This window comes from Sceloporus undulatus, chromosome 2, assembly GCF_019175285.1.
Source record: "Sceloporus undulatus isolate JIND9_A2432 ecotype Alabama chromosome 2, SceUnd_v1.1, whole genome shotgun sequence".
Classification (NCBI taxonomy): domain Eukaryota; kingdom Metazoa; phylum Chordata; class Lepidosauria; order Squamata; family Phrynosomatidae; genus Sceloporus; species Sceloporus undulatus.
Genome location: NC_056523.1, coordinates 214,395,798 through 214,532,798, shown reverse-complemented (window position 1 = coordinate 214,532,798; position 137,001 = coordinate 214,395,798). Strand labels below are relative to the sequence as shown.

Below are 137,001 nucleotides of genomic sequence, written 5' to 3'. Positions count from 1 at the left end.
AGCAAGATACTCACAGTTAGCTATATTTAGGTGTATTTTGAAAGTAAATACATTGTGCTTACATTTTCACAACAGCCATTTTACAAACACGAAAATAACTTGTGCCTTCTCACTTCCCCCTCCTACTTTTAAGAATTGGTGATTCTGAGATACACACCTAATATATTGGCTATTGATATGTTTATAACAGCAGTCAGTCAATGCCAGTGATGTATTCAAGTCTTTATGTCAAGTCTTTATGTCAAGTCTCAAGTCCAGTCTACCTTCAAGTCTCAAGTTGTGTCTCAAGTCTCCTCCTAGAAATGGGCCCTGTGTTTTAGGGGTGAGTCTTGCCTGCTGCTCAAAGTGAATGATGCCAGCAATACTAGCAGTCGCTGGATCATAAGTTGATAATACCTTGCTAGATGATGTTGATCATATGCTGCACATGAGCCAGCAGTGTCACACTGCAGCAAAGAAGGCAATTGCTGTTTTAGCCTGCATTAATAGAAGCATAGCTTCCAAGTTTCTGTCACTAAAAATAAATACACACCTTGAGTTGAGTCACTGTGTCATTTATTGCTGAGTTGATTACAAGTCAAGTCATTGAAGCAACTTGAGTCTGACTTGAGTCCAAGTCAATTGATTCAAGTCTATATCACTGGTCAGTGCACAAAACTAGTGCAGACACAGAGGAATTTGCTTATGTATAGGTGTGTTGAGGGACGTGCTTTGCTCCCTTCTATAAATGTGTGTTTCTGCTTTCTCTGTATGTTGATGACAGTTTGGTATAGTCATTAGAATGTTGGGCAAGGACTTGAGGGGGGACTCGGGTTCAGATCCCAACTTGGCTCTGAAGTATCCTTGCTAGATGATAAGTTGATCATATGTTGCACATGAGCCAGCAATGTGATGCTTCAGCAAGGAAGGTGAATGCTATTTTAGCTTAATAGAAGCATAGTTTCCAAGTGGAGGGAAGTAATAATCACACAGTATTCTGCACTAGTCAGGCCTCATCTGGAGAACTGTGTTCAGTTCTGGGTGCCTTGTTTTGAGAAGGATATACACAAGTTGGAACGAGTTCAGAGAAGGGCAACAAAGACGATAAGAGGTATGGACAACGAAGCATATGATGAAAGGTTGAAAGAGATGGGCTTATTCAGTTCCCTCAATGAATGAAAGATGGTGTGTGAGTGAGTGTAAGGGTGATACAAGCGCACTCATTAAATACTTTAAGGGATGTCACAGAAACAAAGGGGCAGGTCTTTTTCTGTTAGCCTAGAACCATGTCTAATGTTTTAAAGTTACAAGAGAATAGATTTCTTCTATTTCTTGACAGCAAGAGCAGTTTGCCAATGGAACCAATTGCCAATGGAACCAATTGGTTGGTGCAATCTTCTTTGAACATCATCAAAAAGAGGCTGGATCACTACCTACTGAGTATGCTTTAGCAGGGATTTGGACTCAGTGACCCGTGTGGTCCCTTCCAACTCTATGATTCTATGAGATTAAAATGGGAAAGTGGTCATGTATGTTTTGAGCTTCTTGGAGAAAAGGCAGGACAAAAACATAATTATATAGCCATAGGCATTGCAAGAGAGATGAAAAGGGAAAAGGAAATGCAGAGAGAAAAGAGTGGCAGAGCATCTGCTTCCAAACAGCAAAGAGAGAGGACCTTATCACACATGGGGGGGGGGGGGGTTGCAGCTCAGATCCGCAGTCACTCCTGTTCTAGCAATGCAAACGTGATGTTTTTCCACACTTGATCCAGAGTCATTCCTCTCTAGCAATTCGGATTGAGGTTAAAACGTCATGTTTTTCCACACCTGATTGCCTTTCTGTTGTCCTTCCGAAGTAAGGGAGAAGAGAAGTCAGTTCTATTCCAAGCCTGTCACGTGATGCGGACTCAAGCAAAGGGGAGTGAGTGCACATTGTATTACCACACCAGAGCATACTGTGAGGGGTCAACGATTCAAATCGGCCCCCTTGCACATGCTCAGTGGGGCTCTGGATGCTGTCCTCCTTCCCTGCCCCCTCCTTGGCTGTCATCCTTCATCGGGGTCTAGGAGAAGGCAGGAGATGATGGGATAGGTGGCTGGGGGTTGCTGGGGCCAGGATCAGGATGCAGGAGCAGTCAGGGGATGATGGGATAGGTCGCTGGGGGTCCCTGGGGTCTGGATCAGGATGCAGGAGCAGCAGGGATGATGGGTTAGGTGGCAGAGGGGGGCAAGATGGGGATGCAGGAGATGATGGGTTAGGTGTCAGGGTGAAGGAGAGGAGCAGATGGGGGTCTAGGAGAAGGCAGGGATGATGGGATTGGTGGGAGGCTGAAGGAGTGTGGAGCAGATCGGGGTCTAGGAGGTTGCAGGGGATGCAGGGGATGATGAGACCGGCTGGTTGGCAGAGAGGAGGAGATGGCATGAAGGAGGGAGGAGGGGGATGGTGGAGCAGGATGCAGGGGCCAAGGGGGGTGGCATCGGAGTGCTTTTCCACACCAGAACAAATCGCAGTGCAGTTGAAGGCAGCCTGGAAGTGAATTCTCTGAAGCCACTTTTTTTCCGTTTTAACCAAAATGAGGGGTGACTTCAGAAATCTGCTGAAGCAATTTGCAAGGGGCTCCCATAGAACTCAATGGTGTCTGATAAAAAAGTCCCTTTATGAGGTAAAAACTGCATCGTTGGAAGTGCAATCACTTCAGAAGTGAGCTGGAACTGTGCTACAAAACCACCCAAAAGCTCCGTGTGATATACTCCAGAGAGACCACATCTCAAGATGCTAGAAATTCTATCCAACGTGGACAGAGAATGAGATACATTTATTTGAGTACTTTCTTCGGATTATTCTAATTACTTCTGAGGATGGATTTAGGATTGATATTCATCTGAAACATGCTAGGCTTTCTGTAAACACTGGATATGGTTTCTAATTCCTAGTGGTATGCTTTTTCTTTTTGTTATTTCAAAGAAAATGAAGACCAACAAAATACAGAAGGTTTAATTTGAGGGTCTTCTAAAACACTGCTGCTTCACACTTTATCATTGTTGTTGTTGAATGCCTTCAAGTCATTTCTGACTGATGGTGACCCTAAGGCTACCCGATCATGGGGTTTTCTTGGCGGGTTTCTTCAGAGGCAGGTTGCGATTGCCATTGCCATCTTCTGAGGCTGAGAGAGTATGACTCGGCCAAGATCACCCAGTGGGTTTCCATGGCCGAGCTCAGATCCAAACCCTGATCTCCAGAGTCCTAGTCCAATGCTCAAACCACTGCACCACATTGACTCTCTATTTCACACTGCAGCTCACCAAAATTAATTAGCCAATGCAGTGTCCTGCAAGAGCTGGCCAATCCAACCATGTTGCGGGTCTCCATGCCACCATAAAACCTCCCCAGGCAGCAAAGGGCATTGGCATGAGGAGATTAAATCCAACTCAACTGCATCAACATCTCTCCCTAACTGCACTGAATTACAGAGGAGTAATTTGGTTTTAGCAGGGGTTGTAGATACCAGTTAAATGCAAGGACAGCTGAAATACTGGAATGCTTTTCAGGGTTCCAAGGGAAATGCCATCTCAGAGAATGATGGGGCTGCCGTGTTTGCTGGAATACTGCTCTCTCTTGGGAAGAGCAGTGGGATTTCATCTGTCAGAGCTTCTGCAGCAGCTCTGACAGTTGGAGGTACAGAGGGGGCATGGGTTAAGTAGTCGAAAGGAAAGTTTGGCAAGAGGAAGCAGCAAGGTTCTGCGCTGGGTCAAAGCATTGCCAAAATATCCTCTTGTCAGTACCAGCAACGTAATGGCGACAGGAGACGCTTTCTGCGTTCTTTGTCGCTGCAAAGCAAGAGTCGTCTAGGGTGATCGCTTCTCATCATATCAGGTTCCAAGTCAGTGAAAGCTTAGAAGTCACTTGGTAGGCTGAGAATATTGCTTAGGTTTGATCTGGGGATTTCTGCATGATTTTTCATACTTGAAATAATGAATAAGAGGGGCAGGGATGGAAATCAACAAATAATAGATTTTAAAAAAATAGTTTGAGCTCTGAAGGCATTCATAGGCATGGTTGTGCACATTAGGGTTTGCGTTCGGATATCTTGTCCTGTTGCCACCTCCTTAGTGATGCCACATTATCTTGTAAGTGTTTTACAGTTTCCTTGATGTACAGGAGCTTTATTTGCATTGACAGGACATTGCTACAGTATCCTATAACCATACTGAATTCCTGTATATATAGAGCAAATGATAATTCCTCATGAACAGGGATCCTGGCAGATATAATTCTCATGAGTCTCAGCCAGAATCTCCAGTGGCCAGAGTAAATGGGAAATTTAAGCCAATACACTTGGATGTCTCCAAGTTGTTGCCCCTACTCTAGAAGTTATGCCTATTTTTGCAAATTCAAAAAGCTCAAGATGTGTGTATCAGGGATACTAGTGGTTTCTTGGCAGTTGTCGATATGTGCCTCCAAATCAACACCAAATTATTGTTGTTGGTGTTATATTTATTTATATGTCACCTTTCCCCTGAAACTCCAGGCAACGTACAAAAGTTAAAACAAACACAGCAAAAAAATCACTTCCTACAAAAGGTAAAAATGTAATTCAACTACCGGCAAAATTAAAACCAGTTAAAAACATAACCAGTTAAGAAGAAAACAACCAATACACAACACATTTCATTTATGGTGACCCTATCACAGGTTTTGTGTGTGTGTGTGTGTGTGTGTGTGGTTTTTTTTGGGGGGGGGGGGGGATGAGATTCATTCAGAAAAAGTTTGTCACTGCCCTAAGGCTAAGAGAGTGCTTTGCCCAAGATCACACATGTCAATTGTGACTGACAAAATATTGGGTAGTTTTATATCTGCCCTTTAGCAAAAGAGTTTGGGTTTTCTTCTTATCTTGAATGTTGCAAGCGGCAAACCTCTGCACCACACTTAAAAAAATTAAAACCCTCTTGATTCTTTTGGGATCCAAAATGATGAGAGTGAGCCTAAATTCAGTGGATGAATATAGGTTTTGGATATAGAAAGTTCCAAGATGAATCCTCTGTCTCCTTTGTTAAAAGGATTAATGGCTTGTTATGTAGAGGACTGTCCGCTTAAGACCCTGGTCAGTGAATCTGAGGAATCCAGTGCATTTCAGGAATGCTCAGTGCATCTGAGGATGTAGACTGATGTCTACGAAAGCTCATGCTGCCTATTTATTTCTTCCAGTTAGTCTCAAAGGCGCTACAAGATCTCTCCACATACCTTAGCAGTTAAGGTGGTCTCACTACTTCTGCAGTGCAGACAGCCCCTGAGAGCAAACCACTTTTGCCTTTTGAACTCAATTTGCAGCAAGCGGAGGATAAAAGAAGAAAGTGGAAGGAAGAGAGAGAAACTGGGACATTTTAAAAGCAGCTGAAAAGTGAGATAGCAGAAGGTTAAGCAGGATTGTTGCTGCCAAACTGGGACAGTTGGAAAGTATGTAGTTAACATGGAAATATAGTGGTATACATAATCAGAACCAGCATGGCATAGTGGTTTGAGTGTTGGACTATGACTCTGGAGACCTGGGGTTGATTCCCACTCAGCCATGGAAACCCACTGGGTGCCCTTGGGCAAGTCACATGCTCTCAGCCTCAGGGTAAGGCAATGGTAAACCTCCTCTGAATAAATGTTGCCAAGAAAATCTCATGACAGGTTCACCTTAGGGTTGTCATACGTCGGAAATAACTTGAAGGCACGCAACACACACACACACACACACACACACACACACCCTCAGACATTCAGTCCTGGCATTTGGGGCATCATTAAAAATACTCACTGCCATGAAACATGACATCTTAAGGGTTAAAGGGATTTGGAAACAGTTTCTTAACCAAGAAGTAGTTTACTGAAAAGGATTACAAACACACAATCAGGCTATGACTTGTGTTCAAGCCAAGCTGTCTTCTGACGTTTATTTATAGTATGTTATAATACCTAGCCAGAAAGATGAAAGAGGAAGCAATGGGGGGGCTCTTCAGAAACAGAAAAGCAGAGAGAAGCAGAAAACATGAGGAAGACAGGATTCTTCTTGCCAGAGAAAAATGAGGCAACGTTTTTGGGTCAGACAGGCATTGCCACTGGGTTAACTGAATGTAGCTTACGTTACCCCCGCATTGAATTTAATTATTAACGTTGTAGATGATGGCAAAATCTTTGTCCCTGGTGGTTCACTGAGACCCAAGATGGAATTACTAAAGTGCTTTGCAATGTTGGTTTGTGATTACAAATACTGACAATTGCCCCCCTTCCCCAACTTAAAAAGGGATGTAAAACTTACAAGGCTGCAAACATTAATTTGGGGACTCATTTTATGGCTGGTTGAATCACAACTTGGCAAGGTATCGATCTATCTATCTATCTATCTATCTATCTATCTATCTATAATGGGCATGCCAGAGATAGTTGACCACATGATGTCTTCTGTGCTCTCCCAAACTAGAATTAAGATCCAGACCAAAATATAGTGGTATTTGGGAACAAGAACACAGCTTCCTATATCCTCTGTCCTCATCACATTCCCTTGAGATATGATTCTGCTAAACCCTCTGGAGAAAGGTTGCCTGTCTTTTCAGATGGGGTGCTCATGGTGGCAAACTATTTTGTTGATGTTCATTATGACACCCCCTGCTCCGTGACTTCAGGAAGAGACCAGAGACCAGAGTCCAGATGAAGCAATCTTAGAATACTATGGAATGGTATTCCACAGAATGGGAATAGCACTTACATTTTTTTTGTTGAGAAGAAAAACCAACCAACTTTCCAACGTCTCTGAACCCTACCACAAAATTTGGATGGTACAAGGAAACTTGGATGAGAGCTAGTGTGGAGTAGTGGTTTGAGTGTTGGACTACAACTCTGGAGACCGGGTTCGATTCCCAGCTTGGCCATAAACCCACTCTTTGACCTTGTACAAGTCACATGTTTTCAGCCTCAGGGAAAGGCAATGGCAAACCTCCTCTGAACATCTCTTGCCTAGAAAACGCTTTAGGTTTTCCATAAGTCATAAATGACTTGAAAGCACACAGCAGGAAACTTGGGGGTGGGAACAGAAGATGTTGTTATCTCTGCTAATAAAACAAGCAAACAGAAAAAGAACAGCCCAAAGTGTCTGACCTTGTAAGGTCTTCATCCACGGCAAGAGACATTTTATGGACATCTCTATACAAAACAAGAAAGATGTCTCCATTATATTTATACACCACCCTCAGATCCTATCATACAGGTTGGGCTCTAAATATTTGCAGAAAATATATAAATGAAAACCATTTCTTCCCAGTGATGGCCTCAGCATTAGAAAGAGGTGGGAACAGTGCTTTGTTGAATGCTGGCAGTGTCCATGCATTCCATAAGGATTGTATTCCCCGCTCACTGCAGTAGTACTTATTGTAATTTATGAGATGTGACTTTTGGAAAATTTTGGACATGAAGTCTAATTTCTTTTTTGCGCTGAGGATGAGATTGTTTGGTCCCCAAGCTTTCCTCGTCACCTGATGCCTCAGCCACCAACTCCCTTTTCGAAAGCTTCACAGTTTGGTGAATCTCCCAAGCTCCAACATCAAAGCGAACTGATTTCCCTCACATTCACCTCTCACATCAGCACCTGAATGTAAAAGAGGGAGCTGTGGGGAAGCAAAGCGCTTTAAAGCACCAAAGAGAGAGAGATTTTTTTTCCCACAGAAGCATTTTTTTTAATGTAAGAGGACTGAACCTTAATCTTAAGTAAGATTTTGCAGAAATTAAAGCAAACTTTGAAGCTGAGAAGACCTCAGAAAGGATTACCAGGCCTGTCACTTTGCAAATTGACTGAAGAAAAGTGTTGGGCTGAGTATCAGAGGTCTGATGAGACTTGAGGGGCGAAAAGGAAAAAGGACTGTTGTAATGATGCCTTTCAACTTGGGGAAAGGATGTGGAAGATCTTTGTTTGTCCAAAGCTACAGTCAAAGTCATTGAAGGTGAAAGTCGGCAGCTGATGTTTCTGAAAAGGAAGGCCCAAAGCTTGCATTACAAGGAGAAGCATGGATTGGGCCGGCCAGTGCTGTCTTCCCCATAACAAGACAGGGAGGGAAGATTTATTTATCTCTTGCACTTATACTCTACTTTTCCACTGGTGAGTTCAAAATGGTATATAATATATAGCTCTCCTTCTCCCTAACTTTATTCTAACATCAACCCTGTGAGGCATCAGAAGGTTGAAATGTAGGACATGTCCTGAAAAAAGAGGATGCCTGATCAATCTGCCCAAATGACCCTTTGAGTTTAATGGCTCAATGGGGGCTTACACAGATACTTCTATATCTCATAAGATGTGACTTCTGCATTGGAAATCCAATGCCAAATAGGTTTCATGCAAATTTCTCTGGTGGCCTACTTCTAAGTAGACTGGCGGGACATAGTAAAGGGTCTGTTTTTGGCTGTTGCTAAACTTTAAGAGAAAAGTCAATATGGTGTAGTGGTTTACATATTGGACTAGGACTTCAGGAGACCAGGGTTTGAATCCTTACTCAACATGGAGACCCACTGGGCAACCCTGGGCAAGTCCCACTCTCTCAGCCTCAGAAGAAGGCAATGACAACCTCTGAACAAACCTTGCCAAGAAAACCCTGTGATAAGGTCACCATAAGTTGGGAACAACTAGAATGCACAGAACAACAGCAACAAATCTTTAGGAATGGTCATTTCCAGCTATTCCTAGCCAGTTTACTCTCACCCCCACCGTTTCTTGCAACTGGAAGTGATGTTCCAGGAACTGAAAATCACTCAGGGGATTTGGGGCAATTTTCTGCTATTTTAGGGTGCAGGGCGCAAAAGAGTAACATAATTCTGAATCATTCTGCCTGGACTAGCTCTTTGGCTGAAAATGATATTTTTGGCCAAAAACCTTGGGGGATTTGGAGGGCAGACGGAGTCCATGGGGTCTCCATATGGCTCACAGGCCTCATCTTTCCCAGCCCTGTAGCAGACTTTGTCCTTGTATTTCTAGGCAAGGTTGAATGAATGATAATGGATAGGACAAGTAATTGTTCCTTATATTCACAAACCCAGCCACAATAAGATTTTGAAAGCCACTAAGCCATTTTCAAAAGCCTCCTCCAAGCCAGGAGACCCACTTCACCACCACACTGCAGAGGTATCTGGATAAGAGAAGAGGCACGAATTCTGAATCAAAATAGAGTCTAGTCTTTCAATTCATTTGGTTTCTCTGGTTAAAGCCAACACACAAGGTCAGCTTCACCAGCACCTGCCAAAAATACAAGACAGCACATGTACATACATTTGCTAGTACAGAGGCAAACTCCTTGTTTCCAGAGCGGACCATGAGTCAGTGCTCCAAGAAGACATTGAAAATGCCTTAGAGGAACCTGGAGACAGTGCCCTGAGGAAATCTAGAAGAGGAAAATTCCTGGCTTCTGGAATAGTTTTTCTAAGTTGAAAATAGTGATGGTTTTAAGCAGTAGTGGAGCCTACACACCATTTCTCCAAGAAGGAACCCAGAGAAGGCCTTGATTTCTGGAGATAGCAGTGAACCACTTCCCCAAAGGACTTTGGAGAAGGCACCAAATATATTTCCAGTGAGCTGTAGAGATGGCTCCATATTAGTATTCAGAGTGAATGCAGAGTATGTGATGAGTCCATGCTTACAGCAGGGTGAGCAACTGCCAAGGGTGCTGTGCAGGACTGGATTTTTCTGAAGGTTGGATGACCAACCATCTCTCAGCCAACTTTCCTGGAGAAAGAAATTGATTCTTGGCACCAAAAGGTAAAAGGCAAACAAAGATAGAAAGTAGAGAATAGTAGGGATAGAGTATACCTCCTTTGTCCCAGTGGTAAACTACATTATTGTGGGTCCTTGATATCTGCTGGTATTCTGGTATACCAGAACTTCTTGTGGATACCAAAATCCATTTAAGCTCAAGTCCCATTATATACAATGGCATAGTAGAATGGTGTCTCATATAAAATGGCAAAATCAAACTTTGCTTTTTGGGTTTAATACACACACACACACACACACACACACACACACACACACACACACACTTTCAAGCCATGGATGATTGCATCCATGGATAAAGAATATGTGGAAATGGAAGGGCAACTGTATTACATTAGATTATATGTATGAGCCTGTCTGGAAGTGACAGGCTCTGTCTTGATGTTTGCTATTAACAATGTCTCTCCTGTCTGCAAGGAGGATCAGATGGCGTTTCAAGACAAGGCTGTACCAGATGTCAAGTGCCAGAGAGAAAGATGGGCTGTGTTTGGTAGAAATGTGAACACCACGATAGCGAGACCTGCTTTTCTCCTCCGAAGCTCTGCTCTGACAAAAGAAACTAGCTTGTGGGACTTGTATTTGCCCTAATGCTAACTGGTAGAGAATAACACTTTTTTTTTCCAAAGCAGATGTTCCTTATTGGCAAGTTCTTGGATCCTTGAACAGATTGTAAGGGACAAAGGGGCTGTCAGAGATGCATGAAACAAAGTGTGAAAAGGTGTCCATAGTGGCTCAGGGATTCTGCTCATTGCAGATGAAAAAGTACCTTTCCCAATCTCTGTGAAAGTATCTCCCATCCCAATTTTTTGGTGGAGGGAGTGATGTAGTAGTTTAAGAGCTCATTATGATGGTTCCCATAATGTCTACAATGTGAAGGACGATTAAAAAAATGCAGACAACTGTAAATTCCTAATGCAAATCATTCCCCTTTAGAGCTGCTACTAGCTACGTAGGAGGGTAGGGGAAACAAGCGCCTATAATGGGCATACATATTTTTGCCTTCCATAGTTCAGAGCAGTCCACAAGATTTGAGGGGAAAGAATGTAGAAAAGTCTCCTCAGTACTTGATCTGGAAAACTGGAAAGTTGAATATTGCAGGATGGTGGACTGGACTCTGGGACTTGTGGTCAGTGGAGAAAATGGCCGACAATAACAACAGAGCGAGAGGCTTACACTCTGGATTAACCTTTCATAAGATTTGCCATCCATTTATTGAATACATCCAGCAAGATTTAGTCTCGAGGCACCCCCCAATTTTAGCTACATTTTTATGGAAAGATGTCTCTCAGGATCCCTGAACATGCCTTTTATATATAACTTTCAGGGCCTTTCCTGGGTTATTGCCTGTATTTATTGTTGCTTTGGTGTACTGTTTGTTGTCATGTTTAGAATGTATTAATAAAATGTTTAGAATGTATTAATAAAATTTTAATAAAAAAACAGGGCTATCATATCACCTCTTAGCCTTCTCTTTTCCAGTCTAAACATCCCCAGCTCCCTAAGTCATTCCTCATAGGGCATGGTTTCCAGGCCCTTCACCATTTTAATCACCCTCCTTTGGACACACTCCAGTTTCTCAACATCCTTTTTGAATTGTTGTGCCCAGAACTGGACACAGTCTTCCAGGTGGAGTCTGACCAAAGCAGAATAGAGTGACACTTTCTGTTTCATGTATGCTGGTTGAGGGTCCCATGGACCTGTGGGAGAAAGTGGTGGTGTCAGTGTGGGTAGTGCATCCATTCCGGATTCCAATATTTTAAAGGTCCAAGGGGCTGAATCCTAGCTCTCAAAGAGGTTCAGAACCTTGGACAGCTCCTTCACAATTTCATAAGATTCCTTTGCTGCTTCCAAACTACCCTTAGGACTAACTGAAAGAAAGAAGTTGGCAGCATGAACTTTCATAGATTTAAGTCTACTTCCTCAGATGCATTTGTTGGAGACCATCAAATGCATTTGAGGAAGTAGACTTAAGTCTATGAAAGCTCATGCTGCCAACTTCTTTCTTTCAGTTAGTCTTAGGCAGGATATAGACCGCCGCTTTGCAGCGGTCTCCTGCCGGCGCCATTTGCTCTGCGAGGGAGCCGCAGCAGCCAAACCGCGTGGCTCCCGTGCGGAGCAAAAAAGAAGCTCCATTTTGGAGCTTCTTTTTGCGGCGCCTTTATGATGTCGCGAGGCGCCGCTGGCGCATTTGCGACGTCATAGGCGTCGCAACACGTCTGGACGCTATGCGTCCAGTACGTAAACATGGCGGCCCCCATGTGGAAGGGGCGCCGCCATGTTGTACGTATTCTATACGTACTAGGGTTAGGGGGGTGCAGAAGCACTGCCCCTTCCTAACCCTAGTACGTATAGAAAACGTACTATATGGCGGTCTATATCCCGCCTTAAAGATGCTACAAGAACTCTCTACATCCAAATCACATTGCTTTTTTTTACTCCTGCTCTGCACCATTTGTGCACTGCCAATGTGCACAACCATCACCACCACTGTCCAAGGTATGTATGGACCTCTCTCTCAGCACAATCCAGAGGGCTCTCAAAGCTTTTCCAGAGAGCATATGATTATTTCATTCCTACTGTATAGGCCAGTGCTGGTGCTTTTCAGTACCAATGCTCAATGTGAAGTCGTCATCAGGCCCCAGATTTTTGAACCACAAACTTTGGGTGCTGGAGACATAATTGAAAAAATTGCCCATACCTTTCTGCAGATGAACCTACTGTGGAAATTCAGACCTTTGACATCTGGTATTCCACTTTAGGATGAATAAATTTGTTGGGTGCTAGCAGCAGAAAAGGAGGCCTTGGCTACATTCACACTGCAGAAATAATCCAGTTTGACAGCACTTTAATGGCCATGGTTCAATGCTATGGAATTCCTGGAATTGTAGTTTTGGGGCACATTTAGCCTTCTCTGTCAGACAGCTTTGATGCCGCAACAAACTACAAATCCTAGGATTCCACAGCATTGAGCAGTGGCAGTTAAAGTGGTGCAAAACTGGATTACTTCTGCAGTGTGGATGCAGCCCTTGTGAAATACAGTAAAAGCAAATAAAACCAAAGACCATCTCACACAGCACTCCTACCCTGCCCTCAGAATCCGAATGACTATCAGGTGCCATATAGTCCAAACTACCTTCTTCCAGGATCCATGAAGAATAAAACCACCTGCCTTCAAACATTCATTCTGTGAAGGGGTGAGGTTTATGACTGAAAACAGTGTGCTCCAGGGTGCTTGGTGTTCTGTTTTTAGCCACAGATATGGTAGTCAGGTAACTCTGAATCCACTCCCTTATATAGTTTGTTTTCACATTCTGTATTTTTTCAGAGTTTACCAGTAGGAGTAAAAGCCTCAGAATATTTTGTTGTTGTTGTATGCCTTTGTTATTTTTAAAATCTACGTTGACCCTAATGCGTACCTATCATATGGTCTTCTTGGCAAGATTTGTTGAGAGAGGGTTTGCCTTTGCCATCCTCTGAGGCTGAGCGTGTGTGACTTGCCCAAGGTTACCCAGTGGGTTTACAGGGCTGAGTGGGGATTCAAACCCCCTGGTCTCTAGATTCATGGTCCCCAAACTCAAATCACTACACTACGCTGGCTCTCATTATATCACACTCAAAAGTTGAAGTTGTTTAAATGTTCTTAATCTTGAGGATCTAATTTGTTTTATCCTGTTGGGGATTTCTCCCCTTCCCCAAAGGACTGGAGTGCCAGTTACTGCAGAAATCTCCTTTAAAAGAAGAAAAAAATAGATTTCAAGCATCAGAAAAACAGTGTGCCATCTTTCTGGAAGATAGCCAGTTAATTAGAAGAACTCCATCTGTAGCTGTGGTTCAGCATCTTACTTAACATTGTGATATGAATAATCGGCAGAGACTATAGCCGCTTTTGCTTGAAACTGCCCTAGTTTTCTAACAAGCAAAATTATGACTGTACTCATTACTTGAGAGGGTGTTGCAAACTCTTTCCTAGTATACTGCCTAGGAACATGGTGTCGACAGGGGAAAATCAGGGGAAAATAAAAACTAAAAGAAGAGAGAGTGTTTATTAGGAAAGGAACAGCCTCATACTGTCACGGAGCTATAATGGCATATTTGATTTAACTTTAACAGAACTGAAAACATCTGTGCTTTGTTAACGTCCACAATATAAATAAGAATGACTTCCCAATTCTTTAGGTTGTTTATACCTATCTTTATCTAGACACCCAACCATTTTGAGTAGTAAGGTATCTTCAAACATTACTCCCACTCCAAAGGTTTTTTATCTGATGGAATACTCCCTGTTTCTTTCAAATGTCCATTTTTCTTTGAAAGACATGCAAGAAAGTGTTCCTTTCTATTCTCCCCTCCCAGCTTGTGCAAGGGTTTGTGGAAGAAGTGGTTTTTTAAAATCTGGATGGATAGCCAAGAAGACCATAGATAGTATGGATATATAATGGGCAAGTCACACTCTCTCAGCCTCAGAGGATAGCAATGACAACCTCCCCTCTGACAAAACTTACCAAGAAAACTTTAGGGTCACCATATGACAAAAATGACTTGGAGGCACACAACAACAACAGCAAAAGTTCTGCCTTTCCTTACAGCCTTTGCTTAGGGCCGCAAGCCTTTGTCGGAGCTTGGAAATAACTAGTTACTTGTAATTACCTCACCCACACCCCCAAGCTTGGAACATTACTTTTTACAAGGAATTAGTTCCTTTATGTATTGCTCTGACTACTCAACAGGTTGTTATTTTTTACTGCTGCTGTGGTCCAGAAAGCATTTTGCCAATCCATTTGTTACTGTTGTGCCAATGAAAAATAGGGGACAATCCTCTCTGGTTCCACCAAGTGGCCGGTTCAGATAGTTCTTCTTGGATACAAAAAAGTGTAAAAGACACAACAGAGCAATCCTTCCCTAGCACCTTCTTCCTACCTAGAGGCCTTGATGTAATACCCTGCCTTTCTCTAACTCAATGGACAGATTTCATGGATGAAGCCAGAAAGAGTCAGGATCAGTGCAGAAACAAGTCACTGCCAGATCTGAATTAACAAGCTGCAGTTTTACTTCTATAACCCCCGCAATCACACCTCCCTCCCACTGTTTGATAGTCTTTCCCACATAATACCAGGCAGCTACATGACTTTGGTTCCCACATAACAACTCCTTACAGCTGCTCACCAGTCCCCATACACTCATGCTTCAAACATGGCTACTGTACAGCTAAACAGGCCTAACCTAACATGGCAGAGAGCCCTGAAGGGTGACTCTCACACTGGAATATGCCTCCCCCATAATCCTACTAGGATAGGATTTGCGGTCCAGCACACCAAGAAAGCAGAGAACCAGCATGATATTGTAGTCCGAGCATTGGTCTACAACTCTAGAGGCCAGGGTTCAAATCCCCACTTGGCCACAGAAACCCACTGGGTTACCTTGGGCAAGTCACATTCTCTCAGCCTCAGAGGACGGCAAAGGCAAATCCCCTCTGAACAAACCTTGTCAAGAAAACCCCTTGATAGATTTGCTTTAGACTCTCCATAAGTCAGCAACAACATCACCAACACCACCGCAGCCACCAATGAAGTGTCATGTTGGTTGAAGTTCCTATGTAGATGGGCGCATCTCTTCAGGAGACATGGATGTCCACTGCACTCAGAGTGTAGCTCAAAATAAGGTGCAAAACTGTGTTGACAGAACTTGAATCAATAATGTATGTTGCCCTGCATGCATAATATATGTTGCCCTGCAAGCATCAATTTATACCTGGGTAACAAGCTTAAGCAAAGCACCTGTACTTCATACAATTTAGCATGCACAACAGCCTTTACGTTTTACTGTACTAAATCAGTTAAAGCATTTGATTTATTTCAGTGGGAGTAATTTGCTGCCCCCATTATGCATACGATTGTAGCCTTAAGCAGCAAAAACCTACCTCTCTCCCTGAATTATGTGGTGATGGGTACCCAACCCACATTCCTTGTGTTTGTGGGAAGAAGGGGAGAGAGTACAAAGTAAGAAGCAAATTTTCTTGCACAGATGTACTTTGCTTTTCCCACATCCACTCACTTTCCCTCTTCTCTTACCAAAATCCTGAGTGGACCAACCTGTTTGGATCCCACTTCCTTCACATACACAGGAACAGAATGGTAGAACTATGGCTACCAAATGCCCTGCACATAGATGCTTTGGGTAGGTACACATAAGGGGGCATTCACTCAGTACCTTTCCTTGTCCAACTGCTTAAGTCAGAAATGACTTGAAGGTGCACAACAATAACAAAAAAAGTCCAGTTGCCGCTGGCCATATGAAATAATAGGAAGATTCAATGCAAAATAATGGATATTTGGCACGAGGCGCAGTTTGGAAGGAAAACAGTCTGCCACAGTTTTGAATCTCATTTACAATCAATGCATATTTTGCACCCGTGTCTGCCACAGGCAAGGTGCATCTGTTCTTTATTTAAAGCTTTAACAGAGGGCAGTGCATGCATGAAAGACTCTTGACCATCTTCCATATTCACCCACAGGGACTACAACCACAATAACATCCAAAATCCGCAAAACCACAATGCCTTTATTGCACTATGCATATTACGCAACCAAAATGCACAAATATATACATGTTGTAAGCTTTTGAAGCTCCACTGGCTTCTTCATCAGACAAAAGGTGTTAAAAACCACACAGGAGGAAGAAATGTTAGCTTATGACTAACATCATCAACGTTTTTCTTTCTTTCTCCTGTATGTTTTTTAACACCTTTTATCTGGTGAAGAAGCCAATGGAGCTTCGAAAGCTTGCAACATGTATGTTGTGCGTTTTGGTTGGGCCAAAAATAGTATCTCTGTTTTGTGGATTTTGGATGTTGTTGTACTTTGCTGTATGGCCAACAAGAGCCAGTGTGGTATAGTGCTTTGGGTGTTTGAATCCTGGCTCAGCCATGGAAACCCTCTGGGGCTGCATTCGCGCACTGCAGATGTAATCCAGTTTGACACCGCATTAACTGCCATGGCTCAGTGCTATGGAATTCTGGGAACTGTGGTTCTGTGAGACGTTTAGCCTTCTCTGTCTGGCGCCACAACAAACTACAGTTCCCAGAATTCCATAGCACTGAGCCATAGCAGTTCAAGCTGTGTGAAACTGGATTACATCTGCAATGCAAATGCAGCCTGGGTGACCTTGGGTGTGTGTCACACTCTCTCAGCCTCAGGGGAAGGCCATGGCAAACCTCCTCTGAAGAAATTTGCCATGATAGGTTGGCTTTACAGTCGCCATAAGCCAGAAATGACTTGAAGACACACATCAACAACAACAACAACAATAGCAATTTATTTATTTATTTATTTATTTATTTAAGGCCTCGCGGGGCTTTCTGGGAAATGTAGTCCCCACTCTGCACTGTTTTGGCCTCCATGTTGTGTGTTCCCTGGGAGCCTTGTACCGGAAGCCGCTTCGGGAGGTGATTGGTCAGACCTCAGCCAATGACGGCGTAAGGCTGGGGAGGAGCGCGTCCCCTCATTGGCCGGCTCTTCACATTGGCCCGCCCTCCTCCTCGGCCGCCGGGGCACAGGTGAGCCGGGGCCCACCTGAGAGAGGCATCATTGCTCACCTGGAGCGGAGGATGCGGCTGCGCTCGGGCTTCCTGGCCGCCGCGGGGCTCCTGGTCCAGGCGCTGGGGGCCGGGCTGTTCCTCCGGGGCTTCTTCCCGGTGCCAGTGAGGAGCGGGGCCTCCTCTGCAGCCCAGCACCCGCCTCCGGAGCCCCCCAACGCTTTCACAGTGCTGAAGGATCATGGGAGTTGTAGCTGTTGGCGGGCACACAGCTCTCTGGCAGAGGAATGAAAACTACACTCGGCCCTCCTATTTGATTCTTTACGGGTTTGATTAATATGTGCTCTCTAGGAATCTGTAGAGCAACTCTATGGTCAACCTTAACTAAAAGTCCCACTGAAAGACCTAGAGATTCCTAGAGAGGACACCCCGCTAGGCCTTTGTAGGGCCTCCAGTGCAACTCTATGGTCAAGTTTAAAAGTCCCACTGAAAGACCTAGAGATTCCTAGAGAGGACACTCCGCTAGGCCTTTGTAGGTCCTCCAGTGCAACTCTATGGTCAAGTTTAAAAGTCCCACTGAAAGACCTAGAGATTCCTAGAGAGGACATTCCGCTAGGCCTTTGTAGGTCCTCCAGTGCAACTCTATGGTCAAGTTTAAAAGTCCCACTGAAAGACCTAGAGATTCCTAGAGAGGACACTGTGCTAGGTCTTTGTAGGTCCTCCAGTGCAACTCTGTGGTTAAGTTTACCTAGAAGGCCCACTGAAAGACCTAGAGATTCCTAGAGAGGACATTCTGCTAGGCATTTGTAGGTCCTCCAGTGCAACTCTATGGTCAAGTTTAAAAGTCCCACTGAAAGACCTAGAGATTCCTAGAGAGGACACTGTGCTAGGTCTTTGTAGGTCCTCCAGTGCAACTCTGTGGTTAAGTTTACCTAGAAGGCCCACTGAAAGACCTAGAGATTCCTAGAGAGGACATTCTGCTAGGCATTTGTAGGTCCTCCAGTGCAACTCTATGGTCAAGTTTAAAAGTCCCACTGAAAGCCCTAGAGATTCCTAGAGAGGACACTCCGCTAGGCATTTGTAGGTCCTCCAGTGCAACTCTATGGTCAACTTTAACACTGGCACAAACACTTTTGTGTGTTTGTAGCAGTGATATGCCACAAAACACTTTATGCTGCGTCTTATTAACATTGGATTAAGCCATTTGTTCATGTGGTGCTTCACAGAAATTACAGGCTGCATCTCAGAGTCCAGTCTATGCTAGATTTGCTGTTCAAAAATTGCTCTTTTCATTTCTTTCATATCAACAGCAGTCCCGTCCCTGTGCCTTTTTATTCATTAATAATTCCTTCTGTGTTCAGGAAGATTTACCTGCAGATAAATTTGTGCAGGATTTGTGCCTTCTTTTTTCCTTTCGTGAGATCTATAAATTCCTGCTGAGTTCGGCAGCCAATTATTATTTCTTATAGTGTGTGAGAATCTGTTAGAAGTGCTTTTATGCATATATTGAGTCTATTCTTTTAGCAGCCTAGCTCTTCTCTGCACAAAGGTAGGGAAAGTATTGTAGAACAAACGTGGCTCTTAACAACTTCTGTCTTAAATCCTGTTATTAGTCCTGTCTAGAGTACAGTAGATCCATTGAATTAGTGGGGTTTCCCCACGTGTTGATTCCCCATTCAACAAAACCCTGGTCATCCATGTTACCATGGAAGCTGTACTTGTTGATCTATGCCTCTAAACAGGTTTGTAAGAAGTGAGAGCGCATCGATGTTGGTATTTTGATTGAATACTGACTGGTGATTTACATGTTCCTTGTGTTTATATATATATATATATATATATTTTAGGATTGTCTTCCAACTGGACCAAGATCCCACCTCCTCTGTTTAAAAAAGCAGTCATAGTGCTAATCGACGCACTAAGAGATGACTTTGTTTTTGGTTCGAAAGGGAAACTGTACATGCCCTTTACAACACAGATGATCGAAAGAGGAGCATCGCATAGTTTTATTGCAGAAGCAAAGCCGCCTACAGTCACTATGCCTCGAATTAAAGTAAGTTCTGGTATCCAGGATCTCATAACAGATATTTACTTGATTTCTTTCTCCACTTTAGGAGTGGCTTAGAATGAGTTCTTTTTCCTCTGCTTCGTTGGGGAGACTTTCCGGTTTAGAACCACAGTAATTTTAAGCTAGTGTTTTTCAAAGAGAGACTTGTTTTTGTCTGTTTCAGTATAAACCGGAAGGGAGCAGGAATGAAGTACTTTAGTAGTATCTTTGAGACTATCTCTTCACCTTCAGCACATGCTTTTATGGATGTCAATCCATGGTACATCTGAAGACGTTGACTGATTTCCACGAAAGCTTATGCTGAAACCAATCAGAGGTAATGCTGGATTTGCTCATTCCTTACATCTGCTTCCATTTTAGTTTTAAGTCAGAAACTGAATTATAGGTGTGTATATGCATGAGATAATTTGGATAGCTACCTTCTCCAAAGCAGTTCCCATCACTAAAGAGTTTGTCCTGCCTTTGAACAGGTTTGTCTATTCTTCAGGAGCAGTAGCAAAGAAAATTAGCAGTACTCTATTTATTTGGCTGTGTCTTCATGTTCATATTAATTCTTTGGACCTTATCCTTTAGCTTAGTTGTTTGTGTTTGTTTTGTAGCAAAGGCACTTAAAAATGGTTTTGTAGTCTGGTTGAAGGTGGAAGCTTTGTCTTTTGCAAAAGAGATGCATAATGATCAGAACTACTGATAATGAATTTGTATTAAATATATGTAGGCACTGAGTTCAGAGTTCAGACGATGGTTATATTCAGCAAGAACTTTGTTTTCTGAGGTGGGCAAAGTGGAGCCTTGTGGCCATATCGGGCCCATCAAGGAATTTATGTGGCCCTCCACACTTCCAGTATCCTTAGACTGATCCTTTTGCAGCCCAAAGAAGAATGTGGATTGCTGCTCCTGGAAGCTCCAGAGGCAACCACTTACTTTATAAATTGGTTTCAAGGGCACCCTGTACTGTTTAGCATTGTTGCCTGCCTTCAAGTAATTTCCCACTTATGGCTACCCTAGGGCGAATCTATCACAGGTTTTTTTTTGGTGAAGTTTGTTCAGAGCAGGGTTACCACTGCCTGACCCTGAGGCTGAGACCCATGTGACTTGCCTAAGGTAAGGCTGTGTTCTAGAAGAGATTCAAGCATACACGGTTTGAAAATGTTCCAAAAAAGTATAAATTTCAAAGATCAAACCTTGATTTTCCATTTTTCATAAGGGACACCATTTTGCTATGTCATTACATTTAATGGGACTTGAGCATCCACAGATTTTGTTATACCCGGGGGATCTTGGAACCAAACCTCAGCTTATAACAAGGGTCCACTGTGCTCAATGACCCATTGTCTACTGGGAATCTTTCTCACCGTGGGTGATTTTCATTTACTGAGTCTTAATTTTGCTGTTTTTCATGACTGGTAGCCCAACTATGGTGCTGTACAGACTGGCTCTGTGCGCTGGTCTGCATGCATACTGGGGTTGCCTCGGGATGTCCTTTCCAGATGCCCTGCAACCATAGTACATTGTAATGGGTACGTTGTGGCAATGGGTACATGAGCGCTGCCATTACAACGTCACGGCTGCGCCACCTCCAAATGGGGCAGCGTGAACAGGATGTCTTGGCACCGCTGAAGGGCGTCTGTGGCGCCCTTTCAGTGGCGCTGGAAGGCGCTCCGAAACAGAATTCCTTCCTTTGTTTGTGTTGCTGGCGCAGCCTTTACACGGCTGCGCCAGTGACACAAAGCAGAAAGGGGGGCCCTTTTTCTTGTTCCCCGCTGCTGTCGAGGTGTCCTTGGGGCATGAAGCCCCAAGGGCACCCCTTTCCAGGCCGCAGGGAAGCGGCCTTTTGCCACTTCCCCGCGGCCTGGAAAAGCGGCGGATCAGGGCCTCAGGGCTGCTGCTGTGGCAGCTGAGGCCCCAATCCGTCGGGGAAAGGGGCAGGTGCAGGCCACCCCAAAGGGGCTGTCTGTACACCATCTTTGTTCACTTTAAGGGTTTCTTCTTTCCTGTTGAAATTCTCCAGGTGTTTATGGATTTGAATATCTTCTCTGTGCATTCTGACCTGTTAGTTGTTGGCATGGTCCAGAATTTCAGTGTTTTGAAACAGCATTTGATGCCCAGGATGTTTATACAGTGTGCCCTTGGCATATACAATCTCAATGTACGCAGTTTTAAGCTTACACAGAAAGTGAGAGGCGCGGGACAAAATGGCGGGAGTGTGCTGCCATTCAACTCAACGTGACTCCAGCATATGTGAAATTTGCCTTACATGGGGGGATCCAGAACAGATTCCCTGCATATGCCAAGGGCAGACTTTAACATGTTCTGCTACTGCTGATTTTTCTGGCTGGCTCAGTCTGCAGTGTCACTGGTGTTCCTTGATTCATGTTTGAACACTGTGTTTGGTGGTCCGTATGTAGACTTGTCTGTAGCTGCATGGTATGTGGTAAACTTCTGTGGCTGTGAGAGGGTCTCCCCTGTCCTTTGCTGAGCACAGCATTTGCTGGATTTTCTTGGTTGGTTTGTAGTTCATCTGGAGGTTTTGTTTCCTCACCAGTTCCCTTATTCTGTCTGTGACTCCTTTGATATATGGTAAGAATACCTTCCCTTTGGGTGGTTGTCTTCACTCCTATGGGGGTTTTTTGGGTCTGGCAGCCCTTTTGATGTCTGAGGTGGAGTAACCATTAACCTGTAGAGGCCAGTCTAGAAACATGTGCTTTTGAAAGAGCACACGGAGAGATTTTGTGCCTTTTTGATTTGCCTATTAAAGACATTGTCACAATATAGACTTTGGGTCTTTCTTGTGGCCAGCCCTGTATTAATGTCTGATTTCAGTTACTTCTCCAGCCCTTGACCTGCTGCTCATCCTGCCATTCAGCACTGCAACACAACGAACACAGACCGTTTGTTTTCTGAGAGTATACTGTATATACTCATGTATATGTTTAGAAATTTTAGTCTAAAATTTGAAAAAAAATCCAAATGTCAAAACAATTGAGTCCACTTATCCACAGGTCAATGTAAGTATTGTATTGACTATTCTCTCATCCATCCAGCCTTTAATATAAGCACAAACATGCCTGCTGGAATTTTGTAATTTTTTTGCATTGTTTTCTGTTACTTCATCCTTTAGATCTTTTGTTCCAGCCTCTAAGTTTTACCCCTGACTTATCCACAGTTCATGTCAAAAGCCATAAATTTAGTCTCAAAACCTGCCCTCGACTTATACATGAAGTCGACGTGTAGTCGAGTATATATGATACTCAATACAGGAGGCAACCAGAAGTCATCTGCTTGTAGGGATTATGTTTTCATTCTACCCTCCCCACTTGGCTGCAGGCATTCAGAGCCATAAAGTTTTAGATTCAAGATCTTAAGAGCCGCCTTGGGTCCCAACTTGGGAGAAAGGTGGGATAAAAATAAAACAAATAAATAAACAACCTGCTCCCAATATAAAAGAACCCCTGTTTTGGTTAGTTGTACATGCTACAGCAACCTTTCCCAACCTAAGGCCTCCAAATGTTTTGGAACTAGCTCAACTAGTTGAGCTAGTCCTTGGGGATTATGCAAGAAATAGTCCAAAAGATGTGGAAGGAACCAGCTTGGAAAAGACTGGTGGGTGCTAATAGGAAGCATTCCACTTAAGACCTGATAATTCAGAAGACATCATATCTCTTGCATACATGCTTTTTTAATTGTAATTTTGATAAGGGTTTAATATGAATGCTTGCTGTCTTCCTTTTTGCTTGCTGGGGTTGACTTCAGTATTATTGAGCCAGTAGCCAGGGTTTTTCAACCTTTTTAATAAGCAGTAGGCAGTCTTTTACCAAGTGGATGCTCTACAGGTGCTTTGGACTATAGTTCCTATCATTCCTAGCCAGAGTGGCAAAGGCTGTGTTAGACTTTTAATGCACGATAATTAGAATTGTTTTGATATTGCATATGCTACCTTTTCCTTTGACTTGTCATTGGTTCATATATCATTATTATTGTGTATCATTGTAGATGTATTACTGTCTATGCTCTAATAAATCCACTTTAAATTTTAGATGTAAGCATTTTTATTAGAGTGGACCTGCTATATATGTGTGTGTTTACAATAAGGACACCTGACCCCTGAAACCAAAAGAAAGGAGAGCCCTGAAATTTGGCATAAATGTTCTATAAGTATAGTACAAACAAACTTGATTACTTTAAAAGTCTGAAAACTTCACAGTTCTACATTTCTCTAAACGTGGAGTGCAAAAACTTTATTTCAAAACAGTTTAACTGATCATATCAGCTGGGAAGATGAAACCTGGGAAATACTTTTTATCAAGACTACTACTGGTATTAAGAGTAAAGTATATCTTAGCTTTTAAATTATAGGCACCGGCTGGTATCCTTTCAGTGCCATATACTGGCATAGGTCACGTGTATATGTCCTTTTGTTGGTTGATGCGGAGGCTGGTATTATCATCCGTCCTGTGCACCAGCCTCCCTGCTGCCAACTTACTGTAGAGCTGCTACAACCCTCACACAGTGATTCTGTGCTTGGTAGAAAGCAAGGGGAATGCAGAAACATCTGGCTGTCTTCCCACAGCCAGATGTGAAACGATTACGCCATATGATGAAACCTCTGGAGGACCACAGTGAACGTCAGCAGATGATGTGAACAGCCAGCTGTAACATAATTCTGCCACACTTTGCTACACAGAGACGTACTGAATGTGTCCCCAGTATGTATCCTCAAAATTGTGTGCTTCTGGACCACGTAGACACCTAAAATTTGAGAAATTCAAGGCACTTCAATGAATACAAAACTCTGGAAATGGCTTTTCATATTTACCATTAGCTATATAAATTCAGAAATAGTTCTTTGTTGCCGTTTATCCCCCAGAAGGACCCTCGGGCAGCATATAAGTTAAAATATATGTTGATTAAAATCATAATAGACAATGTTTAATGATAAAAATATGACAAATCGTCTTTAAAAAATGGAGCAAAAGGCTATACTTGAAACCAGTCAAATTGGAGTAAGATAAAAGATTTACTAGCCCTTGCTGGGATGTTACAGAACCTCTGAAACAGATCCTCAGCTGTGGGCAAGTTCATACAGGAGGAAAGAGTCCATCAGATGCTCTGGCCTCAAACTGTTTTTGGCAAGAGTGAACAACTGTGGTTCTACAGATACTTTTTAATTTATATCCCTGATCACCCCTACCTAGCAGAGATAATGATGAAGGATTATTGCAGTAGAAACATGGTGGGTCAGTATTGTTCACTCGTGTTTTAGATCATCGTAAATGAGCATGACTATGCTAAATAGTGCCTGGAAATAAATTGTATACCAGTGCATTTGTTGTTGGACTGGTGTAATATGATGAGCAAAATGTGTACCAGAAACAGTTGGGCTGCTATATTTTGCATGTAGTTGCAGATTGTGAGTGCTATTTACTGGCAGCCCCAAGCACAATATGTTACAGTACTCTAAGTCGAAGACGTATCATTGGAACTATAGCCATCTTTTCCTGGAAGTTATGTGAGTGACTTAACACATCTCAGCTTAAACTATGCAAAGGCATCGTTGACCACAACAGCCACATGGGCAGGCAGTGCTAGGTACGGCAGACCTTTGGGCTGCAAATATTATCATTTTCAGGTGTGTAACCCTGTTCAGAATGGGCTATAGACCCACTCCCAGATTACATTTTGTACTGAGTCAGTAGACTTGTCTTGTTTGAATTACACTTTACCATTTTAGCTCATATGCAGTCTTTCACTGTCTTCCATGATGGATAAGGGCTTCCAATAGTCTGCATCAGCTGAAGAACAGAGATGACATAAACATATTGACACTCAGTTCCAAAACTCCAGATGACCTAATCACTTCATGGGGACCAGGAGTGGGCAACTTCCAGGGGTATGGGGGATGATACTCAATCTTCCTGTAGACTTCACAGCACATGCCCCCATTGTCCCCCTGAACAAAAAGGAGAGTAAAAGGCCCTATGTCTCCTCTAGAAGCAATAAGAGGATTCCATTCTCTGAAGATGCCAGCCACAGATGCTGGCGAAACATCAGGAAGAAACTTTTCTGGAACATGGCCACATAGCCCAAAACCCCCCCACACACAGACAGACAGACACATACACACAAAACAATAAGGGGAAGTTTCGCCATATTTTGTCGTCCTCCTGACCAGGTTTACCCCCAAGTGGGCTCTTTTCCCCCCAAAAGCCATAAATTATTAGAGGTAGAAATGTGAAATAATATCTTTTCCAGAGGTGAAATCCACTGAATGGCTTCTTTGTTGTCTGTGGATGCAATGGACAAAATGGAATTTATAAATATATGTAAATTTTAGAAATACATGTGTATGACTAGATATTCCCTTGAGGGTTGTTCACAGCTGACAAACTTCTAATCTTGTCAAAATATTATGCGCTCTTCTAATTCTGGAGTACTGTAAGTATTGTATCCTATTGCTTTGTATCCCCAAGCACATCAACCTTTCTTGGGTGAGGAGGGGGTACATATGATAGACATAGAGATGAGAGAGTTCGGGAATATGAGGTTGTAAAACAAAACAAACACTCTCACACAAGATACAGGACAAGGGAATAAAAAGGAAGATGCTTATGGTAGAATAAAAGAGGGAGAGCTGGGAAGGGAAGGAAAGGTTCTTTAAAAATTAGTCACACACTTCTCTCAACTGCTTAGGTTTGTATAAGTGGGTTCTGGGCAAGTCCATGGCTCCCTTTGAAATAAAGGACAGTACTCCAATATGCTGCCAGGTGGATGGCCTCTAGGTCCTAAGGAAATATGGATGCATACATTAGGCTTTTTTTGCACATACAGTACATGGTTGCATATGTTTCTATCCTACATATGCAATGATTAGGCAGTATTCTGGTGCATGTGTCTACTGGTGGGGAGAAAGAGCAAGATCAGCTAAGAGGAGATACGGTATGTCAAACAAAATTTCAGAAAAGAGGATCAGGGCAGATTCATTCATCCCTAATTTGCAGTTTGTTCTAGATCTGGGGTGGGTGGGTTCTGCCCATCCTAGTGTAAAAGAGATAGAGGGGGGACATGTAGTTAAATTGCCCACCATGACCCATAAAAAGTGCAAAGAGATGATTTACTTTATCTAAAACATTGAGTGGTGGTGACACATGGTAGATCTTAAAAAGCATATGAGATAAAACAATGTCCTGAGGAACCCCACAGATCAACGGCCAAGGGGTAAATAGTAGTCCACAAGTACAACCTTCTGGTAATGCTCAGCTGGTTAACATGAGAGTTATCAAATAGTTCTTCCAGGTCCCAAACTGGCTCAGCATGGGGCAGAGGCAATATCCATAACAGTTAGCAACAAAGACCTTTGTTACAGAGTCAAGATGTAATTTATAAGTACAGTGGTGCCTCGGGATACGAAATGATCGGGTTACGAAATTTCCGGGATACGAAAAAGTTGGATTGGCAAAAACTGTTTCGGGTTACGAAATATTTTTCGGGTTACGAAATTCATTTCGGCGCGAAATTCAAATGCTGCAAAGTGCAGCTATAGGCTTTCCAGTGCTAACGGAAAGCCTTCTCTTAGTGTTTCGGGTTACGAAATTTTCGGGTTACGAAAGGAATGGCAGAACGAATTAATTTCGTAACCCGAGACACCACTGTAGATAATATTCCCCACAGCACACTTGCATACATGCTCAATTCACATACTAGAAGATTCGGAGACAAAGCTGTGTTAGCTTGGAATAGGAGTATGCAAAATGATCTTGTAGTGCTTTTGGGACTAATTGTGCAAAAGACGTTGTAGCATAACCTTTTGTAGACTTGGTCTACTTTCTCAGATGCTGCTGCATCTGAGGAAGTAGACCAAATCCACAAAAGCTTATACTACAACTACTTTTGCACAGTTAGTCTCAAAGGTGCTACAAGATCCCTTTCCATAATTGAAAATTATAACAGATGTCATAAAATATTATTGCAGAGAGTGTGTTCAACCCGATGGAGTGCACTCTCAGACAAGACAGGTGACTTTTCAAATCCCACTTTCTAAATCAAATTCCGAACTTAGTTTGCCATCAAAGCTGCCTTATGTCTTATTAGGCTGTGTGAAATTTAGGAACAAACAAAATCTACACACCTACAACCTGATAGTCTAAAAATAAATTCAATCATTCATATGCCTGTAGCAAGGAAATGGAAAACTGTTTTGTGCATCAGGATATTAATTCTTTAGTGCTAACGTTAAATGACTTTCTAATTAAATATCCCAGCACTGAGAAGAACCTTATTTAGGACTTAATGAGCAAATGGAATTAATTTATGTGCGTGCCCTTAAAAGGCTCCCAAAATAGGATGTTGCAATCTGCATCCCAAAATAGATGTTTGTGAAGACTGATTTCTATTAGTTTCTGAAAGGATAGGTTATAATGATGACCAAAATATTGATCACTTTTACTTTGGCAAATGGGTGAGTAAGGTGTCAAGAGCCTTTGGGGGCTGATGGACACATCTGGGATTTCAAGTATTTTGGATACTTTGAGAAAATGGCTGCTGTGGTAGGCCAAAATACAAATTGGCTGCTGTAGCCATACATTTTATGAAAAAGCAACTGGTGAGAATGATCAGTTTAGTCAAAATATGAATACTTGGCAGAGATGGGGATCTGAGCCCCCCAAAACAAAGTAACATTTTGAATCCACAGTATGTTTGCTTCTGTTGATCACCCTGAGACTCAACATACACTATATGAATCCACGTCCATCTACTCTCCACATCCTGTCCCAGCAGCTATTCTTTCAAGAATGGCTAGTAGGCAGGCAGCTACAGCTACGTTTCCCCAGATTTCAGTGCCTGTTCTCAGGGTAAGGGGGGAATCTCAAGGCAAGAGTGCTGTCCTGAAGGGTTTCTTTTTGGTGGGAGGGGGTTATTTTTATAGGGTGCTTTAGAGTGATGGCTGTAGACTTTCCAGGATGTCCTGGTTTATTTATTCTCTCTCACTTCCAAAAAGCATCTCAAACGGCTGTTGTGGAGAAAATTGATCTTTCTAGTAACAAAGAGTCAATCTTTTAGCAGTCAAAAGGGTGCAAAAATCCAGTTTCATTAGCCATTTGTTAATTTCCAAGAAATAGGTAAATAATTCTAAAGAACATGCACTTGTAATCTGTACTCATTTTTATAACTCAAAGCTATCTTGAGTTCCATTAGGAAGGTGGAATGTAAATGAATAAAATGATATTTTTTTAAATGATGGGAATCATGATTTAGCATTAAGGAGCTACTATCTCATTAATCGGTCGATACAGTAGTTTTCACTCATGATAGGGATGGCTTATCAGCTATGCATACATCCATCCTGTTCATAAGATGTTTTCCTTGCTAAACTCAGCCTAACATTTTTATCCCTTTTGTTTTGGGGGGCTCCCTTTGCAGGCATTAACAACTGGCAGTATCCCAGGCTTCATTGATGTCATTATGAACCTCAATTCTCCTGCCTTGCTGGAGGACAACTTGATCTGGCAGGCCAAGGCAGCTGGGAAGAGGATCATCTTTTACGGTGATGACACTTGGGTTAGACTGTTTCCAAAACAGTTTGTAGAATATGATGGAACAACATCCTTTTTTGTCTCCGACTACACTGAGGTAAGAAGTTCATTAGGTGCATTGATGTAAGAAGGGACATGGTTGGATCAACAGGTATATAATTGCTTACATCAAATTTGATTTTCTATGCATGTTTTAAAAAAATCAATGTAATGCCTGCTGTTTGAAAACTAGATTATTATATTCTTAAACAGTATCTTAGGCTTAAATGATGCTGTTTAGCACTGCTTTAACTGTCATGGTTCCATCCTATGGAATCCTGGGATTTGTAGTTTGTTGTGGCACCATAGTTCTCTGACAGAGAAGGCTAAATATCTCACAAAACTACAAATCCTAGAATTCCATAGCAATGGATGATGGCAGTTATAGTGGGGTCAAACTACATTAATTATGCAGTACAGATTCAGCCCTGGTCACAACTTGTTTCCAAATTTGGGTAGTTATTATTTTTTCATTCTTATTTTCCAGGGGAGCTGTTGCTATTGTCATTGGTGGTGGTTTTTGTTTGTTTGATTGCCCCCTCCCCCATATTTAATTATTAGTAGCTGAAGCAATATTTGAAACATGTCTCTTCACCTTGGAGAAGTTCTAAGTCATGAGGATCCAGACTCGATTTCCTGTCACTCCTGGATCTCCCATGGGCCTTTCTAAATGGAATAAATCAGTTTCTGGTTTTAAAAATCTGTGAGCTGGTCAGAGGGAAAACAAAGTGCAGGAGAAAAATTGTGGTCTCTGGAGACAAAATTTTTCTCCCATGAAAATGGAGGGGCTCTTGGTCTTGCAAAAATGGCCTTAAGAATCTCCTGCAGCCCCTGAGCCATGTGATTATCAGTGCTGTTCTAATTCTTCCATATGTGATTCTTTCAAAATCTTAAATCAACAAATCTTACTTCAGCCTGAGCACAGTTCCAGAGACTTTGGAGTAATCTAAATAATTGCCATTGGGCCATCTGCTCTTACTGGTAGTAATTTGTGTGGAGCTCAGTCTGAGTCACTCATTATGTATTCACCAGTTATATACTATCCTTTCTCTGCCAAAGTCAGCTTATATTTTCCCAAATACAAAGCCCCAGAAGAAAATAACCACAACACCACTCAGTTCCCAGCTGAGCCAAGAGGTTCCATCTCTTGCCCTCTTCCTTTGCTGAAGGCAGATGAAATGTCCTTTTACTTCCCCGTGATGCATTTAAGTGGAGATGCTGGTGATTGAAATCTTTGCTTTTGCTGTGCATAGTGTGTTACTAATTCATTCATTATTTAATTTATATCCTATCTTTCTCTATAATGGTGTCCAATGCAACAAGAGAAAATGTGAAATAGGAATAGACCCATGCATAAAATAACGTATCATGCAAAACAGGCAAAACACAGATAAAAAAAAAAAACCCAGCCAATTAAAATAAGAGTAGCAGAATACAGCTGGTCCTTTCTTCCATTTGTATCTAGATGCCTGAACACCTGGCCTTTCTTATGTTTCCTCTTAATCACTTATGGGGCACGAGTCTTCTGGGAATGAGGTCTAAAACATCTGGAGAACCAAAAGTTCTTCACCCCTGACCTTGATCAATGTTTCTTCCCTGTTTTATGTCCACCCCCAAATATTCATTGTAAACAGGTTCAGCACCAAACCCCAGACCTCGAATCCCACAGCCTTTTGAGAAGCCAGAAACTTCAATAACTAGAGAGGAATCCCAGTTCTGCTCTGTCCATCTTAAGGATCAGATGTGATGGTAGTCGATGGTCTCCGGTCTTTCCCAAGTTGGTGGACTGGATTCGTTGTATTGTTTGTACTGTTGAATATGCTTTGAACAGTGGCAACACTCTGAGCATGTGGGTTGTAGTTGATTCAGTCAACCATTTGTCAGCAACATGCTATTTCTAGAGACTTAAATACGCTGTTGGTTCATACATTTGTTTAACATGTAGATTTCTGACTAAGAGTCAGTTTATGTAACCAACAAGATCAAGTGGCAAAACTTTTCTTGTCTTGTCTTACTTCAGGCTACAGTTGAGAGACATGGTTGAATATTCCCTAAGTGAAAATAACTCTCTCTTGAGGGATGTATATCTGCATTGATTTTTATCAGCAGGAATGAATAATTTCAATAATTCTTTCACAGCTGGGCAAGATTATTAGCATTTTATGCATTCCTCTGTCTTTCTCTTTTTGCATTTTGGGTAGAAAGTATATTTTGTTTAAACACCCCCCCCATCCTTCTCTCCAAACACTATTTTGTACAAAAATATTCTGTTTATATAAAATCAGGCTTATTGTGTACAAGCAAATTTTCTGCAGAAAACTTCCTGAAATGGGAAAAATCTCATAGGAGGCAACCATTTTCCAGATATGTGTTTCATTATATCAATACATGGTTTCTTGTCATTGATAAAAAGAAGTGTTCTTTACATTGCAAGTTGAAAGTTAGTGTGTCTGATAGATGTGTCCAGCTTAGTCTTCTCTCTTTTAGCATGCTATTTTATCTTTGTGGAAGAAATGTTGGTCTTCTTAAAGAATTATCCCATTGCACAACATAATCTCTTTCCACTTTCCATTGTGCACATTATCTGTACCAGAGATTTTATTCCTGGGTGAAGGATTTGTTGCTTGATCCTGAAAATTATATAAACCAGAAGTATGAACAGTACCTTGAGCCTGAATGTAGATTTAAACTTAGTTTAACTTTTTGCTTTCCTCAAAGGTTGACAACAATGTGACCAGACACTTGGATCATGTGCTAAAAAGAGAAGACTGGGATTTACTCATCCTTCACTATTTAGGGCTGGATCATATTGGCCACCTGAGTGGACCAAACAGCCCTTTAGTAGGGCCAAAACTTTCCGAAATGGATAACGTCATCAAGAAGATCCATACTTCTCTCTTCTCCAAGGTGAGATGTTTATTTATGGATGTGAATCTTGTCTAATTGTGTGAATAGGAATTTCATGTCAAGTCTTGTACTCAGTTCCACATTCATTTTTTTTAACCAACCCAAAAACAAACTACATTCAAAAAGTTTGGGTTTATTCTCAAGCAAATATAGACGGGGTTGTTGCTTCCATGCAGTGTATTAATAGGGCAGAAGGAAACATAGGTTTGTCCCTCACATACTCATTTAACAGGGAGCAGTGTCCAGTCTCAGCATCAAACAAATGCAGACATATGTGATATGCCTATTTGTTGAGTTTCGCTTACGCGAAAATTCAACATCTGAAATGCTCAAAATCTAAAACTTTTTATGGGTGGCTGGGTTAGTGAGAACTTGGATTTCTGATGGTTCAGTGTACACAACACTTTATTTCATACATAAAATTATTAAAATGTTGTATAAAGTTATTTTAAGGCTTTGTGAATTTCATGTTTAGAATTGGGTCCCATCTCCAAGATAATTCATTATGTATATTCAAATATTCCAAAATCCATAAAATAGTCTGGTCCCAAGCATTTTGGATAAAGGATGCTCAGCCTGTATGTTGAGTGACTGCCACCCAAGTACTAACAAAAGGGAAGCAGAGACAAGGGGAGCAAGATGCAGATATTATGAATGTTTATTTGGTTTTCCTAGCTCATTCTTACATAGAGAATTAGCATGTCTGAGTTGTATGTTCATCCTAGCCTCCTTCCGTAACATAATGTTTATTATGATATGTTTAAAAGTAGTTGAGTTGCTGCTGCTCTTCAGTACTTTGGTCAAATACCAGACTTGCCCATGTGGCAATCATTCCTTAAAACATTTGATATGTGATCTTAAATTTATGAGGTAAGGCAGCAAAATGGGTAACCAAACCTGCTAAGTCCACGGAAATGTTCTTTTGTTCAGGAGGAAGGAGAGATGGCTCTGCCCCCTTTACTGGTTGTGTGCGGTGACCATGGAATGTCTGAAACAGGGAGCCATGGAGGTTCTTCAGAGGGCGAAGTGCAAACACCTTTGCTTTTGTTCAGCTCTGCTTTTGACAGAAAAAGTGGTAAGAACTGAATTTTTTCTTGCTGAAACTTATGAGTTCAATAGTGAGGTTAAATTGCTCTCTTGAAAATGGTAATGAAAGAGTAGTTGACTGAGTCTAGGTTGTACCACTCTAGTGATGAGTGCTCTTCTATCATTTCCTCCCTCCCCCCCAAAAAGTTTGGTGTCTTGCATTGTAGTACACCAGATGTCAGAGAGAAAACTAGGCTGGCACCCTTCTTGACATAAAGTTTTCTAGTGGAATTCTTTCATATGGAGAATTGTTCAGTTGCATGTCTCCCCACCCTAACTTCAGTCTGAAGTGATACACCCCAGGTACAGATTTACCAACTCAGTGAGAGCTAGGCCTTGAAAGTTGTTTGATTTTATCTAGAAGTGTTTCTGTTATCCTAATGCATCTAATAAAGTAAGGTCTTGTCTGTAGAACAGCTCAAACTTCCCTGGTCTTATTGCTGCATTAACATAGAAAAAAACTACAGTTTTCAGTGACATTATGAAGGCCATGACTGGTACAATAAACATGTTGCAAATGGATCTTGTGGCACCTTTGAGATTAACTGAAAGAGAAACATTATTAGCATTAGCTTTTGTAGACTTGAACCTACTCAATACATTTGAGAAAGTAGGCTCAAGTTTACAAAAGCTCTTGCTACAAGCTTTTTTGTTTCAGTTAGTCTCAAAGGGGCCACAAGCTCCCTTTGCATACTGATTTTCCAGACTAATGCAGCTGTGTCTTTGAATAAACATGTTAGTATTTTAAGGTGTCCCAGGGAAGCAGAAAGTGTACAAAAGCCCCTCAAGATGTCTGTTTTTATTTCCTGTGTGATTTTTAACCTCATTGTCTGATGAAGAAATGAAGAAACTCGCTTTGAAAGCTAACACTTTCTCTCTCTCTCTCTCTCTCTCATAAATTATTTCTGTCTATTATTAATCATTAATCAAAATGCTAAATATATTTTGTATTTTGAACCTTTTGGTTTATTTTGTTGCATGGTCAATTTAGCTATTGCCTGTGTGTGTGTGTGTGTGTGTGAGAGAGAGAGAGAGAGAGAGATAAAGAGGAAGAGAGAGAGAGAGAGAGAGAGAGAGATTATATTTTGGTATTGTTAAACCTAAAGAAAGCAATTGCCTGGTTCAGACACTTTTCTGAGCTCCCCAAAGGAAGCACAGGAGAAATATAAAATGGGATGATAAACACAGAAATATAAAATGGGATGATAAATACAACCATAAGGTGTGGTATTTCATCAACAATTACTACCTTGTGTTATGGAAGGCCAGTGTGGTGTAGTGGTTTAAAGTGTTGAACTGGGGAGGGGAGATTCAATTTCAAATGTCCACATGGCCATGAAGCTAACTGGATTATTTTAGGCTAGTCACATGCTTTGTTAGTCTAGTATACCTTGCAGGGATTTTGTGAGAAGGACCTTGTATACTACCTTAAGTATTTTAGAGAAAAGAAAAACTTGGGCTCTTTGTATCTGCTGGTGTTTGCTTCCAGGACCTACTGTAGATACCAAAATCTGTGGCTGCTCAAGTCCCATTATATACAATGGTATAGTAAAACAGAGTTCCCTTTTATAAAGTGGAAAAATCAAGGCCTTTTTTTTTTTTTGAGTTTTTGGTTCGCTTGAATATTTTCAGGCTGTGAATGGTTGAACTCATAGATGTAGACTCCAAGGGTACAGAGGGCCAACTGTAAATGTAATTTTAAAAATATGTAGTAAGCTGCCTGTAGGACAGGAGTCAACTTGAGAGGTCTGGGTATCTTAATGACACATTGGTGGCTGAAGCAGTTGTGTGTCGTTGTCAAAGGAAGAGTCAGAAGTATCATGGGCTGTAGGAATTTAAAAGGTAAAGGTATTCCCCATTGACAAGGTTGTCAAGTCGTGTCCAACCATAGGGGTGGTGCTCATCTCTGTTACTAAGCCAAAGAGACAGCATTCTCAGCAACCACTCTGTGATCATGGGGCCAGCATGATTGCACAGAACGCTAAGGAATCTTGTGAATATCCTTAGTGATACTGTGAACATTTCTAAGTTAACGTAACACTGAGAGGAGAGGAACCTGAGCTATTTTATTGAACTGCAGCAACAAAATTTGAGCAGTAGATTTCTCTATAGTATAATATGGTTTTGAGAAGGTGATCACACAAACAATAATTTTCCCCCTCTTCTCAGGTTCCCAGAAACCTCCAGAACCTGTTCAGCAGACTGACTTAGCTGTTACACTGGCACTAGGCCTTGGCTTGCCAATTTCAAGGAACAGCGTTGGGAAGCTATTGATGCCTGTTGTACAACAGAAGACAATGAGAGAACAGCTACGGTACTTGCATTTAAATGGATTCCAGCTCAGCAGACTTCTCCAAGAAAATGTGCCAGCTTATGAAAAAGGCAAGTAAGTTAATGTTTGCACTGGTAACTAGCAAACATTCTTCACACAGAGAAAATCTGCTTTTTATGATGAAAGGAACAAGGGAACAGTCACATCAATGAGAAATTGAAATAGACTGTTTACAACACCAGCAGAGGGACACAACAACAAAAAGTAACAGCTGGCATTAACAGTTGAATGAAACCACAAAACTTTAGCTCATTCTTCTAGAACAAGAATGGAAAGCTACCAGGGGCTGGAGGGACCATAACACCATATCACAATAATTTGATGTGTTCATTTTTTTGGCTTATCCTCCAATGATCAGTAGCACCTTCAAGGCAGGAAATTTTGCGGAGCTTAGGTGTCTTTTTGCACACTTTTTGCCTATCCCAAGCCTGGAGGTCAATGGTGTCAAACTGCATTATTTCTGCAGTGCAGATTCAATCTGGGATCTAGCCTTGCAGTGAACTCCCCCCCCCCCCCCCTTCTTGGAATCTCTAAATCAGTGGTTCCAAAACTTTGGCCCTCCAGGTGTTTCGTACTTCATTTCCCAGAAACTGCACCCAGCCTGGCTAGTAGCTAGGAATTCTGGGAGCTGAAGTCCAAAACATCTGGAGACCAAAGTTTGGGAATCACTGTTCTAAATTATGTTTACTGCTGTTTTGCCCATATATTTTATCTTGGCTGACTTGTAAACACTGTATCAGATTCTGGTTGACAAAGTAGGTCTATAACCCGTGGTTACAATGGAGTATTTGCAATTCATTGCTTAATATAAATAAGAAAAATCTTTTCTACAGAGGCCTATGATGACTTTCTGACCAGCATTAATGTCTCTCATTATTAGATCCTGGATTTGAACAGTTTAAGATGGCAGAAAAATCTCATGGAAATTGGATCAAGCTTTATTTGGAGGGGAATACTTCAGAAACTCTCATAAATCTTGGCAAAAAGGTCCTTAAGCAATATTTGGAAGCTCTCAAGATCCTGAGCTCTTCTCTCAGCAAGCAAGTGGCGCAATATGACATGTATTCAATGATAGTGGGAACAGTGATTGTTTTAGAGGTAGGAACTGGTATATTAAAGTTGTCAAAGTGTGTTAGTTCAGTTTCATAAGTCACTACACAGGGTGGGAATTTTTCAGCCCTCCAGAAGTTAATTGACTGAAATCCTTTGCATTCCTCACCATTGGCTGCAGTTCATAAAGTTGCTGGAAGTTACAGTCCAACAACAGCTGGAGCGGCGTGTGATTGCCACCCTTGTGCTACATCACCCCTGATCATCTATTTAAAAGCTTTCTGTTTATGCTCTGGAGCTGTCCTGTGCAACATTGGATCTGACCTTTTCACACTATGAAATTTTAGCACTTTGATTCCAAACTGCCATGGTTCCATCCTATGAAATCATGGGACTTATGGTTTAGGTTAGAGCATGTAGAATTTCAGCCAGAGCTCTAGTGCCTCACCAAATTGTAAATCTAGAATTTCCTAGGATGCCACCTGGCAGTTAAAATAGGACAGTGGCACTATAACTGTCTAGTATGGTAGGGCCCTGAGTTTGTGATATTTCAGCCAGGAGTGCAGGATTGTGCTTGGGATAAAGTTTCTCCCAATCTAGCAGAGCATAGACAAGTAATGCTGGATTCTACTCTAGGAAAGAATTTGCTAGAAATTTTTAATGTACAGTGGATGGAGTCAAGTGAAATAAAATAGCAGGCAGCTTGACTAGGAAGCCACCTTTTATAGAAAATAAAGAGACAGCCGCACCTAAAGGCAACTGAATGACCAGAAAGAACTCATGAAAAAGAGATGAAGGTGACTATATAGGTTTTCTATCTGGAAAGCTCTGCTTTATTTTTGAACATTTAGAGTGCAGTGTACACTTAGAGTAAGAGGTATGCTTAAACACATGTGATTTTACTGTTTGATCAGAACTCTGGTTTGTACATCTTGAAAGTGCCTATTGTGCTAAGCTCCCAAAAAGAGCACAGGATCCTCCTTTTAGTGGTAACTGTATTGCAGTGGTCCTCCTCCTGTGGTAACTATATTCAGCCCAATGTGACTTTGGTGAGTGGGCTCATTAGAAAAAGGGGGAGAAAGAACTGGGACAGGATTCTTGAAAATTGCATATTTTCAGATGGTTGACATTTAAAGTAGAGATGTTGAGCTGGAAGCTTCTCTGTTTTTCTTTTCTGGTGGCAGTGAAAGTACCAGTCTTTCATCAGTAGTAGACAAAATAGAAAACCTCACTTTAGACCTAGTAGTAACTTGAGATTTCAATCAAAAGTGGCATGTTGCAAGATGTACCTGGAAGCGCATTTCACTAGAAGCCTAATGGCAGTAAGGAGATGTCCAGAGTACTGATCACTAGAAGCCTTTGCTTTAGTTCTCTTTCTGTATGTGGTGTTTTGCTGTGGCAAGATAACTATTTTCTAAGGATTTTAAATACTTGTAGGTCTTTGAGTGTGTGTTTGTGTGACTGTCTGAAAAATAATATGGTTCAAGCCTGTGGTGTGAACCTACAGATTGGTTTCTGTCGTTCGGGGAGAGGTGGAGTCACACTGCTGGCCTTGCTCCCAGCCCTTTGAAACCCCTGTTAGGAATGTGGATATTCCACAAAGGGATGCCTGCTGAGAGCTCTGCACAGTTTGGAACCCGGTGTAATTGGGTTCCAAATTATGTGAAAGCCATGTGCCTGGATTTTTTCTCTTCAATCTGTATACTGTATAAGGTGTGGAAATTGGGAGTGTGGTTGGACAGGGGTGCAATGGATGTGAGTTCAGCAGTGTGGCACCATTTCTCTTTAATTGGACAGAACTGCCTTTGTTCAGATGACACAGGGAGCAGGCTCAATTCTTGTCTTTATCATCTATCATCTTATTAGCTTGGTCTATACTTTTTAGTACATGTGCTTTTCTCTTTGTGACAGAAGCACAGTAGATTTATTTGGCCCAGATACAGGCTCACTGAGGGGCACCAAAGGGTTTAAGCATTCCCAGTGAGGTTTCTGATGCTTCTTTTTCTTAACCCCCTTCTTCTTCCAGAAAACAGACCCTGTGCTATGCTGCAAACTCTCTCTACAGTTTCAGAGTCTGCTCACTTTGAGGTATGGTAGGGGGCTGCTTTTGAGAATACAAATCTGGAACTCCTAGGGAGTGGTAGAACTCATTGTGCTCTTCCTTTGGATCCTGGCCATTTATGAGGAGTCTCTAGTCTCCTGTGTTGTACATAATATAGCATTATGTGGAAGGGCAGATGGTCTCTGCTCCCCAGAAGTTCACAGTCAGTGATAATAATGTGCAAGTAGCTACAGAAGATCACTGTTACATACTGACATCTCTACTCAGTTGAATACTGAATTGCACCTTGTGCTTGAGCTGAGGTAACACAAGACACGACTTGCTTCCTCTTTGCCTGATTTTGATCCATTGCCTCTCCATTTTGAGCTTGTCCTTTCCCTTCCCACAGGTGCTGCTGCTACTCCTGTTGAGCACCCCAAAAGCCCTTAGCAGTAGGGCCCAACTGGAAATCCCCCTCTCTCCATTATGCTCTCTGCTGTTCTACCTGTTGTGCCTGATGCTTTGCGCTGTTCATGTAGTGGTTTGTACCTCAACGGAAAGCTTGTGCTATTTCTGCAGCATCTCATGGCTAACAGCCATTGGAGTGATTATGCTGGTTTCTGGACTTTTGTGTGTCATCCTGTCTGCTGTGGAAAAGGAGTTTGTGAATTCAAATCAACCGGCAAAGGTAAGATACACAGGAATTTGTCTTGAGCTGTTTTTGCCTGTTGCTCTATAGTTCACCTGTGTGTTAACCCTTCCTTCCGTCCCTTTGTTTTGTTTTGTTTTTTAAAAAATCATGCTGCTTTAACCTTCATAAGAGACAATAAACAAGTGTCTGCATTGTTTTCCTGGAAATAAAAGCACTGGGAAATGATGCTTTGAACAGAAAAACTGAGAAAGGACTAAGCTCTTTCCTCCACGCTGGCCCTCTGCTTTAAATTACTGCTTATAAAAATAGCTGTAGAAAACACTACTTAGAACTCGAAGCATGGTAAATTGATTGCACATCCAGTTTACAAGCATAGCAGTCCAGGTCAATAAAGCACATTTGAAAAATATGGTAACTGAATTTGTATGTGCTTTCCTCTGAGGTGGTTAGATTGTCCTGTTTGGGAGGTATCTCAGTGTATTACCCTATTATGTCATACTTAACTCTATACATTATATGTTTTGTGAAGAAGTAATTTCTTTCATCAAGAATCTGCTTCTTACCAAATTCACTGAGTTCCTAGAATCCTCACATAGCAGTATTTAATACCCATCAGATGGGTAGTTGGAGTGCATTCATTCTCTTTGTTCTGCAATAGAAACTTGACTGGAATAAACATGATGGTGCACATGAAATTGTTACAGAACATAGCAGGTCTGTCTTCTGCCTCCTCTTTTGGTAATTCAGGGTTAGGAATATATGCTTTTCCAGGTGTTTTTGGACTGCAGTTCTCTTCATCTCTGTATTGACTGTTCATGTTAGGGCTGCTGGGAGTTACAATTCAACATCTGGAGGGTGACAAGCTTCCCAGACTTGCTGTAATGTTGTCATGTCATGAATTTCCATGTCCACTCCCTCAGTTATTTGCTGCTCCTTGAAAAGGTAGTGGAAATGCAGATATGAATGTAGTGAAATCATGTGTATTCTAATTTATGGATTTCTGTTTTGTCACTGTGCAAAATAATTCTGGACCCAGGTACAGGGAAGTGTCAACTTCAGTGTAGTTTACAATATGCCAGTAGTCTTGAGTTTATGAGTTTGGTTGTTGTGCATAGGGTGATTTTTACCTTCTGCCTGAAAAGTACCTTTAAAAGATCCCCACATCTTTAAGAGGCTCCACTTTTAGAAAAGTCTCCACATCTTTGATCATTTGTTGCCTGCATGTGTGTGTGAGCCTTCACGTTCCCTGGACATATGAACCCCATGAATTTCATAGGGTTTTTTTTTAGCCAAAGAATAGTCAGAGGTGGTTTAAGAGAGTTCCTATAGCCCATAGCACCTGGTGTTCATGGTGGTTTCCCATACAAGTACTAACCAGTACTTGTATGGTCTCCCATACAAGTACTGACCCCACTTAACTTCCAATATCAGACTGGATCTGGGGCCTTTAGGCTATTTACAAAATCAGTAGCTCCAGACACTGTTGGTTTGGGCAGTCTTGCAATCAGCTATTGCCAGAAATGATCTGAGCTTGACAGATTGTGAACACTGATTTGTTATGGTGAGAATATCACAGCCTAAAAGGTGAGAGGTACTCCATTATAATGATTAAATAATCAGAGCCTGAAAGAATAGTTTGGGGAGATTAGAGGCAAGGGACTGCTGGCTTGATTGTGCCAAAGAACTTTGAAAGGCATCTTACATTCTTTGAAAATCACTGCATGAAATTTGCATCTTCCACTGATCCATGATGTCTGATTTCATAAAGGAGCAGTAATAATAATTAATAATAATACAACAATCTTGATTTTGAAGTGACATTTATAGATTTCCTGCAATTGGAGAAAAATGTGCTTTTTTTTTAAAGCAGGCAGTTTATTGCAAATGGTTTTAGAAAATAGTTTCATATAAACCCAGTATAAAAATGTTACTTATAACAAACTGAAATACAAAAAAGAGAAAATGAAGAAAGGAATTAAACGTCAACTTTGTTTTGACCAGCAGTCTTGAAGTCTTCGCTGTGTGGGCAGAGGTATGAAAACCAGATAGCTATAGTGATTGATTGGTAGGTGAATCAGTGAGAGCCAACATCCATGAGTTAAAAGACAAACCTTTAAAAAATGACTGTTGACTCTGATTTACTGTTGTATTAGAGAATGAAAAGAGAATATTACCGATGACATTTCCCTCCCAGCTATGAGTGATACCTTTTTGTGACTTGTGAGTTACCGTATACCTCCTTCATTGTCATATATTGACATTTGAGTAATGTGGAAAATTAAATGGCAGATAAGCAGCTGCAAATATTTAATTGCTTGCTTTATCCTAATGAAAATCTGAACTTCAGGGAGCTTCTCCTGTGGTGGTTCAGGCATTTTGAGAAATGTCAACCAAGGAAATTTGAGCAGCTCATGGTTCTACCTTGTGGGTCCAGGGACCAGAGGAGTTGCCTATTGTCCTCAGGGATTGGAAACTTCAGGAAGGAAACATGAATCATTCATGCTTTTCAGTTGCCATTGTTTTAAAACAGTGAAAAGGGGCTGTCTGATATCATTAGGTTCTGCTGGAAGGCAATGAACAAAGAGACCCACACTGAAAGTATGAGCAGGAAGTAAAGTCGTATTCTGGAGAATTGTATGGAGGATATCTAACATTTTTAAACAAATAGATTTATACCTTGCCTATCTTTCAGAAGAATATTTTTGGTGTAAAGAAATTGCATGGAGAGACAACAAACCCCCCCCCCTCTTTTGTAATACTAAAACCCAGAGTCATACACTGAAGCTTCATAATGGGATAGTCAAGACAGAAAAAAATATTAAAGTGCTCCTTCACATTGTGAATAATTAAATTGTTAAAACTGTCACTCAAAAGATGTGGTGATCTTTGCCAGCTTCGAAAGGGGATTGGGGAAATTTAGAAATAATCAGGCTAGTAAGGATTCCTTGCCTAAGAAGTCCCTATGAAATTTCTGGGGTCACCATGAGTCGGCAGGTGATTTGAAGGAGTGCGCACACATGCACACGCACGGCTATTAGTAGTGGTCAGTAATTGTGATAGTTACATGTTCCTTCTCAGAATCAGAGGCAGCATGCTGGGGAACAAAAATAGAAGAATTTGATTTCCTTCATGTCCTGTTTGGGGACTCCCCAATGGCATCTAGTGGGCCAGGATAGAAAATGGTTTGCTGGATTAAATACCCTTTGGTCTGATTCCGCAGGGTTGATTGTAGGTTTTCAAGGTCCATTTGCTGAAAGACACTGAAAACACAGGTATTGATCTCTGTTCTGTAAAAATAAATGTTGGAATTAAGAGTAAAATGGTGTGTTAAAAAATTGGTTTAAAACTAAATTTATTTAATTGATGTACTCTAAGAATAGGGCCAAATGGTTTCATGTTGAATAACAACATATTCAGACCAATCCAACTGTACTTAAAATGGAAAAATATAAATGCTGAAATTCATTGAAATTGCTGTATCAGAAATGTAAATTTACAGCGCTATATAAATAAAGGTTAATAATAATAATAATAAAATACAAATACTTTCTATTCCTTATCATTTTTTTGTCCTTCTTTCCAGCACCTGGAAACTTAGGGCCCCAACAGACAAGCCAAAATAAAGCTGCTTCAGGTCACTTTGTAGGTATGCTCTTTAAATGATGCATGCATCCTAAGAGGCCGGAAACTGCGCCAAAGTCATGCTCCAGTCCTAAGGACTGGAGCGCAGCTTTGGCAGAACTTCTAGACTACAGTATTGGGATGCATGTGTCATTTAAACAACATACCTCCAAAGTGATCCATAGCAGCTTTATTTTGGCCTGTCATTTCAGGCCCTGAGTTCTTAAGGACCTAGTTGTTTTTTTCATGTAACAGACTACACCAACAAAGAATACTGTAAATCATATTTGACTTTTGTAAAGTTTCCAGTTACTTAGTTGGCGAAAGATATTTGCTTTCTGAGGACTGTGCCAGGACCCACAGCACCAGCACAGAAAATGTCCTGGCCTAACAATATTCTCTTTGTTTCTTTCATGTTGTGCATTGGATGTGCAAAATGTGGTCTCCTGTGTTCGGCTGCATCCGTACTGCAGAAATATTCCACTTTGACAATGTTTCAACTGCCCTGGCTCAGTGCTGTGGGATTCTGGGAATTGTTGTTTTATGAGGCATTTCTCCTGCCATGTCAGAGAGCTCTGGTGCCCTGCCAAACTACAAATGTCAGAATTCCATAACATTGAACTAGGGCAGTTAAAGTGGGGACAAACTGGATTATTTCTGCAGTATGGATGCAGCCTTTGTGTGCTTGTAAACAAAGATTGTGAGTTGGTGGGTTAAACATTCAGTGATATGTCTCCAACTCAGCTATGAGCATGGACAGTGCTTAAAAGGGCATGTATATACAGTGGGTCCTTCCCATCCATGGAGTCTTGGTTCCAGTCCTCCCTTCCACAGATGGATAAAATGTGGGAGCTCAATCATATTAGTCAGTGGGCGGCAATGTGCATGCGCCTGTGTCAGTCTGACTGTGGGCATGCACTGCCATTGACTAATATGGGATGGGTGATTTGTGGAAGCTCTGGTCCATGGATGACTAGCCTGCCAACATGGCAACATGGACTAAAAAACTAGTGCATTTCCTATGAAATTGCTATGTGGTGTAAGTCAGGGGTGGGAATCATGCTGTTCTCCAGATGCTGTTCAAGTGCAAATCCCTGCAGCCCCAGCAATCATAGCTGGTAAGGAATGCTGGGAGTTGCTATCTAACAACAGAGCCATGTGATTTCCTACTCCTGAGTTACACATAGTAGCAACTTCATAGAAAACATCCCCCCCCCCCCCCCCCCCCAGTTCCTTTTCAAGAACCGTGTGTGCTTATGGGTTCACGTATGAACTGACTGGCCTTCTGTTTTTCAATCCGTGGCATTTGGATACCTGAACTGCTGTTTGCATATCTTTGCATATTAGACCATGCAATATAATTATTTTGCAGGTGCTGTTTTTGTCTTGCTTGATTATTATTATTTTTTACTGTTATCATGTTGTTTTTTTTACATCGGAGTGAACTTCAATTTACTGAAAATGGTCTACCAAGGATTTTTAGATTTCCTTAAATTAGTCCACTATAGAGCTTATTAACATATAAAATGTCTCTTTCTGAGGCAACCTTGTATGACAGCCTTTAATGAAATAAACCCTTAGTTTCAGTGTCTGCAATATAAAAACCAGCAAATCAATATTCTGCTTAGGGTGGCTGATAAACTCCATGAATGAATATACATTTTCCCTCTGCACTGCAATATGGTGGAAAGACTATGAAGAAAATGAGGAAATAGCTCACCATTTACCTCCTTTTGAATTTTCTGATTGCTAAAAGATTTCTATTTTTAGTTCTGCATGAACTGCTTCCTACTCTGTCGCAAGACTAGCAACAAGATGAACTTTAAATGTTACACTGGTTATTCACAGAGAAGCTGCGTGCAGTCCTTGAAGGAGAACGTGCAGTCGTTTCAATAGGACAATTAACTAAGTGTTGACAGTAACTCTGAATTACACTGAAATTAACCTTGTTTCAGACTAGGAATATAGGAGAATTACATAAAATATAACAAAAATACAGTTGTCATTGAAGAAGCAACTGTAAGCAATTTTGCATTCCGACGATTCTAATGATATGTTGGAGTCTTCAAAATTATATCACTAACACATTTCTCTCTTTACAGAATCCAGCTGCCTCCACTTCCAGCTGGTCTGAATTAGATGTACTCATCCTGGCAGGCACGATTGGCCATGTGTCAAGCCTGGGTGCTAGCAGCTTTATTGAAGAAGAGCACCAAACGTGGTACTTTCTCATCAATACCCTATGCCTTGCTCTGTGTCAAGAGATCTGCAGACACTATTTCTTGGCCAAAGAATGTGATCTTCAGCTTCTCTCTGCAGCAAAACCCTCTTCTGGAGAAGTAAAGGGAGCATCTTCCCACCATAGGAGTGATGTTGACCTGTTCCAGGATGATTTGAAAATGGGCAAGATCACTTCCATTGAAAACAGGAGCGGTTCTGAGAAGTGGATGGCATTATTGACTCCATGGGTCATTCTTATTTGCTGCCGGCTGCTTCGATCATTAAATCAGACTGGAGTTCAGTGGGCGCATAGGCCAGATTTTGGACACTGGTTGACAAGGTACTGATCTGATTTGCTGTCCAATTGGAATAACATTTCTAAATGGCTAAAAGACTGTAGTGAGATATAGAATCTCTTTAGATAACATGGCCAGGGAAGCACAATGAAATGTGTTTCTTTAGATAATGAATAGGCAATTGTGGCCTTCCCAGATGTTGGACTGAAATTCCCATTAGCCCTAACTAATATAGCCAGTCATGCGGGATAATGGAAGTTTCAATTTACCAATGTCATTCCTTAGTAACAGTGAATGAATAGATGCCAATATAATACTGAGTAAGACTGGCAGTTTCCCTGGGCCATAGAAATATAACCTTTTAGGAAAAGATAAGGTGGTTCAAGTAGCACTGAATCAGGTTAGCCTTTTTTTTAAGAGACATAAATTGTACATGTGATTCTAAGGCCTAGTGACCTCAGTGGAAAAGCATTAAACTGCTGGAAGTCAATGAGTGGACAATCATCCATATAATGCAGTTTGTTAGGTGTATTAACATTAGTTTATCAGTGGTCTTCAGAGCCCTTAAGCATAAACAAATGATGTAAGCAAAGTACAATGATAAAAATCTAAAGACAAGTACAATCGATCCTCCACATCCATGGATTCTTTATCCATGGATTCAAGCCTCCACAGCTTGAAAATAATCAAAAAATATATGTAAATTCCAAAAAGCAAAACTTGATTTTGTCATTTTATATAAGGGACACGATTTTATTGTCCATTGTATTCAAATGCACATCACTTCTAATCTCCCTCTTCTTGGTGTTATTATCTCCATATCATTCAGTGGGGTGCTGAAATTGGAAAATCTAAGGCTACCAAAGGAGTGTGTGTCAGAGATTAGGTGTGAACTGAGGGCTTCTTGGTTTCTTGTTGTATTCTATTGCTAGACTACCTGTAGCATCTATGAATGTAATGACTTGGAAGTTGTGACTGATGCTTTTTAAAGATGGGGATAATTACATTTCAGAAGCAGCCAGTGTGGTATAGTAGTTTAAGTATTGGACTATGAATCTGGAGATCAGGTTTCAAGTCCCCGTTCTGCCATGGAGACCCACTGCATGACATTGGGCAAGTCACACACTTTCAGCCACAGAGGAAGGCAAAAGCCCCCTGAACAAATCTTGCCAAGAAAACCCTGTGACAGGTTTGTCTTAGAGTCACCATAAGTCAGAATCTACTTGAGGGCATACAATAACCACAATCAAACTTCCATTTCCACTTTACAAAGTGTGGAAGTGTGGAAGCTATATTTTGTGCTATTTCCTAACCACAGTGTTTCCATAGCAAACACACTCAGCTTATGAAAAATCCTTTTTACTGCATGTCTGTGCAATTCATGATCTACCAGGTTGAACACTGTATACCCACCATGTATAGCAGCCTACAGGAGTCTTGACTAATCTGTGTTTGTAGCTTACATTGCGTTCCTACCCTATTTGGGACTAGAGAAAACATGCACGTATGTGTATGTGTATATATGACATTATCCAGCATGTTACAATATTCACAGCAATGTGTGTTCTTTTCTAAAAATAAAATGCACCAAGGCAACCCAGATTCTGTGATGCAAAAGCTAAATTATACTGCTTCTACAAACTGGTTGAGTTTGTGAGATTTCTCTTGTTTGGGGTGATTCTGCCATTGATACTATTTTTGTGCTGCTTGTTCTGCTTCAGCTAGCTTGAAAGAGTAAAGAGCTGAATATTGGCCAAACAGTTCCAAGCTTTTGTTTTTACAACCATAATAGCTAGGAAGTCAGTTTTTAAAAAAATTAAAGCTGATATTCTTAGGATGCTAAGGGCAACACAGCTTGTGCTTCATCTGAGTTCCTGATGAATTCTGGCATACATAGCGATTGGACAAACCCAGGACTGTCTGCTGGTTTAATGGATCAGGCAGGGAGTGATCAACTTGTCTTTCTGGTGAGAATCATGTGGCTGCATAATCTTGATATCACCTCACTGAGAAGCAGCGACTTTTGCTGTTTTTGCTACCGTATGTCTTACTGTTTCAGGAGATAGCAGTTGTATGTATAAAAGGTACATGTACAAAGGATGTACAAACTGTATTGTATTACCCTAAGAGATGCCAAGTTGGCTGCTAATTGAATCCCTTTCCCCTCCCTTGTATGTGTATGGGAATGTGCAGAATCAGGTTGAATCCAGCTTTTCCAGATAGAAGAATCCCATTTACCAAAGTCTGTTTGATGGAAAAAATGCCACAATGCTCCTAAGAAAGAGTGTTGTACCTGTTCTTTAGTGGACTGAGAAGCTGTTTTTTTTTTTTGTTCTCTCTACTAAGCAAGGTGATTAATAATTTGTTAAAGAAGATTTTAGAATTTGATATTTATGGATGTGTTTTTAAATAGATCTTTAAATCAATAGAGTTATAACATTCTAACTTTTTCTCTTCATTATCTTTACCTGCTTTTGATTGTTGTGATCTGCACTGAGATCTAGTTTTAGGATATTAGTCAATACAACAAATAAAGTAGAGATCAGGACTGACAGAAAGGATTTTTTGAAAGACATATAGCCATCCATCTAAACCCATGAATTTTCTATCCACTGATTCAACTATCAACGGATTCAGGGTTTATTAAAAAAAAAATCCAATAAGCAAAAATTGATTTTGCTATTTTATATAAAGGACACTCTTTTATTGTGTTATTGTTTTTAATGGGACTTGAGCATCCACGGATTTTGGTATCCTCAGGAATTCCTGGAACCAAACCCCAGCGCATACCAAGGGCCCACTATATTTCCCACTATTACCATCCTTCTATGTGGAGCTGTGGGGCCATTTTGAGATTTCTTCTAGAAAGGTAGTTCTCAAACTTTGGGCTTTAGACATTTTGGATTGTAAAGTCTTTCCTCAAAGGCCATTATGTCCACATAATCTGAAACTGGAAATTGAAAATAGTTGAGAACTACCACTCTATGACTACTCTTGTATTATAATGGGTGATGATGACTCTGAACAAGTCTGGACATTCAGTCCAGGACTCTGTCCTGATTTTAAAAGCTGGTGTGTATGTGTGTCCACGAGTGTGGCTGAAATACAGGTCTTTGCCTGGTAGGACATTTGAAAAGCCACTGCTGCAGTATTTTCTGTGAGACAAAGAGAAAATGCTCCTTAAAGAAAATAAATTCATATTTAGATGGCTATTTCCAGGGTGCTAATGCCATCGCACACTCAGGCTTTTCTTTTTCTACCACACAGACAATTGTTTGACTTCTCCCTATATATCAACCTTCCCCTAACATGGGTTTGACTACAGCTGACAGAATCCCCAGCCAGATTTTTTACGTATGATCAGAGTTGCAATCCAATATGTTGAAAACACCAGGTTGGGAAAGGCTGTTATATGTATTGAGAAATGTCTGGTACATTGCAAAAATGTAAAATATTATGCTATCTAGAAACTTTGTGCAAGCATATATAGTGGCATTTTAGGATTATCCCTCCCCCCTCCCTCCAGTGTATTGGATCGCAACATGCACCTCAGTTATATTTTTAAATATAATTTGAAAGTGTATATGTGAATTTGCAGTAGCTATATCTTGTAAAATGGGCTTGATTTGAATTATTCTCATTGTGTTTTACAGTTCCGAACATAAACCTGAACTTTCTCTTCTGGCAGCAGTATCCCTAGTTATGATCTTTATTCTTGTTCAGCGGAGATGTTCTCTGGTTTCGAAAATAGCAATGGCACTCGGACTCTTGGGAGTGTACAGTTACCGGGCAGCCATTGGAAATGTGGAATTTCCATGGCAACAAGACAGCCAAGATATTTCAAAGTAAGTTAATTAGCAACTGTGTAAATGTATTTAATGCTGCAAGGGCTAAAAAGTACCATTATGAGAGAATACTGTGTTGGTCTAGGCCTGTGATTTTAAACAGAGGTGTACAAAATTCAGGCTTTTGGCTTCTCCATTGCCTTTTACTAAGTGCAAAATCCATCCACTGGAACTGAATATGAAAGACATAAACTTAGAAAGTATTTGGTGCCAGAAATGAACACAGCTTACAGACCTGCCATGCTAAAATCTACTTCTGGTTGTCTCATACTTACTTAGCTTTAGCAGTATAATTAAGCAAGGAGTAAATTGGTTTGCTGCTGCTGTTGCTAAATAGAGTAAAACATCTTTGCTGATCTACTGCAGATCAATTTGTAGTACCTTTTGCCTTTCCCTGCTTTAAAAGATTCTACCTATTGGCACCAACAATTCAAAACAGGAAACTTTTTCAAAGATTAGCAATCACTGATTGGTTGGCACCTATTGAAATTATGATTTTCCATGCCATGTAGAATGCCAGTCATGGATATAAGTCTCTTTCCTTGTCATCCGTCAACTTGGAAAGTAAGGGGAGGACTCTGATTTAGAACCCATAGAACCCTCTTTGATTCTAAGACTACATCTATACCACATGGTTATAGGGGTTTGATTCTACTCCAAATGTCATGGCTCCGTTCTATGGGATCCTGAGAGAAAGTGAAATACTTGGAATTCTCTTCTAGAGAGCTCTAATTCTCTCCATTGAACTGCAGCACTAAAAGAGCCACAACATAGACCCCAGATAAGCCTTTCTAGAGACGGTACTCCGTAGCTGTGGTGCTCCCACTAAAAAGTGCATCCTCTAGCATCCACCTACCCCGTTCATTTAGCAGGAGTATCTGGAGACAGACCTCTGAAGACAGTCTTAAAATCGGGTAGGAGTACATGTCATGGTTTGGAACACAGTGGTAAATAAACAAAGAGGACACAGTTGTGCAAGCATGGGGAGAAGAAGGGCAACTAGTTCTTGCTGATTGGTGGAGGCAGTCTCACCGCACACAGGGAGAGGAAGTGACTTCTGAATGGAAGCACTGTATATTTACTTGCCATTCATATGAATATTGCAAAATATTAGAGATGGTAGCATGCTTGTAGTTCCATTGGTCCGTGATCTTTTCTAGTTCTTTAACAAGCTATGGTGGTTTATCCCTATGTAATTCAAAGAAACACATAAAATCATATATCACTTTTATAATCATTCTGCTAATGATGGCCTTTAGCATCCTGTCCCTTCCTAGTACTATGCTTTGATCTTCCCAGATACTGCAGTAAATCCCCTTGGATTGCAAAGAGGTACCTCATACACTTAATGTTAAATGCAGTTAAAATATAGACTGATTTTTTCTGGATCAACCCAAAGATCCATCAGCATCCCGTCTTCAACACTGTCCAGTCTAATCTTTCTGAAAGCTTGGGGGTGTACAAAGACAAAAGCACTGTTCTCTCCCCAGCATGTGGTATTCAAAGGGATCCTGCTTCTCAGCATGGAGGGTCTGTTTAGCTATTGAAGTAACAAATTTATTCCTTTCTTGTAGTCACTACCATTCAGAGAGAGAGCCATGTCTCTGTAATGCAAGGCTCTTTATCCTATGGCAAAGGAAAGCATCTAGATACCTGGAGGCAATTGTTATTAGTCACAGGCGACTAACCAAGTATTAAATTACAGTGCTGTGTGTAGTTAGGATTCAATTTGAGAACAGGGTTCCATTAATCTCTCAGTTTTCTAGTTATCCACTAACTGCTCTGTGACAAATGATTTGGGGACTTCTAAACTTGAAGCATAATCCGCTGAACTTTCAAAGCTGTGCTTCAGAGCTTGGCTCATTCTCCCTTATAGCTGCTGGTTTAATATCACCATTACAATGCAAAGAGCAGTTAACGGATGTATGCATTTTGAGTTTTTTGAAGTGTGGCATGATAATGCTACTTCCGAAAGTCCATTGCAGCACTCATTTTGATAGCAAGAGACTGAAACCATTTGTGGCTGAAAGGGAAAAAATAGATATGAAATATAACACCAGGATGGATTCTTATAGCATTTGGGGAGAAGGGATTTATTTGATTTATGATGCAAGTAGGATCAGTTTTTGTGCTCAGATTGTGTTTTGGAGAGTGCCATGTTCCCAGTAGCGTGTTCAAATTCAAAGAGCAAATCTTATATTGAGAGTAAATCATTTTGTACTTGATGAACGTATAGCACTCGTACACATCTGCCTACTTCTTTTCCCTTCTTTCACATGGGTTTACTTTGTTGTGGTTCATACAGCTTCCATAGTTCTAAGTAGGTGTAGGCAAGACAGTGTGGTGGTGGGGGTCGCACCAGTATAAGAATGCTGTGAAATTTGCAGTGTATTTGTATTTGACAGAAATGGCAAAAAGTGGAACTTATTTTCCTGTTCATAAGCTTTATTGAACAATCAATAAGCTGCAACATGTTAACTGGTAAGTTGATGGAGCAGCTAATAAATAAGAAAGGAAAAAGGTCTTGTAGCATCTATGAGGTGATAGAATGATGACTGTAGATCCCAGTTTCCGGTTTTGGGGGACAGTGAGGTCTGCCAAGTTAGGTGAGTGCTAGTCATGGACATAATGTGTTGTGGATTCCACAGCCGATCTGCAGATTTCTTTAGCAGCTGAGATGATGCAAGAATTTCTTCCTGAAGGTAAAATGTTTGAAATTGAGGGCCACTGTAGAAAATAGTGTGAAGGGTTTTGTTTTTGTTTTGGCTGGGGCGGGGGGAGGGACCTGAACTTATAGTAGTTTAAAGTTCCAGGTTCTGTCATAGTTCCCTGCCCTAATTCCTATAAGTCGTTAGAAAGTGCAGTTCATCAAGTAACAGTAGGTTACCGAATACAGATATTTGATGTATGCTTGTTGTGTACAAAGTCCAATTCCTACTGATGTTCAAAAAGTATGTGAATGGCGGAAATCAGCCCCATTGACACATTCTTGTTCTTTTTAGTCCTCTCTTCACCTCTTGAGACATTTGAAGGAGTTTGGCAGGGGTCTGATTGCTTTCAAATGCCACATCCTCCTTGAAAGTTATTTCTGGAGAGTGGGAGAGGAGGACACTGTAACCTTGTCTGTCTTCCTCATTTCTCTCCCTGAGAAGGTAGGACTGGACAAAGGAAGCAGACACTAAAAATATGGTCCCCGGGAAGCGAGAATGTGGCCCCATGTACCATATGTTCTCTGTGTTTGCACAACTGAATTATTTTGTATATACAGTACTTGAAATTCTTTAGCAGTTTGCACCTTGAAGATTTTGATTTGTAATTGTAGCTGAGCATATGTTTTTCTGAACTAGCTGTGTTCATTTGGAATATCAGCATGCAAAGGGATATTGTAGAATAGAGACTAGAAGCTAGTAAGATAAGCTTTTGTAGACTTGACTCTACTTCCTCAGATGTATGGGTTCCCCATACAGACCCCTGCCAAAATCCTATCATGTTCTAGCTTTTACAGGTAAAAGAACGAAGAGGAAAAATACATCATGGATTGTGGGCTGTGAGATACTTCAGGATTCCATGTGGTATCTTGCTAAAATATTTAAAACAATAATGGTTCATGTCTATATGTTTTCTAAAAGTTTACATAGGAAGCTGCCTTATATTGACTGTGACCATTGGACAACGTAGACCAATATTGTTAGGTTTGAGTGGCAGATGTTCTCCAAGATTTCAAGCAGGACTCTTTCTTATTTGTAGATTCTGTTAGGTGGGTGATTTCCCATCCAAGTAACAAGCAGAATCAATTTTGCTTAGCTTCTAAATGCAGGTAATATTGAGTACATTCAGGATGGTATGGTGGTAGAGGTTTCTAGTACTTATGGGTAGGAAGATGGTAGCAGACTACAAAATCAAGGAGGGGAGAAGACACGCCCCAAACTATTAGTATAAGCACTTATGTTTTTGAAGACAAGCGAGCCTGAAGTATGGAAAGGGATTTTGTAGCACCTCTGAGACTAATGGTGCAAAAGAGGTTGTAGCATAAGCTTTTGTAGACTTGATCTACTTCCTCAGATGCATCTGAGGAAGTTGACCAAGTCTAGGAAACCTTATGCTAAAACTTATTCTGCTCAATGAATCTCAAAGGTACTACAAGATCCTTTTGCAAACTAATATTTCAGATTAACAAAGCTATGTCTCTGAATACAAGCCTTAAATTGTTACTAGTAAATAATGGCTGGCTGTTAGTCAATTATGATGTTGTATGTTAAACTTATCACTTTGTATCTATTTCCTGTTTACATTTACAATTGTGGTACTATTGGCATGATTGTAAATGTCTTTGAACCCCACTTTAAAATCCAGCCAGCCACACCAAAAGCAAGAGTCCTGCAGTGCTGGTGAATTGCAACTGGACCCGGTAGCGGGTTTCAGAGGTCAGATTGTGAGATGTAGTGTACAGTGGTACCTCGGGTTATGAAATTAATTCGTTCCGCGGCTAATTTCGTAACCCGAAAAACCTTCGTAACCCGAATTGCCATAGGCGCTAATGGAGAAAAAGCCGCGGCTCTGCCGCGGCTCCATTTAAAATAGCGCCGGGGTTTTTTCGTAACCCGAAAAAACCTTCGTAAGCCGAAACAATAAATCCCTATGGGATTTTTTCGTATCCCGAAAAATTCGTAAGCTGGGTAATTCGTATCCCGAGGTACCACTGTAGTTACAATATTGTGGCTAAATGTCTGCTGCAGGATTTTAGCCAATAAACATAGACGTTGTAGTGGAAACATATAAGATTGCAACATTAAGCTGTGCTGAAATGGGAGCACCTTCACTTTAACAATTGTGTTTCCAGCTTTCTGTACCCCGACAGCCATATAGCCCTCATGAATGAGAGAGCATGCCTTAATTCATGTATTCTATGGGGCAGTGACTTTGGGTGATACTTTTGGTATTTATTCCTATGCTGAATTAGAGTATGTGCATGTGTAGTTTACTGTGTATTAGATTACTTTTCTGTGTAGAATTTTTAAAAGCAAATTTGTGTGATTTCAATGAACGCATGGTTATATATATGTATATATGTGTGTATGTATAATAAATTGCTTTGGAGCTTCTTTTTGTAGTGAGTAATGAAATATAAAATACCTAAACTAAAGTTAAAGCAGGGATGGCGAACAAGTGACTTCCAGATGTTGCTGAACTGTGACTCCCATAATCCTTTTTGATTGGCTATACTGGCTAGAGCTGCTGGGACTTGCACCCCACAACATCAGGATAGCCACATGATTCCCACCCCTGTTCTACACAGTAGTGGGTAACTTAACTGTTTGTGTGTAATTCTGTAGAGTTCTGTGGAGTTCTCACATTCCCTACCCTGTTACAAAAACATTTGATTAGACAGGCATCTTTCTCAGTGAAACACAGGGCTGCTGGTTGGCAGATTCCATACAGTGACCAGACCCAAGACCTGTTTCATAAGCCCTTGTAAAGCCTTCCTTTTTCTATGTGAGTAGAGTGAGTGTGGGATGTATGCTCCATCCCTGTCCCCTCCATTCCCCATCTTCCCATATGAAAAGGGGCTGTAACTGCATTCAATTGGAGATAACTGCAGAATTCTGCATGGTCAGAAACCTTGATAAAGCAGGCCTTTTGATTGCATGGTCCTCTGTAATGTGTTCACCTGCATGCAGCTACAGCTCTTTTTTTAGAGGTATCTTGTGGATGGAGAAGTGAAAATGCAAGACTGGGGTGAGTACTAGAGAAAGTAACACATGAATAGGGTTATACAGTGGGCTCTTGGTCTGGAGTGTGGTTCCAAGACTCTCCATGGATACCAATGGAGAGTAAAATGGCATAGTAAAATGAAAAATGTCCCTTGTATAAAATGGCGCTCTCTCTCTCTCTCTCTCTCTCTCTCTCTCTCTCTCTCTCTCTCTCTATATATATATATATATATATTGAGCTGTGGATTCTTGAATCTGGAGATAAAAAAATTCATGGAGGGCTGATTGTACTTCTCATTATAACAAGCACTGTGTGGTTCCTTAAATTGCAGTATCCAAATTGCTAAACTTACAGTGCAATCTTAGGCCTATCTGCTGAGAAGTTAGTCTTGCTGAAGTCAGTCAGATCTGCGTGAAGTGTGAATAAGACTGTAGCCTTAAATGCTTTCTTATCCAAACCCAGATTTGAGATATTTTGTTTCTTGCCATGGCCTTCCAGGAATTTCCCCATGTGTAGTCCAGGTTTATTTCAATCATTGCATGCTATTTTTTGATGGGATGACTGCATTCTTGAAAGGGAACTAAGGCCTGTTACAGACTTCCAAAATAAAGCTGCTTCGGGACTCTTTGGAGGTATGCTGTTTAAATGATGCATGCATCCTAAGAATCTGGAATCTGCACCAAAGCTGCACTCCAGTGCTTAGGAATGGAGTGTGGCTTTGGTGCGACCTCCGGACTCTTAGGACCCATGCATCATTTAAATAGCATACCTCCAAAGAGACCCGAAGCAGCTTTATTTTGGCAGTCGGTAACAGGCCCTAGAAACAACTAAAATAAATATAAATATAAATATAAAATATAAATAAAATGTGTTACACTATCATAAAGGCACTACAGACTCAGTTCCTCATTTTCCTTTGCATGCAAATGTAGACCTCTCTCCAGCTTTTTGTGATATGTATTCTACAAAAATGGGTGCTTGGATTGGCAAAGACCCTGAATTCATTCTATCCTTTCTCTGCTTTCTTTTTAGGGGCATAATTGAAGCACGGTTCGTTTATGTCTTCGTTCTTGGCATCATCTTCACAGGCACCAAAGACTTGCTCAAATCTCAGGTTCTCTCTGTAGACCCAAAAACCAAGTTAATTGGTTTGTGGGAAATATACAGTGGGCTGGTGTTGCTCGCAGCACTCCTGTTGAGACCTCACAACTTACCAGTTTTGGTCTTCTGTCTGCTCTTCCAAGCCATGATGACAAAGTTTGTTTGGAAGCCACTGGAGTTTGATGCTGCTCAAGTTACTATAATGCACTACTGGTTTGGTCAAGCTTTCTTCTTTTTTCAGGTAAACAGAGGGCATAATGTCTTTAGAAGGGACATGATTATTTATTTCTCAGGCAACTTGTTTCTGGTTTCAATTCAAAGTGTTGAGACTTACTCTTTATGCGCGAGACCACTTTTAGAAGGATGTTGAGACACGTTGGCAAGTCCCATTTTTTACCTTAATTTCAAAGAACTCAAGCATCACAGAGTCTGGATTTACTCCAGAACCACACATCTCACAAGACCACTGCTGATATATCAACTGATCTTTAGCCAGGATACCGCATGAAATTTCCTTGGAAGTTATAGAAAGTATTTATCTCTAGGACTCTAGCTTTTCCCATGGCTAGAGAAGATCAGAGAAGTCTTTTTTGAACTTCCATTTCTACCATGTTTCCCATTGCCTTGCCCTCTTGCCAACCCAAGCATTGAGAGTGAAGTTCTGCAGTGAAGAGAGCCTACTCTTACAAGAGCTGGCTCCCCTTATATTTTAGAACCTCATAACATCTTTTGAAGAGCATAGATTTCAGGCAATCCTTTGGTTTCCCTTTAAATCATACAAATCTTTTGCCTTTTACTGAAGCATACATTTCAGGCACGGTTATGAAGGAGAAGGCATACCTATAGGTATCATGGCTCCAACCTTTTTTGATTTTAACAAATATGAAACAGAACCTTGAACTGGGCTTGTAAACAAATTGGAGGGCATGTTGGTTGTTATAAGGTCTGTGTCTTGTATTCCAGGTTCTCTATAAAGTATGTGCTACACAATAGGTAGCCTCATTTTGGACCAGTTATAGTTTATATAAGCATTCTTCAAGAATAATCCTAAAATGAAAGTATAGCAGTAAACAGTGTGGTATAGTGGTGTGAATGTAGGATTAGGACGCCAGAAGACTCCAGAGGTTTTGAATGTTTGCTGAGCCATGGAAATCCTCTGGGTGACTGTCATACTGTCTCAGCTTAAGAGGAGGAAAATGGCAAACATCTGAATAATTCTTGGCCATGATAATGTCAGTGTATATGAGAATCAAGTTGGAAGCTCATAATAAGGCCCTTTAGTTGAGAAGTGATTAAAACACAGTTCATTGTGGTCAGATCCCCTTTCTCTAAGAAGAGCTTTTGCTGGGCCTCAAGTTAAACTGGGCAAAGTAACTCCTGGGCATAGTTAACCTGATCTTTCTGGGTCATCACTGATTCAAGAGTATTTCTAAGCTCCATTTTTGACATTCAGATGTGCTATCCTATACAGAAAAGGACTCCCCCCCCAAAAAAAATAATCTTGGATTTTGGTTTGAAGGAAGCAGATGTCAGTACTGTTTAAATCCTTTTCAGGAGGCATATAAAACTTTTTCTCTTTTCCAAAAAGATGTTTGTTTTCTTTAGCTTTTTTGTCTTTGTTCCATTTAGCTAGCTTATAGATTATTCACTATTTCTTTTGCCTGTTATATTTGTCTAAATTTCCATTCTTTGGGACAATATGGAAATACATCATCATCATCATCATCATCATCATCATCATCATAATAATAATAATAATAATAATTTATTTTTATCCCCCCTCTCTGGTAGGATTGAGGCGGCTTACAGTAAAAGTAAAAACACAACAATACAAAATAAAACCCATTATCCCTCCCACCAACCCAACACTTTAAAATTCTCTTATAACAATAAAATAATATCCAATCGTTATTGGATGCCAGTGAAGCATTGTCGGAGCCTTAGGTTTCAGGCAAGCTGTTTTTAGCTGAAACGTGAAGAAAAGTGCATATCGCTCTGCCAGTATCCTAAAACCACTTACCAGGAAGTTTCATCAAAGATATCTATGGCCTAAATTTATCAGATTAACTCGTTTCAGAAAAATAACTCCTTGATTGATTTTTAAAGATTACTGTAATTGTAGTTTTCATAAAATGTATCTTCATATGCAAAGAATATAAATGGTCTAAATAATCAGTGTAGCCACAGTTGTACCTTTTTGTGCTACAAAAATATTTACTTTGGGAGACCAGTCTTTTGAGGAAATTAAATCCCAAAATACAGAAAACCCCTCCCACCCATTAATAATAATAATAATAATAATAATAATAATAATAATAATAATAATGCTTATTTATATTTCCTGCCTCTCCCTTATATTTCCCACCTTCCCTTTCCTGCCTCTCCCTCAAGAGACTCAGAAGAGCTTTCAATGAAACACATACTGAGAAATATTTCAGATACCTGCTCCAGGATTGGCATCTCTGACAAGAGAAAGGAGCTTCTGGTTTTTATATTCACTGTTTGTGCTTTGAAATCTCTCCTGGTTCCTATGAACACACTGGCAGGAATAATCTCTTTTGGTGTTCCTTCATTATTAATAGAAGTGCATGCCCTAGCCCACCCCTGTGGAAGTAATTAAGCTTTCTTTTCTTGTGTTTGCATTAAAAGGAACTTCAGGGATTAACAGGCAATCTGTTTTAGAAGATCATTCATGTGATCAGTCCTGTAACAAAAATCTGAAACTTCTAAAAGCTTTGGGAATACTATTTTTGGAATGCAAATACAGTAAATGAAACTAGTTGCAGTTTCTCTTAGGATGAAGGAACTGAGCAATGTTGGCATGAATATATGCTGTGTCTTCCTTACAAAGTTTGTGAAATTCTCTCTCTTTCTCTCTCTCTGTAGTAGACTATACATAGGCCTGTTACAGACTGCCAAAATAAAGCTGCTTCTGGTCTCTTTGGAGGTATGCTGTTTAGACGATGCATGCATCCTAAGAATCCAGAAGCTGCACCAAAGCTGCACTCCAGTGCTTAGGAATGGAGTGTGGCTTTGGTGCAACCTCCGGACTTTTAGGACCCATGTATCATTTAAATAGCATACCTCCAAAGAGACGCGAAGCAGCTTTATTTTGGCAGTCTGTAACAGGCCACAGATATTTTGGTTCATACATTGGGTTTAACATATACTGAATATTGATACTAGTCTGTAAAAGACTCAAGGACAATATCACACTACACTGTTACAGCACTGTTATTCAGTGATATATCAAAGTCTTTTACTCTAATTCTCAAGTCAAATCTCAAGTCTCTACCTTCAAGTATCAAGTTGAGTCTCAAGTCCTTACAAGATACTTTCAAGCCAAGTCTCAAGTCAAATCTCAAATCTGGAAGCCAACTTTAACAGAAAAAAAGGAGATGGTAGTGGTGGTAGTGTCTGGTTTTTTTGGGAGAGGGGGTAGTAGAGTTTCAATAACTAGGAAATTGGGAAGACATGTACACATAGATTATCAAAAGCAATTTACCAAGATACAGTAACATTTAAAAAAAAATAGTTCTACTCAATAGCTTGTCCCCACTCCACCTCACAGGAGCCATCTAAATCTTTTCCTAGGAGCATCAGGCAAGACATGGGGTGTGTTTTTCAGAGGAGACCAGCCAACATGTTAGGCAGTGGGCTTGAGGCAGGGGTCTATAAGAAGCGTTGGCTTGCCTTATGGCAAATGTAATGTACTACCTCTGTCACATGACTGGTTGGCAAAAAGCAGTGTGATGAAAGGGTTGTTCAAAGGAGGAAAATTGTTTTCTGTTCCATATTGTTTCTGGATGAAGTTAAGCCACCAAGTCGATTGCTGAAAAATATACAAATTATGAGTTGAGTTGAGTTAGTGCATCAATTTTTGCATAGTTGAACCTGAGTCAAGTCATTGAATGACTTGAGTCTGACTCAATCAAGTAGAATCTACATCACTGCTATTATTCCACTTGGACTGCTGTGACTTTCTCCTGTGGAATCCTGGGATTTGCAATTTAGGGAGCAGCATTTAAAATTCTCAGTCAGGGCACTCTTAGGCCTTACTAAACTACAAACCTCCAGAAAGGAGGCACACATAGTAGTTAAAGTGGGATAATAGCACTATAACAGTGTAGTGTGATACTGACCTCAGAATTGTGAGTTCCACAGTTGCTATTTTATACTGGGGAAATCAGAGTTGAAAGTTAGTTCATTAGTTCTTTAACGAGATAAGGCCATGCAACTCACCTTAGGTTCAGATATGACAGGGTAAAATTAGATAAAGAATTGCAACGTATCCAATTATTTAGCTTACTGTTAACATTTTTGCCATCATGGTGAGCACAATCAGGATGTTCTGCCTTAAGTATCAAAAGTCTTCAGCTATCTCTGGCTTTTTGTGAAGCATCTCATGTCTGTCTTGTGGTCTGTGAATTTAGCAATGTCAGGAGCAGTTTCTTGCCAGATTAGGCTAAATGTCCTTCCTGCCCTTTATTGTCTACCCTAACAAGAAGGAATTTACTGTGTCAAGAGTGGGCAGAGTGCAGCCCACAGGCCACCTGCATTCCTTGGGACCCCTAAGTGCAGCCCCAAATGCCCCCAGACTCCCCCCTTTTAAGGAAAATTTTGGGGTGATTTTTCTCTCTCTTTTATTTAGCTCTTAAACTATTTGAAAATGTGGTGTACCTTTCTTAACAAAGTGCCAAAGACTGAGCATAGGATCCTCTGCCTGGGGGAGAATATGCTTTTGACCTAAAATTTGGTCTCTTTGTAAATACCATTGCCTCACTTTTCCCCAAAGAGTGGGATTCAAGGCATCTTACAGATTTAAACAAGTTCAGGTTGAGTCTCCCTTACCTACAAGATGTCCTTTTATGTATATACAGATATTCCAAAATCCAAAAAATTCTGAAATCCAAAACACTTCAGGTCCCAAGCATTCTTGGCATGGCACAAAAGAGGAACACCACAATGAAAAGGGGAGACTCATCCTCTACAGTACATAGCTATACAAATACAGTACAGTGGACCCTTGTTATACACTAGGGTTTGGTTCCAAGATCCCCTCATGGATAACAAAATCCATGGATGCTCAAGTTAAATATACTGACACAGCAAAATGGTGTTCCTTATAAAAAATGGAAAATCAAGGTTTGATATTTGAAATTTATACTTTTTTTTGAACATTTTCAAACTGTGGATGCTTGAATCCATCTATAAAAAAACAGTGTATAAGAAGGGCTGACTGTATACCTAATAACTTGCAAAATCGACATTAAAATAGTATTAATCTATTTTTACCACATTAGAACAATTTAAAACATGCAATTAAAAATACAGTTAAAACTAAGACTGTAGTTGATGGTTGATGTATGATGGTTAATAACTTCACCAGGGACTTTCCTCTGTGACACTACAGAGAGGGTCAACCATGTTTGACCCTGGGATAGTTCTGATATACTCTGTGAGTGGTGGCTTGTTCTCCCCTCAACTATAAGAAAAGCAATGTGAGAGGCAGGCCTATTGTGCAGATGTCTTTCTCCACCGCCCAAAAAGAAGTGGAATATCTTAAGACATAAAGGGTTTGTGCACTGACCTTTTGTCTGTGCTCTGTGTGGGATATATTTGCACATACAGATACCAGACATTGGCTGTCATGCCTCCCTGCACAGAAACAATACCCAATGGAGTGGTTTCCAAGCCAACTGTTACTCCAAGATCCATCCTCCTTTTATCCCTCCCCCCACCTTTTCTGATACCAGGTTAATATAAAAAACACAGTCTAAGGCATGTAGAAACAAGGATGCCCCCGGTACAGGAAAACAGTTATACCATATAGGGAGATCCAGGACCATATTTGGGGATCCAGGAGGCTCAGCATGGGGAAGCAGAAGAGCATGTAGCCACGGAGAGACTTAACAGGATCAAAATCTACACAATTCTTTTGCTGATGGGAGAAATTAGGGATGTTATATCTTGTGTTTACAAGTGGGAGAATTTTGCTTTGTCCAGGGAGATTTGTGTCGATTCCCAACTTTCCTTCCCATTCTTCTCTCCGGGGAAAAACCACTCTGATACCAAATTCTGCCCCAGGATAGATTTTACAGTATAAACATGCCTACTTGGACTCTTTCAATTTGATCTTGCTTGAAGTCAGAGACCCTTTTTGTCTATATGTTGCTTGACATCTCAGCTTGCTGGCCACTCCACTTCATGATATCCCCCACTTCTGGAATTTTTATAGTATTACCCTCTGCATGCTTTCAAATTCAGTATCTGTTACCATCTTCTATGTCATTAGTTCTTGGATGTGTGCATGGGAGAGTGTCTTTGTGTGAATGGATGGTGACCACCTTCTGATTAATAAATAAAATTAATTTGAACGTTGCACCCTGGAGTTCAGTTTTTGGATCTGGTTTACACAGGCTAGATCCCTGTTTTAACCGATCCAAGTCCTCTTGCTGCTTTTCATGGAGCTAACAAAATCCCCTCATTGAATATTAATTGTGGGTGCCCTCCTGGGACCATGGCATTTGGGTAATACAGCTCTTAAAGGAACGTGACAGATGCTGAGTGTTGCTACTGTGCAATGTAGTAAGTGTTTCTTTTGTCCAGTCTTCTTCTTGCTGTAGAACCTAGACATCATTAAAGATTACTGTTCTGTTCATTTTATTTCTAATGCGTGTTCAAAAATTTATGACGAACAAAAGAAATCATTTGTCTCCACTGTAAGACCTGTTGTTGGAGCAGATAGATGTTGTAAGAGTTTCTATATAATCCTTTCCTCTTGGTGTTTTGTCTTCTCTTGAGGTCAGTTTTGTATATGGTGGATTTGTATGTAGAGTTTATAGGATGGCACCTTTTGTGAAGGTGACATGCTTCTGGAAATGGAATTCATGTGGCATAGCTTTAATATTTAAAATGTAATATCAGTGCAGTACATTGTACCTCAAGGTATTCCCACTTCTGAATCACAATATCAGATGAGGAGCAGAAAGCAGCTTTACTTCAAGTGAGGAATGTTTTAAATATTTATATAAAGAAAAATGAAAAATAAAATAAAACAGCTGTTTGTGTTTAGTACCATGTTTTTAAAAAGCTGCATACCTTTTTTAAAAAGCAGAAGAAGGTACAGTTGACCCTCCCTGTGAATAGATTCTGCATCCAAGGATTCAATGATCCATTGCTTGAAAATATCTCCCCCCCCCCTCTTTACTTTGTTCTTGTTGTGTGGCTTCAAGTCATTTCTGACTTAATGGCGACCCCAATTTACTACACCATACAATAAACTTTGCCATTTTATATAATGGGACTTGAGCATCCATGGATTTTGGTATCTACGGTGGGAAGGGGCCTGGAACCAAACTCCAGCAGATATTAAGGACCCACTGTAATACTGTTTGCCACCTTTGTTGACAACTGGTTTTCCATCTGGAATATATTCTGAATTCAGCTAAGAGCTGAGAGGACTCAGGAATTTGTACTTTCCTCCCACTACTGCCTTTTGTCACTCCATAGTCCCCAACAATAGCAATAGGGGCTTTATTTGAGTTGCATGCTGTTTTCTTAGCCATTCATTTTCATTTGTGAGCCACAGAAAGAAGGTGTAAGGAGTATAACAACAACAAAATTATAGAACTCTAAAGTAGATGTACATTTAGGGGAAACTGGAAACAGCTTTTGCCCTCCAGGTAAAGGGGAGTGGGGCTGGGATTAGATTGAGAAGACTGTGATAAAGAGTTATACTTTATCTCTTATAGTGCTGTGGTGCTAATCAGTCATCCTTTCTTCTTTCCTGCCTCTTGCAGGTATACTTTCCCCTTCTATTGGATTTCTTGTTGTCATATCTCATATGACCATCATGCTAAAGATCAGAGAGTTAAACAGGCTTTTTCCCACTTAAGAGAATGTCTGCAGTGGATAGTAATGGAAAATTATTTAGGATGGATCTGATTAAATCCTCAGGGTATTAGTTGCCTGTTCCAACCGGTAAATAATGACGGAGATCTTTGCCAGGCATGCTGGTGCCACTCCAGTGTATTGCCCTGGTGGTGCAGTGGTTAAATTCATGTACTGCAGCCACTCACAAACCATAAGTTTGTGAGTTCAATGCCAGCCAGGGGCTCCAGGTTGACTCAGCCTGGCATCCTTCCATAGGTTGCTAAAATGAGTATCTGGCTTGTTGGGGGCAATTAGCTTACACTTTGTAAACCACTTAATACAGTACATCGGTAAGTAATATAGAAATGTACGTGCTATTGCTAGACTGTATATTTATTATTCAATTTTTCCTTTCCAGGGTAATTCAAATAGCATTGCTTCCGTGGATGTTTCAGCTGGTTTTGTTGGGCTAGACAACTACGTAGAAATCCCAGCGATCTTCCTAACAGGATTTGCAACATATTCAGGACCTTTGCTGTGGGCAATTCATTTGCTGTGCTATTTGAGTTCTGAAGTTCACAGGTAATACTTTCTAAACTGATTATGACTTATGAATAGTCCTGAATATTTAACATCATATCCCTTGTATGCTAACCATTGTAGCCCATGTTCCAGTGAACTAGCAAACTCAGGAACAAAATAGACAAGGTGTGTGTCTATACTGCACACACAGCTTGATACCATTTTAACTGTCATGGTTCTGTCCCAGAATCCTGGGATCTGTAGTTTGGCGAGGGTCTTAGAATTCCCTAAAACACCACCCTCAACTACAGTACTGTACTACAGTTCTCTGACAAAGAATTCAAAATACCTCATCAAAATACAAATCCCAGGTTTTGCAAGTGTGTGGTCTCTCTCTTGGTTTGGCAGAGAAACTGAATAATTTACAGGTGAGGATGAGCAGATGAACAGGACAGTTGTCTCCTTATTTTTAAGGTTTGGAGAAAGAAAGACTTAAAGATTGATAGTTACCTGGGCAGGGGCAGAGTTGTAGAATTTGCAAAGAAGAGAGTGGTTTGTTCAGGGAAGAGGTAATTCTGTATTTTTGCTGAAACCTCCTTACTGATACTTCTCCAAGACTCCATATCAGTTTTACAGAGGAGTTGCACCAGGAATGGGAATCTTTCCCCCTCAGAGATGTGCATTCCTCTAGAGGAAAGTAGGCTTATACATGGATCCTGTTCAGACAATATATTTTTATAAGTTCAGGGAGAGAACCAGCCCTCCCTATTCCCAGCCTCCTTGTGTGACAGGGAAGGTCTGCAAAGATCCTGTAACTATGCTGAAGATAACATCATTATAAAAGTCTGTGTGGTTGTTAGCCCTGACTCATAGGGGTTCCCGGTCACAGGGATCTTTGTAACCTTGATTATTCAAATACAGTTACAGCACATTGGCAGACATTCCCTAGCACTATGAGGGAGCCCAGCAGTGTGGAGTGCATGTTTGCCTCTGTGCTCTTTCAAAAAGTAATGCTTGAATAGGGCTAAGATTGCTCTCAAACAGAGGAACCCATCATGTGTGCAGGTAAACAAAGTGTGCTGCAGGTGGAATCAGATATGGCTTAATCCTCCCTGCCTTGTTTACTACCAAATGGAAGTAAAAGGCTGGGATAATGAAAGGGAATGTGGGATTAGGAAGGAGCCACAGTCCTATAAAATACAAGCACCATCCTGTTTTAGCTTATGGTCCTGAAGTTTCCCACTTCTATGTTTTCCTTTAATGTTTAGCTTGGTGTTAAGTGAAATGGGTGACTTAAAGATGAAGGTGAATTGTTTCATGAAAGCAAAGCATAGGGTAGGTGGATGAACACCAGTTGACTAGTCACAAATGCTATTGCAAAGCTGCACCACTGGTGACATGATAGTATAAGTGGGGTTATGGGAGGACAAAGACAAAGAGAAGAATCCTTTGTTCCTGTTCACTTTCTTATTCCATTTCTTAGCTACCTGTTGTTTATTCCCACTTGTCCCATTATCTGAGCTTTTGCCCAGTTTAAATTGGGCATGTCTAAAGCCTTTCAGCAGTGCTAGCTTGGTGTTTAGGGCAGGTAATTCTTTTTCCTCAAGCAGGCAGGAGGTGCTGTGGTAGAGAGAATTTCTTTATCTATAAGCTTGCTGTGTGCCTTCTTTTCCGACTTACGGCAGCCCTAAGGTGACCCTGTTGTGGGGTTTTCGTGATAAGATTTGTTCAGAAGAGTTGCCATTGCCTTTTTCTGAGAGAATGTGACTTGCCCAAAGTCATCTAGTGAGTTTCCATGGTTGAGTGAGGATTTGAAAGCTAGTTTCCAGAATTGTAGCCCAGTGTTCAAACCACTACACCACACTGGCTGTCATCTATTCCCTTACACTTTGGATATAGAAGAAATAGTGAAGGAGGGCTAAGATTGGGAATTTGAGTTTAGGAAACTAAGCTGTTCTTTGAGCTGGCAAAGAGATATATAAGTAGGGACCCCCTAAAGGTCTGGTAAGTGGATCCATGCACACCCTAGCCCTGAGCCTTGTTGGGCAGCCCTGATCTTGTACTTAAAATAGAGGTTGCTATGCCAGCTTGTGCTGATGGAAGCTGCTCTTCTAACAAAACCCAGAAAGTTGCATGTCCCATGTCACTTACTTTAACAAGAAGCTCACTCTGCTATGTCTTCTATTTCCTATAACCACCAGCCAGCCATCCTGGCTAAGACCAGTCTCCTTAGACACCTAAAGGCAGGAGCGGTTTAAAAAATGTTTTATTGTTTCAGATTTCTTATTTTATGAGTGAAAGTAGTTTTATGAGGCAGTAGCAAGGATTGAAGCTTTTACTTTGGAAATCAGCCTTGCATTTTAAGGCTAATTCTCACTGAGGTAATAAAGCCGTGTATAGGTTGTAACCCTACAGATTGTAGCTGGCAGTTCATGTGACTAACAAAAATAAAATGAAATGAAAGAATACTGCGTGACAACATTTCCCCCAATATAGCAATTTTCAGTGTGGATATAATTTTAAAAAAGATGTGGAAGAGCTACAAATCCTGTTTGTAGCATCATTGCTACAATTCAGATACCTTGCAAGGAAAATCAAGCCCAAGCCTTCTGTCCTCTGAGATGGAGTTTCCTCTGGCACTTCATTCTCTTCATGAGTTGGGTCAAACGTATTTCAGGAGAAGCATTTCTCATTTGAGAATTGCAGCTAGGTACGAGATTCTAGGAACTGTAGTCCAGCTAAGTAACTTTTCTTTTCTATTTACTATAATAAAACATACAAAACGTATAACATATAGTATGTAACAATATATAACAATACATCAAATAACACAAAAGATTACTTATCAGTTTACATCCAAATTGTTACCTGACTTCCAAAATTACAAGCATTTATCTTTAATTACTTATTATTTTAATTATCTCATTCTATTTCTATTTATTTATCCCAACAAAAGAAAGCGCTTATTTGCTCTAGCTAAGTAACTTTTCCAAGTTCACACAGAGGCAATTCTGCTGCTTTAGAATTACAAGCTGAATAAGTCCAATTGAACTCTTCCTGGAAGATTCTCTCTCTCTCGCTCGCTCTTTTCTTCTTTTTTGCAAAAGATGTGAAATAGATATCTTTGTAAATTTAAATCTGTTTTTATACTTAACCTAAGCAGCCTTTTTTTTTTTTTGGTAGTTGCTGGCTGTAGTTGTACTTGAGAAATTTATGTGAAGAAATGTTTGATTTTGCTATACAGTTTTGATACATGCAACCAAGATGGCTGGACAGACAGTGATATATTAACCAGAGCTTAGAAAGGATACCCTTTGGGACTACAGCTCCCAAAATCTCCCAGCCTTTATTATGAGTAGCCATGCTGACTACAGAATTCCAGCAAGTGGAAAATTTCCAAACTCTGGTATTAACTATGTTCCAGGCTACTCTTGTTGATATTTGAAAGCTTGCCAGGGTTTCTCACTGTGGGAGGATCAGTAATGAAAGGCAGTTTGCTGCCTCCACAGTTCTCAAAGGAGTTTTGGCTGTGTACCAGGGTACCTTTACAATTCATGCAGTATGACAGAAATGCCTACAATTCTTCAGGCATTTTTTTCTCTATCAGTTTCTTGGTTGAGGAGTAGGGAAGTTACAGCTGCCAGCCATTGTCTCAACTCCTGGCTCCCACCACTCCATCAGTGCATGTCTGCCAGTTGCAGACATGTCAGTTGCTTTTGAAGCCCAGTTCAGGGTGTTGATTCCAGCCTTTAAGCCCTATGTGGCTTGGGGCCTGGTCCCCTGATGCAATGGACTGCCTTTCTCTTTGTGAACCTGTCTGCATATTAAAGCTATAAGAGAGTTCTTCTTGGGAATACATTTCTGATTTATGGCAATCCTAAGGCAAACTTGTCCTTGGATTTTCTGGGGCTGAGAGTGTGTGCCATGCCCAAAGTCACCCAATGGGTTTCTGTGGCTGAGTGGGGAATCAAACCCTGGTCTCCAGAGTTCAAAGTGCTGTCCATGACCTATAAAGCCCTACACAGCTCAGGTCCAGACTATCTGAAAGAGCATATCTCCCAATACAAGCCTGCAAGAGCCCTAATATCTTCAGGGTAAGGCATTCTTTTGTTCCCTTGATTGATGAGAACATAAGAGAGAGCCTTTTCAGTGGCTGTTCCCATCTCTGGAATGACCTTCGCCGGGAGGAAAATACATTTTTATTCAAGCAGGCCTTTAATATATTGTAGTATCAGGGTGGCTTTCATACAATTTGTGTGCTTTAGATAGATTTTTAAAAACTTTTGTATGTTTTGTGTTATTTTATGACATTTTTAGCTAAATAAATTTAATTTTTTGGGTCCCTTTCTGGGAGAAAGATGGTATAGAAATGAAATGAAATGAAATTGAACAAACGAACGAATACACCACACTGGCTCTCGTATGGAGACTATAAAGCAATATAATCTTCATCGGTATCAGTGTTCACAGTATTTGCAGCAGATCTTTCAAAATTTTTCCTTCCTCATAGTGAAACTGTGTTAGCTCCAAAAACCCAGAGTGGCTTTGGATTGACCCTAAGACCACCAACAGTAGATATGTGGCAACTTGGGTTTCCAGTATGGATTTTATACCTACTCCCCATTGACTAAGAAGGATGTAAGAACCCCATTATAAGCCCCCACCAGCAAATCTGGTGGTAAGGAATGCTTTGATCAAATAAAAACTGAAAGTCATGAAAAAAAAAATAAGAAAAACTTAGTGTTCGATTTGAATTTTAAATGCAGTTGCTAGTCCCAACTTGTGACTACTAATTGGCTTTAACCCTCTTTATTTAAAAATACGAATACTTCTTTTTTCAAGCCTACAATTCAGAGCAATCACCCAGGAATACAGCAAAATATTAATTGCTTTATGTCAGAATGGCAAATTTCCTGCTTGAACCACCTGATTAAACTCCCGATCTGTTCAGCTGCAAATATTGTTCAGGTTACTAAAGAAGAGCTTTCCATTTAATGGTGCAAGTGTTCTTTCTGCTTGTTGAAATATCACCACTTAATTTCATCATAGGAAAGTTTCATTCCTTTTTAAGAAGGATATTGTTGAAGGCCCTTCCTCAAATTTGCATAAAGTAGCCAGTTCAGTTCTTGCAATGGCTGTAAAATTAACACAGAATTTTAAATTATTGTTTATTCTAAAAAATTGAAATATCCAATTGCCAATTCATGAGAGACATTGAGCTGTGTGTGCACATGTGTATGTATGAATACACATATGTACATGTGAAAGAGAAATACAAAATTTAAAGGCAGTCAAGCGTTGCAAACAAGCAGGATGTTGATTCTGTATTAAATTACATGAAAATAGGTTAATAACCAGGGAGAGGCTTAACATTGTCAAGTTAGGCATTTTGGTTTTCCTTTCTTCCTGAGTATCACAGCTGGGATTTTGATTAAATGCTGGAAGCAAAGTGACGGTTTTATATCTGCCACTCTAAGTGTTCTTAAAATTTTTGCTTTGGCTCCCCAGGGTTTGTTTGAAATCCCAACTGTGTTAATGAGGAAGGTGGAAGCCAAGCTTTTAACTAAACATTGTTAATTCAGGGTCTGGTCACTTGCTTATTTCATATCTTTATCAACAGGTATTAATGGGTGCCTTTTTTGTACTCCTGGAGAAAGAGTGTCTGTTTTCTGATATAAGGCTGGCATGCCATATCTCTTTTGATAAATAAGACTCCAAAGTAATTTCCCTGTTTAGCATTCTGTTTTTGAATCTTCTCTTTCATATCCAGCTCAGCCTGAGAACAGATGAAAAAGCACTAACATGGAATTTTAATACCAACAATATGTTTAATGGAAGTTACTGTGTACTGTCATTTGACCTAGTACAAGGCTTAGAGTAGCAAATGGCCTTACTAGACATTTAGTTATTCACATTTAATATGTATAAAGCACCTCTTTATTCAAAAGATGCCAATTCAACATATTTTTCAATGTTCTTTACAACTGCATAAATGTCACCAGTGGTAGCCAGAGCCTATGGCTTACTAAGGGCAGAGAGGCACTGAAATGGCAACCAAGCCTTTTACCTTATCCACAAGGAAGAGAAAACCACTTACAGTGGTACCTCGGGATACGAAATACCCAGGTTACGAAATTTTCGGGATACGAAAAAATCCCATAGGAAAACATTGTTCCGGGTTACGAATGTTTTTTCGGGTTACGAAAAAACTTTTGGTGCTTTTTTCGGCTTTTTCGCACGGAATCGCGGCTTTTCCCCATTAGCGCCTATGGCAATTCGGCTTACGAAGGCTTTTCGGGTTACGAACGGTGCCACGGAACGAATTAATTTCGTAACCCGAGGCACCACTGTATTATGTGCAGTGTTGGGCTGTAATATCTTTTCCCTTCATTGTTCCTCTGCATCCTTTAGTTTGGCAGTGGCTGGGCAGAACACGGTTGGCTAATGGTCCTTCCCTTCACTCTCAGGGAAAGTCCTCTAAGGCCATAGGCAAGATGGGGCAAACTTCTCTGCGTGGATTCTGCAGATGCAGGATCAGGGAGGTTCATATTAGAAACAGTCAAAAATTTCCATCTCTTTCTTGAATGACTCCTTCCCGTCCCGTTCCTCTGCTTTCAGTTTCCTAAAATTGCAATTAATTTTTGGTCTGGGAAACAAATTGCATTTGTCCCAACTGAATTCTGTTGAAATCTTACGGCAATCCTAAAGCAACCCTATCACATGGTTTTCTTGGCAAGATTTCTTCAGAGGGGGTTTGCCAGTACCTTCGTCTGAGGCTGAGAGAGTATGAGTTGCCTGAGGTCATCCAGTGGATTTCCACTGCCAAGTTAGGATTTGAACCCTGGTCACCAGAGTCATAGTACAGTGCTCAAACCACTACACCACACTGGCTTTTACCGTATGTACTCGACTATATGTCAACCTCATGTATAAGTCGACTGCAGGTTTGGGGGGGTAAAATTATGGATTTTGACATGACCGTTGGATAAATTGAGGGTAAAACTTAGGTTCATGCAACAAAGGACCTAAATGATGAAGCAAACGAAAACAATGCCAAAGAACCTACAAAATTATGGCAGGCATAACTGTTTTGGATCACACTAAAGGCTGGGTGGAAGAGAGGGAGGTCAGTGCTTCCAGGACAGATTGCACTCTTGCCTTTAATCAGGGGATGGTTTCCTTTTTAATAAGAGATAAAAGTAGTATTTACATTGACCCGTGGATAAGTCGACTGAGGTTTTTGGAGTCAATTTTTTGACTAAAATTTCTAGACTTATACATGAGTATATACAGTAAGCAATGATTCTGACACAATTTGCCTGAAAGTAACTCCACTAAGAAGTATAGAGGTAGACAGGCAAGACAAACCCCTTAGAGCCCTGTCACTGGCACCACTTGCTGCATTATTGAATGCTGGGGAGGGAAACATGCATTCTCAGATAGAAGGAGCAAGTGCATGTCTTCGTCTGCTTCTTTCTTTCTTGAAGCAGTCATAATATTGTATTATGTATGCCAGAGGATCACAGAGTAGCCAGAGCTACAGGAAGTCTCAACACTCCAGCACTATCCTCCCAGTTTTTATAAATAAAAGTTTTTATAAATAAAATGATGCATAGGTTTTTAGCACAGGTTTCTGTAGATTGCATCTGCTCCTGATGGCTGTAGCGCATAAAGGCTTATGCCAAAAAAAACCACCCTCCTTAAGATGCTATATGACCCTTCATTTTTCTGTTCGTTGTTGCAGGCTAACACAGCTGTTCCCCCTGAAATACAATATCCTAAATATAATATTGTACTGAAAGGTGTGAGATTATCTTTAGCATGTTTGTGATATTTACAATACAGATAAGAATGTGTAATGATCATTATTAATTACTAAATGGATCCAGATTGTCGCAGTGATACCTAAAATAATCTGTTAGGTGTGAAGTCAAAGGCTTTCACTGCTGGCATCCATAGTTTTTTGTGGGTTTTTTCAGACTGTGAGGCCATGTTCTAGAAGAGTTTATTGCTGACGTTTCACTAGCAGCTATGTCTCTGAAGATGCCCGCCACTGCTGCTGGCAAAACATCAGGAATAAACTCTTCTTGAACATGGACTCATAGCCCGAAAAACTACAAAAAAAAAACCCCTATATAATCTGTTAGGTTCTCTGTTTTGCAGATCATGTATCTGGGTGGCCTTCATGACTTTTGTGGGAGATAGAAAAGTTGAACCTGAAGGTCGGAGTGCAGTAGCTTAGGATCTTTGTCATATTTGATCATGAGTTGGGAAGACCCTATATGTAACCATAGTTGGTCCCCTATATCAAGATTTGGCATCCACAGATTCTACATCCACAGCTTGAAAATACTCATTTTTTCTCTCCCAAAAATCAAACCTTGATTTTGCCATTTTATATAAGAGACATCATTTTAGTTTATATATAAAGAGACTTAGCATCTATAGTTTTTTGTATCCACAGGGGGACCTGGAACCAATCCCCAGTGGGTACCAAGGGCCCACTGTGCTTGATTCTCTATTTCTGAGAGTAAGGGAATACATTCCAGCCTTAAACTCCAGATTACAGTGACACTTTATGACCCTGATTGAAAATAGGGCTGGATTCTTCATTGCATTTTAAAAAAAGCACTATTTTTAGACCTACAGGAATTTTTCCTCTGCTTGTATGCTTCTCATTAAATCCAGTGGCTAGTATATTCAGCGCTGCATCATTTAGTTTACCAAACACTTGGCTATTTCATCTCTGCAGACCTATCAGGCACCTATTGTGAATCTGAGAGATTGTCTGTGCATGTCTGATGCCATTTTGCATTACAAAGCCTGCAGCACACCGCACCCTTCCCCAATCCTTTATTGAACTTAATAAGGTGGTTTTTGTGCAGTACACAGCCGCACTTCTCCTTGCAAAGCATAAATATGTTCTCCCAGGATGCAGAAACTGCATGTTGTCACAGTCCCATAACAGTCATCAGAGAATCATAAGATTTTTTTCAATCATAGTGTTAATGCTCTTCACGCACACTAGCACATGAAAGCTTTTTTAGCTGATTCTGGTTTATCAGCAGGTTAATAATGGAGAGAAGGAAGGCCTTGTAAAATACAACATGCAAGAAACATTGATTTACTTTATCACAGTGTTTTCTGTAACTTTTCTTTCCTGTAAGAAATGTGGGAATCTAGGAGTGGCTAATAAATGCTTTAGATAAATTAAACATCCAAAAGTGACACCAGTTTTAATACAGACTCAGACATATTCTGCATGTGTCAAAACTGAGGAAACACAGGTCTAAAATGATGATTGGAGAACAACTGAATGAATGAAGTTAACTGTTCCTTTTATATGTACATGCTGCTCTGTTCACTGGTTTACTTACCGTAATTAGCTTCTAACACACATACACATATGCAACTAGCCTTGGTGCTAGTTGGTATATGCATAAATTATAATGTCACCCAAGAAGTTAGCCACCCCTTTGCGCTGAAATCAGTGATGAACTCTAGAGGTGTATATGGAATCTGTAGTGAAGTTGTTTGTTCCTTTAAAACTATTATCTTGAACCTGTGGTTTGGGGAAAGGGGGTTAGGGTGGAGTTCCCTTGACAAGTTGAACATATAGAGTGAACTGCCTGTATTCTGTCAACCATTGAAGAGCCAATTGGCAGGAGACCAACAGCAAGCAGGGAGCCAAATGGCCAAAGCTGAAATAGGTTAGGCTTTCTGCCAGCTTAGGTCACTACAATCTTGACTATTTAGTCTTTATTAATGAAGCAGGATGGGCCTGTCACCTTTTGGCAGTTAAAAGCAGATTTCTGCTTTCATGAAATGCAATAGGCCGTGGATGCTTCTGGCAAGAAGAAGAAGAAAAAGAAGAAGTCGTACAGTCTCTTTTTAGACTAACTAAGTAGTAAAATATCTATAGTATTTGGCCTTGAGTATCAGATAGAATATTGTAATCTTGTATGAAATCTTGGAGTGGTGCTCTATCACCTTCTAGTTGCATCCAGTTCTACTTCTGTCTTGAGCAAAGGAAGCCAGTTGGGTGCCTTCCTCTACTTGAGTAGAGCTTGGATTTGGAGATACCAGTTATGATTTTCTTTTATAATAATAATAATAATAATAATAATAATAATAATAATAATAATAATAATCTGATCAGCTTACTTAGCCAGCTTTTAAATCCATTTTACAACCAGTTTGTGACATAGTAGTTTGAGTGTTGGACCATGATTCTGGAGACCAGGGTTCGATTCCCATCTGAACCATGAAACCTTCTGGGTGACCTTAGGCAAGCCACATGCTCTCAGCCTCAGGGGAAGACAAGAGCAGACCTCCTCTCAACAAATCTTGCCAAGAAAACTTCATTATAGGTTTACCTTAGGGTTGCCATAAATCAGAAACTACTTGACGGCACAGAACAACAACAACAAACAGTAAGTCTAGAGAAAGATTAAGATAGGGATAGATTAAGGGAGAAGTTCCAATCATTGTGTCAGAAGGATAATATGAACAGAGAAGAATTTGTACTTGCTGCAGAGCCACCCAAATGATTTGATTAACTTAAGTTTTGACTCTTCCCATTAAAAATGCCCTGTTTGCTACTCTAAGCTGCTAAGGTAGCAGTGGGAAAGACTAAGGGAGAGAGCTTTTACCGGGAGAGTTTAGACTACTAAGGTGTGTGTTGAAATTGCATTCACTGTTGATTGCAAATCTGTAGTCTGTTGATCAATTGATTAAAAAATTCTGGAAAAATGTTTTGAATAATACTGATAGTGGAGCTAACTATCATAGTGTAAGGAATGTTAAAATTAAATTAAAATATTTAAACAATTGTTAAAGGGAGAACAACTGTCTTTTGAGTTCCCACCCCCAATGGCATGATGGTAACTCTAGATGGGCATCCCTTTTGGGTCAAATGTGAAAGGTAAATATGTTGTGGCTCATATTTGTGCTTTACAAATGATTGATAAGCACTTGACCAGTTTGATTTTTAAAAGAGTGGGCAAGTGAGGTGTTATGGTCCCCATCTCCCTCCTTCCCATCTTCTTTTATGTGTTCATGATGCTAGTAGTAATATAGTTCTGAACACATAAAAGAAGATGTGAAGGAGGGAAATGGGGACCATAACACCTCCCTTGTCCACCATTTTAAAAAATAAAAAATCTAAATTCACACTGCCTCATAAAACTATTACAAGGTCTTTCATACACGTTTGTTTCCATTTTCAGCTACAATTCATGACAGTACAGCTGTTCTATAGTGTAATGTTTGATCTCACATATCGCTATTCTCATTGATATCTGTGGATGATGATGGTTTGTAGTTTTGTGTGTTCTGTGTGTGTTCACTTCATCTTGTGATCCTTGTTACAAACCTTAGACAAATTGATAGAGGATCAAGCTATCAGTAGCTACTAGTCACCATGGCTAAGTATGTATGTCTTTTTAAGAAATTTCCAGGAGCAGCGTAAATATAAGTTGCCCTTGAGAGGGTGATGACTGTTGCTCCATGACCTGCATTTGGGTTTCTCACTGGAACATATGGTTGGTTCCTGTGCAAAGGTGGCTGGGCAAGATTTGCATTTGTTTTGATTCAGCAAGAAGTCTGCTCGTGCTCATATGTTAAAGGTTGAATACTGAATCTAAACCTACTTAGTATATTTGTGGCAAAAATTCATCATGAGAACCTCCTGAATCATAGCTCAGTCTCTAGTCACAGCTCTTGTCATAGAAGAGATACATTTGGGTCAGAGGGGGCTTTTTTCCCTGCCCTGGCAATGCAGTTTCCTAGACATTCTCAGGATTTCAATCATTGACCACACTCTGCCTGACTTCAGTGTTTTACTCCATAGGGAGACCCACAGGAAGACCTTGTGAACTGAGTATGATGTGGCTTTGCATAGTTCCACACTGTTGTCATTTTTTAGTTATCCAAGAGCAAGATGGAATACTGGAAAGTGGTCTTTGCATGATTTTTTTTAGTCTCCTTTTTCATTTCTTAAAGCAGTTTTTAAAAACCCTGGTATTTCTGATCTTGGAAGCTAACCAGGGTCAGCCCTGATTAGTACTTGGATGGAAAATACCAACAAATACTGTACCAGGTGCTGTTGGCTATATTTCAGAGGAAGGAACTGAAAAAACAACCTCTGAATATTCCTTGCCTACAATTCCTGATATTGCCATACGTTGACAGGTGACAGGCACATACACACTTATGTTTCTACACAGTTGTTAAGCAGATTACTGTACACTGAGATTCTCTTTTGCCTTCTTGTTTTTTACCATTGTAACTAGGAATCCGGCGGCTATGGGCCATGGCTGTTTCTGTTATGCGCTGCTGCGCTCCATCCCTGTTGCAGTGTACATCATCTTGGTCACAGGTTTGCGGTACCATCTCTTCATTTGGAGTGTCTTTTCACCAAAGCTCCTCTATGAGGGGGTGTATGTCTTCATCACAGCCGGTGTGTGCACCTTCTTCACAGCAATGGATCAGAACCACTTGCGCAAAGTCCAAGACTGAAAGTGACTATCAGGTGCAATCTGACATAATTTTCAGCAAGAGACTGAATCTCTACTGTGGATTGTGGATTCTTTTCTTTCAGATTACACAGTGAACTTTAAAGATCAATCTATTTTTAGCAAGCATGTTTTATAAATCAGCTACACTGGAACGAGTCCATCCTGAAGTGCTGTTACAGAGATAATGGGGGTGATCTTTCAAACTCTAATAAAAAGACTTGGGAATAGATTGCACACCCCTTGTCCTTTCCAGGACCAAATCTCATGGCCAACAGTTCAGCATTGCATTTGCATTGATCTTAAATGCAATACTGACTTTCTCATTAAGTAGGATTCTTAACCAGGGCCTGAAGCTGGTTAAACTGATTATGTTTGAACATGGCTCATGGTAATTATAGTTAATACACACACTGAATACTTAACAATGGTTAAGGTAGGCGGAAAGAAATTGGCACTGGAAGGGATTGCAACCTATACCTAATCTTTTAATTGAAATTGAGATATCACCTCTGTTGCATCTTCAGTCTTCAAATGATCTAGCTTTAGACACTGGAAAAGGAGCAGCCCAAGGGAGTTCCTACCCTTTGAATTCCTTCATATTGGAGTTATTTTTTCTGTATCCAAAGAGAATCTACATCCAGTCTCCAAAGAGTTGTTAATAGATTTCTAATAGCAGGGTAGGGTGACTTCTATCTGTCACCAGGATTGTGTGCTGACATTTTATTTCATGATGGGTCCCCAATTCTCATTTCCTAGGTGGGAGTTGTTCCTTTAGAGAGTAGTTTTCTATCCTTGACAACTTGAGTGGAAAGCTGGCTTGCAATCAGTGCTCCAAAGTTTTAAAATGTGAATTACTATCCCTCTTTGCTTTTTGTTATGCAACGGGCAAAAGAAGTCAGAGATGAAATGCTAAAGCAACATTAGAAGTCCAGAGTTGGAGTAAGTTTGCTTAATGTGAGAGAGAATAGTATTTCCATAGGCTCTTTTTGAACTGATGAATCCAATGCATGGGAGTGGCTGCTTTCCTGGGTGGGGTAAGGAATGCTGTTAGTCAATGCCTCTGCTTTCCAAATCATCCACTGCAAAGCCATACCTTTTGGGAATGCCTTCTAGCTTGAGAAAAAGGAGAGTGGAGGTAGAAATGATGGCGTTCCCTCCTGAAAATCCAGGAGCTGGTTTCAGTGGAAGGAACTAATGTCTCCCAAAGCTAGATCCTAAATTGTAGATGGAGGAGAAGCAGTCAGAAATCACACTACCCCCCCCCCACCCCCAGGCTACAAGGTTGTGGGGTGCAGTGCATCTTTTAAGATGCCATCTCCCTTACTCTAGTTGCCTGTTTTCTGTTTCTTTTGATATGCTCTGAACATGATGCCACATAATATGACCAGATGTTGTTAACTTGAGGATATATATATATATATATATATATATATATATGAGAATGAAAATGCAATATAATGTACACATAGCAGCTATATGAATATAGCTTACAGAGTTTCCTTTAGTTTGCTTTGGTTATTTTGTTTCTGTAAACAGCCGGCAAAGAATATGAAAGAGCTCTGGCAGACTTAAACAGCTGTTATATCTGAAAAACTGTATAAAATTCCTTTTGAGCAATGATGGAACCTTTTACAACTAAACCCAACCAATGTCATTATTTTTGATAGCTGGATCCCGGTATGGCAATGTTATATATGTAATTATGTAAGTTACTTTCTATCAGAGAATGTCGGCACATATGGAGCTGACAACAAGCTTTGTGTAAAATAAGAAGTGCAAAATATATGTTTTTAAAAAGAAGTTATATTTATATGCTGTTTATGGAAACCAAAATTCTGAGGGTGAACTTGCTTTTCTATATAGACCTATTCAGATGCTGCTTTCCTCTTAAGAGTCTAATCAGTGTGGTATGAATGGAAGCTGGTCTTGAGTTTTCCTTCACATCATCATATGCTTGAACCAGGATTTACTGTTTTTATTGATCTATCCCAGTTCAGTAGTCCATTCTCCAATGGGTGCATAAAAAGCTCACTTTATATCTAAATACAAAACACACTGGCTTACACTTTATAGTCTATCTCATGCTGGTGGTGTTTTGTGATGTGTGTTTGTGAGTATATGCTAGCAAAGTAGTTATCACATTGATTGCATTGTAAGGTAGTGTCTAAACCCATCCCCTATAATTTTAAGTATGATTATGTTGAACAAATGTAAATCAAATTGAAATGCTAGCATGTGGAATAGCAGGCCCACCAGATGTTTGGGATTGCTACTTCCCAACTCCCTTACCTTTGCTAGCTGGGGTTTCTGGAAGTCCAAAACACCTGGATGACCAAAGAATCCCTTCCTAGAATATTCTTGGGGTTCTGATTTGCTCTTCTTGTGTAGAAGTGGAAGGGAAATGCTGTGAGCGATGATGATTTACAAGGTTCCTTTATTAATCTCCACAGTGGTACAAACAAAGAATACGAAAGGCCTAATAATGGCTTTTCTGTAACATATGCAGCTGTAAATCTCATTGTCTTTAGCTACACAGTTCTAAAAACACTTGATTATTTACACTTTATTGAAAGCTGTTGGAATGGTAATCAGTGGCTGAGCAAATAACATCACTCTGGCAAACCTCCTCAGTTAATATTTCCCTTGCTTGGAAAACCACTTGTTCCTTATATTTCTAGGAGAGTGTTTTCTAAACTAAACTCTTTGCCTGCAGAGATCATGAACCCCCTCAGTTCGAGGTGAGTTGTTGCTCAGGCATGTGCCCTCTCTGGAAGACAAGCCTAGAGCATTGCAAGCCTGGAGCAATGGCTCATGCACAGTTTCAGCAAGTCACCCCAATGAGGACGGGAAATTCTGCTGTCTCTGGAAGTAACCAAATGATCCAACCATGGCTGAGGCACAGGGGCCACGTGTCCTCAGGCACCTGCTGTATGCCTTCCCAGGGCCAACAACTTCCATCTCCTGCCCCCAAGTGGTCTTGCTGAGCAGGAGTAGTGGCAGCTGGGAAAAGCCCAACTTTAAATTCCATTTAAATGGCTCCCCATGACAAGGAGTAGCATTTGATGAACAGTTGAGAGGATGGGTCACATCCATGCCATGGATTGTGGTGACAGTGATAGTGGTGCTGCTGTTGGTAACCTCTGGAATTAAGTAGAAGAGCTCAGAGTGCAGAACTTGGAAAGTAACTTTTAAAAAGTATTCAATTCCTTTCCCTTGGTACAGTTTTTAAAAGTAATTATTACTGAATATATTCATATATAAGTTAGAAATATATTTTAAAAATTGATCCCCACAAAACTGAGTCAACCAATGTAAAAACTTTAACTCTTATTTTAAAGAGGAACCAACTCCTGGTGAAAGTCAAGTGCATAATATGTCCTGGGAGCACTGACCACCAGCTCTACTCTCATCTATCCAGCTTTTAGTGTGAGCACATTGATACCTGCCAAAATTTTGTAAATTAGGTGGCATTGTTTTCCTTTGCTTCATCCTTCAGATACTTTGTTATATGCCCCTAAGTTTTATCCTCAACTTATCCATGAGTCATGTCAAAATCTCTAATTTTGGCCCCCAAACCTGCCCTTGTCTTATTCATGAGGTTGACTTATAGTCTAGTATACAGTATATGGTATTTCAGTAAGCAAAGGGATCTTGTAGCATCTTGGAGATTAGCTGAAAGAAAAAAGCTGGTAGTGTGAGCTTTTGTAGTCTTGAGCCCATTCCTCCGATGAGGAAGTAGGTTCAAGTCTACAAAAGCTCACACTACCAGCTTCTTTCTTTCAGTTAGTGTCAAAGGTGCTTGCTACAAGATCCCTTTGCCTACTGATTTTTCAGATTAACAAAGCTGTGAATTAAGTATTATTTCATCATTTACAGAGTTACTTGTTAAGTTATTCAATCGTATAGTGGAAGAGAAAATAATCCTTACGACTGGTAAGAGAATGCCATAAAACTCCAGTCAGAATGTCTCTGAATATGTTCTCTAAGCATAAAGGGAAGCTGTTGCTTGTCATATTCCCCTCTCCATAATACCATCCACTCTTGGTGTTTCTTAGTTTTGAAATGCAACTTCATTGTGCCCTTGTTATTCCCCTGTTACTACCTCCAAGCTCATTCAGACGGCTGAGTGCTTTCCTTTGGCTGCAAGCCTGTGCTCAGAAACACATCAGGTAGGTTATCCTAGACCCTCAGGAACTTAAGCGTTGTTTTTTCAGTTTATTTATTGCAGTATTCTAGTGTGCCCCAGCATAAAGTTTAGGAATTAACTATCTTCAAGCAAATGATTATTTGAGCCTTATTTTAAGAAGAACATAGATTGTAAAGGAGCATTTAGTCATGCCACTTGTAAATAACTTTTGTGTTTATCCTCATAATCCTGGAATACATTCATGAGCATGCATATATGTTGTTGTTGTTGTTGTTGTTGTTGTTGTTGTTGTGTTTCTTCAAGTCATTTCTGACTTAAGGTGACTTTAAAGCAATCCTGTTGTAGGGTTTTCTTGCCAAGATTTGTTCAGTGAGTTTTTCAGTTTCTTTCCTCTGAGACTGAGAGAGTGGAACTTGCCCAAGTTCATCTGGTGGGTATCTGTGGTTGAGTGGGGATGCAAACCCTGGTGTCCTAGCTAATACTCAAATCAACTCAAATAAAATACTTCTCCCTTCACACACACATGTATAATGGAAGCAGTGGGCAGATGCTGTAGTCTTAGAAGTTGGTGCACTGTCCTTTGATGTCCAGACGGGCCATTTTGTACGTACTCCGTACGTACTAGGGTTGCCTGGGGGCGTCTCTTTTAGACGCCTGCAACCCTAGTACGTACATAGTACGTACAAAATAGCAGCGCCCTGTTCACACGGGCGCTGCCATTTTGACAGAATGGACGCCTAGCGTCTGCACATCGCTATGCCCAGGTGACGTCGCGAGTGTGCCAATGGTACACTGTGTGTACCATTGCGTGCCACAAAAAGAAGCCGCTTTTTGCGGCTTCTTTTTCTTGCTGCTGCCAAGCCGCGCGGTATATCCGCTGCGGCTTGCCAGAGGCACAAACAGCACCGCCACCAGACCGTCTTTTAAGGACGGTCTGTAGCGCGCCTAATATTTCTTAATTTCTGTCTTTAAATGTATACAAAATTTGTAGTGCCAAAAGTAGGTCCATTGGAGTAGGATTATACCACTAAATATGTCAAAGTCTATTCACTTGCAAATCAATCTGTTTTAATTATTACAGCAACCTGTTACTATGCATGCCTGTTCAGGAAAGACATGATTTACAAAATTGTGAACTTGAGTTGACATCCTTGGTCTTAAATTGGCCTTTTTTCACTCTTGATGATGTCCTTTTAACTTAACCTGTTTCTGGTTTTTCAGAGTGCAAGGCATTTGGAATTGATGGGTCCTTTTGATGTTTTAAAGGGAATTGCTTATGATAAGGGTGTTTCCACATGAATCTGGAAACATGACATCTTACAAGAGTTTCAGATGTTATCCATTTGCAACTCTCCTAAGGTTTCCCACTGCTTACATCTTTTCTTCTGATCATAGACAATCTCTTAAGAAGAAAAGCTCACAGTAGCTACACAGTGTCCTGGATTAAATGGTGTACATCCATAGCAGCTCTATCAGTGGAGCTAGAAGGAGACTCCATTCCACAGGCATTCTCCATATGTGTTAACAGGCAGAGTTTTAGGTAAAGTCAAGGGCTGGAGGGGAGAACGAGAACATCCAGTGGATGGCATGTGAGACTGGTTCATGGAGGCAGAGATTGTCCTTAATTGTGTTTTAGCAGCAGAAATGAAGTTAAGAAACATGAGTTATGAAAAATGAATTAATAGTATTCCTTCTTTTTCAAATGTAGACTTAAGACTTCATTTGAGATTAAATTGCTGTTTGCCCACACAGATGAGTACACACAGAACTGAATGCAACAAACGAGTTCAGAAAGGCAAATGATATTCCAGAAAGCATTTCAGAGACCTGGAATTAGCCATTTTTCCCTATTGAGTTTAGCAGATGATTCATCCTTCATCCTTTGAACTTGGGTGTAAGAAGTATCAGTATTTTATTATGACGATAATTTCTTCAGTGCTTTCTTGTTCTTTATATAGTAATATAAACCAAAATACGATTCACTGAACTAAAGAAGTTGCTAATTATTGTTTTTGTTTTTAAAAAGTGGTTGAATAATAATACCTTTATTGAGCCAGTAAAATATAATTTAAAAGATGAACTTCTGAATCATTCAGGATGTGTCATCAGGCTAGGCATGGGATCAGAAATGCAGAAGTCCAAAATTATCCTTTCTAAAAGTTCAAACAACAGAACTTGTAGTAAGTATGACTGAAGTCCCAGGATGAAGTCTGCACTTGACAATGAGCTTGAGATTTATTGGTATGAGTTTTCATATCAGGATTTGGAAGCAGTTGTTTCTTTCCTTCTCTTGATTAGGGATGTAAAGAATTTTTGTTGTTGTACTGTGCATTTCTGTCTTACTAGGACCCTAAGGCAAATCTATCACAATTTTTTTTTTGACAAGATTTATTAAGATGAGGTTTTCCATTGTTTTCCCTTGGCTGAATGGGGGTTTGAAACTTGGCCTCCAAGAATCCTAGTCCAGCACTCAAACCACTGGATCACACTGGCTCTCAGGTAAAGAATGTTTGCAGGTTATTAGACATTATTAAAAAGTCTTTCTGCACAAAAACATTTTATGCAAACACCCACAGGAGGTTTTTTTTGCCCGTTTTTTGCAGTACATCACCAAAATGTGTTTGGGGGGGGGACTCCTATGGTGAAAATACTCTTAAAATGTTTCATTCTTGTATCTGAGCACAAAATAATTGAAGATCAACATCCATCCCAACCCACCCCCCAATCTAAGTGTGGCCATTAACTTGGTGAACTTGTGAAGTTGAGTGAAACCTGATAACAAATTTAAGTATCAAACTTAATACCCAGCCCATGGAGTGATACTGTTTAGATAAAAATGCATGGTAAAATTCTAAGCGATACTATATGAGCCCTGAAAATATCTATTCATTTTGCAGTTCAGAAAAGCACATTGCAGACTTCATGATCTGTTATCATTAACACTATGCCTCATATTCCAGGCTAGCATATTATACACCAGTTTGATACAGACCCTAAATTTACAATGAAACCATGCTTATCAGGCAGATACTTTCCCAAGAGGGCAAAGGATCTGCTTGTTACTTTGCAAACCTGAGAGGTTGTAGGAACAGTGAAAAGCAACCTTAATCATGATAAATTTGATGCAGAGGCAGTACTTTAACCATACTTAGAAGTTTATCACATGGGGGAAAATGGAGGTTTAAACTGGACACAACCTGGGGTTATCCAGGGTATTAGGCAGAATTTCGCAATTGGTTTTCAGATGCTGCCGCAAACAAACGGTTTAGAAACCAAACAGAAAGTGACATGAATCAGGGAATAGCCATTTTCAGAAAAATACGGTGTTTTCATTTCCATTTCATTCATGAATTCGCTTTTTTTTTGCACAATTGCTGTAGTATGAAAACCATTTGCGGGATTCTCCCTGTTGCCAGATTTCCCGTGGTTCTTTGCTGCTTTATTATGCCAAGAGGGAAAGGGACACCTTTCAGCTCTTAAAGGGACAGCAGGCACACAAGCGCACATACACAGACACACACAGTGAAGGTTTATTTTGCTCCTTCCCTTGTGCCATGCATCCTGGGCTGCAGAGGTCCCTGCTTTTTGTAAAGTTCCTGTGCGTACCAAGGACTTAAGGGGGCGGGAGGAGGAGGAGGGAGAGGGATAAAGGATTTTGCTCCTAATGTAATGATCCCAAGTTAGCAAGAAAGTCAGGGCAAAGTCTTGGCAATAAGTGCCTCTCAGGACAGAAGCAAAAAGTCATCTTCCTTTCCAGAGAGAGAGAAGCATCAAGCAGTTCCCTCCTTCCTTCCCTGTTAGGAAACGGATACCATTTCTTGGAAAGTAAAGGCAGTACAGTATATTTTCATAAAGAAAACTGTTTAATTAAAATTGTTTATTTCTGTGGGTGACTTCTGGTAACACAACTATTTTTTCTGTGCGCATGGGATTTGTGCGCATCTGTCTGAAAACCAAATGTGCTTTATAACTACTTTCTCACATTAGCAATGTGCTTTTAATGCTTGCTTGTGCTTATGATAATCAATTGCACATTTGTGTGTTTTTCTGGGATGCGGACACTTTAATCATTTTTGAGATGGAAGCACATAGGTCCTTATAAAACCCATGACAAAACATGGCTTCATACAGTGGCTAGTGTTTAACCATGAGTAAGACTTGGTGAAATGTTGGGCTTGGAAGCATTGGCTGGCTTCCTGCATTGCAGTTACAGATTTGTAACCTAGGGTTATAGATTTGAAACTGTTCCGTATTCAGTTGGGCTACATATTCACAATTGTGGCATTATTGCTATGATCATAAATGCCCCCTGAAACCCACCTAGGGAACCATTTCATCATTCAGAGTGTTCCCTGGGGTTTGAGGTTGGTTTTAGGAGTCAATTTCTTAGTAAATGCAGCTACAAATGCAATGCAGGATCTCAACTCCCCCCCCCCTTTTGGTGCTACATCTCCCTTTATCCCTAAAACTTGGTTTGCTCATTCCATATTTTTTTCAATTAGATTTTTCAGTCATCTCTTCTTCAGCTAATCTCATACCATAAGCATTCTTTGCCCATGGTCTTGCTTTTGCACTACAAGCAGATATTAGAACAGAAAGCAGTATTCTTCTTCGTGGTCTCTGCGAATCATACAAATGGGTTTCACTGCGCCTGCGCAGTGCTGCTCGGACTGATCACTGGGTCAGAGTTAACTCGCACATATTGAAGATTTTTTGTGCGGTAACTCCGCCCGACCCTTTATAAGGCCCCTGCCGTCCCAGCTCTTGTCCCCAGTTACTTTTTTTTTTGTTTTGTTCCGGCGCGCTAGCTGCTTCAGGGAACTTTGCGCTTGCTTGCTTAGCTTTGGAAGACTTTTCGCTTTTTGACCATCGGACTGTACGTTTGACCATGCTTTTCTCCCGCCCTGGTAACTTCGACTTTAGGACTGTTGAAAACCTCGTTTCAGGAGTTCCTCTGGCTTGTCGATACTGAAATGCCCTGCACCTTTCAAGAAGTGCGGACATTTTCGGGGCAAGGTGCCCGTGCAAGCCCGCACTCCTACTGCCTCTGTGCCTGGCAAAGAACCAGGACAACAAGGCCTGCCGCTCTGCAGATTCCCATCTCGTCCCCAAGCCCGGAAAAACCGCGGGAGGTCCCGGCTGGACTTCGGACGATCGCCGCGGGGGAAAGGTGCAAAGAGGGAGGGTTCGCGGTCATCTTCGGTCCCGCCTCGTCGGCGCGGCCCGCCCCCGCACCTCAAGCCTCCGATACGTGGGGCAGTGGTGTCAATCGTCGGATCTGGAGAGCCGTCGCGTTTCCCATTCCTTGGGTGGTCTGTTCCCGGCCGTTGATTAGGACCTGGCGGACCGTCACCAAACTCCGATTTGGCCCTTGTCTCACAAAACATTCAAACCCCAGTGCCCACCAGACAAACGCTCTCGCGTCAAAGCCCACCTCCGGCCGAAACAGGTCGATTTCGATCTTGTGGGTGAAAGTTAAGCTTGGAGGGTACAGCGATGACAATAAAGGCTAGAGCGCCGCACCTGTGTTTTGTTTCGCTATAAGCCGCTGTGGTGCGGCAGTAGTTCAGTCCGCTAACGTCAGGGAAGTATCGATTGTGAGAGCGGCGCTGTCCGAATGAGAAGGCGGCTATGCCGAGCCGGAGGTACCACCTCGCCTCCGGGCAGTTGTCGTCGTCCAACGAGAAGGCATCGACTCAAAATGAGTGAGAGAATGCGACAAATTGGTTAAGAAGCTCTGTTACGCGAGGACTGGGCACATTATAGTACCTAGCCCTGGACTAGGGGCCGGGAACTGCCGGAAATTCTCCGTAGAAAGCTCGTAATCTGTATGGGGCGGTCTGGCTCTGTGTAGGGAATTAATGTCTGGGTGTGTCCTCTCCATTCTGATGTCTGTCTCTTGTAGGTGAGGTAGTTGCCCGCTAGCGTCGAAGATTCTTTTTTGTCGTCGATCAGAGCAGCTGTTGATCCGGTACTGTGCTGGGTGCCCTTCTGACTGGACAGTCTGATATTCCAGTTGCATTTGGCTTTAGCATAAACCAAGGATAGCGTTGGGCATAGGTTTTTGAAGCGGATGTGTTCGTCTCTGTTGGTTGGTATCCGTTAAATCCGGCGGTTTTACCTTTTTCTTAAGGAGGTAGGAGGGGGGCATATCCGCGATACGCTGGAGTGTATTACATGAGTGATTATATGTACAAGGAAAAAAAGAGAGGCAAGAGCCGAGGTCTTTTAGCCAGGGGAGAGTTGAGATGACTGCACCAATGAATCAGACGGTCCGGCGCCGTGACAATCTAGTTGAAGCCTAACAAATGAGCGAAGTTTCATTACTGGGCCGTAAAAATTGCTGAAGCGCTCGGGCATGGGGGATTGGCCACACCACCGATCCACGAAGTGAAGGACAAGAACTTCTCCGTCCAAACAGGCCCGCGCTTCCGCTTCGGCAGCTCCCCGCGACCCGGAGCCGACGCCGGTAGACCTGGGGACTCCGGTACCAGACACTGCCACTGCCTGCCCTCCATGGACTTTCCACGGGACGGACACACGCTCATCCTCACTCGCGCCCCAGAGCACCGGTCGCTTCCCACCCGGCAAACCGACGAGAGGAGGACCAGCCCCGCGGCATGAATTCCCGACCTCTTCTTTCACAGCAGTCGCGCCGTACTACGTGTCTGTTCGAGGAACAGGCTTTGAGGGAGTTTCACCAGGCTGAAACCCCATCCCGTAGACCGGGCCAACCCCATCCAGATCGGTCCCGACCGTGTCGGTCTATGAGAGTCGCCGTCTCCACCCCGGCCGCTCCCTGTCTTCAGCTGACTCGCTCCAATCCGCTGAGATCCCAGTTTAGAGGGACGGACCCCCCTCTCCTCGACCTGGACTACGAAGACGAGCCGCTGCTTCCTTCTGAGGCAACCCTCGGACGAGGATGTCCTCTCGGACCCAGGCCTCCCCCGCCTAGAGGATGCACAACCCAGAGCCGTCTCCCATCGGACACGTCGAGTCCTTTACGAGCACGTCTCAAAATGGCGAGGGCCCGGACATCGAGCTCGCTTGCGAGAAAGCGACGCCGAGACCCGGTTGAGGTCGGGTGCACACAAATTGCTACCCGCCTTGCTACTCTCCTTCCCTCGTCCCAGACATCGTGAAGAGGTCCTGGGACTCTCGGCCACCTGTCGGCGCCTCTCCCAAAGGTGGAGTCGCTCTATAGGGTCGCCCCGGGAGTTGGCCCTTGGTTGGCCGACCACCCAGGCCGAACTCTGCCATCGTGGAGGGAGCCCACACGCTTCGTCCCGAAGCAGGCCACCTCCCCTGTCGACCAGGGAGGCGAAGAAGGTGGACGTCTGGCCAAGAAGGCGTAGACTCGGCATCGGCTCTGGGGTCAAGGCTCAATACAAAACAAACTATACACTAGCACGCTGATGGGGGCCTCATCCAGACCCTCATGGAACGGACTCCCCCCGTCCGGACGGTCCCGATGGAACATCCAGAGGCTGGGTGGAGACAGGGACGAGGCCATTCCATTGGAAAGTTGGCTCATCACCACTCAGGAATATGGCGGACGGTTCGGGGAGGGCTGTCCGATCATGGCACTTCGACGCCACGCCTGGTTGAGGGCCTCCGACCTCAACCCTACGGTCAGGCGGCCATTGAGGACATGCCGCTCGACGGGACCGGGCTTTCCACGCCGAGACCGACGCCGCCGGAACCGCAAGTTTAGGATGAAGGCGGCGGCGAAGAAGCACGGATGTCCCAGCAAACGGTCTTCTCCGTTTCCGGAAGCGTCAGCGCCCGTGGCAGCCGAAAGGTCAGTACAAGGGGACCTTCCCCGGACGGCAGTCCAGCAGCAGGGCTCCCAAGACACACGCTTCCCCTCGCAGTCTTCCTCCTCCCGGGCCGTCGCATAACTTCCCCCCTCGGTACCAGCAAGTCCCGCGGCAGGACAACCGACCAGGGGAAAGAGAGACCTAATAATCCACAGCGCGCTTCGTACTCTCCTTCACCTCTTCTTTTGGACATCGAGGCCTTCGCTAACACACTGGGCCTCCATAAAAATCGACTCTGGGGGTCTTCAACATCGTCCGTAGGGCTTGTCTCCTGCAACAGGTGTCCACTCCATGGTGCTGGAGTTTTTGATGGCACTTTTGGATGGAGGGTGTCCCTCACAATCCATCAAATGCACCTGTCTGCCATTTGTGCCAAAACCAGTTTCGGGGGGGGTTTCTTCTTTCTAAAGACCCCTTGGTGAAGGGGTTCCTGAGGGTTGTGCAACCTTACCCTCCTGTGTCGGTACCAACGCCGGCTTGGAGCTGGAGTCGGTACTGTCCGCACTCCAGTCCAAGCCCTTTGAAACCGGGGCCACAGCGGACTTGAGACTATTGACTTGGAAAAAACCGCTTTTCTTGTGGCCATCACTCTGCCCGCGTGCGGGCGAACTCTGTGCTTTCGAGGGACCAGCCATTCCTGGGTTCCACAAGGACAAAGTGGCCTCCGTACGGACATCACCTTCTTGCCAAAGGTTTGTGTCGCTTTCCACATGGTGCCAGGAACATTGGGCAAACCACTCTGCATCCAACCCGAGTCGGGATAGGAGGACGACGCCTACACTCTCTTGATGTCAGGAGAGCACTGGAATTTTACCTGGACAGAACTCTGCCTCCAGTCGTCCGAGAGACTTTTCCAATGCTACTCGGAACGAAGAAAGGGTTGCCGTGTCTGCGCAGAGGTTGTCTAAATGGGTGGCTGGTACCATCCACTCTGCTATGAACGAGGAGGCAAGCCTCTCCTGGCAGGGCGGTCCCACTCCACAAGGTCAATGGCAGCATCCTTGCATTCTGTCGGGGATTCCTTGGAGGATGTCTGCAAGGCGTGTTGGTCCCAACCTCTGACTTTATTAAGCACTATAGGTTGGAAAACCAGGCATTCGAGACGCAGCTTTGGGAGGCTGTGTTGGTTTCAAGGGTTGCATTGATGGCACTATGATGAGTTTGTGTTTACTAGTACATTGTACATTGACACTGTTTTAACATTGTTTGATGTTGATTTGCAACAATTTCTATGGGATCGGTCGGCAGGACCTCTGTTCCCTCCTCAGGTTTACAAATTAGTGCTATTTGACTGTGCATGAACAAAAGACTGACCTTTTTATGGTTCAAGTGTTTGAGTTTTAAAAATATACCTTTGGTTCACCATAGAGCTTGGTCTCAGGAACTATTCCCATACCGCGCAACCTTAGCTTGTCAGTCTAAACCCATTTGTATGATTCGCAGAGACACGAAGAAGAAGGACAGGTTGCTTACATTGTAACAGTATTTCTTCGAGTGGTCATCTGCGAATACATAAATCCCACCGTCCGTTCCCCCAGTGTCTGCTCACAATGTGGCTCTCTTTTCCACGCCTGCGTGCGGAAATTGCGGAACTGGGGAAAGGCGGGAAGGCAGGGGCCTTATAACTGGTGGGGCGGAGTTACCAAACCAAAGTTTCAATATGTTGCAGAGTTAACTCTGCCCAGTGATCCAGTAGTTCCGAGCAGGCAATGCGCAGGCGCAGGGAAACCCTTATTTATGTATTCGCAGATGACCACTCGAAGAAATACTGTTACAGGTAAGCAACCTGTCCTTCTCTCCCACCTCTGCTATATGGACTTTGCTTTAGAATGTATATAAGAAGAGCAGCTTTTCCTGTTGTTGGAATGTTGCTTAACTAGCTATAAGCTTGAGAGGCTTACTGTTCCCAAGAGGTTTGTAATGCAACTGTCTGGCTTTTGGTCTAACAAGAAATTCCTCTGGGGAGCAGAAAACAACCAAGCTGCTCCTTTTAATTTGCCTAGAGAATTTAGATAGGCATGATGATTACGCACAATTGTGTGGACTGCAGCAACCCTCAACCTTTTGCAAGACACTATTCTCTTCCCCCCCCCCTCCTTTTGACATTCAGGTGAACACCTGTGTCAGGTGTTCTTTAGATCAAAGCACAATATTCTGTAAGTTTCAAAGCTCAGGACTGGTTTGACATTTCCTCAGAATACGTTTGCTTAATTAGTAAATCTGCTGTAGTTCAAATTACCTTCCAAAGTTCGAAAGCCAATCATTACAGTAGGAAGGTTCACTTATTTGAAGTATGTGATAAGGGCCATTGTTTGAAGGCAAGTTTAGATGACTGGGTGAATCATGTAGGAAAGGCTTCATGTAGAAGCCAATATCTATACATGTAGGTTGGAGAAGACTACATTTGAATGATTTGCCCTAACCCCCCCCCCCCCCCCGCAACAATAAACTATCATGGCTGGGCCATTGTTGTTGTTAGCTGCCTTTGAGTCAAGCTTGGCTCACGATGACCCTGTGGATGAGACATATCCAAGCTCCCCTATCTTCCACTCTCTGCTCACTTCTTGCAGATTCAGGCTCATGACCTCCCTGAATGAGTCTATCCATCTGGCATGCAGTCTTCCTCTCCTTTTGCTGCCTTCTACTTTTCTTAGCATTATGGTCTTTTCTAGTAAGTCATGTTTTTTCATGATGTGGCCAAAGTACAACAGTCTCTATTGAATTATTCTGGCTTCCACGGAGAGTTCAGGCTTGATATGTTCTAGGACCCATTTGTTTGTCCTTTTGGCTGCCCACAGGATTCTCAGCAGTTTTCTCCAGCACCACATTTTCAAATGAGTTGATTTTCTTATTTATCTGCTTTCTTCACTGTCCAGCTCTCACATCCATAAATGGTAATACATTGACTTGGACGATTCTAATTTTGGTGCTCAGCTGTATGTCTTTACTCTTTAGGATCTTTTCTAGTTCTTTCATAGCTGCCCTCCACATTCCAGGCGTCTTCTGATTCTTGGCTCAGTCTCTGTTCTGTTCAGTGTTTGAACCAAGGTATGGAAGCCTTTTTAACTACAGTATTTTGATTTTCTCATTGTCTAGGTTGAACTTATGTAGATCCCCTGTGGTCATTCTTTTTGTTTTCTTTATGTTCAGTGTCAATCCTGTCTGGGCTATGGCTAAGCTGAATCCTTTCCCATTACATGACTGTTCTGTTTGGGGTGTTCATCCTTTTACAAGAGTAGTTTAGGGTGCCTGGAAATTAAAATGAAAAGAGCATATTATGAAAAAAAAAAAAACACAAGTAGGCATACAAGAGGAACAGATGGGATACGTGTCCTGGACCTGAGATATTTGTCTTCATGAAAGATGTCATCAGGCAACCATAAAAGCCACATATTAAGGGGAGGTGGCAGTGGAAGTGCAATGTTATGGCAATGAAGGGGAAAGTGGATTCTGCAAATGCTGACCTAGGTGCTCAGTGTGAGCTTGGGAGTTTTTTCTGGTTCTTGAATGAAAGAATAAAATAGCACTTGGATTGAATACTATCCACAGTGCAAGTGATCTACAATTAATTGTTGCAGCACAGAGTGTTTCAGAAGAACATTCCACACACTGCCTGTCCCATCCTCATTGGGCTGACTTGAGGGTTTTGTGTGAAGCATTTTTTCTAAGAAATGTGTGTACCTTTACAACATTGGGGTTCCTCAAGCGTAGGGATTCCTCTTCTGTGTATATGTGTCATGGTGGGGCTGTTTTGGTTATACCAGAGCCAGTGCTTGGAGAATTAGATGTAGGGTTTGTTTTTACACAAACATTTACACAAAATAAAAGTTAACCTAACTTTTGTATTGACTAAAATTGCAATCATATGAGTGCTAACTCAGAAGCCAGTGTGTCCCATGAGTTTGATTTCCAAAAAGCATGCATAGCATTGATGTTGTTGTGTGCCTTCAAGTAATTTCCAACTTATGACAATCCTGTCACTCAGCTTTATGAGGCTGGGGGTGTATGATTTGACCATAGTCATCTATTGGGTTTCTCTGGCCCAGCAAGGATTTTAACCCTGGTTTCCAGGGTTGTAATCCCAACACTCAAACCACTACACCATTCTGGCTCTCTCACAGCCTTAGAATTGGAGAGATAAGAGAGAAATCTTTCATCCATGAAAGCAGGAGAAAAAAGAGCATTCCAAGAATTAAAAGGAACTCTCTCAGGAGTATAATTGGCAATAACAAAGCACCAAGGGCACCGAAAAAATTCACTGATGACTTGACAAGATGCTGAAAGTACTGCAAGAGTCAATAAAATGGGCTTTCATTGTTGGCAACATCCAAGTTTTTGGCTTATGTCAAACCTTACTTCTATTTAACCCATGTTTTCATTCATAGTATAATGTGGTTTTATTTTGTCATAAATTTATTTCAACTGTGTAAATAAAGTGCGTCTTACTGACTGATTTAACACTGAGTTTATTCCTCTTTTAAAACTTTGCAATCCAGACCAGTGATTGAAAAAACCTGAGCTCGTGGGATAAATGTGGCCTCCAAACCTACTTTTGTGGCCCCTCAGGTCTGCCACCAGGTGCCTAATCCCCCACTTAAAAAAAAAAGTACTATTTTTGAGTGAAAATCATGGCCAAAACTCTCCAAATAAGTACAAGTGTCCAAATACCTTTCTCCAGCCATACCAGAGTCCCCAGCTGTCAAATACTTTCTTTCCTTTCTGCTTTTCCTTCAAAATGGTGACAGGATGTTGGGGGAGGATTAAAAGTAGGTATTTTGATACTCAGGGGAGTGCACCCTGGGAGGGGATTTGGGGCCCACAGCCCCCACACAGTTGCCCACCCCAAGCTAGAACTAGAGGGGGTAACTATGTGCCCATGCCCAAGCATTTACCTCCAACTTCCAGCATCACTCACCATTAGCTATGTTAGCTAGGGCTGAAGAAACAGCAAACCAACAGCACCCCCATCTCAAGGATATTTCTGGAGTCGTCCTTGGTGTGCTTTCGTTCCTGCTGTTTCACCAATGTCCAGCATACCCTTGGAGAGCAGGCTTAATATCAAATTACACTTGCATACGTCCTTTTGTGGCCATTGCAGGATGAGGTATTCTGGCTGTGTTACTACAGTTGGACACATGATGGCTATAGCATCTTCAAAGATCTCCCAGGAGTCCTCCAAAGGGTGCCTGCAACATGCATCTGACTGTAGATTCCTTGTCTGACCCGCACCTTTCCTTGGCCCCTATATGGCCATGTTGGGGGGGGGGGAGCACAGGGGTAAGGTGAGTATGTGGAAGGAAGGAAACAGGATGAAGTTCTACTTAGCAGACCATTATGTTCCAACATATGATGCAGGAGCTCTGTGTGACTCTTTTTCCTCCCTTACAAAGCTGTCTGGTTTCCATGCAGTATCAGTAGAAGCATTCCCGCTACCTGAAGTTGAAGGCCATGGACTGCCACCTTCCAGTTCCCAATTGCTGCTGCTGTATTATTTTTGCACTAAGGAAAATTCCAGATGTTTATAGGCACACATGCACTGTTAAATTACATTACTGAGACATGGTCAGCATGGTTGGTTGGATCCTGCATGCACATTTTCTTGGCATGGGTATCGATAAAATACACACTCATGAGCAGCTAGAGCAGTGTGGACGGAGCATCTTTTAGCACCAGTGAGTGTGTATTTTATTGATACCCATGTCAAGAAAGTGTGTTTTTGGAATTTAGCCAGTTTATGTATGTATGCCTAGCCCACATTCATATCCTGTGTACAGTATTCACGCTTCTCCCCCCTTTTTTGTAATGATACTTTAAAGAATCCAATTAATTAAAAAAAACAGTCAAGGAGGGAGAAGTTTGGAAACCAGTTCATTTTATATCAATATGTATTATTAATCTTTATTATTATTATCCTTCATCTCCCGAAGGCTTGAGGTGGGGTTCAACACAGATTAAAATACAATATAAATTGGCCATTAAACACATACATTAAAGCACATAAACACAGGAATAAAATGACCATTACACATTCAATTCATCCAGATTAAATTGTACTGATTTAAAATTCATGGTTTAAAATTGACTGGATAGGCCTGCCATAAGAGATGGGTCATTTGTCAAATTTCTCCTGGCAGGTCATCCTAAAGTCTAGGGGCAGCTGATGAAAACGTCCTCTGAGTGACGGCTGCCAGTCTACTTCTGACCAGTTGAAGTAAATGTTCCCTAGATGACCTGAGTGTATGGAGTGGGTTATACAAAAGATGGCAACCCCATAGGTAACCTGGACCCAAACCACGTAGGGCTTTAATAAAGCAACACTTCGTACTTTGCCCAGAAACTAATAGGCATCCAGTGGAATGATTTTAATATTGGTCTAATATGCTCACTCCTAGATATACCAGTGGAGATTATCAGATGAGCTAAAAAAACCCAGGAGTAAAAGGCATACTCCTGACATAATCGCGCTGAAGATTTTGAGACACATTGTGCTCATTCGGGACTTGCCATGAAGATCCAGGAATGCTCCTGCAACTAAACCATTCCCTGGACCTCCCTGTGAATGGTTTGTTGCTGGAGCATTTCTGGATCTTCACAGGATAAGTCATGGATAAGCATGACGTCTGAAAATCTTCAGTGCGATTGCGTGATTATGCCAGGAATATGTCTTTTACTCCCAGCTTTCTCCCCATCTAATAATAATAATAATAATAATAATAATAATAATAATAATAATAAATTTTATTTATATCTCCTGCTTCTCCCTTTGGATCAAAGTGGGATTACAGCAGTAAAAACATCATAAAATGATGATTATCTCCACTGTTCAAAATAAACTGAAACATAAAATTAGCTAAGATTTTGGCAATTTACAATTATTAGCATAACTCCTCATAGTAGCAAAGTATCATAGCATAACTGAGGAGTAACAGCTGGACCCTTCCGGTTGTCTTGTCTTGATTGTTTTGGAGCTGTTCAAAGCCAAAGGCACATTTTGCAAGCAATGTCTTAAGCAGGGCTGAGAAACTCCCCGAGAAGGAGAATTCATAAGTTCTTGAATGATCAGATCACATGCCCTTCTTAATCCATCTGATTCCAGCAATTTAATGTAAGGGGATGTGAGGAAGGGGAAGAATTGCCTTTGGTTGAGTAATAATGCAGACTTAGGTGCCCTTAGATGTTTAGTTTGTTCCAACAAAACTCTGGAAAGCGGGAAAGAGGCTGGATTTGTCACACAACTAAACAATAACAAATGAATTTTAAGATGTTTGTTAACCTCTACAAGGGGTTGCATTGTCCAGATCTCAAAAAGTAGACAGCATTTCAAACATAAGAGGCAGCCAAAGCAAATGTATGCAAATAAGACTGGAAATCCACAGCTGATGAAGCAGAAAAGGACTTGAGGATTGTGCAGGATGAGCTGAAAACAGAAGAAGGACGGTAATGAGGGATTCATGGAATGGGTAATAGCTGTTAATAGGCCTATCCTCCGTGGATTTGTCTAATCCCTTTTTAAACTGGAAGCAAGAAATCCATCCCAAAATAAATGTCTGTGAGAGAGCAAAAGAATATTAAAAGATAAAACAAAACATCATTGACATAACATATCTAGAAAAAACTGTCTGGCATAATCTGTAATATCATTAGGCATGTATGAGTAATGGGCAGAAAATCCTGACAACACAAATGCAAAACTGTACATGCAGCACGTTAACAGAAATATCAGCTTGCTCCAACCTTTAGCTAAAATGGATAGCTAAAATGAGATGTTTAGATACAAGTATGCAGAAGAGGAATTGATTAAATGATGATTCAATAATGCAATTGCTAAAAAAGCCATCAATTCAGTCAATATCTTTAATGCACTCTTGAGTAAATGCTGATGAGCGGCTAGTGCATTTATCCATTTTAGATTGACCTGATTTTTAAGAAAGATAGTGACAAATAGGAGAAAATGTGCTGTGTGTACTGGACTTAATCGTTACTTTAAAATTTGGCACAGAACAAATCTGCTTCACTGTTTCTCAAGATTAAAGATGTAAGCTATTTACCTGATGGCCTGGAATTGTATACTAAGGTTGGAGATGGACTCTGGCAATGGTAACATTTTAAAAAATGTTATATGCTATGTCATGAGATAGATTATAAGGAGACATAATTTCTTTCAGTATTCACTAATGGCAACCTGTTTCTAATAGGCTGCTAATAGTGACTGTAGATCCCTGTAGATTTTTTAGCTTCACAGCATTACAAAATTGATGCCCAGTTCTCTACTAAATATGTTTAACAATATAACTGTTTTCCTACTCTCTTTCTCATAAATTGGGATTGTATGAAATTAATCAATGGACTAGTGTTTCATTGGGATTGTATTTGGAACACAAGATGTCTTGTTTAAAGCTGGCAAGTGCCCAAGTGAGCACACCTTTAGTCTAAAAGAACTATAGGAGGAGAAAGCCAGTTCAGTCCCAAGGCTTACAAAAGGTGACAAACAGAAGCATGGTTCAGGTAGTCCAAGGTTCACTATTGTCCTTCTTCATCTGAGGAGGCCTCCTTCAGGTAGGACATGACAATCTTGTTCTATGATTTTATTCCATGTTGTATGAAGAAGTCCTTCTGATGCCTATGAATTTATCCCGTGTTGTATGGAGAAGTTCTTCTGATGCCTACTCTCAGCCTTCATTGGAAGCCGAGTGCAGGATTGTCATTATCTCACTGTCTCCTTTATATGCTATATATACAGCTGCCCTTCCGTTTTCGCAGGGGATCCATTATGCCCCCCTCCTGAAAATGGAAAATTGCTGATATTCAAGCCTGTTGGCTTGAATGGTGGCACGCGCCTCATTTTGTCCCCCTCCATTTCCCATGTGCGAACGGAGACGCAGATTCGAAGTCCGTGAAAATGGAGGGCCGACTGTACTTGTTATGCCCTTGTGTGTACTGTAATTGCCCATCCTATTGATGAGCCCCAGAACCAGGAATATTCATAAGGAGAGCTATTCCTATATTTTTTTTTTGTGGGGAAGGCTTTGCCTAGCCCACACTTCCCGTTCTATTTGCAGTCCCAATGTATGTTGCACTCCAGAATCTGCATGCTGATAAACAGCCACTGGAACATTTTTGTAGCCCCTAGGGGTGATTTTTTTTGGCAACATTTTAAATTGTTTTTGCCCCAGAATGCTTTCACATGCACTGTAGGCGGTGTGGGTGGCATTTCCATCATGTTATGAGGCTCCCTGGATCCCCTTAGGGGTCAGAAAACAATTTTTACAATTTCTTTGCCAAATGAAATACTTTTGCCCCCCAATGTTCCAAAATGTCCACTGGGAGTGTGGGATGCATGTCCCCCACATTTTGCAAGTTATGCCTAGAAGAGACCTCTTTTGAAACCCAAAGCATGGTGAATATATCACCATGCCCCCAGAGGCATTTGGGGCTGATGGTTTTGCTGAAACAGGTACAGCCCTCCAAGGTTTCCTAGGGGGCTAGCACTGCCCTTTAGCCTTCTCAGTTGTCCACAACTGCTTGAAGGAGAAGGAGGATCAAACAATATCTAGAGTTTTTAAAATGGGGACTAATCACCCATATTTGAAAAAGGTATGAAGTAGAAAGGAACCTGTCCTGTGAAAGGCCACCAATGACAGAAATGGTCATGAACCATTGCATTCATACTGCAGAAATAATCCACTTTGACACCACTTTAAGTGACATGGCTCAGTGCTATGGGGTTCTGGGATGAGTTGTATGCTGTGGCACTAGAGTTCCATCACAGAGAAAGCAAGATGAGTTAAAAAAAAATCACAGTCCCCAGTATTCTGTGCCACGGAGCCACAGCAGTTAAAGTGGTGTTATTTTTCTAGTGCGGATGCAGCCATGGAGAGTGGAATCCTCTGTACATCCCTTCCAAGGATCGTGGTGCGCAGATGCTTCTCCTTTGCCTTCCTAATGCCAACACAGACCTGAGGACCTCCATGTTAATTTTAGTTTGCTAATAACTGCTCTGTCACACCTTACTGATGGTGATGGTTAGAAAGAGGCTGGATCATTAGGGTCTCTTGAGTTTTTCTGAAAAGGCATGTTTTACAGTCTTAATGAATGCCATGAACTGATATGGAAATTGCCAAATTGCTCTTAATGAAACCTCCTCTAACTTCACACTGTAAAGTAATTGCTTTTAATTGCTAATTTTCTTCTGTGCCTTATGCAATCAGGAAGCCTGTGTCTCTGTGTGTGTTTTCTGGCTTTCTTAGCCTCCTGTAAAGGGGGAAGGGAATGAAACATGCCTGATGTGATATGTCCAGAAGGCAGAAAGTTGGAATTTAATCCACATATTGTTTCTACCATGTCTACCAGGGAGACAGGTCTTTCTGCAGTGTGTTCTCAAAAACCTCTAACTGCTTGCGAGTGAGATCTCTAGAGTCTTCATATGAGAGAGAGAGATACTGTACCAAGTCCCAAAGATTTGGAAGGGTCTAGCTCATGACAGAATTCCCAATACTATGTGGAGTAACCTGAGGATAAACCTGAGGCTTCACCATGGCATTCCATTTCTATGGTGCTGGAATTGCATGTTCCTGAGGCTATGTCAACAGTTTCTTTTCTACTCGTAGGGTCTTCCCATTCCTGACACTCTTTTGCTGATGACCAGAGTAAATGTACCAAATCATGCTGAAAAGGAGTTACTGGGCAGCAGCAGTGGGAGATGACTCTGATGGAGGTTCATTCAGAAATGAAGGCAGGGACACTTTAGTTTAGTCTTTCTAGTACTGCTCAGAAGGAGGAACTGGGAAGCCTCACCTGAATGTCTTTTACTTCAGCATTCCAATCATAATAAAAGTCTAAAATGAAGCAAGTGTTGAAAGATGAGACTCCTAGATTGGAAGGCACTCAGGGGCTCAACAGACTGCCCCAAGGAGTGGTTCCATGCCACCCCTTTCCTCGCCAGATCGGGGTCATGGCAACTGCACACTGTGGCTGAGATCTCATCTTTCCGTAGTGCAAAATGAAGCTCCTTTTCGCTCCATGGAAATGGTCCTTGGTGCTCCTATGGCACAGCGTGTTTAAATGCTGCACCAACAGAGCACCGTGATGTCCCCATGCGGTTGAGTGTGCAGCATGACACCAATGTGGGGGCGTATGCCATGCCCTCGTGATGGCATATAAAGCTGGTCTGTACAGGTTCTTAGCCTTATTTGGACCCCTGATGGCTCAGTGGTTAAATGTTAGGACTGCAGCCACAAGGTTGTGAGTTTGATCCCAGGGCTCCAAGATTGACTCAGCCGTCCATTCTTTTATAGGTCAGTAAAATGAGTACCAAACTTGTTGGGGACAATTGGCTTACAGATTGTAAATGGCTTAGAGATTGCTGAGTTCACGAATAAGCAATATAGAAATGTACATGCTATTGCTCAGTCAGCTAATTTTTATTTTATTTTATTTTATTTGGAAGATTTATATCCCACCTTTTTCTCACAATGAGATTCATGGTGGCTACTGGAGAAGAACAAAAGACAAGTACCAGTACAGTTGTGTCTAATTCTGCAACCTGATTGTTTTCCCCCCATTGTTCGAGTTAATCTGCACTGTGCAGCAGGGACTTGGAGATTGACTTGGATGTTGTTTTAAAGAGGTGGTCACTTGGCAGGCACTGGGGAGAAAGGCATTTGTTGATTACTTCTGTCACCCTTTTGGTGAAGGATAAGCCTCTGGAATTCCCCACATATTATGAGGCAAGGAGGCAAGGAAGGAGGCTGTCCTTGGGACTGGCCTGGTTGATCTTGAGGGGTTGGATCTTCTAGTTGGTCTTCCAGCAGATGGCCACCTAAGGAGAATTTCTGAATTCTCATCAGGCCTAAGGTGTTTTGCGCAAGGGAAGCTGTGGAGGAGGTCTAGGAGAGACCAACTTAGTGCTCCTGCACTAGATTGCTCCCCCTTTCCTGCACATCTCAAGAAATATATTGTGGTCTGTATTTCATCCCCGGTTCTGTGTATGGTCTCATTATTTCATGGGTTGGTCATCAAATAGATCACCAGGAAAAGGTAGAAGAGAAAACTGTTTCACAAGATATGAGAAATCAAAAGGAACAGTAGGGATGCTATACAGCCAAGAAAGGAACAGCTTATATAATCAGGGCAAAATAAAAAACAATGAAAGACACCAAAGACCTATATAAAAGAGATGAGAGGATGACAGACTCCTTCAAAGAAGAACCTTTAGACAACAAACTCACAATTTTAGAAAGTGAAGTGGAAGAGGCTCTCAAAGTACTTGGAAGGACTGCATTCTCAGGTCTAGACGGCATACCATTAGAGCTATTTCAAGCCATAGAGACAGAATGTATCCATATTCTAACAAATAACTTTTTAAAAATCTGCCATCAAATACGGAAAACAAAAGAATGGCTTGCAAACTAGCATTGTTCTGTGTACATTCCCCATGAAATGAGACACTAGGGTTGTAGTAAACATTGAACCATTACATTATCTCTCATGCAAGCAAAGTAACACTTAGGATTTTACAACAAAGGCCTGGAGCAACAAATTCAAGGTGCATCCATACTCAGTCCAGAGTTAGCCTACTCTCTGGACAAGAAGGACAGAATGTGGAGACACAGCATGATTTTCAATTGGTAAGCAAGTCAGACAAGGCTGACTATCTTTTAAATTTATATGCAGAACATATCATACAGAAAGCAGGATTAGACTTGGACAAAGAAACTGTGAAAACTGGAAGAAGAAATAACAATAGTTTAAGATGTGCAGGTGACACCATGTTACCAGTAGAAAACAATGAAGGCTTGGAATGGCTACTGATGAAAGTTAAGGAAGCAAATGTAAAAACAGGGTTACAGCTAGGTATGAAGGTGAAAAAAGATCACAGATGAGTTGTATAACTTAAAAGTAAGTGATGGAGACATCAAAATAAAGATATTCTATACCTAGACTCACTTATAAATCAAAATGGAAATTTTAGTCTAGAAATCAAAAGACTTAGACTTGGAAGGGCAGCTACAAAGGGACTAGATAAGATCCTCAAATGTAAAACTATACCTCATTAAATACTAGTCAGAACCATCCAGGTCATCGTATTTCTGATTTCTATGAATAGCTGTGAAACTTAGGCAGTGAAGAAAGTTGATAGGAAGAAAATCAGCTTGTTCGAAATGTGGTACTAGAGGAGAGTGCTACAGATTGTCAAAACATTGGAGTTTTTGGACTGCCATGGACTGACGAAAAGATAAATGGGTAAAAGCCTGAACTAGACCAGGGCGATCATACTTTGGACACATTGTGAAACAATATGACTCGTTGGAAAAACCAATAATGCTACGACAAGTGGAAGCCAGGAAAAGAAGACCCTATTGCAGATGGATTGACTCAACTAAGTAAGCCACAGTCATGAACTTCCATTGCCTGGCCAGGGCTTTTGGAGGACTCTTTTTCAGAGGGTCACCATAACTTGAAACTGACTTGACAGCAAATGTCAACAACATGCCTGAGGATATTTATAGAAACCTATTTCCTTGTATTTATTATCCAGCTCCTTTGCAATTTGCTAGAGCTAATCAGAAGCAGAGATTGCTGTGACAGAGAAATCTCAAGGAACATTCTGAACTACTGAGCCTCCTGGCCACACATATGACCCTTCTCTAGTCATAGAATCATAGAATCATAGAGTTGGAAGAGACCATAAGGGCCATCCAGTCCAACCCCCTACCATGCAGGAACTCTCAATAAAAGCATCCCCGACAGATGGCCATCCAGCCTCTATTTAAAAGAGAGAAGCTACCATCCTGTATGGTATGACATAACGTAGTAGTTCTGCATGAAGAACTATGGTACAGCTGGTAGAAAACAAGACAGTGCATTAGTCTGGATCAGTATTCAAAGCAATCTTGTAGCACTGACCTCTGGGGGTGCATCTGCACTAGAAATAAGGCAGTTTGACCCCACTGTCGCTCCATACTAGGATATTCTTTAGCTTTCTCTGCTAAAGAATTCTGGTGCTTCATAAAACTACGGATCCCAGGATTCTGAAGGTTGGCGCCATGACAGCTAAAGTGCCATCAAACTGCATTACTTCTACAGGATATATGTAATAATAATCACAATAATATTTTTTAAATTTCTTTCCCACCTCCCCTCAAAGCTTGAGGAGCTTTTAACATGTTAAAATACAAAATGCAATCAAAAAGAAAAAGAAAAAAACCACATAGAACCAACAGTTAAAATACAATGCTATAAACCCATTAAAATACACTCATATAATACATTCTTTAAAATATATCAATTAAAAATCATGATTGAAAATTGTCTGGGTAGGCCTGCTGGAAAAGATGTGTCTTTAGTGTTGTTTTAAATGCGGTCAGTCGTATCTCTTTCAGCAGGTTTTCCACAGTCTGTGGGGAGCAGACAAATGGTCCTCTGGGAAACCATTGCCAGTCTAGTCCTGACTGGTTGGGCTAACATTTCCCACAGGATCTGAGTGTACAGGGCTAATCGTATGGGAGAAGGTGATTCTGTACGTAACCTGGACCCAAACCATGTAAGGCTTCAAAGGTAATAACCAACACCTTGTACTTTGCCTGGAAACTAATTGGCAGCCAGTGGAGAGTTTTTAAGATCGACGTGATGTGATCTGGATGTACCTATAATCAATCTAGCTGCCATATTGTGAACCAGTTGGAGTTTCCCGACTTGATACAAATGTAGCCCAATTGCCGAAGTTCAGCCTTGAGGTTATGTAACCTCAGTTAATGTTAAAGGTGCTAAAAGATTATTTTGTATGCTACAGCTGGCCATTCACCAAACCCCGGACTTACCTGTACAGCTTATATTCACTGACTGCCAGATTTACTATAGTCCACCCCAGCCATTTCATGCCTGGTGGAGTGAGGAGATCGGATCAGAGAAGCATTTGGCTATGCCTCCACTGAGGTCCACTGTGGTCCTCCAGAGATGTCAATGTAATCATTTTGCATCAGGCATGAGGACTTTGCCAAATGCTTCTCCAGTCCCTCTCTCCACTCGTCACCATTTACATGGAATGGTCATGGAGAGGGGCTGCAGTGTCTTTACAGTAAATCCAGAGGGGAACTCAGGTCAATGCAGATGGAGAAACGAAAAACCTATCTCCACAATGACTCGGAGGACGGGGGGAGACAACATATGCAGGTGTTCACTTACTCCTGCACATGCTGCTAATAGGATGCTAGCTAGAGAGTGTTTGTGCAGTTACACTAGGACTGGCTGAGAACCTGAATTGGGAATCATAGAGTTGGAAGAGACCACAAGGGCCATCCAATCCAACCCGCTGCTATGCAGGAATACACAATCAAAGGAGATGTATTGTAAAGTTCTGCCATGGGAGAACTATGATAACTCAAGAAGATTTATCAATAACACATCTCCTCTGTCTCCTCCCACAGAACTCACTTTATTCCTGAAGGACCCCCCTTCATTTTGTGGCTGATGGAAAGCAGGAGACAGCTGAAAAGTGTTTGACTCTGTGACTATAGCCAGATACAAAACAAGGACTACTGGAAGACATCTGGAAGATAGAGGATGCTATCATTATTGTACATCTGGCTATAGGCCCATAGCAAGATGCTTCTCACTCTCTGGTGGTCACTACATGGCCATGCCAGCAAGGCTGAAAGTAAGGTAAAGGTAAAGGTTTCCCCTTTGACATGATGTCCAACTGTAGGAGGTAGATGCTCAACTCTGTTACTAAGCTGAGGGAGCCAGCATTGTCAAATATGACATGGTCATGAGCCTAGCATGACTGAAAAAGGCAGGGTTATTTTTTTGGGGGGGGGCTGTTGTTGTACAAGAAAGAGAGAAAACTCTGCATCTCCAGTGACTCTCCCCCCCCCAAAGAAATATGCTGGTGTATATCACTGACAGGATGCCGCCTTACTGTATAAGATGGAGGGAGATGGGAGATTTATTTCCCTCTAATTGACATGATATGTCTCATCAAGAACAACAGGCAAGAAGAAAAGACATCGGGTAGGAAAGTGAAAGCACCAGAAGACAATACAAATAAGTGCTGTCACTCCTTTGATAGGATCTGCACTCATATAGTGTTGATGCAACTTTAGACAATTTTGGCAGTGTGGTAGACCGCAGATTCAAAGTATATCAGAACTACAGTGTTGTCTGTGCGTTAGAGCACAGATTCAAAACAACTCAGTACATCTGAGTCACATTTCTTTCATTCCTAAAAGGTACTATACTAGAGCCTAGGGAACGGGAATAAACCTCTAATACCTGCTTTATGCGTATCCACAGAACTTTCTGAGAATGTTCCTTTTTTAAAAACTTGCATTTGAAACAAAATCTACTGCAAATCTAATTTTGGAAAAGTATATGAACTTTGTTGCTATGTGCCTTCAAGTTGTTTCAAACCTATGGTGACCCTGGCAACCATATTGTTTGTTGTTGTTGTTATTATTTTGTAATGTATGTTTGTAGAGGGTTTGCCTTTGCCTTTCTATAAGGCTAAGAGTGTGTAACTTGTCTAAGGTCACCCAGTGGGTTTCCATGGCTGGGCAGCAGAGATTTGAATCCTGGTCTACCAGTGTTCTAGTCTAACACTCAAGCCATATTGGCTCTCCAAATACGATATTGTTAAAACAGGTTCACAAGAAACAACTGCAACAAATTTTCATTGACGCGTGTATAGTCAAATATACAAAGACAGACAGATGATGTGGCAAAAAGTGAAAGAAGTAACAGCAAATTAGGACTCATGAAAATCTCTAACTCTTCTGAAACAGGAAATGTGTTAAGTCCCCTGACCATCTTGACTATTGAGCGTAAACTTGACCAAATATGAGAAACTGACTTTGAGAGGCTAACCCACAATTTTGCAATGGAAAAAAAGGCTTTAAAGTTAATTGGCCTTGTATTTGTTGCACTTTGCTCCAGTAGATTTCAAAATAATAGCATTGATGAGATGATCCCTTTATTAATAACCAAGCTGTTATAAAGTAGTTAGCAAACTTGCACTGAATACACTCTCAGGCTGGGTGCATTCAGATTCTAATGTACATTTAGTATATGAAGTGATACGTCTCAAATCTATGAAGATGGGGGGGGGGGATCAAATGGAGGATTGACTAAAAATGGGAAAGTCATGCAGATAGTTGGCCAATGAAAAGGCAATTTAGTATGCAGTGAATCAACAAACTGCTGTGAATATGAAGAGGGAAGGTATGTAACATTGTCACAGGGTGAGAATAAAGAGGGGAGCACATGAATAAGGCATTGAATGAAGCAGGGCTGGAGTGAGATTGGCGCAAGAGGTACTGATTGAAAGGGAGCTCCGTTCCCACTGCAGTCCTGGCGTTTCTGATCAGACTGCCAATTGCTTCCTCTGAGTCAGCGCTTAGTCACTCCTCATTAGGGAGCCCTTGCTGGGTTGTAGCTTTCTCTTGCTGCTTTCTCCGAAGCAATGGCTCAGTTGCCCAGCTCTGGCTGCTAGCCTTGCAACACCTGCCTGGCAGTGGCACGATGCGAGGAGAGAGAACTCTAAGGCGTTTGTTCTGTTTTCTAGGTAGGCTGGTTGAGGTGGATAGCAAACCAGAGGGTGAGGCTTAAATGTCTGACCCAAAGAATACCTTTCACCGTCTTGAAAAGATTCTGTAACTAGCCAGTCTGGAGAGACTAAAACAGTTCTCTTGTGTCCAGGACTGACTCAAGACAATTTGCTGCTTCAGTCAAAGAACAAAATAATACCCTTGACCTCTTATTCTGTGCACAAAGTTGACTGGATTGGCAGGTGATGGGAGAGGGGAGATTATGGAGGTTAGGAGGGCAGGCTGTGCTGTGCATACAGTTCTCTCCTCTAATGCTACTGCTTCCCAAAATCTGATGCCTGAGGCAGCTGCCTCACATTGCCTAATGATGGGGCTGGCCCACCACCACTACCACTTTCTTTTCTGCAGTACCATTCTGCATAATTTGTTCTGCATGTACCCACGGTGGTGTAGAAGACTGCTCTGTCAGGCTTTTCTGATTTAGCATACTGTACTGGTTTGCTGTCCAACTCAACCAGCCTATCTACAAAACAGAATGAATACCTTAGAGTTGTTTCTCCTCACATCCTGCCATTTCCAGGCAGGAGTTGCAACTTGCAAGTCTAGCAGCCAGGGCTGGGCAACTGAGCCATTAGACTGTCATACTTCAGACACACCATGTGAAGGCATGAATCATTGGAAAAGACAATAATATTAGGAAAGGTGGAGGGAAGTAGAAAGAGAGGAAGGCCACATACTAGATGGATGGACTTTATTAAAGAGACCACGGATATTAGTTTGCAGGAGATGGATAGAGCGGAAGAGGACAGAGGGGTCTGGAGATGTCTCATCCATAGGATTTCCATGAGTCGAGATTGACATGAAGGCAGTTAAGAACAACAATACTGTATTGGATACTTCATGGGTATGGACAACAATGTGCTCTTTATTTCATGGCCTGCCAGATGTTCTTAAAATGATATGTGATAGCACCATGGGGAAATGTTGTCCTTTGCACTGTTACATAGCTGCATGTGAAGCAACCCACAGGAAGCTCTGGGAGCTTTCATACTTCAGGACACCACATCCAGTATTTTGGTCTAGAAGAAAATAATTACAGAATCCACAGTCTGGCAAAACCTTTATTGGGACAAACTACAATGTTACAGTATGGTGCACAATTTGGATTTGCCAGAGGTCTAGCTCAATGAAGAGTTCTGGAGAGCAGAAGAGCTTCCTTTGGATCATTATTTGTTTTAAATGTTTTGTAGTCTATCTTTCAACAACAAAGGGCCTGAATCTATAGGACCTAAGCAGAGCTGGAGGACAGGGTGGCTTGGAGATGCCTCATCTGCAGGATTGCCTTATGTTGGGGTTGATTCGGGGGACAGTTAATAACAAACAACCAGTCTATTGTTAGGGACAAAGGGGCTCGACAGACATGGAGAAAGAGGCAATGAGATGCTGCACCTTTCTGCCCCCGACGGAGGCTGCAGCAACCAAATGGTGTGGTCTCTGGCACCCTAAAAAGAACCCACTCCTGGCGGGTTCTTTTTAGGGCATGCGTGGGGCACCATTGAAGCTCTTGCACGCACTGATGATGTACGTGTGCACAGTACTGTTTGAATGCTGTGCATGTGTACATCATCATGGTGGTCCCTGTGTGGACAGGGGCGATCCATGATGGTGCATGCACAGCATGGTAAGGCTTGGGAGTATGTGGATGTTCCGCTCTCCCAAGCCCTAAAATTGGCCCCAGGCCGGCGCATAGCCTCAGTCTGTAGTGGGCCTTTGGCCTTTCTCCCAAGGAGGCATAGAAGTGGAAAGCAATAAAAACAATTTTAAAAACCAACATTTTCTCAATAAAATGCAAGGAAAAATAAGGCATAATTACAACAGCAACTGCAAAGTGTGAAAAACTTTAGCGGGCCAGCAAAGAGGTCTGACAAACCTTTGATGGGATCTCATATCAGAGTTCCCAGGACTGATAGTGTCAATACCCCTTTTCCCATATCTCCCAATTTAACCATCCTTGGTAACGATTGTGATAGTTGGGCTTGTCCTATTATCTAACTGTAGATTAAAAATTAAAATCCTATTGCTAAGACAACCAATTCCTGCAGTATGAAAATGAAGACCTGGCGATTTGTATAAAAACCTGCAGTTCTTTTAGTTTGCATAATTTATTTTTCTTCTACTCATTAACAGGGAGGGCAGGAAATTTTACAGGACAAAGAAGCCTCATCCCCGACCTTTGGTATTATATTCACCCAACATTCTGCCTCCTGGAAGTTCTGTAGACTCATTTCCTGCAGGCATTCAAGAATATAATCACAGTCACAAGGGCTAGAAACAGGCTGTCTTTTTAAAAAGAAAGCAAGAAAAGCAGAGGTTCTAGGGCAGCAGAGTTGGCTGCCTAGTTCTATGTTCTGCAAGGAAAACATAGCTGATGAGAACTGAGTACCTGTTCTGGTTAATGTTGTGAGTGATTGCTAAAAGCATTTATTCTGGGGAGTGTTCACTGGAAGAAAACACATGGTACGAGGAAAATGAATCAGTTAGTGTGCCAATGCCAAACATTGTGCCACCACAGAATTACAGTATGTTTTACTCCCATGTACATGGCAGTAAGTTTTTATGTTGCTTCTGGCATCCGTGAAACATGGGAATTTTTATTATTGTCCTCATGGGTTTGGAAATTTTTGCTCTTAATGCGGATGATTTTAATGAAGATATAATAAAACAAACAAACACGGGAGTTGGATTGGAGTTAATCTTAGAAATGTAAAACTGTGACCTGAAAGTGTGTATCAAATTTTAACCTGGTTTTTCAATGTTAAAAAGGAGTTATCATGTTACAAATACAGGTGCAGTACCAAGTACCCAGGATGACATCTGGCCATAAAAAGAAGGAAAAAAGGATTTGCTATTTTCTCTCCAGTGACTTGGTACATTCTGCTAATGTCTTCAGCAAACATTACCCAGTTTTTTTAAATGTATTTTTAAGGTATTGATTCTCCATAAACATATGTTACATAAACAGCCAATTAAGAGAAGCAATCCAATACTTCTCCATTCACATAAGCCTTGACTTATTTGAGTCGGTAACTTACCAGCATACAAAAGATTTTCATTACCTTCCCGGACATAATTAACTACTCTAAAAAGAAAAAGCGGAAGGTGTAACAGAAATGCTATTTGTGGCACCAAATAAAAAAGGGGATGCTATCTCTACTTTTGTTTAACCAATGGTAAGAGTCATGATGGAAAAAGTTTAATAGCTACAAGACCAGAGTTGCACACTGGCTCCTGTAAGCCATCTTATTTTTTGTTAGAAAGTGATTGATAAGTCAGTTAAGGAAGCAATTTTATTTGGGATTAATTTTTATCACAAACAATCTAAATTACAATGAAAATAATACAATATAACCAAAGATAAAGAAAAATAAAGAAGGGAAAGAGGAAAAAAAAATATTGGAAGAAAGAGGAGAAAAGAGAGAGAGAGAGAGAGAGAGAGAGAGAGAGAGAATGAATACACAGTAGGGCTCTAACCCTATAGTCCTGACTATAATGAAAAGAAGAATTTAAAAAGGGGGGGAAATACTATTCTTCCATTACAGGTCCAGCTAAATAATCCTACCAAAAATGGCTAATAACCATAGCATGCTATTAAATATGCTATTCTAAATTAATTTCCCAAAAGGCAATGCTGCGTCCATCATAAGAGTTATTGCTCTTTTCAAGATAAGGAGACTTGGTAATTTATTAAAAAGATAACTACGTATTTAAAAATCCTGGTTAAGTGGGCATTTATAAGGGGCTTTTAAAAAAACTATTATTTATTTTTGCAATGGTCTTTTAGAAAGAAAGACGAGAGCCTGTAGATTTGAGGAAGACATAGATGAGATGTGTGAACTTGTCATATTTGGTCACCATACTGGTGTTATTTTGTTCGATACCAAAATTTGGGGCGGTCATTTTATTTAAATTCTACCTTATTTAAAGGGAATGGTTAAATAATGGTAGGCTAAACAGGTTTTATTATGATGGGCTTACTCCTTATTTTGGAAACTTCAACATATGTGTGGGTTTATCAAGTTTTCCTTCACTAAATGGATCTAGTCTAGTTGGTGCTTATAAGTGAATTTAGCTCAGTATGTTTTACTGGAAACATTTATCTCCAGACATTATGCCAGATAACTGACTAGTTTAATTGAACTTAGGTTCCACTGAAATCAATGAAATAATGATTGTTGATTGCTGATGAATTTAAATGTTGATAATTTGTATGTTTGATTAACCTTTCGAATAAATGCAGTTGAAAAGCAGAAAGAAAGAATGAAAAAACTAAAAGAAAAAGAGAGCACTCAAACTGATTTTATGGAATACCTGTAGATCTGATTTCGTTACCAGTCCATTTAATCTGGATCTTTTAAAGGAGTAAAGACGTTCAATGATCTTTTCATCATGCAATTATATTCTAGTACATTTTCCTTGTGAAAGTCTTATATAAGCGTATTAACGTGTATTTATTGCCACTATTCATTAACATTAATATAGTGTTTAATTGTGTTGTGTATCTGAAGCAGTTGCAGCTACTGAGTAGCTGTAAAATAACATGAGTGTTTGAATGCTGTGCTGTTAAAATATGTTATAGCTACAGACAGATCCCAGAAGAGTGTACATGTTACATTTTTAAAGGATTTTAAAAGTTCAGTAAATCTGTGCTAATTCACATTCATGGATGCCTCCCAGCCATGTCTCTTCTATATCTACTTACATGCAACTGGTAGTTGGGTTGTGGAGCAGAGAGAGTCCCAAGTTTCATAAACTTTGGGTTAAGATTAGGTTTGCCAGGTTTTCAAAATAACAGAATGGGACTATCCAAATCCATGACATACAGGATTGACAAACAGGTAGTGGGTATTAACAAGATAGTATTCTACCTAAACACCAAATGAAATGTTTGGTTTCATCTAAGCTTATCATATGTTTCTGAGTAAAATTAATATAATATATTCACAAACTACACTATACATATATTTCTGTCTTTGTGAACAGCCCAAATCCCAAAATATGGGATTATTTTTTTGGGCATCTCATTTAGTCTATATAAAAGCAGAAGCTTTTTCAATTAGGGGACATTGTTCATAATTAGAGACATCTGCCAGCCCTGTAAAGGACAAGCTTTCTGGCCCTTAGATAAGGGATAACCCTTATAATAAGGGAAGAAAAGGAAGGCATTTGTGGCCCCTTTAGATATTGTTGCCAGTTCCATCAGCCCCACACAGCACAAACAAGGCATGAGGGAAATGGGTTGCATAGGTTTGCCGTAGGTTTAGCAAGCACTAGATGAGGCCCCAAAGGTGAAGAAGCCTTGAGTTAGCATAAAGATCCCTTTAGTGTCATGATGATTTATGCCAACAAATGAAGCTCAGGTGGGAACCAAGCATATAAACCCACAAGAATGGATTAGTATATTCAGGGAGAGCCCTAGAGTCAATTTCCCTTCTGGTAAGGACTGGGTCAGAAGGAAGAGAAGCACAATATTAAAATACTGTAGTAAAACAGTAGGAAGGCTGAACTGGCTTCTGGTACCATGAAAGCACAGGACAGTCCTTGACTGTTTTTTTAAAAGCTATTGAAGAAGGAAATTGCTTTGGAAATCAAGGCCTTCTGCTCTCCATCTTGTGCAAACAGTCTTATAGAAGCTTGGTGTACAAGGAAAGTGATTGTACCTAAAAGGCTTGCCTGCTGCACAAACAAGTAGAGGTTGGACAAGGCCATGCTACCGAGGGCACCAAAATCAGCCAATCACAGATGCAGATTGCCATGATGCAGGAGATAGTGATGTGTGTGTGACAAGCAGGATCAAGACTTCTCCGTGATTTACCAAAGATGAATGACTGTTATTTGGTATCATAACCTACCTTATGCAATGTGTGACCCTTTAGTAGGAATATGGAAGGATGAGAGATTCAAACTGCATAATGAATTATTGCTCATGGATGGCTCAAGAAGGCTGTGTGCCCTCAACTCATAGAGAAAAGGGTACTTTAAAATGACTGGAGAGATATGCTTGACAGGCTGAGGATCCAGTCTCCCTTTTCCATCCTGGTGCACAACTCTTCACTAAGAGATGCCCACTGCAACCTAGAGAGGAAGCAGAGTCAAGAAAGGGGAGCGTCATGTCTAGACTTTTGTACAAGGACATAGAACCTGTCCTACTTTGAGGTTTAAATCCACAACATACCTCCTAAAGCATTGCTTCTCCCTTACCCATGGCAAAGGGACCACAGTAGGTCATGTCTCCAGTTACAAAGCCTCTATAAGCATCCCTAGCTTTAAAAATGGCTGATTGTAGGAATCTGCTTTAACCATAGAAGTGTCTGTGTGGAGGGAAGAGTACTACTACAGGAGGTAGTTGGACAGGATGGCTAGAAGTTTCCATACCAGGGGTGCAGCAAATATGCTCTGGTTGGTATTTCAGTCCCTAAAGGATCTATCCAAGTGACCAGATCTATTTTGAAGCCAGGATTCAGAATGCTGGACAGGTCCTTCAAATTCTATAATAAGATTCACTGCACCCTGATATAGAAGCCCCTGGTCATCCCTGTTAAGTCGACCCTCTCATAATTTAATTGTACAGAGAGGGGTATACATGTTGAATTAGAAACAAGGTGTATTGTTGGTCCTGACCCTAGGAATGTGTGACTTCCATAAAAGGAAAAAACACAGAGGGAAACCCACATGCATATACTGCTGAAAACCCTACTCTTCTACAGTTCAATTTGTACTCTGTACAACTTCATAGAGAACAGTTGCAAGGAGTAGGTTGCATCTTCAGAGAGTGGTCATCACTCATGTGAAAGTCTGCTTACTGTCTTACTTTATTCTTCACCTCTAATCTACCCAGCATCGGTTGTTGTGATGGCACTTCCGCTCTTCCTGCAAGCTGAGTTTGTGTGCCCCCTGTTGCTCCTTCCAAGTGCCTGTTCCAGTGCATTAGTTGCCTGATAATAGAGTATGTCATGTCTCCTCCTTGATTTTGCCATTTCACAAAGCATTGCTCAGACAGAAAGGCACTTATTAAATAGTCCTTCACAATGCTAGACTTTTTTTTTTAATGTGCTGACCTAGTGAATGAATGGTACCAACTGTGCAAACACACTACTTGTTCCCAAGGTCAACAAGTTACTTATTTCTTCTGGATGGTTTTACTGGCTCACAATTAGACCTCTTTTATATAAAATCTAATAACAAGGTTGTAGGGTTTCAGAACTGAATATAAGGAGAAGCATGTCTTGGCATTTATGGCTGTAACGTGCAAAGCCTTCACATTATGAACTGCTCAAGCATTTTGTCTTGCAGATCAACACTTGTTGAAGAATCCACTGAGAAAAGAGAGAAATGCATTTCACAATGCTGAAGAAAGATGTTTCTTAGTTAAAGGGACCAACAAGTTCAAGGCATTATAAAGACTGCTTCAGGGGTTTATACAAAGAGCATAAAGGATAATTCCTAAATATGCACTTATAACAAGCATAAATTATGAAATAATTTTCATACTTGTACATTGCAAATAACCTGTACATACTTACAGAAAACAATGCTTTGAAGAAATTTCCAATCAAGAGTTTACTTTCTCTAATGCCCAAAATCTGTTGCATAATGATGCTGTTCGCTCCAAAAATGACTCAGTAATGATGTGCACAGATGTTTCCATATACACTTTTTTGAGAAGCCTAATTGTTTTTCCCCGCTTCCTGACATTTGCATATATGGAAAAAAAAGAGAGAAGAATAAAATTAACTCATTTGAGATATGGTGGTGGAAAAGAGTGTTGAGGATACCGTGGGCAGCCAAAAACGGAAACAAATAGGTCCTTGAACATATCAACTCTGAACTCTCCCTGGAAGCTAAGGGCCTGAACAAATAGGCCAAAATAAAGCTGCTTTGGGTCACTTTGGAGGTATGCTGTTTAAACAACACACACATCTTAAGAGGTCAGAAGCTGTGCCAAAGCTGCACTCTAGTCCTTAGCACTGGAGTGTGGCTTTGACATGGCTTCCAGCCTCTTAGGATGTAAGCAGCATTTAAACAGCATATCTCCAAAGTGACCCGAAGCAGCATTATTTTGATCTGTCTGTTCAGGCCCTATGATGATCAAATTGAGGCTGTCATACTTTGGTCACGTCGTCAGAAGGCATAATTCACTAGAAAAAACAATAATGCTAGGAAAGGTGGAGGGAAGCAGAAAGAGAGGAAGACCACATGCCAGATAACTAGACTCAATTAGGGAGGTCACCGGCATGAATCTGCAAGACTGAGCAGAGCAGTAGAGGATAGGTGGGATTGGAGATGTCTCATCCACAAGGTCACCAGGAATCGGGACTGACTCAAGGGCAGTTAACAACAACAATATATGACAAAGCTAGTGTTGCACTTAATAAAATGGTGCAAAGGCTATCTTATATGGGTCACGTAATCTACAGATCCTGTTGTTTGCAATAGTCACACTATCCATGGGGTAATGTCTCATGGGCACCTGAGTGTTGTGTAACACCTGTTTCTTCTTGAATTAACCACTCCTCAAGTTGTCATTATGTTCCTGCTTTTTTAAAAATGAAATCTAAGACTTGTTCTGACAACCTGGTGTATGTTGAAATTTATTATTGTTGCTGTTACTTACTTACATCCCACCTTTCTCCCAACATAGAGACTCAAGGTGGCTAGCCAGAAATATATGACACAGGCTCTTTTACAATGCACATTTGTAATGCTACAATACCACTTGAACTGCCATGACAAGATCATATGGAATTTTTGGGTTTGTAGTTGAGGGAGGAATACAAAGAATTTTCTCTGAGAGCTCTAGTGTCTCACCAGACTACAAACTTCAGGATGCCATAGCATGCTGCTGCAGCAGTTAAAATGGTATCATAGTGCTATAATTGTGTAGTGCAAAAGAGCTTAGGCTTACTGTATGCTACCTTCCAGGCTACTGGTAATGTGAATGCAAATGAGATTTGGACTGCTTCCTATTTTCTTAAAAGCTCAGAGTATGTTGTTTTAATTTTCTGCTACTTGTTTAAAAGGGAAAAAAGCCCTTGGGGTTGATCGGAAGATGACATAAAAATGCGGTGGCGGTGGGGGAGCTGTCAAAGAACCTTTTAAAATGCCCCTAAAAAGTATTTTTTTTAAAGTAACCATGGTACAGCAGTGTGGTTGTGACCTCCAAAAATAATGCGTTACAAGAAACGGTGGCATTTGTATCTCACTACTTCTAAGCTTTGCTTTATACCAGGGTTGGCTAACTTCACATGGGACAAATGGGTCGGGCAAATTTACTTCCCTACAAGCTCCCAACTGAATTCGCTGGTGTGCTACCAGCCAAATGGAAAGGACATGCTATCACTTCTGGGATCCTATTTGGGCTAATTTTGCCAATGTTTCAGAGGCTTTAATGGACTGCAGTTGTGGTGGGATAAAACAAGCAAATTGTGTTTTCTGGCAACTTTTAAAATGAATCAAAAACATTTTGGAGATCTTGGGGGCCTCAGGAGTATTCCTACTGGGCAGAATCCATTAGTTGACCAGAAATATAAGTAGACCTGAGAGGTATGTTTAGGGAGTATATATAAGAAAGGCAAGACCTCCACTGACCTTGCTAAAAGCCTCTTTGGGTTTAATACAATTTTCTATTCCCCCCCCCCCCGCCACCACATTTATCATACAACTAGTTGCTTTTTCTAAGGACTCAAGTAAGCAAAAAGATCTTGTAGCATGTTTTTAAGTCTGAGCAAAAAAAAATGTTGTAGCATAAGCTTCCATAGGCTTAGTTTACTTCCTCAGATGCATGGAGTGAACAGAAGGCAAAGCACATTAAGTCTGTGAAAGCTTATTCTAAAACCTCTTTCACTCAGATAGTCTCTCAAAGATGCTATAAGTTTTATTTGTGTGCTGATATTTCAGGCTAACATGGCTATGCCTGCATCTACACAACAGAATAAGTGCACTTTAACACCACTTTAACTGCCATGGCTCAATGCTATGGAATTCTGGGTTCTGTAGTTTTGTGAGCTGTTTAGCCTTCTCTGTCAGAGAGCTCTGGTGCCACAAAAAGCTACAAATCCCAGATTTCCATAGGATGGAGCTGTGGTAGTTAAAGCCGTGTCAAACTGCATTAATTCCGTCATGTGATAGCAGCCTGAGCCTCTGTTTTCTAAGGACTGTTGCTTTCCACCTTAAATGTTATTGCTGCTTTTCAGTATCACATGATAACTATGTTCTCTATTTTTTTCATCAACTACCAGTTCATCTTTTTGTGTCTGGCAAGCTACATCCTGCATAACTTATTTATAGCCAGCATGTATCAAACATTCATGGCTTTCCTCACACCTCTTTTTATGAAAGTGTCATTCTGACTTCTAGAAAGGCTCCTTAGGAAGCCCCGCTTGCTATTACTGAGAGATCCTTGTAATGTTACACTTAGTTATTTTCACTACAACACCGCTCTTCACTTTGGTCTTATTTTTTTTGCAAGGAGGATCAGGGTGCTTAGTGGAAAGAAGGAGGAGGAATCATGTGTAAATCCAAAATATTTTCCTTTGTGAGGTAGACTAAAAGGTGAAGAAAGGAGTGCAATGAGGAAGACTGGCTGCAAATCTTTTAAATCCTTATCATCATCGGATTCATCCTTATGTGTTTTTAGGGAATCGGTTCAAATGATAACAACTAGAACAGCAATAACATGCCCTCTGTGAAACTCTGATATGACTCCACAGGGGCTTTCCCAAAAATTCCTCCCACACTGCAATGTGTAACCTAAATTGTATTGGTTTGTTCCAGCTAGAATGGTTTTCCTTGCAAAACTGACTGTAGTTCCAGCCCTCCCTAAGAGTTTGTTCTGTGCCCAACACAAACAGACGTTACTGTAGAAGACAAGCTTTATTAGTGGTAAACACTGTAGCAGATGGTATTCAGCAAAGAAGCATTATTATTACATTATTATAATATTTATATCCTGCTTTCTCCCCAAAACTGAGATTCAAAGTGTTACAACACTTATGGGTCCAACACTCCATCATAACCAATGGCAAAATTGAGCTCCCAAATTAATTCTGGTGATGAAATCCCCCCTTAGCTGGCTATAGGGAGCCTTTGGACTGGTGTGCACCCCCTCCGGGACAACGCTGATGAAGCTGGACTTCCAAGGATTATACAATGGAGACGTGAACCAAGAAAATCAAAGTTCACAGGCATCACCCATCTCCTTTTGCCATTGCTACGAGAACTGTGGAAGCAGGTTAGTAATAGAGGAACATACACTTCCCAAGCCTGTTCTCTTCCTTCATACCTTTTTCCCAGCCCCAAACTGCCAAGTTAATTCAGAAATATATCAGTTAAGCTCACTAATGCAAATAGACTCTTCCTACAAATTGACAGCTGTTAACATTTTGCCGTGATGCCAACTGGAACTTCAAAACGCATCTGCCTCATGGCAGAGACCCAACGCACTGCAAACAGATTTACTGAATAGTGAGCCAAACATATAGGTAGAGCCCCTTGATTTAATGAGTCTACCTTTGTTGAGTTTAACAATAGGATTCAAGCCTGTGCTTTTCAAACCTTCACAAGTGATCACTTTATTCTTTAACTTGGAGAGTTACCAGTCAGTCCCATCAGTTCCTTAGCCAGAAAATTCACCCCGTCAAAAGTTTCTTATAAACTGAAATATAATAATAATAACAACAACAACAACAACATATCTTAGTTCTAGAGCAAAAGTAGTATAGGGCCTGTTACAGACTGCCAAAATAAAGCTGCTTTGAGTCTCTTTGGAGGTATGCTATTTAAATGATGCATGGGTCCTAAGAGTCCGGAGGTCGTGCCAAAGCCACACTCCATTCCTAAGCACTGGAGGGCAGCTTTGGTGCAGCTTTCGGATTCTTAGGATGCATGCATCATTTAAACAGCATACCTTCAAAGAGACCCCAAGCAGCTTTATTTTGGCAGTCTGTAACAGGCCATAATGTCTATTGTGTGGGTTTAAAGCATTTCCAACTTATGATGACCCTAAGGAAAATGGGAGATGTACTCTGGTATTTTTGTGGAACAAAATGCTGATAATGCTTTAGTAAAAAAATAATAATTAAAGACTCATTTTTCCAGCTGACATGTTTCAGGAAAAGCCTTCATGAACCCATTCTTCTGTTTCTCTTTTTCTGTTGTTATAGCCAGAGTTTCTAGCATTAATTCCATATTTTCCCCATTATAAAAATGCAATTATTGCACTGTTTTTACTCAACTTGATCTGGGAAATATATCCTGTTCTTCTTTCAGAATCCCACATTGAACTCCTGTACCAAAAAAAGAGGTGGAGAACTGCAGGGGTTAGGAAATTTAATACAGATAGAAAACAGATTAGTGCATGAATTGTTCCTTTTCTCCTGTTTGTGAAGAGATACCCTGAATATAATGGAATGACCTTAGATGATAAAATACAATACTTTGAACAGGAGGACCTGGCTAGGCTTGCCAAGAAAAATGGTTGGCATATTAAATAGTGTGCATTTTTGGAGGAGGTGGTTTGTGAGAGAATCATAGAGTTGGAAGAGACCGCAAGGGCCATCCAGTCCAACCCCTTGCCATGCAGGAACTCTCAATCAAAGCATCCCCGACAGATGGCCATCCAGCCTCTGTTTAAAGACCTTCAAGGAAGGAGACTCCACTACACTCCGAGGGAGTTTGTTCCACTGCCGAACAGTCCTTACTGTCAGGAAGTTCCTCTTAATGTTGAGCTGGAATCTCTTTTCCTGGAGCTTGCATTCATTGCTCCGGGTCCTAGTTTCTGGAGCAGCAGAAAACAAGCTAGCTGTCCTTGGGGAGCAAAATGGTCCTCTGGCCCACTTGAGATGCCTAGTTTAGAGGGGGAAAATGTTTGCCACTTCAGTGAGTCTGAAACAAATGACACATTGGCTGGGACCCTGTATGATCACCAGTGAAACTTAAATCTCCACTGGCATTCACTTGCTAGTCTTCCACTTCTGGTCTGTATGTACCGCCAGCCGATGGTACGAGGAGGGCACCACTTGGCAAATCAGAGGTTCATGAGGGAGGCTGAGGAACCTGGCACCATCCGACTACAGCACTGCAGCTGGGAAAAAAACAATTGCTGTTGCCCTCCTAGACTTGTAGTGTATCAAGTTCAAACAATCTCTTTAAAAATCCCTTTCACTGCACCCTATCCGAAGATTGCATGATGTAAGATGGATCAGAAATATCTTAATTAATAATCAGCCTTGGGGCAGTAACTGTTCTGTCACCTCAGTCAACACATCAGGAGTGAATTGCATAATGTAAATGAGATGCTTTATTGTTTTTCCAGAGCGGTGCATTTTTTTCTTCTACTCACTCCAGCTGGTATATAGAAGCTGCCTGTCCACCAAGAGTTCAGAACCAAATGTTGCTTCATGTTTATCAGTGTGCATGGGATCTTTTATCCCATCTTGCTGGCCCCAATGCTTTATCCAGACAGAGAAACTAGAGCACCTGCTGCATCTTCATAGTAGGAGGTGGCATGAGATTGACTTTCCAAGGTCACTAGAAATGTATCTAGAGAATTCCAATCATGGACATTAGCATTCTGGCTTGGACTTTGTTGTTATGTGCCTTCAGGTCATTTTTGACTTAGGAAGATCCTAAGGTTGTGGTCCTATTGTGGTTTTCTTAGCAAGATCTGTTCAGACCTTCCTTCTTGAACTATACCCTCTTTCAACCAGCTGACTTGTTGGAACTATACATAAAGGACTGTGTGGCATCTGGCAAATCAATAATAATAATAATAACAACAACAACAACAATAATAATATTTAATAGTATTTCTTATCCGCCTCTCCTCATGGCTCAATAGGTTCTTAAATCACAGGCAGATGATTGGTGTTCTAACAGATATTGTTCAGATACAGCACACATGACTTGTTATTATGGTAGTTCTGTGTGATAGGAACTGCATCCATGAACACAAGGGACAGAGATGGGAAAGGTTGCTTTTTGGATTATACTCTTAAAATTCTACAGCTATCATGATTGGCTGCAGGATTTTGGGAGTCACACTCCAAAAAATGTACGCAGGTTGCAAAAACCTGTCTTCAACAGAGATTCAGATTCTCACTCTTTTGGGCAATATCTCATTGAATCAACCATTAGCCATGCTGGTTGAGGAGTTCTGTGAGTTGTGGTCCAAAAGGCAACTTTTTCAAGCTTTGATCCCAAACGACATGCCAATAAAGAGATTGTCCTTGTTATCAAGACTATGGAAGCCCACTGAATCCAGGCCAGTTTAGAAATTCAATTTTTAACAACTGGAGTATGACCATTTCTGTGCCATGAGTTTAGCAGCCTCTAAGCAATTAATGCTACATTTCAACAGCCGTTCCTGGAACAGGTGTCTGTGTGCCAATATATTATTAATGCTACATTTCGGCAGCAGCTCCTGTGACAGGTTTCTGTGCTCAATATACCTAAGGTACAATTTAAGGTACAATAGGAAACAATCAGTTTCAACAGATTCTTCCCCCTGTTCCTTGTCCTGAGTGTTCTGAGATAGTGAATGCCATTTCTGTTCCCTTATTAATCTTTACCTGTTGGCCTTAATGTCCTTTGCGTAGCCCATTTCTTTTCTTTAAAAAAAGCGCTGTTGGCACACCCTTGGAGGCTCTGTTATCAAGTATGCTTTTATATAAATTTTGGGTGCCATGCGATCTGAATCTATGACCCCTGACTGACCCAATCACTAGCCACCATTACCCTAAGAGCGAGCTGACCACATAGCCAGCAGCCTTGCTAGGCTTGGTCACAGGAAAAAAGGTAGATTCTAAACCTTTCAGCAAGCAGTTTGGGAGTTGCCATACTAGTTTCGCAAGCTGCCCAAAGCAGGAAGACAATGGAAGTAGCTCCCTCCTTTTGAGAGCCAGTGATTGACCTAATGGCTCGGCCATCGAGATATTTGTCCCCTCCTGAAAAGTGCCAGACCTCTTCTTTGTGTATCCGTTGTGTAAGTTTCAGCTTAGACAAAGATAAAGTCATCAAGCCTTTGTTTGCCAAGTTGCCATAGCCTGAGGTTATGTTTAGGGGTATAAAAGGACCCCACTTCCAACCCTCCAGTGGGCTTGTTGAGCTTTGAGTTCCAAACATGAAACCTTGCTTGTAGAGCATTTTGCTCCGAGCTTGAGTTCCTGGAGCCTTGTGCTCTGCTGAAATCACTTGAGCGAAGCTAAGCTCACTGTCATTCGGGCCTCTAGTTAGCTTTGCCCGTCGGAACTCTGCTCCTAGCCACTGCAGTCACCGCTTCCCTTTTTGTTCCCGTGGCCGTGTTTCACCATTCACCATCCCTCGCATCTGTTGCTTTGGAGAAGACTCCTAAGGTAAATATCTCAACGGTGCCTCTATCCTTTCTCCTTTACTCCCGAACTCATCCTTCCCTTGCTTTAGCATTGAATGTGTGTGTGCGTGTGTGATCCCCTTTGTTGTGTGGCTTTAATAAAATTGCATCTCATTGGCATCTGAGTCTCTGTCTCCTGGGGTTGGATTAGATGACCTCTGGTTTACACATAGGGACCCGACCCTGCTGTGTGCGTTGTTAGGACATGCCTCTCATAATATTTGAGCTAATTAATTTCCCTTAATTCGATCCTTCCTAACAGCTCATAATGAGCATCTGACTAGAATGAAGTGACTCCACAGTCTCAAATTATATTGATTCTATAGGAAAAGCTTTGCCATAAAGAAAAAAAAGTTCCTTCCTTTGCCACTTGCTCTTGGGTGTGTATGCAAAATATTGTACAGCTGAATCATAAGCGAATCCATTTCTCCTGTGCACTGCAGGGCTTTCAGTTTTGAGGGTGCGTTATTTGAGAATATGGTTTTTCTATCTCTTCTTTCTCTCCCCTCAACTTACCTTTTCAGTTTCTTGTCTCTGGGAATCTTTTGTACCTTGTATTAAATTACTGCACATATCCCCCCTCCCCTGGCAGGTTCAAGTCAGGAAACAAATTTTGTAGAATAAGAATCACTCAGATTCTGAGGCAGAAGGTTTCACAATGTGTTCCAGGAAATTAAGTGGGTTTATTTGAGAACCTTATCAAAGCCTCCTCAATGAGAAGAGGAGTCATGGCCGGACAGGCTCCCCTACTCTTAAGGACTGCTTCCCTCCCCTCCTCACTTGAAATCTTCTTCTGCAATCTGCCGAATCTACACCTGCAGAAGAATGGGCTGGGGAGAGAGCATTGAGATGCTGGTTTGTCTTTGGTTACAGAAGTCTGTAGGTGGCTAATCATGAATTTTGAATTTTTGTTCCATTACATTTTAAACCTCTCCAGAAGACAAAAAGCTGAGACATAACCATTGCCCACCAAAGTTGTTCTGTTTACAGAGTGGTTCCCAATCAGAGAGGCAGTGAAACACGGTTGCATTATATCTCTCTATTTGTTCAAATTATGCACATAAAATATCAGGCTTAGATTCAGAGGAAAGAGGAGTGAAGATCAGAGGAAGAAATATCAACAACCTCAGATATGCAGATGACACCATAAGACTAGCAGAATGTAACAAAGACTTGGAACAGTTACTAAAGAAAGTCAAAGAATAAAGTGTCAAGACAGGTTTAATGTTAAACATTAAGAAAACTAAAATAATGACCAAGGAGAATCTACACAAATTCAATATAGACGATGGGGAAACTAAAATAGTTAAAGACTTCCCATACTTTGGATTAAAGATTAACTGGAATGGATATTGCAGTCAAGAAAATCAGGGGAAAACTAGGACTGTGGAGGGCAGCTATGAAAGAACTAGGCAAGATCCCAAAGTGCAAAGATATACAACTAAACATTAATGTGAGGGTTGTCCAAGCATTTGTATTTCCCATCACTATGTATGGGTGTGAAAGATGGACAGTGAAGAAACCTGATAGAAAGAAATCCAACTCATATGAGATGAGATGCTGGAGGAGAGTTCTGCAGATACCGTTGATGGCTAAAAAGATAAAGAAATGGGTCCTGGTAAAAGCACATCAGATCTGAACAATCCCAAACTGAAGCTATCATTTTTTGGCTGCATGATGATTAGGAATGACTCACTAGAAAAAATGGTAATGTTTGTAAAAGTGGAGGGCAATAGAAAGAGGTGAAGGCTACACTCCAGATGGATAGACTCAATTAAAGGGGACACTTCCCTAAGTGTTCAAGAACTGGGCAGAGTCATTGGTCACCAGAAGTCAAAGCTGACTTGAAGGCAGTTAACAACAACAACAACAACAACAACAACATAGAAAAACATTCAACAACTGTATTTTCTACCCAGAGCTAGGGGTGGCTGAAGGTGTCATTGGGCACGAACAGACAGGCCAAAATAATGCTGCTTTGGATCACTTTGGAGGTATGCAGTTTAAATGATCCATGCAGAGGCCAGAAGCTGCACCAAAGCTGCACTCCAGTCCTTAGGACTGGAGCATGGCTTTGGCGTGACTTCCGGCCTTTTAGGACGCATGTATCATTTAAACAGCGTACCTCCAAAGTGACCCGAAGCAGCTTTATTTTGGCCTGTCTGTTTGGGCCCAATGATTGTGGTGCAGAGAATTTGCTTTGAGAGTGGCTCCAAAAGAACTATCCAAGGTACTGAAATATGAAACCTGGGCCGGTTACACACTGGCAGTTGGGACGTCCGCAGGACGTCCCATTTTAAAAAAGGGGCGTCTCTTCTAGACGCCCCTGAGTCTAATACGGACTGTGTCCGTACAATATGGCGCCTGCCCTTCTACATGGCCGGCGCCATATTGACGTATCGGACGCTGAGCATCCGAACGTCGCATGGCGCTAATCACGAATGCGCCCTTGGCGCTTCGCGACGTCATCAATGCTCCGCGGAAAGACGCTCCATTTTGGAGCTTCTTTTTTGCTCCTCGCGGGAGCCGCGCGGTACGGCTGCTGCAGCTCCCGCGTGGAGCAAGCGGCGGCGGCAGCAGACCGCCTCAAAGCGGCGGTCTAGAACCCGCCCTAGATAGACCTTCCCTCTGCCACTGCCTAAAATCTGAAGTGGTGTAACCCATTCTCCCATTTCATGCTGCTGCTTTAGTATAATAGGCCTTGGTCTGCTTGGAGAGTGGATTCTCAACCTTTGGCTCTCCAGATGTTTTGGATTTCAGCTTAAAGAAGCCCCACTAGCATACCCAATGGTTAAAGATTCTGGGAACTGGAATTCCAAAATATTGTAGGGAAGAGATTGAGAACCACCACATTAGTAGATCTTTTCACTTCCCTTGAGAAAATAATTAAGCCCTGCTTACATGAACATTGTTATCAGCTTTAATCCAGTACATATCCTAAAACTGATGCAGTTATTTGGCAGCCTTCAAGCTTCCTGAAACAACTTTATTCTTTCCCATTGATCCAACCAGAGCCAAGGGCTGAACTGAGGGTCAAGGGCCTTGCAAGGTATAGTTGAAATATTTCGAACAAACAAGAATTAGAGAATGAGGTGCCTTTGAGGACACACACCTGTTTCCACAGTCCTGTCTGTGGTGCCTTTCCCATAGTCCTTTCCCCAACAAAGTCACTCCTGGTTTCTCCACTTGTTTCAGCAGTCTGATTTAGGATGGTGGTGAGAACCATTTTGTTTGATTGGCTAGGTGTCCTACTTTGTGGAAAACAGTCTTTCACTTAAGAAATATAGATAAAGTTGAGGGTTATGATCATAATAGTATGTGAAAGGCGGTCGGAGGGACATGTTCTGTTTGCAATGTTCTTACATCCAATTTTGTTTTAAGGAAAAAAGAATGGGTTAGTCAAAATATGCTTATTATTCTAATGGATTTTGATCTATTTTAGTTATGATGGTTCTTTCTCAGTAAGGTATATAGTGAAATGCACAAATAACTGTTAGATGCATTAAAGAGGCTCCTATAACCAATACTATATACCTCCTGCGCCATTTCTAAAAATACATTGTTATCAATCAAAATTACTGTTATCTAGTCAATAACCTGTTGTTGTTGTTGTTGTTGTTGTTGTGTATCTTCAAGTCATTTCCGACTTATGGCAACTCTAAGGCAATCTTATCATGGCAAGTTTCTTCAGAGGGGGTTTGCCATTGCCTTCTTCTGAGGTTGAGAGTGTGTGACTTGCCCATAGTTTCCCAGAAGGTTTACATGGCTGAGCTGTGATTTAAACTCATAGTCCAAACCACTATGCCACACTGGCTCACATTAAGACATACATTTATAAAGCAGATCTCTGATCCATACAATATATTTGAATTTTAAAAAAGGGGACTTTAGTTTTCAATTTGAAAAGAAAAATCCTTACAAACTATAGAAAACCAAAGCTTATATAATAATCATTATTCCTTGTGGGTTAAATAAACTCTAAACAATACAGTTACCCCATTTGATTGTACTCACCGTTCAGCCTCCTGTGTTGCTACAAATATCAGAGAAGAAGACAGGTTTATATCTCTTCCAGTCCTGATAAGAAGCAGCTGTGTCTCAAAGCAATATTACAAGGTTGAGCAACTCAATAAGGCCAAACAGAGTCATTGCTCTTGACCTTAAAGTCTACCTTTCTTTTCTAAAAGATCCTGTACCAGGGGATGTAGCTATGGAGATGCTACCAATGTTTCCCCTCCCCTCCCCTGCAAAATCACCTACCTTTCAAGCTTCACAGCCACCCATTTCTGAGTTCAGAAATGGATATGTTGGGGAGCTGTGAGGCTTAACAGGTAGGTGTTGTTGGGGGACCTTTTGGTCAGGTGCAATGGCTGTAAAAGCAAACTGCAATGCATTTGACTTACAACTCTGTAATTGTTGAACAGGGTGCCAAGCAAAATTTATAATTATTTGCAGTTTTTCTTTGTTGCCCCAATGAGATATTTCATCCATGGGATTTAATCTTCCCAGTGTCATGCCAAAGGTACATCCACAGTTCAAAATATGAAATACGTTCTACTGTTCTGATTTTAAAATGTCTTATTGTTTTGCTTATACATGATTTACTTGAAGACAAGGTATGACAAATGGTACAAATTTACTGCTGTGTTTTATAAAACCTCTCGGCATATATTCTTTTCCATCCATGGGGTTTAGAAACTATTTCTGTTTTAAACAATATTTGCAATATTTTCAATGCCCATCAAAAATAAATTATTTTGGAGGACTTGATTCTGGCTCAGCAAGTTGTCTTTAAATGAATTTCCCCCTTTCTAAAGCATTACTCCTGAAGATTTGATCACCTTTATTTCTGTACATTTGTAGATTACAATTGGCATCCTGTTGTAAGTGAGACGTATGATGTTGAAATTGCAATTGTGGCACTATCACCATGACTGCCAATGACCCTGAAACCCACCTCAAATGCCAGCCAGCTTTTGGAAGTGATGGAGATCAGCACAGATCTCCATTGCTCTGGATTGCTGACTAGCTTTTAAAGTGGGTTTCAGGGGTTAGATGCAGAGTTAAAGCATAGCTACTACATCATGGCTATGTGATGGATGCAGAATCGTGGCCTGCATGTGGTTGATGTTTGCATCTGTTCTCCAGAGTTGTAGTTCAACATTCAAATCACTATGCCAGGCTGTCTCTTGGAGATTGCCCAGCGGAAGAGCCACCACAATTAAAAGCATTTTAAACATGTGGGATTAAGGTCTAGGCTACATTTTTAATTACTCTTCATTTTATTGTTGAATAGAATGTGATCTGGCCACACATGATTCATAGGAGTTTGGGCTTTTTGCTACTCAAATAGCAGTATTATTGATGTATTGTTTTAAGAACACAATGCTATTATTAAAAAGCAAAATACATACCATTCTATGATTACAGAGCTTTCACTTTGTAATCAAATATACATCTCAATGATCGTATGACAATAATATTGAGTAGATAGGAATTCTATGATGCTTGTAGGATTATTGTGAGAGTTGGGATATTAGTTGTTGTATTATAGTTATGTTTTATAACAGCGGTTTGTAAATTTGTTGTCGTCATTATGTGTCTTGGAGTCACTTTCGATTTATGGCAACCCTAAGCACTCTTCTTAGCAAGATTTCAGAGGAGATTTGCCATTGAGGATGAAGGCATGTGACTTGTCCAAGGTTACCCAGTGGATTTCATGGCTGAGCTGGGAATCAAAACCTGGGCACCAGTGTTGAAGTTCAACAATCAAACTACTGGTTCCTGTTGATTTCCCAGATGAATAGTCACTGAAACTAAAAGCATTTAAACATGTGGGGTTGAGGGTTAGTCTACACTAAAATACACTACATTCCAGTCGAATGGAAGGTGATCTGTCCAGACATGATTCATAAGAGTTCAGGCTTTTTGTGCCCCCCGTGCCAAACCTCCTTAAATTCCATGGAAAAAAGCTTTGTGGTTTTTACCAAGGGATCTGCTGAAATCTGCAGAAATGCACAGTATCACACCTGTGGCTGTCTGCTTCACATGTATTTTGTATGGCTGTGCATTGTTGGATGAATAGATGTGAGTAGATGAAAATTTGTGCAGGAAAGTGAAGACAATTACCCATCAATGCAAATGTGCAAAAATGCACACCAGTTCACACAGTACATTTAAGTGTAGACTAGCTCTAAGAACTGTTTTTCTTTAGCCCATTATTCTTTATTCTTAGTGGTCTGTTTGGGATTTCCAGTGTGATGAAGTTGAAAGATAAAGGATCATTATAAGAGACAGAAGAAGGCTTGTACTTGTCCATCAATGGTCAGAACATGGGCCCAGTCAACACTGGGGCCCATCCCAGGATTATACTGAGTTATTTTTGAACTGTTCCTCTTGGACCACATCAAATCTATAGCATTATTAAAAATTCAGATTGAAAGTGTGTTAGTGGTCCAATCTACAGGAGGCTATTAATGCAAATTAGTCCTAATTAGACATAATGGCAAGTTATAGACCGCTGAAAAGCGGCGGTCTGGCTCTGCCGCCAATTGCAGCGTCCAGGAGCTGCAGTCTTTAAACGGTGCAGCTCCCGGATGCTGCAGAGAAGGAGTGCGGAAATCGCGCCCCTTCTCAGGCTCCGGAAGAGGCGCCGCAAGTGCCAAAGGGTGCACTCGCGGCGTCACTTCCAGTGCGCCATGTGCGGACGCAGAGCATCTGTTATGTCAAAATGGCGGTGCCCGTATGAACAGGGTGCCGCCATTTTGTACGGACTGAGTCCGTGATAGGGCAAGGGGCGTGTAGAAGAGATGCCCCTTTTCCAAACTGGGACGTCCTCAGGACGTCCCTAATGCCGGTTTGTAACCCACCAGTGCTAACCTTTCCATGATACCTGGCGTTCACTCTGCCCTGCAGCAGTTTCAGGTCCTTTCATTAAATGTAAAGGAGCAACTGAGTCTCAAGACATACCCAAATGATTTTTGTTCCTCAAATTAGCCCAGCACGTTTCAGCCAAGAAATATTTTTGTATGGCTTTCTTCAAAAAGAAAAGAAGAGACAATACTCATGCATTAATAATGAAATGCAAGGCATAGGCTGAAGGAATGCAATAAATATATGTACACATAGGCCTTGTATTAATTTGCATATAAAATACAATATTTAAGAAATAATATATGGAACCAGGTAAAACTGCACGCATGTGAAACAATGCTCTCTAAGTCATTGATGGATAACTGCATTGGGACCAGAGACCAATTCCCTCTCCTCCAAGGCTCCCTCTATGCACCGTACACTCATAATATTCTGCTTTACACACACACACACACACACACACACACACACACACACACACATCCCAATAGCAGTCCCCAGTGCAAGCCTATATGGTCAGTGACCCACCAAGCCAATTGTTAACCCATCATTCAAGCATGGCATTTGACAGACCTTTTTGCTAGGGTTTCTATTTCACTGCTTTTATGAAATTATAAAAATTGGAAGGCTGAAAAGCCCCTGATAGCCTGTATTACAGGGATGGTCAGCTGTTGTAGGTCTAGGGAGCACAGACACTCTGCTTCTGGGAGTCTCCAGGGACTTCAGGAAAATGTTTTGTGGTCACATCTTATTTTCTTTTGGTGACTAAATGACCACGGGGCCTACCCAATGGGGAGGTAGGTGGTGCGCTTGGAATAGGGTTGTCAGATCTCAGGGCCTGGGCTTGAGTGTCATGTACTGGATTCCTCTTCTCCCATCTGCTGAGTAGAGGAATCTTAGGGCAAGAGTACTGTCTTCAAAGGTATGTGTATATGCATATTTTTTTTCATTTTTAAAACACGTCCTTATTATTTAAATAGCATAGTTTGTGTAACTGCAGCTCATGCTTAATGCATTACATGTAATGACATCATAAGAGGTTGTCCTTTTTAACAACATCCTTGTAAAAATATATGTGTGAAGTTAGCCCTGAACTTTTTATTTATTATGGACTGGGCAATTTAAAAGGGGTGACAAGGTTACTTGTGAACATCCTTCTTTGAGATGGGGAAGGGAGAAGCAGAAAAATGGAAGGAATGAGCATTGTGCATAAAATCACACAATGTTTCTGGTAGAGTTCTCTTGTTTTTGTTGTGTGCCTTCAAGTCATTTCCATCTTATGGTGAGACTATGGCGAACCTAACAGTGATTTCTTGGCAAGTTTCATTCACAGGAGGATCGCCATTGCCGTCCTCTGAGAGAATGTGTTGCGCCCAAGGTCACCCAGTGGGTTTCCATGGCTGAGTGGAGATTTGAACTCTGGTCTCCCAGAGTCCTAGTCCAATGTTCAAACTATTACACGAAGCTGGCTTTCATTCAATATTTCTGGTAGTGATCTCTTCCTTTCCTATAATTTATGTCTCACAGTATATTTATTAAGAGAATGTATGAAAAATATGTTCCCTATGAAGAAAAGGAACAAAAGACATGATCATGGCCATTATCCATGCTATGTTGTGAAAGTGTTGAGCATAACAGGGTGCAATATTAATTTTCAAGGACAAAGCAAATGGAAAGAGCATAATTATTTCAATTTATTTTTCCTGTGCTCATTATACCTCTCTCGGTGTGCGCATGTATAAATGTAATAGATATGTCTAGTAATACCTGGAGTTATGGATGAAGCAAATAAATACATAGATAAAAATAACAACTTTGCATATATTGTGGTTTCCAATCATGAAGGGACTTTTTCTCCTTTCTGATGCCAGCAAATCAGTAAATTTAAATGTTTCTGAGCTTAATTGCTAGTATTGATTCGGTGAAGGAAGAAATCAAGGCACATTGATAAAGGGAGCTTAGAAGAGAATATTTAACTTTAAGTGTAACAGTGTAATAAAAGCAACTTCCCGGATGAGACCAAAAACCGGATGAGACCACTCTGGCCAATAGGAATTCCAGATCTCAAGAGTCTCAAGGGCTGGTCTTTTCTTTCCAGGCCAAAGGATGAGGAAAGGATTCTCAGAGCAAGGGCATGGCCTGAAAAGATATTGGATTTTCCTCCTGCTGCTGGTCTTCATTTTGCATTCTGCTTTGGTAAAACTGCTCTGGACTCTTCAAAAATCTCCTCCTCTCCCTTCTTTGTCCCCATTGTTGGACTTTGTGAATCCACTGATTTGCTGGCATCAAAAAGGAGAAAAAATCTTTTTGATCGGACACTACAAAAATACAAAATTGTTATTTTATTGTTTTTCTTATTTGAATGACATGCTCTCAGCAAGCATGGTGGATGCTTAATGAGTATGCTTAGTGACAGAAGCAGAACATCAGCAGAGTTTGTCCCTAAGCCTCAGGTTTTGGCTATGAAATCTTAGGGCCTGAGATCCTCCAGACCTGGCAAGCCTAATGCCTTCCGAGAAGTCCACAAGCAAGGCTGGATTAACGGAGATGTAGCTGGATAAAATCCAACAGCAATAGTAATATCAACAACACAGATGATGATGATGATGATGATGATGATGATGATGATGATGATGGAGGTACTGTTGCATTTGACATGATGAATTAAGAAATATTGTAAACAAAATCCACTCTCTGAATTCAAGAAGCTGGAAGTTAGAGAAAAGAACAATATAAGGAGGATGCCCAACCCAGGAGTTTAGGCTTAGTTTATCTCCCTGAACTGATAAACCTGGTTTTCAGCTGCTGATATTGAGATCCTACTCCATCTCATTATAGTATAAATATAAACTGTCAGAATTGTGCTATGCTATTGCTATGAATACCTATACTGAATACTGCCATAGTGCAATATATGAGAAATATGGAATGCATATAGCTGTCATCTTACGACGACGACGATGATGACAATGGAAGACTCCACGTTTCTTGTACTCATTTCCACTCCACATTTCTCATATATTGCCCCTTCTTATATTGTTTTTTCTCCAACTTCCACCTCCTTGAATCAAGAGAATAGAATAGATTTTGTTATAATATTACGTAATTCATTATGGCAAACACAACAGTACCTTCATCATCATCATTATCATCATCATCTGTGTTGTGCAGTACACATTCAAACTACTGATGGTGCACTGCTGCCACCTGCAATGGTGCTACATACAGATCTCCACTTTGCCACTGTCAGTTGGATACAGTACAATCCCCACATCTGTGAGACTGGTACCCATGGTTTCACTTACTCATGTCTGAAAAAACAAGCTCTCTCTAGGTAATTTTAGGTCCTCCAGAGCAATTCCATGCTATGCTTCTGGAAGATGTTGACCACAGACATGCTGTCAGAGTCACACAGAGTCACACTGGAGGACCTAGAAATGCTTGGAGATGTGTTCTCTCTAGGAATCTCTAGATCCTCCAGTGTGACTATATGGTCAACTTCCTCTGGAAGTAATTCATTTCAAAAGGGTCACTATAATCTGCAGTTTTGCATTTCCATGGTAAGTCCAAGAATGTATTCCCAACAGATACGAGGGTCATATTTTATGTCCATTCTTCATTGTCCAAAAGAGTTATTCTGTGTGTCTCTATATCTTCCACTGGAGTCACATTTTTGCATTCCTTCAGTGTGGGCCATTCAGGGAAATGAGACACAAAATAAAGCCTTGACAGTCATATCTCTAAACCTCAGGAAGTCTGATGGATGATATATGCCCTGATTTTTGAATCTGTTATTAGCTACTGTATGGGAATACTGTCTTTTTTTGTACAGACTACTTGGTTTTTTTTTTTTTTAATAGTTATTTTACCTTTATTCCTCCAATTTTGTAAAGAATAGGTGTGTGTATTTAAATTGTTTGCAAGGAAGTGTGGGGGTAAAGGGTGCTTTGGGGCTTGGCGGATAACAGCTGGTAATTTAGGAGGTATGTGAACAATGAAGCACAGGAAATCTGCAGGGAGCTATTGGTGATGGTTGGACAGACTTGGCCAGGCTAGTGTTTGAATATGTATTGTTATGATTATCCTTTCCTGAATGATGCACTAGTGGTACGTCATATTGAGAATCCGTGCACAGCATCTGGCCTTGGTTTAATTTCTTCTCTGGGACTCTAACCTAAATGTACATAAGTGTGCCTCTTCCTTGAACTGCTAGGCAGACCTGAGGAGAAATAGGAAATAAGAAGCAGCTCATAGGCCAAGATCCCAAACGACGCTGCAGGGACTGCCTCTCATTCCCACTGCAGTTCACTAGAGAGAGAGTCAAAAGAACGATAGCTTTCTTCCTCTTCCTTTCTCACTAGCAAACTGAAGCAGGAATGAGGTAGGGGCTCAACAGACCACCCATAAGGGCAGCCTGTAGCCGTCCCTTTTAGCACCAGATTGGGTCTGTGGCCACTACACACCGTTGCCCTGATCTGGCCTTTCCATGGCCAATCCAACAGAAAGGGTGCCATAGCTTCTGGTGCTGCAGCGTTTTGGCACTCCTTTGGCGCTGCATCATCAGGACACAGTGCCAGAGGAGTGCCATGACACTGCCCACTATATGGTGTGGAGCATGGCATCATGCCGGCATGGGGGCAGAGTCGAGGTATACATCATGTGGATGTCATGTCCCCACTCTGCCCCCACGCCAGCCTTTACGAATCATCGTTCGCGAAGCAAAGCCAGAGAGAGTACTCCCTCATAGTCCTTGCTGTTTGGTTACCTTTCTCTTCCCCTCTCTATCATCCCACTGGCCCAATGGGCTTAGCAGTTTCAGGGCAGGAGGTCTGTGATATAGTGACTAGAGAATGATCCCCAGTCGAAACAGGATATCTGTGTACATACACCACATGTATGCCACAAACAGGATTCCAGCTACAGAGCTAGCACTGCTTCAAAACCTCCAATGAAGGAGACTGCCTTCTGTGATATTTTGTTCCACTGCTGAACAGCTCCTATGTGTATTTAAGTGTCTATTTAAGTCCCTGTTGAAATCAATTAGACTTAGCATTGCCTGCCTTGCATCCTTTTGCTTTTAGTGAGTTGAAACTCAGAGCCTTATTGCACCATGTTATTATATCCATGCTTTTTGAATAGGTCAGTGGAAGTGACCTAGGTGCCTTTTGCTTACCCATGATTGAGGGGAAGAGGAAGGCATAAAAGCCAAGAAGGAAAAACTTTGCCCAGTGTTTCCCCACCTGCAAAGGTAAGCAGAAAAGACTAGAAACAGAGTTTTAACAGTTAAAACAACATTTCTTTCATTAGTCTGCCTGCTCTTACTGAACGGTGTGTGTGAGAGAGCCAAACTAGGTAAAGGGGTGGCATTGGGTGGGCAGTGCCAAGTGCTGCATGTGACAAGATTTTAGCATGAAGAAAGGCTGCAATGCCAGAAAGATTATGAAAGTGTGATAGGGAAGAGAGCAGACCCAATTGCATAGCATTTTTCAAAACAATGCTATTTTAGTGGCAGAAGAGCCTAGTGCGATAAGGCCCTAACATTGTTAGAGAACCACTGGATTTACTTATCAAGTTACCATTGATTGAATGGGTCTCTTCTAGTTGGAACTAATAATAGGGTTTAGGCCAATATTTTAACCACCTTCTACAATCGTGAGTCATCTTCACCCATACCTAAAACATTCTGTGCAATAAAGATATCCCTTATGCTATGCAAGGTTTATATATGCAAATTCTGTTCTAGAAACAGTGTGTTTAGAATTCAAAAAAAGAATTTGATTTGCATATTATTGGGAACAAGCATTGAGGAATAGATTGGGATAGTTAATTGGATGAAATTATCTCAATCTGACATTTTCAGACTCATTTAAATGTCCTGGTATCTCATTGTAGAAGATGTTTTTAGTAGTCTGTTCTATTGTCAGACAATGTAACATCTGCATTGCAAATAAATATCTCGAAGAGGAAATAACAAAGAGGTCTCCTGTGTGAAATAGGCAAATATGTTCAGCAGTGTTCAAAAATTCAGTCCCTAAATGCATGAGACCAGCTTTAGAAGTAGATTCTGTTAACAAATTGCTTTATTATTTTCTCTCTCACATTTGAGCCCAGTTGGCTGCTGTTTTGATATGAAGCATTTCCCCCCCTCTCATTTCCTGTGCAGAACATTTTGTATTGGATTTGGAAGTAGGAAAATATGTGCTACATTATTTTGGTTTTACTTGTGGTCTATATCCCCAGTTTCATCTGAGAAAAATATATGTAAAATACGCATGTACATAGTGCAATGATGGTGAGTTCAGTGCTCAGTATGCCTAGAAATTGTTATTCTGTCTAAAAGGCCAAGCCAGATTTGTCTTCACAGGTATCACAGGTTATTGTATTTGTTTGGAAAGTACACTTGTACAATATTGGAGTCTATAAATTCTTATGTCTGTGGCATTTACACATTATCTTTTAGGTTGTGTGCCTGAAATGTCTTATCTGTACAACTAAAAACATGTACTGTGCTAACTGTGCCCCTTGCTTTATCTCCTGATAAAAATTCCTCTCTCAAATGTGCAGAATTATTGCAAAGAAAGGCATCTTCTAAGGCCCTTTCATAATGAATTTTGCCTGTGGAGTACTGATATGTTTATGAAATATTTGTGTGTGTCTGCCTATATTGGCCTAGTCTCTCCCCTATTATTCGCAGATGTTCAGACTCATAATAGGGACTGGGAAAGATCAAGAGATAAAGGAGACCATACCTAGGGACCTCTGCAAAAAGGACTTGGTTCCTTCATTTCTGCTGCAGCTACTTTTCCGAATGTGCTTCCCAAATGGAAGGAGGCAATCCAAACTCATACAGTGATTCAGCAGGCACTTTTCTCCTTGTGAAAACATAGTGTGTGTGCATTGTGTGTGTGTTGGATTGGCTGAATGCTTGACTGCTACCCAATGCAGAGGATGGGGGACATTAGCCACCCACTGAACCTGATTGGAAGGAAATAAATCATAGCAGTGAATCATGCAGGGATACAGTGGGCAGTCTCCTCTGTGATGTTGGAGGACCATTGGAGGAGCATTTCATTCTTCTTTCTTTGCTGTATTTCTTTCTCCCACCTCTGTTCCCTCAAGACAAAAAGAATCTATATTCTGGACAGTCAAACATATATAGCACCACCCTCTGAAGTAGACTTTCTTTAATTGTGTCAGAGATGGAGAATCTAGTTTGTTGGTCTGTAAAGAATGATGCTCTTTCACCTTGAAAAGACAGGGATAGAGAGAGAGCAGACAAACAGGGGTCGATGTTGAAAAGAAAAGGCTGATGGCATCTATCGCTCTGTGTGACTTGGGATGGACAGTGTGATAACAGCTGCAGGCACACAGTGGATGAATCAAACTCTGCAGGGCTTGCTCACCCATCTAATTGTGCAGCTATCAGGTGAATTCTACCTTCACAGTCTGGGGCAGATCTTGCTGGTAACAGCTCATTCCATTTGCTTCGAAATTGTTCTTCCTTGGTCTGTGGTAAAGAGGGTCAGTGTGAGAAAATGGAAAAAGGCTGACCTGCCTGCCTCCTGGGGGACTCACTTTCCAAAATGCCCTGTGCTTTCTTGATGGAAACATTCTGGTTTGCAGGCAGGAGGAGGGACAAAATGGTGAAACAATGCAGCTTTTCTATGACCAGCTAATTGTAGGTGTCAAATGCCCTCATTTTTTTGTTCTGAAGGTTTCCTTGGGACAAGGACAAGACCAAGGTTCAGACTTCCTAGAGAGATGGCTGGCTCCACCCCGGAATTTTACTTTGCAGTGTCAATATAAAAAAGAATTTGCATTGCTCCTTTTACATCTGTATTTTTATATTTAAAAAATCCAGGTGCAGATGATTTGTTAGTTCCTTTTCTTTTGAATCCAAGATATATTGATAGGAACAAAATCTTCTTCACTAACATTTTTCACCCTTCAATTTGGGGATGTCTCCCTGCCCCCAAAATGTTCTAGTAATGTTAACCTATTTAAGAATCATTGCGCTCAATCTGAGCAGAAGATTATTGCCTGCAGTGGCATCAGCACACTGCCAGATATGATTAGCCAGGGCTTTTTGGCCTGTTACAGACTGCCAAAATAAAGCTGCTTCGGGACTCTTTGGAGGTATGCTGTTTAAATGATGCATGGGTCCTAAGAATCCGGAAGCTGCACCGAAGCTGCACTCCAGTGCTTAGGAATGGAGTGTGGCTTTGGCGCAACCTCCAGACTCTTAGGACCCATGCATCATTTAAATAGCATACCTCCAAAGAGACCCGAAGCAGCTTTATTTTGGCAGTCTGTAACAGGCCATTGTTAGCTAGGATCAAAATACAGTGACTATACAGAACATAGCTATCACTTTATTTACTAAACTTTGCTTATTCTTAGTGAATCCTTTGTATGTGTGTGCGCACACTTTCAAGTTGCCTGTCAACGTATGGAGACCCCATTAATTTCATAGGGTTTT

The 137,001-nt window shown here is 41.3% G+C and overlaps 1 protein-coding gene across 2 annotated transcripts; it reads left to right on the top strand.

Moving 5' to 3' along the window:
• The first annotated feature begins 17,147 nt into the window (after nt 1-17,147).
• On the top strand, nt 17,148-80,297 carry PIGG (phosphatidylinositol glycan anchor biosynthesis class G). 2 transcript variants are annotated; one of them, XM_042449598.1, is made up of 13 exons: nt 17,148-17,527; nt 19,152-19,359; nt 28,789-28,998; nt 31,659-31,847; nt 32,778-32,922; nt 35,103-35,315; nt 36,146-36,363; nt 38,766-39,044; nt 44,732-45,189; nt 48,799-48,990; nt 55,735-56,044; nt 64,097-64,260; nt 76,494-80,297. In XM_042449598.1, exons 1-13 carry the CDS (start codon nt 17,379-17,381, stop codon nt 76,717-76,719), a joined length of 2,961 nt encoding a protein of 986 aa, XP_042305532.1. In that variant the 5' UTR covers nt 17,148-17,378; the 3' UTR covers nt 76,720-80,297. The 2 variants fall into 2 exon arrangements, with proteins under 2 accessions (XP_042305532.1, XP_042305531.1); XM_042449597.1 differs by lacking the exons at nt 17,148-17,527; nt 48,799-48,990 and having other exon boundaries at nt 19,158-19,359.
• The last annotated feature ends 56,704 nt before the right edge of the window (nt 80,298-137,001 follow it).

Bases quoted from the DNA above. Each gene is read 5' to 3' on its own strand.
- PIGG (XM_042449598.1), top strand. From the start codon at position 17,379: ATGCGGCTGCGCTCGGGCTTCCTGGCCGCCGCGGGGCTCCTGGTCCAG. The intron at 35,316-36,145 runs GCAAGTAAGTTA...TCTCATTATTAG, and splicing joins TGTGCCAGCTTATGAAAAAG to ATCCTGGATTTGAACAGTTT. The intron at 64,261-76,493 runs GTAATACTTTCT...CATTGTAACTAG, and splicing joins TTGAGTTCTGAAGTTCACAG to GAATCCGGCGGCTATGGGCC.